The sequence below is a fragment of the Lottia gigantea genome (assembly GCF_000327385.1).
Source record: "Lottia gigantea unplaced genomic scaffold LOTGIsca_119, whole genome shotgun sequence".
NCBI lineage: Eukaryota > Metazoa > Mollusca > Gastropoda > Lottiidae > Lottia > Lottia gigantea.
In genome coordinates, this window is record NW_008707205.1 from 454,328 (window position 1) to 598,506 (window position 144,179).

General features: G+C 32.0%; 11 protein-coding genes across 12 annotated transcripts; 3 read left to right on the forward strand and 8 right to left on the reverse strand.

Moving 5' to 3' along the window:
* Positions 1-1,452: 1,452 nt before the first annotated feature.
* LOTGIDRAFT_171741 (hypothetical protein) lies at positions 1,453-3,782 on the reverse strand (the record flags this gene model as incomplete). Its single annotated transcript, XM_009047937.1, has 2 exons — positions 1,453-1,609; positions 3,577-3,782. 2 exons carry the CDS (start codon positions 3,780-3,782, stop codon positions 1,453-1,455), a joined length of 363 nt encoding a protein of 120 aa, XP_009046185.1.
* A 5,156-nt stretch (positions 3,783-8,938) lies between these two features.
* Positions 8,939-16,617, reverse strand: LOTGIDRAFT_137877 (hypothetical protein; the record flags this gene model as incomplete). The annotated part of the gene is made up of 13 exons (XM_009047938.1): positions 8,939-9,016; positions 9,656-9,743; positions 10,204-10,292; positions 10,607-10,702; positions 11,200-11,315; positions 11,540-11,639; positions 13,727-13,822; positions 14,203-14,299; positions 14,512-14,594; positions 15,033-15,127; positions 15,726-15,872; positions 16,036-16,171; positions 16,459-16,617. The coding sequence occupies 13 exons, from the start codon at positions 16,615-16,617 to the stop codon at positions 8,939-8,941; spliced, it is 1,380 nt and encodes a 459-aa protein (XP_009046186.1).
* A 107-nt stretch (positions 16,618-16,724) lies between these two features.
* Positions 16,725-28,555, forward strand: LOTGIDRAFT_224648 (hypothetical protein). The gene is made up of 12 exons (XM_009047939.1): positions 16,725-16,916; positions 19,652-19,806; positions 20,360-20,527; positions 22,304-22,384; positions 22,660-22,763; positions 24,016-24,141; positions 24,594-24,663; positions 24,969-25,096; positions 25,305-25,371; positions 26,996-27,436; positions 27,804-28,060; positions 28,082-28,555. Exons 1-10 carry the CDS (start codon positions 16,805-16,807, stop codon positions 27,101-27,103), a joined length of 1,119 nt encoding a protein of 372 aa, XP_009046187.1. The 5' UTR covers positions 16,725-16,804; the 3' UTR covers positions 27,104-27,436; positions 27,804-28,060; positions 28,082-28,555.
* A 1,545-nt stretch (positions 28,556-30,100) lies between these two features.
* LOTGIDRAFT_237836 (hypothetical protein) lies at positions 30,101-36,336 on the reverse strand. The gene is given in 11 exon segments (XM_009047940.1): positions 30,101-30,164; positions 30,184-30,362; positions 31,649-31,754; positions 32,593-32,722; positions 33,230-33,316; positions 33,624-34,007; positions 34,300-34,443; positions 34,627-34,680; positions 34,855-34,908; positions 35,136-35,529; positions 36,256-36,336. 10 exon segments carry the CDS (start codon positions 36,312-36,314, stop codon positions 30,242-30,244), a joined length of 1,533 nt encoding a protein of 510 aa, XP_009046188.1. The 5' UTR covers positions 36,315-36,336; the 3' UTR covers positions 30,101-30,164; positions 30,184-30,241.
* A 639-nt stretch (positions 36,337-36,975) lies between these two features.
* On the forward strand, positions 36,976-38,205 carry LOTGIDRAFT_137912 (hypothetical protein; the record flags this gene model as incomplete). The annotated part of the gene is made up of 2 exons (XM_009047941.1): positions 36,976-37,152; positions 37,414-38,205. Coding segments are annotated over 2 exons (969 nt in total), but the record flags the coding sequence as incomplete, so codon positions are not given.
* A 2,593-nt stretch (positions 38,206-40,798) lies between these two features.
* On the reverse strand, positions 40,799-67,894 carry LOTGIDRAFT_171747 (hypothetical protein; the record flags this gene model as incomplete). 2 transcript variants are annotated; one of them, XM_009047943.1, is made up of 34 exons in its annotated part: positions 41,718-41,758; positions 42,370-42,393; positions 43,643-43,654; positions 44,700-44,832; positions 45,087-45,241; positions 45,737-45,860; positions 46,407-46,564; positions 47,071-47,229; positions 47,802-47,939; positions 48,347-48,532; positions 49,642-49,771; positions 50,298-50,491; positions 50,874-51,026; positions 51,525-51,638; positions 52,429-52,497; positions 53,181-53,316; positions 53,867-54,018; positions 54,364-54,528; positions 55,376-55,519; positions 56,221-56,274; positions 56,579-56,711; positions 57,049-57,206; positions 58,039-58,191; positions 58,525-58,659; positions 58,834-58,869; positions 60,074-60,212; positions 60,801-60,958; positions 62,019-62,171; positions 62,596-62,724; positions 63,227-63,268; positions 63,905-64,018; positions 64,400-64,496; positions 65,026-65,135; positions 67,849-67,894. In XM_009047943.1, coding segments are annotated over 34 exons (4,044 nt in total), but the record flags the coding sequence as incomplete, so codon positions are not given. The 2 variants fall into 2 exon arrangements, with proteins under 2 accessions (XP_009046190.1, XP_009046191.1); XM_009047942.1 differs by lacking the exons at positions 43,643-43,654; positions 44,700-44,832; positions 45,087-45,241; ... (27 more) ...; positions 65,026-65,135; positions 67,849-67,894 and adding exons at positions 40,799-40,993; positions 41,192-41,261; positions 42,656-42,689 and having other exon boundaries at positions 41,671-41,758.
* An 8,328-nt stretch (positions 67,895-76,222) lies between these two features.
* LOTGIDRAFT_137896 (hypothetical protein) lies at positions 76,223-79,136 on the reverse strand (the record flags this gene model as incomplete). Its single annotated transcript, XM_009047944.1, has 7 exons — positions 76,223-76,476; positions 76,920-77,142; positions 77,376-77,477; positions 77,685-77,856; positions 78,267-78,395; positions 78,655-78,707; positions 78,984-79,136. Coding segments are annotated over 7 exons (1,086 nt in total), but the record flags the coding sequence as incomplete, so codon positions are not given.
* A 2,962-nt stretch (positions 79,137-82,098) lies between these two features.
* LOTGIDRAFT_180165 (hypothetical protein) lies at positions 82,099-82,656 on the forward strand (the record flags this gene model as incomplete). The annotated part of the gene is made up of 2 exons (XM_009047945.1): positions 82,099-82,221; positions 82,456-82,656. 2 exons carry the CDS (start codon positions 82,099-82,101, stop codon positions 82,654-82,656), a joined length of 324 nt encoding a protein of 107 aa, XP_009046193.1.
* Positions 82,657-85,579: 2,923 nt separating this feature from the next.
* Positions 85,580-106,886, reverse strand: LOTGIDRAFT_171751 (hypothetical protein; the record flags this gene model as incomplete). The annotated part of the gene is made up of 20 exons (XM_009047946.1): positions 85,580-85,761; positions 86,472-86,552; positions 91,553-91,941; positions 92,709-92,781; positions 93,398-93,542; positions 93,887-94,010; positions 97,313-97,440; positions 98,313-98,465; positions 98,894-99,052; positions 99,413-99,793; positions 100,106-100,280; positions 101,031-101,262; positions 101,885-102,000; positions 102,237-102,360; positions 102,962-103,134; positions 103,787-103,845; positions 105,254-105,372; positions 106,548-106,734; positions 106,843-106,845; positions 106,884-106,886. 20 exons carry the CDS (start codon positions 106,884-106,886, stop codon positions 85,580-85,582), a joined length of 3,006 nt encoding a protein of 1,001 aa, XP_009046194.1.
* Positions 106,887-110,513: 3,627 nt separating this feature from the next.
* LOTGIDRAFT_171752 (hypothetical protein) lies at positions 110,514-111,674 on the reverse strand (the record flags this gene model as incomplete). Its single annotated transcript, XM_009047947.1, has 1 exon — positions 110,514-111,674. The coding sequence occupies one exon, from the start codon at positions 111,672-111,674 to the stop codon at positions 110,514-110,516; it is 1,161 nt and encodes a 386-aa protein (XP_009046195.1).
* A 7,628-nt stretch (positions 111,675-119,302) lies between these two features.
* LOTGIDRAFT_137887 (hypothetical protein) lies at positions 119,303-119,455 on the reverse strand (the record flags this gene model as incomplete). Its single annotated transcript, XM_009047948.1, has 1 exon — positions 119,303-119,455. A coding segment is annotated over one exon (153 nt), but the record flags the coding sequence as incomplete, so codon positions are not given.
* Between the last annotated feature and the right edge of the window lie 24,724 nt (positions 119,456-144,179).

Sequence of the window (144,179 nt, forward strand, 5' to 3'; positions counted from 1 at the left end):
ATCTAAATACATATTTTTTTTCATTCTATATATATTATATGATAAGTGGCCTCATTAGGGTGTATAAGCTTAATCAAGTTGATAAATACCTTCTTATGTTCATATATCTTTATCTATAATTACTTTATGCTGATATTACATTCTGTTTGAGATCAAAGCGGCCCAATTGTTTAAATTATCTGAGAGAGATTGCATATATTCTTAACAATTTAAAGAGTTTGTTTTCTATATTTTTTATGTGTATTGGAGACACTGATAGCATCAATTTGCACCACTCCAATTTTCAATCAGACGTCTGTTGTTCCTGCAATTCCACTAAAACTAAGTGTCTGATGACGTCACTAATTGATGCTATCAGTGTCCATGATACAAAAAAAACTTTTAGAAAACCTCGTTACAATCCCTTTAACAAATTCAAATTCAGAAAAAAATTGAAGCAGGCTGGAAGGGAAAGAAAGTGGCAACAGTAGGCAGTTTTTTATGTTTTTGTTGATTTGTTTAGTTTTAGATACAAAAAGATTTGAGACTTGAATAGGCCGGAGGGGACAGAAAGTGACAATTGTCATGCACACTACATATTTGTTTATTGTTCGGTTTCAGATAAAAAAAAAATTGAAAGAGATTGGAATAGGGATGAAAGGGACATAACTTAGTTTTTATCATGAAGAGTTCATTGAAGGTGAAAACCAGAAATCAAAATAAGCAGATTAGGATAATATAATGACCCCACCATTACATATTACATTGTGTTATTGCCATTGTAAGGTTAAACCTAAATAAAATGTCAATTCAGCAAGAAACAAACACAAAATTGCAATATTGCTAAGTAAAATAACTTACAATAGTGAAAAATAAACACAACAAAACAACAAAATGCTTCCCCAACTAAAAAACAACATCCAAACTCAATAACAACAATATGCAACCAATGAATACAACCATTCTGTGAATTTACATACCTAAAATTGCTTCTGTCAGTACGATCTTTACTCCACATTGTACTTTGACTACAGAGAAATGTTGAAGAAAAGTTTAATGCACCCAGAATAGTAAATAGACCAAATTTTGAGGTCAAATAAAGTCCAATTTAACTGATAAAATGGTCAAAACAAATGGTGACGTTTTTATCATAATATTGCACGTGCAAATTTACATCCTATTACTAGGACAGAATAAATAAATACAGCCGATATATTTGCAATAGAAATAAGGTCAACACAATAACATGTATATATCATAGTTTTATACTCATATACCTGCTGCAACAGATTTACATGTTTAAAGGGACAGATTCACCATTTTGTGGGGGTTTATTTGGGTCTTAATATATGTTACTGGTCTTCAAAAGTACTAGAAATGTACCAAAAATGCAGGATTCCTTCAAAAATATCACAAACTGTCTTTTCTACATATGGCAGAGTCTCAAGAAAAGACAAGTCACAATTTTAACATTCAAACGTAAATAATTCTGGACACACATGGATTTGAAGGCTCAAATTTCAACGAAATTTCTAGTGATCTGTGAACAATATTACTGATTAGCTTAGCTAAAAATATTCCAGTTTCTGAGACTGACGTACAATTGGTCAGACAGAAGGCGAACCTGTCCCTTAAAAACAACAATATTTCTAATTTTATTATGGATCATTTTTCAGCTTGTTACTATGGATTTATTCTGCTTATAGACCATTTATGCTCAGGTTAGTTTTCTTAAGCTTTGACATCAATGTTAGAAGTGCTAAAAACAACATAAAAACTGAGTTTTCAGAATTTGACTGTTTATAGTAGCCTATGGAATTATAGATTTTTAGCTGTAATTCTATCAAGATTTTCATCTAAATAGTGCTTTTACTATTAGTTTACTGAAGGTTTTTCCAAAAAATTTAAAACAGATACATTCAAATTTAGTCTTGAACATTCCAGACTGCTAAAATCTCCTGTTTGAGTTTTGATTTTTAAAACCTGTCATCCAGACTCATGAGTTAAATTGAAACATGATAATGATGGTTAAAATGTATATATTTCATTTGAAAACAGTGGTGCTGTCTGTGAAGGTGGGGAGAAAAGTGGTTTCCACCCTTATTGTACCCCAATTTATTTTTAACAAACCTAAATGTGTACCTTTTTTCTCCAAAATATGTGTCAGAATGCACAAAATCAATTCATTTTTTCTAAAATTTTCTTGAGAGAACCCTCTAACACAATCTATGAGAAGATTGTGACTATAACACCACCACAGAGTAGCCAATATTTGAATTCAGCCTCAGCAGTTGTCACCCCATTGAGTCAGTCTGTCCCCTACTTGTACCCCCAGTCTCAATAGGCTTGCACCACCACTATTTAAAAATGGTGGGTGAAGTTTTCCTGTGTCTTTGTTTTGTTAACAAAACTTAGAATGGAGGTTTTAACATTCCAATCTTTAAGAAGGTCATGTGCTTTAAGGACTGTTAATTTTCGAGGCCCTATGTGAACCTAGTGTATACTCATTGTAATGATATCTAAGGTACAGAACAAGACATCTAAAGTAAAATAGTTAGAAAATATTTCTCTAAATTTACTTGATTTATTACTTTATTATAAATAAATACCCTTAAGCTTATATAAGTCAAGACATGAATATAATTATATAAAACATACATGTGAAACCCTCTGTCTGTTTTCATCATGGATTATTTCAAGAAGATAAAGGAATGACCAAGTATAAAGCCTGATGTCCACAGAAAGAGTAAGTATCCTCTGCCCAGTGCATTGTTCTCTCAAAGATGGAATTGTCATGGAGACACAAAAAAGCTCTCAGTTCAGTTTTCTGTTTTATAATTTACAGGTTTCAAAACAATACATATATTTAGGCCTTGTATTTAGCTATCTCTATATAATAAGCTTAAAGGGTTTGTAAAAAGGACATAAGAAAATTGTTTCTAAATGAGCAGTCAAAATGATCAAAAAAACAAAGAAAATTGACATTCTGCTGAAAATTATGATAGCAGCATAAGAAAAGAAAAAGCTGTATGTGTACTAAAAAACCCAAAACAATGGACATAAAATGAAAATTTCTAACCATTAGCCATAATAAAATTAAATACAAGCGTGAAACTTTCAGTGTGGCAATACATTTAATAGGATTTCATGTTTGTATTTGTTGATAAATGTAAGGATTGGTTTCTTTATCTACATGGTGTGATATTTTAGATCCAGCTAGACTAAGGATGGTTGGGGGGTGATAGGTGCTACCAATAATCTGATTGGCTATTGTACCTGCCTTGTTCTTAAGGTAAAAACATGACAATAATATTGCTCTTTCATAACACATAAGGCACCATTTTGGTCTCATTATATAAAGAGTTTTATAGTGATTTTCAAAAATTAGAAACAATTAGGTAACATGCGTCACATCAATGTACGATGGTCTATAAAAAAATGTGTAAGCTTGCACATAATTTTGTTGTATAATAAATAAGTGTGCTGAGAATGTGCTGAGAGTGTCCTGTGATTTTTGCCCATTCTGTGGATAAACATTATGTCAAAAAACAAAAGAATCCTTAACTAGAGTAACATTTTTTATAAAGATTAACTAACCTCATTCCTGTTCCTGGTTTAGGCATTCCTACATTTTGAGATTCAGAAATTGAAGCAGCTTGGAAAGACATGGAATCCATTTTGTTGCTTAAATTTGTTCTAGAATTCTCCGAATATTCTTCAGATTCATCAATTGAGTCTGATCTCAGATCAAACACCCTTTTCTTTGGCTGCTCTTCTCTGTTATTCACTTCACTTTCCGCCATTTTGTTTGTATACTAGCTGAAATGATAAGGGATTCAGCTGGTTAAACGTAATTTTAAAAAACCCAAATATTCTGTCATATAAGCTTATATGTACATGTACGGTACGTGTATTTGTAAAAAACATTAATTGCAAAAAACTTAAACGGTCAAAGGCAAAAGTTAATGTCATGCTAAAATGCAAAAATGACAAGTCAATGTAAGTTTATAATCCTTAAAGCTATCAGCTGACCAATGTCCATTCCAAATTTCCCTTAAATCAAATTAAGGAAAGCAACATAAATTCTTAACTAACATGTTATTTTGTTACTGCCAAAAAATTAATTTCAAATCCTAATAGATATTTCACTGCCAAGTCAATATTTCTCTGCCAAGCCAATATTTCCCTGCAAAGTCAATATTTCTCTGCAAAGTCAATATTCCACTGCCAAGTTAATATTTTACTGCCAAGCCAATATTTCATTGCTTAGTCAACATTTCATTGCACACTCAACATTTCACTGCAAAGTTAATATTTCACTGCAAAGTCAATATTTCACTGCAAAGTCAATATTCCACTGCCAAGTTAATATTTTACTGCCAAGTTAATATTTTACTGCCAAGCCAATATTTCTCTGAAGTCAATATTCTACTGCAAAGTCAATATTCCACTGCCAAGTCAATATTCCACTGCCAAGTTAATATTTTACTGCCAAGTTAATATTTTACTGCCAAGTCAATATTTCACTGCCAAGTCAATATTATATTTCACTGCCAAGCCAATATTTCACTGCAAAGTCAATATTCCACTGTAAAGATAATTTTTCACTCTAAACTTAAAATTCCACTGATAAGTCAATATTGCTAAGTCAATATTTCACTGATGAGACAATCTTGCACTGCAAAGTTAATATTTTACTGCAAAGTCAATATTCCACTGCAAGGCAATAATCCACTGGAAAGTCAATATTTCACTGCAAAGTCAATAATCTACTGCAAAGTCAATATTTCCCTGCAAAGTAACTGCAGGTCTAAGTGTTTTGCAAAACCTGTTACCTTTAGCTTCACTTTCACCAACAGAAATCAAAACAATAAGGAAACTATAAAACTGAATAAATCAACAAACATGAAGCAATGAAAATGTCATTTAACCTCAAAATAATCCTAATTTATATTCTCTCTTTTTATATAACTTTTGAGTCAAGTTTCATAACAGACAGTTCTTGCCATCTCCTTGAAATTTATTTACTCACACTTACATTTTTAAGTTATGTAACTGTTAAAAAGATGCTTCTGGTGTATATATCAACATAAAGATAATGAAACTTATATCTCTTACGATTATACATATCATCATTAAAGGGATTGTAAAGAGGTTTTCTTAATTTTTTATGTGTGTTGGGGACACTGATCAATTTGCACCATTCCAATTTTCAACCAGACGTCCGTGGTTCTCATAATTCCACTACAAGTAAGCGTTTATGATATCATTAATCGCAAAATATGTATGCTTTTAATCACTTAGAAGGCCCTTTGCGGTTAGTGACGTCAAACACATAGTTTAAGTGGAACTGCAGGAACCACAGATGAAAATTGGAATGGTACAAATTGATGCTTACAATTTCCCTCATACACATAAACAATCCAAGACACCAAGTATGAGTCATTGAATTTCAACCAAACAATAAAGATTTCATTTTTTCTTCCTTTTGATCAAATATTAGTAAGTTAACATTGCTTTTAACTGTTGAACGGTAGTCTTGTACATCACAAGTATAATTAGTGACTTTGTGATCAATGCTAAAGTCATTTGGGAACCAGTTAAATTCAGTGTAGGCATTATAGCTTTGCTTAGCAATTCTCGGTGGAAACATGGTTTTTAGTGAAAACTTTCTGTCACTCCAATTGAATATGACTTAAAAAATTAGAATTTCCCTTTAAATCTACGTTTGTTTCAGTTTTGAATCAAACAGGTCTTATGTTGATTTTGGTTTGAATCAAACATGGTCTATGAATGTGATATGAACCTTTAGTTATCAAATATAGGCCTCCTCAACATTATGTTATTTGATAAATCAACTGATAAATGATAATAATAGCTGATATCTCAAATATAATAATAATACATTAGCATTTGAAAATATTTCAGTTGTAGACACAAGCTCGATCTCCCCAATGAAATTTCAAATAATATAATATATATGGTTATAGTTGTAAAATAGTAACATTATTACTAAGATACAATTGAAACAGCTACTTTCAGTTTCAGCAGAAAATTCAGACAAAAATATACAAGTAATTGAATTCACAAATCTTGTGATGAATCTAAAATTAGGAAAAGTTTGATCACTAACTGTGATGTGATACCACTTATATTGAACACTTTTTAGGGGGAAGTTAGTTTTTAGTTTGAAATCTGATATGTTTTCAACTATGATTTTGTAATGGTTGATTTAGTTGACACTTCTTTTATAATAAATTTGTGAATGGGCATTTGTTCAGCTTATTTACTACATTGTAATCCTTTTTTACACCTTAATACTGAAACAGTAGTTCTTTTTGATCCTCTATGTTTAATCCTAATGTGTTTACATCATCTTATTCTTAAACTAATCCGATCAATATTAGTAATCTATAACATGGTCTTTGAGTTTTAATATTGGTCCAAAGAGATATATACAATTCCAAAATGATCCATATTTCAGACTTTAAAATCAGATATATGGAATTAATCAATCTCTTCATTAGTTGTCACTGTCTTAAGTTGAAGAAAATCTATTCTTAAAATTTCAGATTGTACGCTACTACAGACACAGTAGACCCACTAGGTCTAACCGAAATAAAAAATAAAATGTGATTCTGTAAACACTCCGGTTGGACAGTGACATGCCAGTGGATCTTTTTGCATTTGGTCTCCTACCTACTTCCACTGGTAATCAAATTGGTAAATACCTTTGAAAAGTGAACTATAAACATTTATATCAATGTACCAAAATCCATCATTAATGACCATTAAGTTTTAGTTAATTATCAATTTATATTTCGACACAGTGCAAGGGAGGCAACTCACGTGAATTTTGATCACTGGCCTCAAAGCATTGTAAATAAACACACATTTCATCATCATATAAAGCATTAAGATTCAAGAATTTATCATTCCTTCATTGACAAAGTTACCTGATAGTCATTTGGTTTGAATTGGTAACCTTCTTCAAAAAACGAGACGTTCAGCGTGGTTTTCAAGACAGGATTTACGTGTAACCATGCAAAATTATATCCATTCATCGGCTGATGGGTGGCGTGAGAATGTATGATAATGCATGTTCAGGGGCTCGAACTTGACTCGCTTTCGATTAACCAGACCATAGAACTGTATGTCCAGACCGAACGACAGTCTTGAAGCTCGGAAAGTCCGAAAATAAGCTCTCAAAGTAGTTATGCCTACACAATTACTCATTGAAAACAGCATCGCTTCAAAGAAAATTTCTTAAACATCATTTTTGTCCCTTTTGGCCTAATTTCGACTTGAATATCATATTATTTTTATTATTAACCGTAGCATAATATAAATTCATGAACCACACTTGTAGAGTAGTCCGAAACTCGCCTAATTTGTATACCTTTTGTATATTATACCATTCTTTTATTCAGTAGTGTATGATTTCTCAAAATCGAGAGTCACCCTTTTTCTGCTAGGGTCTCATCGGCCCATTTAGCTTGACGCTAAGCTGAAGGTTTACTTCTAACACAAAGTTAGATACACCTTTGGATAAACATATGTATATAAATATTTTCTTATAGGATCTATGCAAAAACCACTGTCAGTGATATTAAAGTCTTTCACATGAGACCATATCCTATAACCAGTGTGCTACAGTAGGGCCTACAGCTAGGCTGGTTTAAGATCCAATGACAGAATTTGAAATCACAATAGAGTAGGCTTATGCTGCTATTATGGCAAAATTTTGCATAATGCTTTGTCCATGTTCATGAGAACAAGCAGATGCGGAACTAACAGATTGACTAGGTATCGCACATCTCCAAATTGATTCAATAAAAATGATTATAATTAAAGAAAGATATAGCACGTTTTTTATTGTAAGATCAAAATCACAGTTAATGCTTTTAAAATACACAACAGCTAACTAACATATTGCACTTTTTGGTTAAATACATGGATAACAATTACAATACAATTCAAATGTCATGGCTGGAGCAAAAAATTTGCAATATATTCAAAAAATGACACGATTAAAAGGGAAGATGTGACAATAAATATTTGGGGTCAAAAACAATGTTATATTTAATAAAACAACATGCCACAATCTCAATAAGCTTCACCTTAATAGCAATTTTCATGTTAAGTCACGAAACCCAGCTTTTACTGTTATGAGATTGTTGACATTCTATTTCTGTCAATCATGGTTCTGCAAATTCAGTTACACAAATTGGGCAGCAACCAACAAAAAAATGTCTCTGACTAAATATATATGTTGATAATTGGAATTACAAATAGGTTTTCAGTATATCAAAGGTGGTCACCAATCTGTGTCAAATCATACCAAAAATCTAATTTGTGAAGATATTATTGATTTAATCAAACAAAAACTTAAAAGTAAAGTAAAATTCTGAAAAACTGTCACCTCTATCGGTTCACAAGCCAACAAATTTTCGTAAGTCAAGGGCAATAACTGAAAAACCATTCATTGAAAGATCATCAAATTTGAACGTGTCCAAGATCTCATTATTATAAATGACCACACCAAATTTCATTCAAATCAGATAAAAACTGTTGTCTCTATTGCACTCACAAGCCAATTGAGGATGGACAGGAGCAAGCACAATATACAACCAAATTATAAAAAGGGACTTCAACCTAGGTTTTTTACACTGGGTAACATGAAAAGCATTCACATATTTGGCTTAGGAAGTATCTCTGTAAAGTAATCAGGGACATGACTTGCTTTAACATAACTATAAACAGTTTGTTGGCAGCATTTTTTTCAACAAAATACATTTTGACTTGAGTATATAGGAATACAATCAGTGTCTGTTTGGGCACTAAATTAAAGCATGTTATTCGGAGATGTTCAGCAAAGCACAGAGAATTTTATATCCTTACAATGCTAATGGCATGGGTTTTTCAGATCTTTGGTTATAGCTTAATGCAGTCACAGTTCTCATATGACATTCTTTCGGTGAAATTCCACCATACATGGTCCTAGTGGTTGTTGGGTTCCAACTATATGGAATGGACTCTGAATGAAAAATAAAACAGTGGATATGATAATAAGAGCAGAAATTAATTATTCCTTAAAGGGATGGGTAGGCCTTTTTTTTTTACCAATCATACATTAGTCTCAGAAACTTGAATTTTTTAGCTCAACTGATCAGTAATAGTGTTCACAGCTCACCATGTTAAATGTTAAAATGACGTCTCATCAATTTAAGATTCTTTTTGATATATAGAAATAGTGAATAAAATTCCTAGTTTGTAGTATTTTTAAAAGAATTATGTACATTTCGTATATTTCCAGTACTTCTGAAGACTATTTACATATGATATTCAAGACTTAAATCAACCCCCCAAAATGGCACACATGTCCCTTTAAGTTGGGTTTTTCATGACGACTATCTGAATTGAATCTTGCTTTTCAGATTCTTTTTATTCTTGATAAATCATCTACTCTATATAAGTTTTAATTGTGGAAGAAATTTAGAAAGTAGAAGAGCTTCTTTTTTGGAATGTAATAAAGCCCCTATGTTTTTTCCAGGATAAACTGCTATTGTGTAAAGCACAGTTTTTTGTAGCTATGAGTGTCCATTTTAGATTTCTTGGGAGTTGCTATGAAAACTGCTTAGAAGTGAAAGTAAAGAAGGATTTTATAAACACCTACTGGTTGGGGAACAGGATCAAAGGCTTCACATGTAAATTGTTTTAAAAACATAATAACAAATATCTGAATTTCCATTAAACCAAACCATCTGAAATTTGGAGAAAATGGGTAAACATATTTTATGACTTCAAAAAAGCCTAATTCTTTAAATTTAGTAAACATAGCTAAATTGCTAAAAGCCTAAAATCAGCATCGCTCAATACAAATATTGTATAATTCTGAAGATAGTCCTTAAGCTTTCTTAACCCATGAGTAAATCTGGAAACATTTGAATTCTGTCACAGGCAATATATATGAATTTGTGACAACCAAGTTTCATTTTAAAACAAGGCAATTGTCCTTAAGTTTAATTTTGTCACAGGCAAATAAATAATATATATAAGTAACATCCAACTTTAAATGTCAAAAGGCAAATACATGTGAATTCTTAACATACACAGACACATCTTTCACTTTCCATTTACAGTCACTACAGTTAGATCATAAAAACGAAAGCAATGTAAGTTTTGTTTACATATGTACAGAAAATTAGAAAAAAAAGGAATTACCTTCCAGGACACTGAAATCTTCCTCCTCCAAATGCAAAAAAATATTCAGGAAATATATTTCTCTCTACATCTTTCATGTTCCATCTTTCCTGTGATTAAAATATTAAGTTTGTCTCAAACTTGCTGACACATATATGGTTTTGTTAGTTATTTTTGTAAAAGAGGATGACCGAAAAGGAAGCTGAGCCTTTGTAAGTCTCTAGCCTTGTGCCTGCTGATAACTACCATTAAAATAGGATCACTCTGCACATATCTGTAACCATCAGTGTTACAGAGACTCTCATGAAAATAGATACTGTATAGGGAAATTGTATTCAATTAAGTGTATACTTTACAATTCAAAAAGCAAAATAGAATACTTCTATATGAAGGCATTTATAGTTGTGAACTGTCAATTACTTACAGGTTTATGTTCCTCAGGGTCAGGATAATGTTCAGGATTTCTATGAGCCCAGAATGGTGAGGCAAATATTAAATTACCAGCTGGTACTGTCAAGTCCTGCAATATGGAGTATATAATTCAAATTTACAAACTATTTGATGTAGGCTACCCATTTAAGATTTAGATAGGGAACAGGCTGTTGATCAAGGGGTTAGAGCATTCGAATTTTGAGGTCATATACTCAATTATGTTCAAAAAATGAAAGACAAGGATTAGGTCATCCTCATTATTCCAATAATTTATTTCATTGACCGTATCATTGTGGTGTAAATGGGTACCAATATATTTCAAGAGTTTATTTAAGAAGGCATTTTAAATCTTTTTTTTACATAGGATAAATAGGTTATACAATGACTAAAACCATTCATAACCATAGAATAACCTCTATTTATAATGTTATTTAGGGGTCTTTTTGGTCTTTTGATATTTCATATACTATATAACTGTGAATATTATGCTCATGCATAATGCACAATACTCTTAATCTACCGTTAATCTGGAAAAATTTTGTCAGTGTAAATAATAAAAACCCTGCGTGCAGTACATATACTTACCCTTATTTTAAAAGGTTTGGCAACATAGCGTGGAATGATACCAGGTGATCTTAACCTGACAGTTTCTAAGATGCAACTTTTCAAATATGGCATTTTACGTAAATCAGCCTCAGTAACTAAAAATTAAAAATATAGAAAGTGCTTCTTTTATACTTGCACAAAGCTGGTTATTTGACATTTTTATTGCCCAGCAAATGAATGATAAATCGAAAATTAGTACCCAGCCTTCGGCATATCATTAACTTTTTCACCTTGTACAATGCATTCATATCACCACAGTTCATTACTTAATAGTGCAAAGACAGTTCTGCAAATATATGAACTAGTATAACTAACATACTTGTTTCTAATTTCTCTGGAAGTTTTTCTTCAATTTCATTACACACTTTTTCATAAACAGATTGTCTTGTTACTATAAATGCCATTGTCCAAAATATCATCTAAAAATATAAACAATATTGACAATTCTAAATTGGCTTTGATGGATTTCTTCAAAATAACAGAGCAGACAGTAAATGCTGATTACTAAAAAGGGTTCAAATTCATATTTGACCTCTAAATGGCATGTCTAAAAGTTTTATACAAGAAAATTTAAGAATGAAAAAAAAAATTGTTTAAAGGGATTGAAAAGGGGTTTCTTTAATTTTTATGTGTCACAGAGACACTGATATCATCAATCTGCACCGTTCCAATTTTCTCTTAGACTTCTGAGGCTCCTGCAATTCCATTAAAAGTGTTTATGATGTCACTATCTATATTGATATAAATGAGGACTTCTGTAATAGTGACATCATATATTCCACATAGTTCTAGTGAAATAGCAAGAACCACAGACGTCTGATTAAAATTGGAATGGTACAAAGCGATGTTATTAGTGTTCCATTTTACATGAAATGACAGATCTGTTGATAAATAACACCTTCATCTCATGGTGACCGCGTGTTCAAAAATAATCCTTATATAACTGTTGGTAATTTGAGAATAGATTCAGATCCGAAATTCGTGATCATTCAAAGACACAATTATTTATTTTTACCTTTAAAAAAGTATTGATGAATGAATTGATTTTCAGCTTTTAAGTTATAACAATACTTTTAAGTCTCATTAGTATAATTGTGCCGTTAGTTAAGGTCATTGATGACATCAATAATTTTAGATGTTTTTTAAACAAGTGTAGTTTTCTCATAATTTTATCTTCTAATCATGTAAAAAAATATTTCATTCTCGAATTTTCTTGTTCACAACTATTGTAGACGCCATTTTCAACAATAATGTGTGGGAATTCTGATCATTGGATTTTAATGGTGTACTTAAGATCATCACAACCAAGTTCTATAGCACTAGGCTGTCTGCCATTCTTTCATATTTCTGTTGCACGCAAATTAATAGCGAGGGTTTGGAAGTATCCAGAATCATAGCAATGTAACAGCCAACAGCAAAAGCCTGAAGTTAAATGGAGGGCAGCTGTATTTTCACAGATCACTATAAACTGTTGGTGTCTGTTCTCAACCTTGTAGATTTCAGACAACTTCTTATTATAGAAAATATGCAATCGTTTACATTTCCTCATCATTAGCGCATACAGTGGTAGCACTAAGATTTGAATGTCTGTACATGCTCGAATAGCATATTTTAAGTTTTTTTTAACTTCCCCCTTAAGTATTTTCAGAAGAAATTTAAGATATGATCAGCCTTAGATATATCAAACACTATATATAAATATGAACAATGTTATCTATTTGCTCAAGTTTTCCTGCATTACTAGAAACACCTTCGCATGTACATATCTTATGATAAATTAATTCAATTGTTTAAATTTTGTCATCTCTAGCATAAACAATAGGCTTTCAGATTCATGTCCATACATGCTTGAAAAGCAAATTTTTTTTTAATGAAAATTCCCCCATTAGAAAGAATTGTTCTATAGTATTTTTGACAGTTTGACACAAACTAATATTAAGATATGATCAGCCTTAGATATACCAAACTAAAAAACTTAATAATCAGAGTATTAGTTGTTCCATGAAGGCATTACTAGGAACATATATATAAGTATAACCTACAAAACATAGTGTATGAATGATATTGATTATATAAAAATGTATTACAAAATTTACATACTACTGATAGTATATCTTAATATGGAATATGAATGGCATTGATCTTATAGATTTTGATAAGATAACAAAAGGAAATTGTGACAAATTGTTTCCTAAAATACTTTATCATTTCAATCCAAACAAGCTCTAATTGGCATAAAGTCAAGGACAAAATAATAAACATATTGTGGGTGATCGCTTGAAACCTTGCATGATGATATATGACGCGAAATTACTTTCCGAGAAAAACGCAAAAAACTATTTGTATGTTTATTATTTTTTTACCGCTATACGTTATTGATAAGTAAATGGCACGCAGACTGATTGCGATTGAAAATGGAATGCTTTATAGTAATCTATGATAAAAGGGGCTAAGTAGCAAAAGGGATGCTACAAGTGTTGATTAGATAGTATTATCAAATACTTACTGGTATACTGTTAGCTAGTGTAGCCCATAATAATAATACAGAATAATTTGGTGAGTTTTCTTTATCAACACATTCTAAGACATTATGAAGCAGAGTCTGAAAATATGCAAAAAATTAGTTTTGGGTGTTTTAGGCTCACAGGGAACATAAATAAATATATTGTAGACCCAAAAATTTTCCAGCCATTTTTATGAAGTGTGTATCAAGGAACTGATAGCATCAATTTGCATCATTCCAAATTTCAATGAGACGTCTGTGGTTTCTGCAATTCCGCTAAAGTTGATTGTTTGATGCTGTTACTTATCGCAAAGGCCTTAAGTGATAATGCATATTTTGTAATTAGTTAGTTCGTCTTCAAACGCTTAGTTTTAGTGGATTTCCAGGAATTATACAAAATCTAGGAAACTTCTTTAGGATAAGTTTTTCATAATGAGGTTTTCCAATTGAAGTCTATTCGTTTGTCTATCCATACTCACTTTCTCTGAAACTGGTAAATCTTGAGATTTCTTCTTTTCACTGTCTACCAAGTTTTTAAACATATCAATAAGATATTGTCTAGATTGAGACCATCCTCTATAAAAAAAAATATAAAATAATTTGTCAACCAAGATATTCACTGATTATGGAATCTCCAAGCATTATGAAAAAATAATTATCAAGGAACGAGAAAAAATAAATAGGCAATATCCCTTGTCCAAATTGCATTAAGTTTTAGCAATGAATTGATGTAATAAATCAGAAATTTCTTTACTATTTATCAGAAATATTTAGAATGAAACATTTACCCTAATAAAAATGCTGGTAATTTTGAACCATATTCAAATTGTTCATCAAATTTAGTGAAGTTATCTTCTAACTCTCTATACTGCTTCTAAATAACAGTAAAACAAAACATACAGAGAAATCTTCAAGAGATGTAAAATTTTAAACATGCCTGTTTCTGTGAATTAATGCAGAGTTTGTTCCTTTATTCTATATAGATACATCATGTACCAATTCTGACAACCGACTAATTCTATTACTGCAACTAAACACTGTACACAATTGCCCCTCTGAATATATTATTTGCACCTCCGAACAATTAAGCCTGGCTATGGGGCCGGACATGTACAACAGTCTACATTGCCAGACATTACCAGTGAGCCATCAAATTCCATGTTTTTGTAGAGTTTTTTTCGTAGCTCTTAAGTGTGTAAATTATATTCTCAACATATTCCATAACATTCATTTGGAAAAAAATGGCTGACAATCACCTTCATCAACATAGTATTCGGTTTGGTAACAGTTTTAGAATAAATTAACCTACCTCATCATCTGTTGGAAGTATATTTTTCCCAAATAATATATTTAATACAGATTTATACAAAACACTTCTGATCAATCTATTTAAATCTATAGTACCTGTAGAAGATAATAGCATTGTCTCAGTCAACTATGAAACTAGCAGTAGAAACCACCCTCAGGATTAGGGCTGGGCGATATACCGGTATCACGATAAATACCGGTATAGGAATTTATATTGTTAATACCGAAATATCACCAAATCGTGATATATGGTAGTTATCATGATATATCGTTAAACTTTTGTCGAGATAAGATCATCTAGACAATTTTAACAAGTTACTTAATATTTGAAACAGATGTTTTTTTCATGATATTCAAGTCTGAGTTGTTTTTAGAGATATTTATTGTTTTATGTTACATTTAAAATTTTTGATCATAATTTTGTTTCAAAAACCAGTAAAAAACATACTTTTAAAAAATATATTAATGCTACTCAGGATATTTCAGAACATATCAAGAAGACATTCCCACTTTAACCTGTACATGAAGTCAAATCAAGTAGTTGAGATGTTGATAAAAATTTTACATTTTAAGAAAAGCTAAATTTACCAGACAAATAGGGACAGAATTTTCTTGAGGAAGATTCTGCTTATGGCATATAACATGAACTATATATGTTTACAGTGGCTGTGTTGAAAAAATATTGTCTACTTACCACTTTCAGGAAGTTTTGCAAGCTGTTCTTTGAATTCAGTATATAATTTATCAGACATGGGAGCTAGTTGTGATGAAGCTAATTTCCCTTTAACTAAATCATGTATACTGCTGTGGTATGCAAAGAAAGACTCTTTGGTAATGGACACTAAAAGTAGAAAAAGAATCAAGAATTAAAACTCCGACAGTGCTGGCTGCTTTCACATACACACAAAAAACAGAATGTAACATAACCCTCTCACTCATTGAACACAAATCTGCAGGTATTTATTGACTTTTATTTGAAGGGTCTAAAAATAACTAGTACCTACCAACATTTTGAACTGGTCCTTGAACAGCTTTCTGAAAATCCAGGCAAGGTGATTGAAAAAAATACTGAAAGTCTTTAGGGTCTGTCACAAATGTCATATATTCACCAGTTACCTTTATAGAAAATATTGATCCCAACTGAAAAAAATATTATACATTTTAAAAAAGCCAGGCCTACCTTAAAAGCACAGGAGCTTTTTAAATCAATAACAGTGTAGACCCTATACCTTTGTCAAACTGCTTTAACAGCTCCTTCTTTACAGATAGTCAAAAGACATTGATAGCCTAACCATCAAAGATACTTCAAAGTTATATCATATGAAGTCTGGGCCAAATTAAGTTATGGTGATTATAATTTATATTGAGATTATGGCCATCAACTTTTATTGGAAGTTTGGATAACCAAGACTAAGCCTAGAACTTACCTCTTTCGATTTTTTGTTTATAAAATGTAGTGGACCCTTGCCAAATTCCATGGCACAACCAAACCACGGGAGCCATCCCCTGTATGTCGGTGGTTGTTTTGGTTTTATACCCCAAAATTCTTTCCAAAGACGGGAAACATACAGCGTGACAAGAACCATAAAGCTTCCCAACAGGCCGACATCAATCCAGTTCAAGGCTAAAATCGTAAATAGCGCCATGCTCGTCCTTGACACGTAAACTCTATAGGTCAAACGACAAAGTGCGAGACTATTCGTGATAACAACAAGCGGTTGTTGAAACCTGCAAAGTAAAAGTTGAAGACGTATTACAATAAAATAAAACAATATGTCGATGAAAACGCTACCATTATTGTTTATTAATTTAGGGGGTGAGATGGTTTACATATTAGACCAAAGACTAAGAGCACAAAATATTCCTGACTCTAAAGCAGCAAAAGGTTGGTACTGTCACTTTCTACTTTCTTGGTTTCTGTGTTTACGTCACGTGACTGCAAAATAAACGGGGCACCTGCTGTCATCCGATTTTCCAAATAGGCCTATTGATTAACCTTTATCTTTATTTCTGAATTCTGATCTCACATTTTCGTTTTATCGGTTATTTTGCTGAAAAATTGCCTTCTAAAAATGAAATTGAAATAACAATTACTTTTACATATCTATAACTGTTCCATTAAGATTCAGCCTTTTTTAGTTTAAAGTTTAAGTGAGATAATATTAGGCCTGGTCCTATGGCATGCCCATTTTCATATTTCCTACTTTCAATTGATACTTGTATTCGCTGTGTATTAATGGAATGTATAAGCTTATATGAATAAATGAAAATAAGGTACTGTTACCGGTAACAGAAATTCTAATTTTCATTACCGAAAAGCTAATTCTAATCAAATGAAATGAAATGAATGGAGTTTTACGTCCTACTTTTATGCACCTTGTGGGCTAATGAAGACGGGCAACACCATGCAGGGTGCCATGAGGGGAAATTTTGCCAGGACAGTGGCATTAGCCTGCTCTTTTTCGATTTCCAACTGTCGAGGGATCTTTAACGTGTACAGTCTGTAGCACACAGGGCCTCGGTTTATTGTCCTATCCGAACAACTAAAACTGGGTTGAAAAATCCGAAGGTATTATCCCTGGACCTTCAGGTTAGCTAGCAAGCGTCTAACTCACTGAGCCACCGCGACTCCTAATTCTAATCAACACTAGAGGCTCAGCATAATATATGTTATCTTACACATCCTACACCTTTATTTGCACACAAAAACTTTGAAAATTTGTTCTGATAGAGTATTAGTATGTACTAGAAATTTAGAAATAGGATTTAAAGCCACATATATATGGCCAGATCATAACAAGAATATCAAAAGTAAAAATATTTCTCAGATTTAATCAAAAACAAGTTTATTTGAAACCTTATGAAATAAACTGACTTGAAACAGAAATAGATAAAACTCCACTTACCAAATTTAACAGAGCTCCTTTAGCCTACTTCCAGTTCCAGTTGTGATCAAGATAGTTTTCAAATTTTCAAATGAAGTTCTTGATCAAAAATTGCCTTTTATTAGCTGTCATGGAATCTATAAAAATAATCATGAGGGTGTTTTTTTCTACTGCCCTAAATTGTATAAAAATAGCTTTCTATTCTGATTGGTTCTGTTGATGCAAGAGTTCGTTGTTAAAATTGTATTTCATAATGTGAGAAAATTTTGATTGGATCAACACATTGATTTCTATTTTTTATTCGGCTTAATTTCATATCCTCATTTGTATATCTCTATCAATAGATCTAAAGCCAGTCATTATCAATGGGAATTATAATATATCTTTAAACATTGATTTAAAGGGATACTGAATTGAAATAATGTGTGATGGCAGTCTTTCATGAGGAACTTGTTTTGAAAATGAAATTTCAACATGAATAACTGTTGCACTGTTTGGCAAAAATAGAACATGGGACACTTAAGAAATGAAAAAAGGGGATAAAATGTCAAATTTAATTGCTTTTTTCACCAAAATTTGACAAGACTGCTTAATGTGAAAATGTACGCTTTTAACTGTCTGACGATAGATCTCAATGAATCTGCTGACACAAAATTACAAAATTGTCAAAGTTAAAGATAACTTTAAAGTTATTTTAAAACAGGTAATTATGATCAAAAGAGCTTTGTTTATGTGTCTGATTGTGGGAGTGATTTGATTTGATTTATCTTTAGAAAATGAGCACAATAGATATTGCAATAAAATAAATAATACATTTCTGTAATAATTGGATATTTTTCTTTTCATCGATTATAATTCTTGACATACAACTAAAAGAAATTTGAAAGTAAAATAGACAATTAGCAAAAGAAAAATATGGGGGAGGGAAAAGAAGTGTTTCAAAGTTATTTATTCAGCCTAGCTAGGCAGACTCTCTAAATTAAAGTCTCCTTGAAATAAAAATAGATTTCACTGTGTTATGGTGTCAAATAGCACTTTGAATTAGAAGGCAACTTGTAGGCAAATAGGTTGAATAATGATGAATCTACTCTCTTGGTCCATAAGATATTTACCAAATAACCACAATATCTGAGAGAATCTCATAATCAAGAAAGGTGTTTACATATTATGGGAAGTTTGGCAGCTGGTAAATTTTTTAATTAAATTGTAGATGAACCTATTTTTAAATTGACAATCTAACAAATGTAGATATATCTGTGGTTTTGCTCTATTCCTTTCAACTGCTGTTTGACCTAACAGGCTCACAAAGATCTACAAATCAAATTGAATTATAAATTTTTTGTAGATATTCCTTCCATACAGATATAAGCAAACTCTTGGTGTTCTATATAACTGAGCAATTTTGAACCATTTAGTCTAGAAATTGCTGTATCCATTGTGTTATATTTTAGGAATAGAAATATTAAAACAGATCTTGAATCATGTTGTTTCTCAGAGTTTCAGACTATGCTATCTTCAGACAAATGAAATATTTACAGCCAGCGTTAGTAATATTATGGATATAGACATAATATTTTTGATGTCTTGGGCGAGATCAACCTGGAGTTTATACAAGCTTATGGGACAATTTGAATTGCTGCAGAAATTGCTAAGACTTAAATTTTGTGTGATTTACTGCTGATCCAATTTTCATTTAAAATTTAACCCTGATGTAAGATTGTGGTGTTTTTTTCAGTTTTACATGATATTGTATCAACCATGTTTAGTAAAAGATTTATGGAAGAGCTGTTTAAGCCTCAAACTTTGTACTCTAAAAAAGCTATGAGAACTGTCTTTGACAGACTGGCTCATGCCTCTATCATGAGACTTAATGCTGCAAGTATGGATAAGGTAAGGAAAAACCTTTCGAAAGATAAAAAAAATTTAATAAAATTAGGAACTTTTTCAAGGAAAAAAAATCATCCAATCAGATTCATTTCCTTTCATTTGCATGATCCGAACATGACAGTTTTTGTCTCCTCGTGTGCTCTAGTCAGTGACAAAAATTGGCAACCAAGACTGTTTGTGCCTGTACCCTTTATTTGCTTTTGTTCTGAGACACCTAGGGCAATAACTGAAATTGTTTGAAAAGATTTTCTTTTAGACTGCAGACTAATATAACATTGGAGGTGGTGATATATTTGAATACAAAAAAAAGAGTGGGAGTGACTTCTGCACTTAAAAAAAAAAGTACATCCTTAATCATTGTATTGATTGGAGAAGTGTATGACCTAAATAAATTAGTTCAGGATGACACATGATTTTGCTCAAAGAGACGTTTTAGATTTTTCATGGGAAAAGCATCGTCTCTTAAAGGGACAGCTTTGCCGTCCGTTTGATCAATAATACCTTAGTATCGAAAACCCAAGGAAAAATGAATGAATTCTGTCCATTATTATTTCAGCTGTATGACTTGATGACAATGGCCATCAAATATCAAATATCAATATGTTATAGACCTAAAGATATCATACTGAGTACTTTAAATCATATGGATGCTATTAGAAACTATGTAGAAGAAGCACCATCTATTAAACAACAAGTAGACTATATCTATAGAATGTTGATTGAGGTAAGTTACGTATATGATTTGTATAATATTAAATTATACGCCCACATGAAATATATTGGTGTCACTTTTTTTTATCATACAATTCATATTATATTGACTCCATACTATTTAAATTTACAATTTGTCTATTGGTTAATTTCATATCATTTTGTTTCATCAGTTTTATCAAATGTATCATACTATACAAGCAAATTAAGCTGATTTTATCACATTTGTTAAGCATTCTTGAGTTGAATTCTGTCTTACTTCACTATAAATTCAACATTATATTCTGTATAAGTTCTACCTTATCTATTACATATTGTTATTAGTCTAAACATGATATTAAGAAGAGTTGCGAGCAAAGATAATTAGTTTAATTGAAATACCTTTTTTAATGTTGAAAAAAGTGGCATTCTGCATTTTTAGCCAGTCAAATTTTTTTTGTGCTCAAATATAGTGAAAACCACTATCTTCAGAAATGAGTTAAATGTTTGATTTTAAAAAAATCCAGTCCTTAATTTTAATGCCAAAACTATTTAAAAAGTTTATGAAACTTTTAAAGTTTGTTACGCTTTTTGGAAGCTGTTAGAAAACTACTGTATGGATGTAACCACGAAAGATAGTGGACCACAGCCATATACCCCCTTCACGGCATGCGGGTGGTAAAAACGAAACATTCATTTTAAGTTTCATCAAAATCGGTTGAAAACTAAGCGAGTAATAGCATATTCAAGATTTTGGGGCAAGGGCAATAACTCTGCTTCTAATGGTCGAAAATAGCTCAAATTCGAACTTGATCTTCGTTTTATGAATATGTATACACATACCGAATTTCATTTGATTCCATCAAAAAATTTAGTTTTTAGAGCGTTTACAAGCAAATGTTGACCGACGGACTGACAGGGGTGCCGACAATATACGTCCACATAGAGAGATGTGGGCGTATAAAAACGCCTAATTGAAGAGAAATATTTCTTCTATGTATTAAAAAAAATTTCAACTAATAATATCAAGCTAAACATCAAACTAGGTCAAACTGCTTAATTAACAATTAGTACTCTTTAATTAACTCTTTTGAAACAAATTCAGTTTGATCAAGTAGATACATAGATATGAATAGCATAATTTACGATGTTTTTGATAATGAAAATTTTGCAAACTACCTCTTTAGAGAACTTTATCAGAAAACAGTGTAAGAATAGTGAATTTACTTGATTGACCTTCGTCATTATCAGCAGTTATTTTTTAAAAACTATTTCAAGATCTTCATAGGCTTACCTTTTCTTATCTTTGAAAAAAACATTCTAACAAAATGTGTTATCAGAAATTTGGTGACATGTCACTTATGACCAGTTGTGATTATTTTTGCACACCTACTATTATATTATATGTAAAATGTTCATTATATATACAGTCATCAATATCATATTCAATTTTTGGGGGTTATACAATTATTTAATACACAGTTATTACCCTTGTTCTGGAGAATCAAATGTTATGAACTTAATATATATTATTATGTACATGTATATATTTTGTATTGGTATTGTCGTTGTATAATGTTAAATTTGAAAGTAAGAACAGAGTTGTTGTTCTTGATTGTAGTTTCTTAAATTTTCAACTGATTTTTCATAAAACTTATAATCCCCCAAACTAAAAGTCATGATGGAACAAATTTGAAACTTCCATGTTTTTATCTGATTTTTGTGAAACTTTCTGTGCAGTCTTTCCTTACATTTAAATAATATAATAGGATAATTTTTATATTTTTATATTTTTATTTTGAAATTTTAGACCTATATTCCAATGTCTGCCGGAGAGTGTCACCTAATGAGACAGACTTTACTCAATTTCTTTCAAGACATGCACATAAGGGTGAGTAGAATGTTTTAATTTGAAAACTGCAATAAGTGTAGATATTGAATTGGAAAGCGTTGAATTTTCTTATCGGATTTAACGAATGTGCCATTATGTTACCGGGTACGTACAGAAAATATATCAAAGTTAATAACAAGAATATTATAGAAAATATATATTAACAATATTATATTGCTTTACCAACAACTATGTGTTAACTGGCTTATTCAGCAGCAGTAAATTAATACCTAAGACCAGTTACGGCTCATAATTATTGCCAAATTTTTATTTAGGTATCAATATTCTTAAAAGATAAAGTTCAAAATAATAATGGTAGATTTATTTTACCAATTGGTGGACCTTTACCATATGGTACTGAAGTTCCTGGAACCATCAGGTTAGACTCAAATTTAAATATATAACTTTGTAAAATCAGGAAAGTAACGCAATATAAAGCCAGGAGCATATGCCAGATTTTTGTCGGTTAAAAATAAATACATTATGTGTTCAAAAGAAAAAATGGGAATGCTGCTTTATCACCTGGGGTTGAAATGCAAATTTATTCCATGTGATGAGATATTATATGTTGTCTGATTGGAGAGGGAAAATGTTTTGTATAAACATTTTTATTCACTGCACACGCCATAAATACAACATGCAATCCAAATTCCAAATTTCCTAACTTGTCAGAAACAAATACAGATGTCATTTAATTTACAAAAATTGACAGTTGTCAGATCTTTATTTCTCCAGGCTAACCTAGAGCTGAAAAGATTGTCTATGAATGTAATCTTTTTGAATTGCTTATTTGAATCCAATCACAATTGTTAATGAAGGTTCCCTCAATCTAAGAAATTTTCATTGAGAAATTATTTTTTAAAGACAAATTGCCTAGGTAATAATGTTTATTTTAAGAAACAGGTCAATAGTAAAACATTGTTTGTCACTTTTCATCAATGCAATAAGAAATATAATTGGTTGTTTAAGTTTGAAATTGTATTGAGTAAAATATAATGTAAGTTTTATTATGTGGATTTAGAATGACAATGTTTGAAAGGTTTTGTATGAATGACATAGAGAAAGTGACAAAGCAAAAGATTGTAGGTGATCAGACATTCCATTTTTTGACAGTTGGCTCACCAAATATTAATGAGTGCTGGTAAAATTATAGTGTATTTTTTGACCAGGGAAATTGAGGTTGCATTTTACAGGTTGTCAAAAAAGAATTCTGAAATTATGGGACACAAACAGCTTTTCTCTAAAGTGGTCCATTTAACCTTTATCAGTTTATCTCAGGCATCATAAAATCTCATCATGAACAAATTTTTCAATATTACCAACATGATTGTGAGAAATATGACCAAAATAAGATATCTCTGGATATCAGAATCTATCAGGCTTTTAAAATAACAACAGTTAGCAATTACTTGCATCTGTTTTAGGTGTCAAATGTTCAGAACATTGACTTGAAAACCAAATGTTCAATAAAAATATTCCAAAACATTTCTCAAAAAGTGTTTCAAATAAATATGTTTTGATATTATATAATGATTATTCAATCAGAAATGACTTAGAATGCTAATCCTGCTGAATTAGTGCCCTAATTATATATCCTAAGGCTACATACCTATTGTTACATATTATTACAGGCTGTTTACAGATGATGGTAGAACTAAAAATGATCAATTTCCAGCTGGGGGATCATATATACTCTCTAAAAAAGAAGGTTCATTTGATATGAAAGGAGATAGAGTGACAAAATTTGGAACAAATATGTAAGTAGACTTGTAGATCAAATCAAAATGAAAGAACAAATATATATAATAATGAATAATATTTTCTAAAAGGTGAATTTCAATTTTGCATAACTTTTTAGTTTCAAATGATATTGATGAATTTTTCAGGTCCAATTTTTGAATTGAAGATAAACAAGGACTGAGAAAATTTTTGACAATTGCACTAGGGTTATTTATCCTTGATTACTATTTATCAAAATTAATTCAATTCTTTATTGAATGATTTATTAATATCAACATTTAGTTAAAGGCACAAGAACCCAATCTATATATTTTGGTGATACATAATATCTGCCATTTTTCCTTTTGTTGATTAAACCAGAAAGTTATGCACAAATTGTCTAAATTTCACTAATATCTCTGTAGTTTAGATATAGTGATATTACTAAACCAGGTGTAATAATTTGAATCATTACTGAAATTTGTTACAGGTATTCTACCTCAAGACCAGTTGAAACTACCGTAATACAACCTAAAAATACCATACCTTCATCAGATCTGGTATGTATAAAAAATACTTTAATTCTTTATGGAGGATAAAATGGGCCAATAACGTTATTTGAGAAAAATTTTCCCAGAGTCATATATGTCTCCGAATCAAATCAGATGCCAGATTTACATTATGAAAAGTGATATGGATAGCTGTAAATGATGAAATATTTGGGTTTCTATTCTATTCTATTCTATTCAAATTCGAATCTTAAGTGATGACTTACCTATATTTGATGTCCAATAGAGGTTTGTGATCCTCAGAAATTTGAGCTGCCTGTCGGTCATTGTATTTTTTTCCGTTATTGTTGTTCTAGGACACCAGTAATCCTAATCCTTTAGCAAAGGCTCATTTAGACTTGTTATCACAATTAATTGGTACTAAATTAATGAAAGATAAATCAGAATTTAGACTGAACTTATTTAAAACAGATGAAGAAGAAAGGTAAGTAAAAGTTAAGCTGTAGTTCAAAAGCCTGAGCAAATTTTTAAGTTTATAATTTTGGGTTATTTATCTATAACATACAAACACAGAGTACACCAAGATTTGTATATATGAATACAAAAGTAAGCTGAAATTTGGAAACATTACATAAGTACTACATGAATGAAGGACAAATATTAACTGTACGTACTGATTTCAATTTTTTCAGCAAAGCTGCAGCAATAAGACCTATTGAAACAACAGAGTCACAAGTAGTCAAAATTGATGCTTCTAAAGTAAGTATGTTTCCTTGAAAAAGTTTCTTGTGTGTGTGTCTTTTACTTTATATTTAATCTTCAGTGCAGACTGGCCATTAAAGACGCTTCTTAATATTATGGTTTGTTTTGTAAATATAAACACATGGGAACCTTATGACATTATGTGAGTACATGTACTGTTAAAAAGTTGTTTTGATTGATTAAAAATTCATCGTCTTTTACATGGCCTATTGGATTAAGTGAACCAATCAAAGCTATGTATCCTGATAACGAAAGTGTTGATGTCCAATTTTGTTTTGATACACAAGTAAAGTACTTGATTTTGATATTGATTTATGTGATATTATATGGTATCATACTAGTTCATACAGTCACGATTATCCTGATTCTAGATATTGATCATTTTCATTAATATCTCTATGTCTTTTAATAAATCCAGAAAACTATACATATCATGAAATTTTTGTAATTGAAACCAATTATGTATTGGCTGGTAATAAATATCTCCATATTTTGTTATTCTCAAGTTCTAATTTTCAAACGGATTTGGCATTCTATAAAGTAACAGCACAATATTGTTAGTTAAAACTTTCAGATTAGTTTTTATTAATCTGGGCACCTAACCTTTACATCTTGCTTAAAAAATTTGCCTCTTTTAATCACTGAATTAATCTGACATTTACGACCTGATGCCCAAAGAAAATTATGTTTGCAAATGATATGATATAAGTGAGGCCTGTGCTGTGTCAAAATGAAATCAGGTGATTGTTTTGAGAACAAAGGCCTTGACAAATATCTCCATCAATTTAAAGATATCAATATTTAAAAACACTTTCACTAAAAAATGTTAAAAGTATCATAATTCAAACGACTGTCTGCTATATAAGGCTCAAAGTCACAATTAGAACAATTTTCACCTTTGTTACCTTAGATTTTAATGACATTGAGACCAAAGGCATGACCAAGACAAAAAAAAAAAGAAATGAGTAAGGAGAAAGTTTATCTTATCATCTGTATGTGTGGGAGGGATAAAAGTTTTTTTTTTGTATTTTTTCATCATCTTTGAATAAACATGCTATTTTTAGTAAAATCGTGTCAGCATTGCTGTTAATGAGTAATAGTTAATTGATTGTTCTTTGTTCTAATTATTTATTTTGGGATTGTACAAGCACCACGCTTGTCTTATACACTTTTGTTGTTTGTTGACCGGTACTGGCAAGAATAGCTGGTTTATTATGGCTATAAATACCTCATCATTATTATCCTACTTTTATATAGTAATGCACTTTCTGCTGCTTTCATCTATCTGAATCGTGATCAAACTAAAAACTTCCTCATTTTGATGAAACATGGAAAATAGGATTTGATACTGAACTTTCATGTTTTCAAGTACAAAATGTTGGTATCAATACAAAGCTGAATCATCAATGAATCCATCAAGACATTTTTGGATAATCTGTTACGTCTGTGCCTCAACCTGGTAACAAATTACAGAAAATGGGTTAATATTAGAATGCAGAGATTCCATAGAATCGGGATAGTTTAAGAATGACCTTCTGTTTGTGTGTGTACACCTATAGATTATCATTTAGCCTTGTAAGTTTGTATGCAGGTATCAATGTATACCTATTTTCTATTTCAGAAAGCTAAGAATCCAGAGTTAAGTCGTATTATGGGTGAATTATCAGTAGATAATGATGATAGAAGTAATGATGATGGTGATGATTTACTTGATCTAATGGATAGTTAAATTACTGTGGATAGATAGTCAAAATATCAAAACTTTAAGCCAATGTCATGTCATGTCTCAATCTACTTTTTTTTAGTCAACCTTATCAAACCTTTTGAAAGTAATATTACATTAGCTATGTTACAGTTTTGAAAGTAATATCACATTAGCTATGTTACAGTTTTGAAAGTAATATCACATTAGCTATGTTACAGTTTTGAAAGTAATATCACATTAGCTATGTTACAGTTTTGAAAGTAATATCACATTAGCTATGTTACAGTTTTGAAAGTAATATCACATTAGCTATGTTACAGTTTTGAAGTAATATCACATTAGCTATGTTACAGTTTTGAAGTAATATCACATTAGCTATGTTACAGTTTTGAAAATAATATCACATTTGCTATGTTACAGTTTTGAAAGTAATATCACATTAGCTATGTTACAGTTTTGCAGTAATATCACATTAGCTATGTTACAGTTTTGAAAGTAATATCACATTAGCTATGTTACAGTTTTGAAAGTAATATCACATTAGCTATGTTACAGTTTTGAAGTAATATCACATTAGCCATGTTAAGTTTTGAATTAATATCACATTAGCTATGTTACAGTTTTGCAGTAATATCACATTAGCTATGTTACAGTTTAGAAAGTAATATCACATTAGCTATGTTACAGTTTTGAAGTAATATCACATTAGCTATGTTACAGTTTCGACCTGTTGTAAATTATAGAGTGAGACTTGACATTGGCCTGAAGATTATATAGATTAATATAAAGAAATCCAGTCTGTATTTATTTATTTAGTGTTTAATGTAATTGTTAGTTAATTTAGTGTATGCCTAAAATATATCTAAGTCAACTTATTTGAATATATTTAGCAATAGGTTGATCACTTGGATAAGATCTGATTATTTATATGGTGAAAAAATCCATGTGGGGCCTTAATCACAATTTTTTTTTTTCAATGGTTTTTGTGTGTTTTTCTGCCATTTTTGCAAGATTCCGTCCACCAATTGAAACAAAACATTCCCAAGTGACATAGGTTATATTTATGAAATATTGTAGCAATTGATAATTCCAGTCAAGTATGGCATCAAAGTTCATTTTACACGTAGTAAATTTTGTCATCTTGTTTATTATATGTATTGAGTCTACAAATTGTTATAAAAATGACTTTGTTGCTATTTGTTTATTTCAAACAGTTAATTTGCTCGACTGATATCTGTGAAAATATGTTTACTTAATTTTTTTCATTTCTTGGTTTTACATTTTCACCAAAATGGTCCGTCCATGGTTACTGTTTTATACATGTTGTGTTTTAGTGAATCAAAAATTATTCAAGAATTTCTCACAGAGTGGCTCTGAGCTAAAGAGATCTTTAATAAAGAATGTCTCATCATGTAAATGTTTAAATTTTGTATGACGTTTTGTAAATGTTTCAAAATAAAATAACTGTGATAAAATACCTGTGATTAATTGAATTCCCTTCAGGTAAGTCTATTCATAAATTTGTTGGTCCTGAACCTTAAAAACCCTAATCTATTTCTTGACTGATTAATACAATATAAATATTTTCACTGTTAGCATAGTACTCTATGCATTAATTGTAGAGTGATATAGAAATATCAAAACAGAACTTAAATCAAGTTGCATGCTATCTCACATGAAAAATGAAAAGTTCTGTTTTAATATTTCTTTACAGATTAATATAACAGATATTCAAATGGTTTTGGACTACTGAAAGTCTAATAGATGATCTTTAAATGTATAACAGTCAAGTTTTTAATCCTTTGTGGATGTAGTACATAAACAATATATTAACATTATTCACAAATAGTAACATTCATTACATATTATGTAATATCAATGAAGGGCAAATCAGTCTTCAACATAAAATGAGAAATCCAACATTCCCAATTTAAAACTTTTTCTACACAGATATTGCTTACATGACTGACTTATACTAAAATTTAGTCATAGGTTTTTTACCAGAAGAAACTCAAATTGAAGAAAACGAAAACCAACATTTAAGGGTTTTCTTGAGCGTTTCCATAACAAACATTTAAAATAAAAATTATTCTTGTTCTTAAAGAGATCCTACACTTTGTTTAATACACAAATTATATACATATTTACACTCAAAATAATCAAATATAGTTTTAGACAACTGTGTCTTTATTTACTTAATGAACATATTAAACATAATGAAATGAAACTAATAATGCATATTGAACAATAATGATTTATTTTCATTATGGTCAATTGGCAATCTGATTAAAATGTAGCTTATGATTGAATTCTCGCTCACCATTTCCCACATTGACAGTAGAAATTGTCATTTAATGTATAAGGATGAAAAGCATACAATATTAGTCAAGTTGTCCATCAATGGAGCCTAGAAAACCTAGAGCCTATTTTCATAAACTATTTTTATAATGACAATGAAATAAATACTGAATTAACAATGAAAATGCAGCTTTTTGAGAAAAAAAATTATATACCTGAACTTAATGAATTCAGAAACTTATCTACAATAGAATGAGTCTTTAGAAGGGCAAGTAGTAGTATATGAGCTATACCCTTTTAAGTTATGCGACCGATTTCAAGGAAACCAATGATAGTTTTAAACCACTTTAAGTAAATATAATGTCAGAAACAAAACATATACTTAAGGCTTAAAGAGAAGTACCTTATGAAAGTCAAACTGAAAATTAACAGCAGTTTCACAAGAAATAGTTAAATCAATTGCAATATTCAGAAAGTCGAAAACTCATTTTCAAGAACTTTCTGACTCTTACATATCCTCTTTGGACAAATTACAGCTTGGGCCAGAAAATTACACTTTGAGGTTGGATAAGTGCATCATTATTTTGTGTATTCATTACCTCTTTGATAATTGGAAGTCACTGAAATAAACTTTGAAATCATATCTACCAATATGAAACTAAGGTATTTCTTGAACAAACCAAAGTGATAAAACAATATGGCAGAGAAACCTTGTTTTTGGTTGACAAATTACAAGCCATATAGGTATATTTTAACTATGGGGGGGGCATGTGTTCATACTGAATTTATGTGTAACAGAAATGTAGAAGTTACTCTTTCTAACAAGGAAAATTTCCATTTAGCCAATACACCTTTGAAATAAGTTTATAATTTGACAGTAAAAGTAACAGGAGTTGTTGATGTCTGTGGTCCGGTCTTAAATAATGCTCTGTGGATTAAAGGAACTTCTACTGTAGCAGATGTCAGGGCAGAACTCTTAGGAAATCTATAATACAAAAATAACAACTACTTACAGCTAAACAAATATTTTTTATGCAATCAATATTTCATTCACATCAAAGCATGAACCAGGAAAAGAATTATTGATTATATAAATAACTATGGTACTTAATTGGCAGGTTTTGTTTTTTAAATTAGATTTTATATACTATATATAGCTAATTCAGATAAAACTCTCACAGTCTGAACATTAAGTATGTTGATCATATGCTGTGTCCATGCTGAGTATTTTTACCCCTGCCAAGGTATGAATTTCCTTTAACATAAACTTCATGTCTGATAGACCCTTTCTAACAAATGGACATTTGAGCTGGTTTGCCGGTCATGTACGAAAATACAGCCAAATCAACAGGCAATTTATCTAGCGGACGTTTGCAATTTTATATTCAATATCTTTGGTCTCCTATAATCTCCTGAATATTAATTACTGTCCTACACACTGAACTCCAAATAATAAAAATTGATGCAGATAACGTTAGTATGAACCACATCACAGTTATACTGTATGTATGAAGGAACAATTGAGAAAATACAAGTAACTTCCACAAGAAAAGAATCAGATTCGTATCCACAGGATTCATCAATTATTTAAAGTGGCATATATTGAATACTTAATAAGAAAAATAAAGCTTTACACATTTTCAGATGAAAGTATCTTCCAAAAATTGAATTAAGGAATGACCTGAACATTTGTTCTGTTTATACATCAATAAACTGAAAAATGTTCAGGTCATTCCTTAATTCAATCAACTCGAATACATGTTTAAATATTTATCTAAAGTAGCAACAAACTAAGGCGCAAAATTGGCGCATAAATACATTAGATTTTAACATATCGTTAATGAACTGATACTAACAATAGAGACGTCCTAGAGAACAGCCAATCAGCAATAAGAAGGTCACCTATTTATAGTCTACTATCTACTGCTTGAAAGTTGACGGAGCGGTCACATTTAAAGTTGAATTATTGAAAGTTGAGTTCGAAATAAGTCCAAAAATCATGATTTTGTTGATATTTGGAGAGTGCACATTCGAGGGTATTTGGAAAATACTGTAATGATTCAGTGTAGATTTCAGCTCTGGTGACGTTCAAGGGAAAGACGAATAAACCGAATTCACGTGACCGCTGTTATCCAATCAAATTGCTTGATACCGTGTAAATGGAATCGTGATTTAATTATATATCTATATTCAGAATTGTAACTATTTAAAATCACGTTCAACATAAGGAACTTTATAGACGTCTGTTTGCTACACAACTAATAATCTTACCTGAGAGAGTCTGGTATAGAAACAGAGGAGACATCATCATTATCATAAGGAGTAGATTGTATTCTAGCTGATATTGGTGTCACTACCTTTACTTGCATTGGTAAACCTGTTAATGATATACAATCATATTTCATATATGATACAATTTAGTGTTTTCCCTCTTTTACATACTGGTACCATGAAATCATTTATTATTTGAGGGAAATTAGTTTGTGTATTCATCCTTAAAAGCATTAACATGGAAACATAAATAAGTATAGCACTTAGTTACTGCTCTAACATGAGCATTCAATACAATTCAGTTCTTATTTTGTAAGGATTCTTTCAAAAAGATGTGTTTTTAACTTTCTCTTAAAAGAGTCAACAGATTTACAAAGTTTTAACTCTTCAGGTAACCTGTTCCATAACAGTGGTCCTGCTACACAGAATGACCTATCAACAAATTTATATTTTGTTGATGGTACAAGAAGATTAAGACACGTAGAAGATCTTGTGTAACACAGATTTTTATCTAGAGTTTAGAGATCCCTTAGAGCCAAATTATTTAAACATTTGTACACCATCAGAAGAAGTTTGTATTGTTCGGGGAGAACCGAATGGGTGCGGATAATCCGGGGAAGATCAATGGCCAAGTACCAGATGGTAAAAAGGATCTTTAACTGTGAACCGAAGTTGTTAATCTTATAAAATATAGTTGTTTCTTTCTTTCTTTTACATTGATTTCTATTTTCTATGGATTAATCTTATAGTTCATGAACTGTATTGAGTGTTTATATCTTGTAAATACTATTCATGACCCTACATTACTTCATATCAATATGGGCAACACCCAATGATGAATAATTGTACAATATACAGAAAGCTGATTAAAATTTCCATGTGACAGAAGAGACAACTTTTCCACGAATTTGATGGTCACAAAACTAATTAATGCATCTACTTACCATCTAGCTCTCTATCATGATATCTAGACATAGCTCTCTGAGCATCTTCTTTTTTAACATATACAACTTCACCTAAACCAGGGCGACTAATTTTAGCTCTTTTTAATGCACCAATTTCACCAAATAATTCCTGCAAAAATAAGAAAAAAAACCTTATTTTCACATCCAATGGTCTTCATCTTTTGTAAGAGTTGCTAGTACTTGCAGTAGACCATTGGTTTTGACAAGGTGGGGACATTTGTACTTTTCTTTGGGGAAATTGGATGTGTCACAGCCAGTCACATGCTGTGAAAAATAAAAACTTTCCAACTACAATATAATATACATCTCATATGATGGCTACACTATACACAACCTAAATTAACATTGTCTAGGAGTATTCAGAGAATTATTACTATCAAACTATGGGAGAACTTGCCTGGTATCCAATCATAGATATACTCTCGATATTTGGGAGCATCATTTTCATATTGATTAAGATCCCAAATCAATTTGAGTTCTACCTTACCCACATACTAGAGTATCATACAACATACAGATATGGTAGCCCACCGATAATACAACCCACTTCAACTTTATTATCAAGATGCCAAAATGTTTTGTGAAAATAGCTATGATAAATAGAAAGAATACTTACTATTAAATCATCTTGTGATACACAAGGATCTAAGTTAGTTACTGATACTTTAAAACCTTGTAATGGGCTCAATATATCATCATCCTGCTGTTAATAATAAAAGTTTTATTAGTTTCTTGGCATCAGAAGAATTAAGAGCCAGGTAAATGTCAGAAGGTTCTGTTGCTTTCAAAATTATTCAGCACTGTCGAAGTTCCAAGTTTAAGTCCTACATTGCACTATTTGCAGAGATATTTATCTCTTTTTTCCTTGCATGGGTGATTGAAAAAGGCCATTTCCATGCAGACTGCAACCATGTACAGTTCAACGGTACAAAAGATAGGCTTCAAGGTCAAGTTAAATAAAACAGAGCCTAGCCTGTCACATGATGAGATAAATTAATTCTGATACTTACATCAATATCATAAGATACTGGGACAGTGTACTCATCAGGTTCTTGTTTAACTTTAACAGGACGATAGACACTTTTGGTCTTCACAACTGGGGCTGATGGGGCAGGAACTCGACGTCTTGGAGGATCAACTTCTATTACTGGTGGTCTGCGTCTGATTGGAGTTAAAACTTCCTCTCTTGGTGAGGTGATGACTGGTATGGTTTTCTTGGCTGTTGTAGGTGGGGGCATTCTTAACCTTGCTGAGGCTGCTTGACTGGCAGCTATCTGAATTGCATCTGCAGCTTTATATGTTTTAATTAAATTGGCTTTCTTTGGTGGAGAAGGACTAGCAAATTCATCCGACCATTTTATGGGAGATGGTGCTCTTTTTACTGGCTGACTTAACTGAAATACACGTAAGCATTAGAAAATATAGGGCTTAATGATTAATTTGTAACATCTCTCTATTTGTGGACGTATATTGTCGGCACCCCTGTCCATCCGTCGGTAAACGGTCTAAAAACTAGAAATTTGGTATGTGTATACATATTCATAAAACGAAGATCAAGTTCAAATTTGAGCTATTTTTCGACAGTTAGAAACAGAGTTATTGCCCTTGCCCCAAAATCTTTACCATCCGCATGCCGTGGTTCATCCAATATCATGTGTTCTGCAAATATATTTTACAGAAAGTTACCTTTATTGTGGAGGCCCTTTTTGTGACTGTTAGTTGATTATTACCATCAAATGAAACTTGTGAATTAGGAACTGATCTTGTAATCTGTATAGAATTACCAAACATTTCAACCTGGGATCCACCATTAGCAAATTCATTCTTTAACTGAAAATAACAAACATATAAATATGTCGTAGCATTATCAAGATGTAGCTGAAATTTGTTAATTTTCTAAATAAGATTTCAGATTTACCTGAAGGTTAAGGAGGGATGTTCATTTTATTCACAATTACACAGTATGTAGAGCATGCATGGTCTTGTTTTGTCCATTAAGAAAAAGATACCTACTGTTTTTCTCAAACCACCCAATCCTCCTATCTGTACTCCTCCACCAGTATTTATCTGAAATAATATTTACAATCATATATTATTGTTAACTGGTCTAAAGAATATCATAGAAGAAAACTTCAAAACGAGAACAGCTTAACAGACCTAAGATTTTCTAAAGCTTCTTTCATTCCTAGCAATTTTCTGAATGAAAATATTATCAAAGATTTAGATCAATTTCATACTTACAGTTTTAGATAAACCTCCAGCAGAATCAAACTGAACACCATTACCAGCTTTCACCTACATAATACAAACAGATTTAAACTGAACCCAAACTATTGTGATACAAAATAAAAGACAGTTTGCTAATATGCAAAAATTTTACTCCATTCTGATGTGGCTCTATTCTCATCTATATGCAGATTTGCAATCTTTATCTAATTTCTGTTGAAAACCATGCATTATTTTTACGCTTCAAATCTATATTATTTAAAAGTATTGTATAAAACTGAAAGATTTGCACTTACTTTTCCTAATCCAGTCACTGAAAACTGTTGCTTTGTTGGAGATGGACTCTGTGCTTGAGGTTTCTTAATTCTTGATCTAGCATCAAATGTTCCTTTTTGTTTCTGTGAAAGAATAATTTTCTGTCTAGCATCACGAGCAGCTGCAGCAGACTTCGCTTGAAGTAATTTTTGCCTTGCGTCAAAATTTTTAGTCACAGAGAGTTTTTGTCTCATATCATTTTGTGAAGTTTTGTTTTGAAACTTTTTAGTTTGCAATCCACCAGTTTGGGCAGTTTTGTTCTGAAACTTTTTTGTTTGCAATCCACCAGTAGTTTTCTGAATTCTACCTTTAAAGCCATTTCCAAATGGTAATTTTTTCTGAAACACTTTTGTATTTACTTTTGCTTTATTGTTTCTGGAAGAGAAAAGAATCAAATGATAAAATTGTTTTTTGAATTATCTTTAAATAAGGAATATATTAAGTTTAGAATGTAAGTTTTATTCAAATTCTCAAACTTGACCAATGAGTGTCAACAGACTTAACTATATTACAGATTCCTCCTATAATCTGATAAATCCACAAGTAACTAACCTCAAAACTACTGCAAAAGTAATTATTGAAACAATTTTCAATGATTACCTGGATTAGTGGATTTATCAGATTCTACAATGATTCTGTAAAGTTATTACACCAGGTAAGCTGACTAATAAGTCTTGCTATAAAATTTAAGTTAAAATATGTAACAATTTTGTACCCACAGAATCAAGAATTAAAAAGAAAGAATTTTGTTTGGCTTAAGCCGTTAAGGTTGGAATTGCTAGTATGAGTTAGGTGGTAAGTAATTAAGAGATTAAAAAGGGCTTTAAAGGAATGTCATTGATTCAAAAATCAGGATCTTAGGCATAGTACTGTATGAACCTATTAAAAATTATAAGATAAGGTCTACAGTCAAACACACACATGATTTTAAAAAAGAAAAGGGGCCAAATAAAAAGAAAAACAAAATCTCAAAGTCCACTCATCTCATGTCTAACATGAAGATGGAGCCAAGGGCGGTTGCGTTCTGATGACATAAACATTGTTGTTCAAAATATGAAATTGCGCACGGCACATGGTGTAAAGATAAAAGCATTTACGCACTGAAACTGCACTTTGAAATTCTTCTTGCCCATGTAATCGTCCAACGACAAATCCGCCATGTTGCTCACATTGACATTATCTGCTGCACATTTCACCGGAAGTTGTATCTTATCTTTCGAGTGTAATTCTGTAGTATGTTATTTTTATTTCTGAATACAATCAAAAGTCATGACGAAAGTTAGAAAACCTCAAATAATCACTAAAAATAACAACTTAGACGAAATATATTTTGATGGTTAGGCTCGCAGTTATATGCCGAAATGTCTGTCGGGAATTAACAATAGAATTAAGCCTCTAGGCCTAGATTAAAACAATTGGAGATTTTGTGAAACCATTTTCAAGGAATATAAATTATACTTATTTCTTTGCTAAAAAACATCTATTTTCTGTACAAATTAAGTTGATAATAAATAATGGCATCAGAATGTTGAAAATGATAGTAGAACATTTCGGATTATACTACTTTCAGTTTATTTACAACGTGCTGTTCATGCGTTAAGACAGATCTTCTTTTTCGGTTCTGTTATAACTAAAAGTAAATATACAAAAATCAATTTTAAGATTAATAAAGTCTTAAAGGCTCTCTTTCTTTTACATATTCTCCATTTTATTCTATTCTCTTTCTCCAACCTTCTCTTTTCTTTCTTTATTCTATTCTAGCTTATTATAAATGTAATCTTAATTTACAGAATAGAAAATGAGTGAAAACAAAAGACAGGTAAAAAGAGACCAAAATCTTACTATAAGAAATGTGCCAACATAAAAAGAAAGAGATTAAATCAGCTAGAAAGTGGAATGAGAGGCTATATTGTTACTTGTGACAGAGAAAAAGAAGCCACTAGAGAGGCATATAATTTATTAAATGATTTTGCTGATCAGTTGTATGGTGCAGAAAAGGTCTGTTTCAGTGTTTCAATATTTTTCATTTTAAATCATTTCATAATGGGTGATTATGGGTTCTAATTGCAGTCGTTGAGAGTCAGCTCTACCCATTATTTTACCTGTCAGAGTTGCAGAGATGAATACCATGGTTACTAAGTTATGTATGTATTGAATCCTCATGCACTGAAAATATATAAGCTTATTATGATTTTTTTGTTAATCTAGTTCATTGAGGGTAATGACAACAACACCAACAGTGATGATGGTAGTGAAGAGGAAGATTTAGAAGCAGCTATGAAAAAGGAAGTTGATGCCATGAAAGAAACAAAACCTGTTCAACGCAGATTTCAAAGACTTGATAGCAGAACTAAAAACTGTTTGTTCATTAAAACTGATTTAGAAAATCCAGCAGAAGTGACCAATAAAATTTTTGAAAATTTGTTGGAAACTAAAACACAACGAACACGATTTGCAATGAAACTAATGCCAGTGGATGTTACATGTAAGGCAGTGAATGAAGAAATTCTAAAAACAGGAAAAGATTTATTTGAAAAACATTTTTCAACGCCGTTTGGTGAAGGACGTTCTTATTCTATTGTATTCAAGGCTCGAAATAACAACAGCATCAAACGGGATGATTTGATTCCACCATTAAGTCATTATGTTGGGGAATTAAATCCTGCTCATACTGTAGAACATAACAATCCAGACTTTGTCATTTCTGTCCAGATACTGTGTACTGTTTGTTGCATCAGTATTTTAAAGAATTTTAACAAATTTAGAAAATATAATCTGCATGAAGTTGTCAAAACCGTAGAAAATTCTGTCGATAAAACTGTTGGAGATGCTGTTAACAAACCTGATGGTGCTGATGTGAAACAAATTGATGCAACATCTGTCAAACAAACTGAAGGAGATGAAGTCAACAAAACTGATGATACAAAACAAACTGATGGTGCCGAGTTGAAACAATGTGATGCAACAAGTGAAACTGATTCTGTTGTTGCTCAATCTGGTTGTGGTGATGTTGTTAAAGACACTAGTGATGCTTCTGTGAAAAAAATCTGATGAAATCTCAACTGAACACTCAACTGAAAAACACAAAGCTGTTTATTTCAATTGATGCAGCCATAACATTTTAACAAAAACAGTTTTGGTAGATTTATTCTTTTAGATGTTATTTGATTTACTTTTTTCATCACTTTTTCAATGAACTAATTCCTTTATATTTGTATTTTGTAATAATAATAGCCTTGGAGAAAGCGAGAGGCAAAAGGAGCAACTCAATTGTATTTGATTACACACAAACCTAATGTCAGAATTCCATTCTAATAAAACTCTATAGTGTTTTTAGTATTAAAATTTATTTGGCTATGAAAGAGGAATGTTACAATATATATACAAAGTATTCATTATAAAAACAACTAGATCTACAATTAATAACAAAAATTCATAGAAAGGAAAAATATCTCGGTGGTAAAATTTCAAGAATTTTATAGGCATTCTAGATTAAACAAAACTGTTTCTGAGTATATGAAGTTCTTGACTTCAGTCAAAAGTGAAAAAAAAAGGATATGCATTTTGAATTGAGGATCCGAAAAGAACACTTGATCTAGGACAGATGCCCACAAAGGCACAAACATTAAGGAAAATGCACATTAGGTTTAACAATGATCTAAAAAAATATCACAGTCAACACTTCTATAACAGATCTGTAAGTTAGATATGCATGTCTCCAATTTTAATTGGAACGGTTGATGATTAAATTCATTCAGGGATTTTAAAGGGTTTTCTAATCTTGTGTAGTGTATTGACACAATTCTTCCAATATTTCTGTAGTCTGTTAGAAAATGATAACTTTGTCATAACCCCTCTTGAATTTGAGATTCAGAAGTAACTTGAAATATATACAAAGATCTAACTTTTGGTATTTGGTATTTTAGATTGGAAAAGCATGCTAAATGTATAGGTTGTATGCAAGTGAAATCTATTATGGCTACTACCAGTAAATCATGTTGGACAGCTACAGAGTTTTAAGGCACAAAGATCATGGTATGATGGAGTGATGCATTTAAAGTTAAAATTCAAATTTGAATATTTGTCTTCAGTGTACTGTGTGACATCCTACATCTTAGTATTCGGACATTCTGTGTAATCTGTACTAGGTATATCTTTAATTAAAGAGAGTAATTAATTGCTGGGGTGACCTAATATATTCCTTACATCACAGATAACAAGTAAAGTAGATACTTACAAAATACAAATATGTAATTTCTAAACTTTTTATGTGTATCAGGGACTCTGATAGCATCGATTTGCAACATTCAAATTTTCAGTCGAACGTCTGTGGTTCCTGCAATTCCACCGAAAGTAAGCCTTCTATGATGTCACTATCACAAAAGCTGCTATTGATAAGGACCTTTGCAATGATGGCTATAAAACGCCTAATTTTAGTGGATTTGCAAGAACCACAGATTTGAACCAAAAAAATTGATGCTATCAGTATCCCCAATGCACATAAAAATGTGCGTAACATGTGCATAAGATTACCTTGCAAGTAATAATAATCAGATTATATGATAAGATTAACATAACCCACAAAATTTTTATACAAACAAAGCATTTCAATCTAAATCATGGATTTGAAAATTATTGTTCTTCTGTCAAACGATTGCATTTTCAGATTCTTCACTAACTGACTATAAAATAAGTAAATTCTAACAAAATACAAATCATGTCAATAATAAAGAGTATAAATTGTTACATCAGATCTAAGTAATTGAGCAAAATACAAAAATATAAGTATAAATATTATAATGTTTCAAACTATCAAAATTAATAAAACAAAAACAACTAACATAATAATACATTATTCTTGTAATTCACACTTTTCAATAACATTTAAAAGAATATAGCTGATTTATTTGCTCTGCCATTTAACACATATTAATATCTGTTCTGTACCCCTTTTCAGAATGGAATCCAGGGTCTGGTTTAAATTGTCACTTTGACCAGTATGTTTTTTTCAAACAATTATCTAATTTTCATTCTAAAAATCAGCCTCTATGATAGTCCATCAGACAAACCCAATATTTTTACATGAATTTGTAACTTTAATTAAAGCTTCTTGAATATGGACACAAAAGTCAAAAGTTATGTGCAAGTATGAGATGTGATTAACATGTGTTTAAGATTACCCTACAATTTAATTAATAGATCTTCAGATTCTAGGATGAGATTCATTAATATATATCACATGATGGTATACAAAAACAAACCATTCCGATAAAAAACATGAATTGGTGGAAATTGCTGTTCTTTTATGTATAATTGCATAAATGAAATTAAACATAGTCAAAATCTTGACTGTAAGTTTAGTGAGTGATAGTCGTTGCTATGGTAACAATATTATTCCTAGAGTTGCATCTGGAATAATATCCAAAATTTGACAGTTATCAAAGAAAGCTTTCCTTTGCAAAAATTTAACACGTCAAAACATTTCAGTAGTTTATAATAAAAATACAGCCAAAATAATTTGCAAAGAATATTTGCGCCAATCTTTTTGAATCATGGACTCCCGGTTGAATTGTTTTAATTGAGTTCACCTATTTGGCTACAAAATCATGTAAATAAAGAAAAGTCATGGGATATGTTTCAATTATTAAATTTCACTGCTTTCTCTATGTGTAACATTTGGATTAATTTCTTCTGTATCTACTGGCAATGTGGCTGCAGCACCATTTGTACCAAAGTTATCATACATATTTCCTGATGGCTGTAATGTGTTGTATTCGCGAGAATTTGATTCTTGGAGTCTTGAATAATCAAAACCCTCCTGTTCTTCCAAACCATTTATCTAAAATAAAAAAAAATATACAAACCTAAGGATTTCAACTTAGATATGAACCCATGACCACCAATGGCCATAACCAAACAAATGACATCAAGATCCCATAGCTCTAATTAATTGTGCTACAGGCAGTATTCAGAACACTACTCCACACAAAGACTAAATAGCCTCCAGATTTCATCTGCATTCATGAATCATTCTTACCATGACTTTTCCTCGTCCATAATTAGGATTTTCAAAGGAGACAGTTTCAGATTGAGTTTTTCTTTTTCGTCTGCAAATAGAAATACATTTGTCATTCTAACTTCAGAGACAAATCTTAGAGAATAAGTATTAATCTAATAAATAATATTAAATTAAAAAAAAAATAGCCCTCATGGTGCTTTTATTGTATGGCCAGCCCAATATCTAATACACTCTATCCTTCATTAAGAGGCCAGAAACTGGTGACATAAAAAGTTTCTGGTGCAATTAAAAGTAAAACAGAGAAAAAAGAGGCTCAGTGATAGGCAGCCATTTTGAATGTGGTGCTCTGGTTGCATGGGCAAAAGACTAACACAAGAGGAAGGCCCACTCTTGGCTATAATGGATGACATGAATTCAAACCAAAAAGGTATGACTATTGAAAAATTATACGACAAAAAGCTGGTCAGATTGTAAGAAGTTCATAATAAATAACAAACCTTAAAATAAGGAAGATAACAATAGCAATAACAATGATAATAATAACAGGTATCAATATACCAACAGCAATGGCAGCATCACTTGTTCCTGTAATAACAACAATATTTTTAACAATTGGCAAAATTATTGATAATGACTTAATCAGGCAGCTGGAAACCCAGTAGCTCTTCAAACATACGAAAAAAATTTATCAATCCATTGCACAGTTCAAACTGCTGTCAGTTGAAAATTTGTTGGTAACAAGTTCTTTGCATGACAGGCAATTATCATGATTAGCACCGAAAATCATCTGACATTATCCAATTTGCTCTGATCTACATTATCCAATTTGCTCTGATCTACATTATCAAATTTGCTCTCATCTATATTATCCAATTTGCTCTGATCTATATTATCCAGTTTGCTCTGATCTATATTATCCAATCTGCATGGGCAATGATCAAATTTGCCAATCACGATTGGAAGATTTTATTGGTGTCGTGGAAGTAAACTTAATGGCCACATTCAAATAAGATTTTCCATCTCAATATAAACATATATTCATATTGCCGATAAGAAAATCAACAACCACAATATTTGATTTGGTGAAAGTTCATGTAATATATTAGTGTAAACACTTCCTTTCTTATTCAATGTGTAATTCTAAATAATCATGAAATATTCTGTATTTTGGGAGGAAAAAGATTACATTAACTTACGCTTTGATTTTGATGGATTTTTTCCTGTAATAAAAAATAAATAAATTACAAAATTCTATAGTTAAATTTCCAGCATTTTTTTTCTTTCTTTATTCAATTATGTGTTTATATTTTTGGGTTATTTAAAATTTGAAAAATTCACGTAAATGAAAAAACTTTAAACAGAAGACTATTGTTAAGCTTGCAATTTAAAAAAAGACAAAAAAAATCTAGAATCTAAATAATATCAAAAATTTATGTGTTAATGCAGGCTTGTGCAACCTACAACAGGCGGGCCAACGATTACCCGCAGGATGATTTCGTGCGGCCCGCGGCGTCATGTAAAATTTTAGGGAAATGAGCCCAGCAAGCAGATTGTCGCTGCCTATTATGATATCAAAACCCGTTATATCCGCGCTGTTATATCAAGGTGTGACATCAAAGTGAATCTAACCAATCAAATCGTGAACGAGGTCTGACCTCGTGTGAAACAGTGATTTTACTTCAAATATGTCTGCTATTTACAATGTACATTGAAATACGTTATTTAATAAATTACTAGAAAAAATAACATGTTCCTCATGGTTAATTCCATGATTCATTGATGGTTGGTTACGTGGCTCACGGCCTACTCGCATCCCCCAAATGTGGCCCGCCGTTGCGGAAAGGTTGCACAGGCCTGTGTTAATGTATTCAAAACAGAATTCAAATAATTAATTTTAAAAAAATTGATCAAAAAATATTTAGACTTAAGTAACAGCAATAATTGAGAAAAACTTTCTTCTAAAATCTTTAAACATCCATTCATTTTCGAGAGCATTCAAAAATATGACATATTGATTGCTATCATAAAAAAAAAGTATGAGGAAAAATGCAATAACCAAAATTTGTATATAAAGCTTGTAATAGCATGCAAGAAGTCAACTTAAAGAAAGTACATGTAATGGTAAAAGTAGTGAAGTTTGCAGTAGTGTATAAGCAACAGTATTTAGGCCAGACCAATCTTATTTCTTGTCCTACAGAACCTTCTACTTCGATTTCCAGAAATCAGAAGAGAAAAAAACCCAAGTCAGCCCCACTGGAAATAAAAACAACCTTTATTTCAAAAGAAAAAAAATCATCATCAGAAACTCCCATTATCCTGGCTATTTTTGTCTCCCACCCTTCACTCGAAGTTTTTTTTTACAGATTTTTCCCCTCCTGCCTTTACAGATATTTCATGGAAAAAATCCATGAAGCAAGAAAATAAATTGGTCTAGCCTTAAATATGAAATTATATATTGAATTCAATCACCTAATGTAGTATCTGTAAATATAAATAAAATAAAATTGTAAGTATATTTCAAAACAATGCACAAAATATTTCACTTTGGTATCATTGTCAAGCATAGATATATGTACAAATCTTGTTACAATTCAAACAAGAGCAGTTCATATGTAGTGTTATTGGTAGTGAACACAATATGACTGGTTAACAGAACATTGTCAATCCTTATCTTTTTCAATCCAAAAAAAAGAGTGGACCATTTGTTAATGTTTCAATGCAATGTGGAATTGCAAGCATAATGCAATTGCCTCATGTGGTTGGTGAAAACTATTTGACTTGATCTTCATTTTTTGGTCATATATCTACATAGGCCTACCAAGTTTTTAAACTTTGGAGAATTTTCACTAGTCATAATCACAGGAGATTAAAATTGGAAATTGTTTCATTTGAATTGATAAAACACTGTAAATTGTTGAGAATTTATGAAGAAATAGGAAGAGAAGCACAGACGTACAAGTGTGCCAACATGTAGAAAGATGTGTACATATCTAAATCAGTTCAAAACTTAAGATTCATTTGAAGGAACTGTGTATGGAATGGAAGGACTAACAGACAGACATAGGTGCTGACGTTAAAGGCCTACTTAGAAAGAACATCGTGCTTCATAAGCTAGATATTTTGTCAATGGATAGATATACAATTAATAATACAGCTGAAGCACTTGCATAAAGCACCATTAGTTTTGTTATACACTGTACATTCAATTTTCACAAACCATGGGACCTTGTATGCTCCATTCGTTATCTCTTGAATGTGGAAAGTAGTAATTACCACTGTTTATTTGGTAGACATAAGGAACTCAAGTAAGACCCTTGAGCTCTATGGTTTTCTTGTTTTCAATTCACATGACTTCAAACTGTTACTTCTCAGAAACTTGAGGGACTGAAAACAGACCTGAGTTTCCAACAGGGAAATGTGACTTCTGACTTCAATAAACGGTTTCCATTCGTGAACTTTCTACTTTCCATTGATCCAAGAGGTAACGAATACAGCATAATATCTCCAATATACAAAATGTACTTACTGCCTCCAGTAGTAAATGAAACAGTGTCTGAATGTTTACTAGCTTGGTTTCCTGAGGAAGCTACCACAAAGGCTTCATAAGTTGTATCTTTATCTAATCTAGGTATCTGTACCTTAAGACTACCTGTAGAAATCTGAAAAAGATAAAACAACACTGAAATACTAGTGTTGTCGTCTGCTACATTATTAGATTCCATATATTTCAATTCCTGTCAAAGTGAGTTCATTATCATATTTCGAAGCCAATGATTTCTAAATGACTTTGTTATTATTCATAGCGATGAATATGCCTAGCAGATTTCTATTTTAAACATCTTTATAAAGTGATGATGGTCTTTACATGTTAAATACGGTACGAGATCTTGGTGCAATCACGGTAGTTACTTACTGGTGTGCTTGCTGCAGAAGATTTGTATTTTCTGTAATAGACTGTGTATTTAAATGTAACAGAAGATGATTCAGATGGGGCTAACCATTTAAGCTCTACTGTAGTTTCACTGATCATTTTGGCATTCAGATTACGTGGGGCACTGTACATAATATCTGTAATATAAAGAAATTGATAGAGAGAATTTTTTTTCAAAAAATCAATATTTCCTCTACCACATTCTAAAGTCAGGTGGCCTTAAATAAGTTATCATTATTCTGGTAAATGCTTCAGATTCTATAAACATTTAGCCTCAATTCAGAGATAGGGTATTCTGTTAAGGGACATGTTAGCCATCTATTTGATCAATCATACCTTAGTCTGATCAACAGGAATTATATTAAGCCAATCAGTAATATTGTTTACAGTTCACTGTCAAAATTTGAGTCTTCAAATCCATGTGTGTCCAAAATTATTTTCATTGAAAGTTAAAATGACATGTATAATACACCATACAGAATAGACATAATATATAGATAAAAAAAAAAGGTGAAATTTCTAGTTTGGTATCTTTAAATATCAAGCCATTTTGAAATCATTTACAGCTTTTTTTTTATAAAACAGATTCAATATTGGTTAAGTTGTCATTAAAAAACAAAAAGATGACGTACCTGCAGCTTTAACAGTAACTTGTGTTGGTAGACTTGATCCATTGCTGTTTCTAGCTATCACCACAATGGTATAGGTCTCATTTGGTATGGTCTTTTTTATTATATATTGTCTAACAGTCTTTCCCTGTAAACACAGTATTATCTGTATAACTTTAATGAACTTTTATTTGGGTCATATTTTAACCCTTTTCTTTGATAAATGGACCAAATTTGACCACTTCTTAGCAAAAAATACATTCACATGTCGCTGGATATTCAGACTACCCAACTATATCTTGCCTCTGACCCAGCTTAAGTTCAGAAGAAAAATCACATGCTAACAAAGAGAATTTTCCATTTGAAAATGAATTGAAAAATGATCCTCAGACAGCCGACAATAAACAATTTAAGACTACAGAAGTATGAAAAACCTAACAAAACAAAAATCTAAAAAGCTAAGGTCAGGGAAGGAAATATTTGCCAGGAGATTGGCATTAGTTTTCTTTTATTTGATTTCCATCTGTCAAGGGATTTAAATTATGCTGTAGCACACTGGGCCAAGGTTTATTGTCCCAATCCAACGACTAGACGCATTTCCATGTCATGTCTCCAACATGTCTTCTGACAGACAGAAACCAGTTTGAAAAATCATATGCTGAACCTGGATATACATCTGATATACTATACATACCACATCATGAACTACAGGTTGTTTATTGGTTGATGTGGTGTAAGATATTTTATAAGTATCAACTTTATCTTGAGTCTCTTTAGGCTCTGTCCATGAAACAATGATTTGACCATTAGAATACACTGCTTTTAGTTCAGATGGAGGTGTTGGTATCTTTTCTGTAATAGAATTAAAATCATGCTGAAACCGAGGGCCTGTGTGTTTGATCTGAAAACTCAATTATAAGTTTCCTGTTCACCAAAAAATATCCTGTTGAAAATTTATCATCAACGAAGAAATTAGAAACAGGAAACCACAGTATTAAATGAATCAGAAATTTGAAAATTAGTCAGGTCTATTTCTATGCATCTTGTGAGGGTTCTGGACACAGACGAAGGGCGAAACTCATCACAAGATTCTAGTCGGCGTCATAACTTGACGACCAAGACCATTCTTATGCCCGCACATGCTCTGTACAAATTTTGCTAGGAAAACTGTATTTGCAAATTATCAAAGAATCTTCAAAATGGAAATCCCTGACATTGTGAAGATGAGTTTTAGTGGAATTAAATACAAAACCACAGACATCTGACTGAAAATTTGCATAATGCATATCAATGCTATCAGTGTCACATAAGATAAAAAACAATTTACACTTTCTTTCAATTAAATCATTATCACTCACCTCTACCCTCTTTAGCACAAGACTGTAGTGTATTAGCATCTGGTATACATTGTAAAATATTATTAGTATTAGTGTTGTTAGGTATAACACCAGAACACATCGGCACACAGAATGGTTTAACTCCTTTTTTAATACAGCATTGTGAATGATCTCTTCCATCTGAAACCAGAAAGAAATAAACTGTAATGGTCATGGATCTCGTGGCTTCTGGGATCACAAACTTCGGTCCAAGCTTTCAGTTTGTCACTTTTAGATATTATGTAGTTGAAAGCATTCATTTAATTTGGACATTAATATCTCTGAAGTCTGAAGTCACAAAATAAGAAACATCACTTCTGAGGAAAGTTTAGAACCAGATTTGTTGGACTAGGTGCCATCGGGAATACAATTTTCAAAAACTATGGGACCAAATCATTTTTGATCTAAAATCTAAAATAAATCCTCACTGATACCATTATGACAATTATGATACTTAATGAATTACCTAATTAATTTAACCTACATTGTAATCTTAGTTTTCCACCATAATCCTGTCCCAAAGGAAGTATTTTTAACCAATCAAAGTTGTCATTTAGAACATGTTGAATGATAATATAAAGAATTGTGGGATATTGGAACCTAAAGTAGAGAAATATGACAACCTCTTTCAGTTTTGCTATCCCACAATTCCTTATTATATCAAGATCCAGACGATGAATTTGTCAAAATAAGAAATAAAACAAAATACATACCAGCACCACATTTCATCAGAGCAGTAAGATGAACCAAACAATTTAATTTAGATAGGTCATTGGCAACAACAGCTAAATTTAAATCTAGATCACATAGATCCATACAATTCTTGGATACGTTAGCTTGTTGACAACATACTGTAATTTAGTTCATATTGTTAATATTAGTAATCTAACATACATGGCAGAAAATGTTTATGTGCACAATAAATGCAGATCTGATTTAAAGAGATTGTTAAGATGTTTTCTTAATTTTTGTATGTGTATTGGGGACACTAATAGCATCAATTTGCATTTTTCAATCAGATGTCTGTAGGACCTGCAATTTCACAAAAAATAAGTGTTTGATGTTGTCACTAATCACAAAGGACTTATGTGATACAAGGATATTTTGCGATTTGTGATATCATCAAACACTTAGTTTTAGTGGAATTGCAGGAACCACAGACATCTGATTGAAAATTGGAATGGAGCAAATTGATGCTATCTGAAGTGGTTCACCGATGTACTACCAATCTGTTGTTGAATTGTACAGGTATAGACACCTGAGTCCTCTTTTCGGGCTTTCGATATCTTTAACTCTCTCTGGTTGCTGGGTTGTTCTTGGCCATTATAGAACCATTTAACTGATTTTACAACATTGATAGAGAAAAAATCACAGGTTAAGACAACTGTTGCCTTCTGGTTGACCACACCTTCAGGTTCTTGACCAATAGAGACGTCTGCTAGCCCTAAAATAACACAAATGAGTGCAAACAATTTGAATAATAATCCAAAGGTTATCCAATTTTTTTGCTTTACTAACTCACAAAGTTCATTTCAACTATCTGTATCACTTCTCAGAATGAAAATTGAACTGTCCAGTTTATCTGCAAATGCAAAAAAACTGATTAATAAAAATATTGTAAATATTGTTTTTTCAGCATCCTTCCCTGCAGATTGCTAAAATTATGACATCAAAGGAGAATGTTCAAATGCCCTTGCAATTTAGACTCGTTTTTATTTAATTGTAGAACAATCAGATGCCAGTTTTAAGTTCTGACAAGTAGTATAGGTAATTGAAATTGAGGTATTAGCCAATAAAGACACAATTGTGATAAGCAGAATATAGTTATGACTATTGTATCAACCAATAATCTCATAAAAAGACTGTTCTTTTAAGTTTGATGTGCCCTGGACAGAGCTCATATTCACCAAATCTACAAATTTCTCCCATTCACATTACAGTATTTATTTTAATACTTTACAAAGCTCATGTAAACAATATTTCGAGATTATTGTACACCTTTGTTAAATTTAAGCTCCAAAGATAGCCTTGCCAAGCAAGTTGCACGAGTTGACCAATATAGCTAATAGAGTGAAAACACTAAGTATTTCGGTGAAAAATTATCCGATCATCCTGAAAATCGATAGGGATAATCTTCATAATGACATTGAACAACAAAATAAAAACCAAAAGAATCTGTAAAGAATTGTAGCCTATAGAGTGAGCACGAGTTGCACAATATAGCTAATAGAGAAAAACGTCAAGTCAGACATGATATTTCGGTGAAAAATTATCCGATCATCCTGAAAATCGATAGGGATAATCTTCATAATGACATTGAACCACAAAATAAAAACCAAAAGTATCTGTAAAGAATTATAGTCTTTAGAGTGAACTTAAGCCTGATGTCAACGGACCACCAGGGTGATTACAATAAACACAAATATATTTGTGGAAAAGGCAAGAATGCCATTTCAAAATAAAAACTACCATTCAAATGTGTTAGGAAGTTCTGATCGTACCTAGCCCATTAAGAAAAACATAGGTAAAATAATATTGCTATTTGTGTATTACCTGGATTTATAGATATTAAGGATTGAACTGGAGAAGGTTGTCCACTACCATAAGTATTTCTAGCTGATACAGTCATCATATATCTTATACCATGTCCCTTAAGAGTAATATTGTATGGACTTGAAACTCTCTACAAAAACAAAAAAACAATCATTGATTTAGGCCAACGATCCTGGCACACCCCCAAGGGCATATCTTGAAAATGTCCTAGGGGGCCAAAAATGTCCTCCAATTCCACACAAAAAAATAAATGTTTGATGACGTCAATAATCATCACAAAATATGCTTTATCAAATACAACCCTTTGTGATTAGTGTTGTCATCAAACACTTAGAATAAGTGAAATTGCAGAAACTCAAATACCTAATTGTAGAGAAATATATCTCCTACGTGATCTTAAAGTTTCAACTAATAATATCAAGCCATTATAAAGCCAAACACCAAACTGCTTAATGAACAATTAGTACTCTCCATTTTTAATTAACCCTTTCAGAACAAATTCAGTTTGATCAAGAATATATATAGATATAAATAACATTACTTTAGAAATATTTTCAGGTATAATTTATGACTTTTTAAATAATGAAACTTTTTACTAAAAAACACCCTTCGAGGAAACCTCTTTACAATCCCTTTAATATTTTTACAGTACTTACTCTGATAGTAGTAACATTACGATCACCATTAGAAGGTGATAATCTAGGGTCCAGTGATATAGGTGAAGACCAATAATGAACATCATATTGACAGTTGGTGCTACAGTTAGATGGTGCTGACCATTTTAATGTTGCTACCGATCGAAACTGATCATGTGTAACAATGAAATTGGTTGGTGGCTGTGGTACCAAATCTACAAATAAAATACTTGACTCAAACGCTTGTGATGTTAGTTTTTCATGCATGGTGAACATTTTGGGCATAAAGCCAAATATTGTCTCTTGCAACATGCAAATTGATCTGATTACTAATACAAGTACAGTACATAAATATTAAGGGGATTCAAAAGTCGCTTTCTATCTGACCTGCAGACTATTTGATCTGAACCTGCCTTGATAAAGATTATATATCCAAAACATGCCAACAACATAAGAAGATGAAGTCTTGTTGCTGGTTATGTTCACAATTTCACAATTTTTTGGCAAATTTCGATGCACTTTATAAAACATTTCTTAAAAAATTCAACATAATGTTTAGAAAATGTTACATTCTGGAAAAAAACTTGAGTTACTAACTTAATTCATCAAGGAAACAAGCAAAAATATCTGGACCATAGGAGAAACAGGATGCTCCATGGAAACCACTTTGAGCATTTTGACCATTACAAATAGGCAGACAACTTGTAGGTAATCGTTTTCTTTCACAACATGGTTTGTGATTTCTTCCATCTACATAATAATAGCATACCAATATATATCTTAATTTCAAAACAACCAGACAACAATGATACTCGTTTTACTTCTATGCAGAAATGGGCATAATGGATTTTTTTTTTGCTTAAATTTATGAAAACTATACACTAAAACCACTATGTGTCCCATAATTTATCTGAAAGTTTAAACTAAAAAAATCTTTATTTAACGCCAAAAGTTTAAGTTTGTTATAATTTTAGGTAAGCTTAAACTAATATATGGATTTAAGCAAAATAGATGCCTAATTGTAGAAAAATATGTCTAATATGTAATCAAAAGGTTTTAACTAAAATTATCAAGTCTAAATAAGGCCCAAAACTAGTATACTCTGCTTATTTAAAACAAATTCAGTTTGATTAAACAGATATATAAGAAATAATTTTAGGTCTAATTTACAATGTTATGCCCTTTTGGGAATTACTTATCTCCACTTTTTAAATAAACAAGCTAGACAGTCGTAATATTTTCACTTACCAGACGCACAAGATAAAATCTTATCAGCAAACTCAAAACATGATGACACATTCAGCTTATCATTTAAACATACACCTAAACATTCATCACTTATACCAATGTTCTTACAACAATCTGAAATAATGACAACAACATATTCAGATTATTATTTAAATAAAACAATCTGAAATAATGACAACAATATGATATATTCAGATCATTATCTAAACAAAATAATCTGAAATAATGACAATAACATGATATGTTCAGATTATTATTTTAATAAAACAATCTGAAAAAATGACAATTGATGACAATAACACGATATATTCAGATTATTATTTGAACACAACAATCTGAAATATTGACAATAACATGACATATTCAGATCAATATTTGAACACAACAATATGAAATAATGAAAATAACATGACATATTCAGATCAATATTTGAACACAATATGAAATAATGACAATAACATGATATGTTCAGATTTTTATCTAAATAAAACAATCTGAAATAATTACAATAACATGATATATTCAGATCAATATTTGAACACAACAATCTGAAATATTGACAATAACATGATATATTAAGATTTTTATCTAAATAAAACAATCTGAAATAATTACAATATATTTATATTTAGATTTCTATTCAATGGTTCACAGTCTGAACCATTAAACCATTCAATGGTTCACAGTCTGAACCATTAAACCATTCAATGGTTCACAGTCTACCCTATACAGGAATCAAACCTTTGGTCCTCGTCAGGCCTGAGGTAATTAGTTTGAAATCTAATCAATAACATTACAATATCAATTACTTTTGATAAAGGCACCTCAGGGACCCCTAGCAATAACATAACAGAGCTACATCTTGTGATAATCATTGATCCTGATGGAAAATATAACTTCATACCTGTTCTATTTTGCCAAACAGCATTGGCTGTAACATCAGAACCATTTATTTGAGGTGGTGGTAATGTAGCTGAAATTTTAAAATGTCAAACATAAAGGGTATATCATTGACAAAATCGGTATGTTGGAAAAATACACCATCATCATTTACATTATGACCTGGTATTAGTTGAAAGCAACTAGCCTCTTCCTCTGATTTTGTGATATTGTGAGGTCCAATCTTCTACTTAATACCTTCATTTCACATATTTCTCTTACCAAAACAGACAGCAGATCCTCAAATGTGTCAGTAAGTTTTGATGACTTATCAACATCAACAATTTACAGATGCTTGCAATTGACTTTCTGATCCAAAAAGACTTAAAAGAATGTGTGTGATTGATACATATGTATTATAGTTTTTGCACCAATTTGAACTTGAGGCTTTAACAGTCTAATTAGAATAAAACCAAACGTTAATTTCGCTTTATTTTTATTAGCTTTTTTCAAATATAGCTGCTTCAGTTAGGGTCTAAAGACATGATAAACATGATAAACACCATGTCAAAAATGCCAGCAATGAATAAGGTAGAAATTTGATTGGTTAAAACAGACGTCATCAGGTTAATTTGACAATGTTCAAGAGGGAAGGAAAGTTTGGTAGAATTATAATTAAACTGAGGCTTTAACTACTTTTCTTAAACATTACAAACACCATAAAATCCTTTTCAGTATCAGTATATGTTCAGTCCTAGATATGTTTTTTTTACTTACATTCTGGTGATGTGAACTCTTGTACAGTGACACTAGCAAGACTTAAAGTATCATTAGCTACAGACAAAACATATATTGTGTACTGTGTATTAGGTTTTAGATTCTGTAAGATATATCTAGTATAATTGACCTCTTTCTGTAAAAAAAAACAATATTAAAGAATTACTTGCCAAAATCTTATCAAATTCTCAAACAAAATACTATAAATCCGAACGGCAAAACGAAACATTGGAATCAGCTAATGAATTTTTCATATGAGAAAATACCGGTATATCATTATGAAAAGTGGTATTAGGTGTCTAGATAAATACCTTCATTAGTAAGCAGACAGAAATTTGAAAATTCTACTCAAACAAGATCTGAAAAGCATCTCATTTTCATCTAAATAAACATTTTGTGATGAAACCAAACCACAAATTGTTTATCCTGCTCTTTGACGATGAGGTAGACTAATGGAGATGCAAAGTGTCCTGCTCATAGGACTTGGCTTAATGTCCTATCCGAAGAATACTTTTTCCATTTCCACCTCCAACCTGTATAACTAACCGGGGAGTAAAGTAAGTAATTATAATATCAACTTGTGCAAGGAAATGTAATGAAAGATTGGCAAACTCTTTTAGGCTCACAAACATCAGGTCAAAACAAAATCGTATCTTGAGAAAAATCTTAGGCAAAAATGGACTTACACTTGATAATTCTTTAGGAATATCAGTAGCATAATATTCTACCACATATTCTGTTACAGTGGGACCTTTAGTTGGTGCTGTCCATTCTACAGAAATTGTATTCTTAGTTGAATTCGTCACTTTCAAGTCCTTAGGATGTTTGGGTAAGGTTTCTAAAATGGAAGGAAATGAGTTTTTGGAGAATTAAATATAAACACAGTGAAAAATATTTCACAAATGCTAAACCATTATGTTAAGAATTTTGGATCCATGAACGACCTAAAATATGTCATTAAAGAGGCAGTAAGCAAAATCTTTGACAATAGTGTATATCAATTTGAGCACCATACTTAACCCTACTAAAAAAAGTTGTTAGACTGCACCTTTAAGCTTTAAACTTCAACGGACAAAAAGGCATGTGCTGGATATTACAGTAACATATAATACTGAACACATGAAACATTTAGCTCTATGTATAGCTTCAGTGCATTATAATTGAATGAAATAAACATATTTACCTATTCCTTCTTTATAACAAGTCTGTATAGAAGTGACATAATTCAAACAAGCAAGTAAATCAGAACCACTATCTAGTGTGCTAGAATGGCCTGTTATCGTACATAACTTTATACAACTTGCTTCTACATTACTTTTGGTACAACAGTTGCTATGGTCTCTTCCATCTACAAATTGGAATTATTAATGTTCAATTAAAATAATCAATCAGATGTTAAGGATGCACAGAGAAGACACATAAAAAAGATGCAGAGAAAAGATACATGAAAAAGATATAGTGAAAAGATACATGCAAAAGATTTAAAGAGTAGATACATGAAAAAGGTACAAAGGAAAGATAAATGAAGAAGATACAGAGAGAAGATAAATAAAAAATTTGGCAGTTTAAAGGACACATGCAAAAGATGCAGAAAGAGGATACAAGAAAAAGATACAGAGAAAAGATACATGAAAAAGATGCAGAAAGAGGATACAAGAAAAAGATACACGGAGAAGATACATGAAAAAGATTTAGTGAGAAGATACATGAAAAAGGTACAAAGGAAAGATAAATGAAGAAGATACAGAGAGAAGATAAATGAAAAGGTTGGCAGTTTAAAGGATACACAAAAAAGATGCAGAAAGAGGATACACGAAAAAGATGCAGAAAGAATATTTGTGAAGAAGATACAGAGAAAAGACACATGAAGAAGATACATGCAAAAGATACAGAAAGAATATTTGTGAAGAAGATACAGAGAAAAGACACATGAAGAAGATACATGGAAAAGATACAGAGAGAAGATACATGTAAAAGATACAGAGAGAAGATACAGAAAGAAGATACCGGTATATGAATAAGATACAGAGAGAAGATACATGAAAAGGGTACAGTGAGAAGCTACATGAAAAAAATACAGTCTTAAATGTCCAGCAATCATCAAGTATGAATTAAGAGCTTCAGCTAATTTGGAATAATAATAAAAAATTCTAATAAACAATTTGAACAAGGAGATTTGTTAAACCTGGAAATACCTGAACCACAATTGATGATCTTTTTGAAATCACTAGAACATTGTAAGGCAATGTTGAAATCACTGGAGAAATAATTCACTAAATCAGCACTGTAACTACATCCTGGTAAACACATAGATTTGACACCACCCTTTATACAACATTCTGAAAATAACAAGGTCGTTTTTGTCATTACCTTTATACTATTTGTTGTGAATGTCTTCAGAAAAATTGATATGTTCCCCTTATTGATGGGAGTGATTCATTATGAGCTCTTTTCCACTGTCAATAAAGTATTCTAATTTTAAGTCACTTGTATAAAGCTGAGTAGTTTGTTCTATATTGAAGTGAGTTGTATGTCCTGTACTGAAAGAAAATTGTTTGTTCTCTCCTGAAAGTGAGTTGTTTGTATATATTAAGTGAGCTGTTTGTACTGAACTGAAAGTGAGTGGTTGTTTTGCCCTGAAAGTGAGTTGCTTGTCCTTTTGTTGAAAGTGAATTGTTTTTCCTGAACAGAAAGTGAGTCCTTATTCTCTACTGAAAGTGAGATGTTTGCATAAACTTAGTGAGCTGTTTGTCCTGTGCTGAAAGTGAGTTGCTTGTCCATTTGTTGAAAGTGATTTGTTTTTCCTGAACTGAAAGTGAGTCCTTATTCTATACTAAAAGTGAGTTATTTTTATAAACTAAATGAGCTGTTTGTCCTGTACTGAAAGTGATTTGTTCCTCTTAATCCTGCTACTCAAAGTGGATGATCTGTCTTGTACTGAAAGTGAGTTGTTTGTCCTCTGCTCAAGTGAGTTATTGTCCTCTTACTGAAAGTGAGTGAATCTTCAAAACTGAAAGTGAGTTGTATTAAATATCTATACCTGTAATATTATGAACTATGGCTGTAGGTTGGGTTGGCATAACATCATCAGGCTCTGAAAAAAAAAAACATCAATTGTACCATTAATGTATACAACTCAAAATTTGTCCAATAGTATACCTGAAGTTTCAAACAATTACGTTGCGGAACTAGAAATCCTTGGATATTTATTGTTAAGCATATGTTATTTTTTGGTAATGCAAGTTGAAAACCTATCTTTTATGAAAAACTGCAAAAGGAATAAACAAAAAATGAATTTCAGTATGAGAATGAAAAATCTATAAATTTATCAAATTTTGATCATGTAATCTTTTTTATATTAAAAGAGTGATCACAAAAAATAAAGCAAGACAACTTACTAGGGTATGTCAATATAGAAACAGTTTCAGAGGGTAAACTATTACCATTAGCTGATTCACTGATCACACGAAACTGATAGTCTGTATCTGGTTTTAAATCATCAATATAAATAACAGTTGATGATACTCTATCCTACAATATATTGAAGAAGTCTTATTTTATTCACTGTGCATTTAGTTGAGGGTAATAGGATTATTAAGCCAATGTGAAAACTTTCAGAGAGACACTTGGGTCCTAAATTACATGTATGTTACAAGACACCATAATGGCAATAGACACAAGACAAGTATTAATGGCTAGATTTGAACTGAACATAGCCTTTTTAAATAAAACATTCTTTAGGGGGAACAAAATCATTAAAAGCTTAGTAACATTTACGGCAATTTTGTACTTACCTACCAGGGCACTGCTTGATGCAAAAGACCTTTCTCTTGTCAAAATATAGAGCCATATTGTTATATCAGCTTACCTTTATAATAAAACCTTGATATTCAGAGCTATAATATTCTACTTTATATCCAGACGGTAGAATACCATTAGTACTCTGAGGTTCATCCCATTCTAATGTAGCACTGTTCCATGAAACACTTTTTACTTTGACAAATGTTGGAGGACTGGGTAGAATTTCTATAAAAATCACCAATAATATTATACCAAGTGTTATGGGCCATAAAACTGTGTAGATAAATCTTGCATATTTTGCATAGTCAAAAGCAGATTTTTCCCAGAAATGTCATACAACAAAGTCTAGATTTTCATTGCCATTGATAATAAAGATGGGTTCCTTTATTTTCATTTATGAAAATGAAAATGCTAATATTTTTTGAATAGAAAGTAGAGGTGTTCTAATGACTTGAAAAAATACTAGTTTGTCTCATATGTCCATAATTAATTCATAATTAGCTAAATTAGAAGAGAATTACAAGCAATATTCCAATGAGTGACCGATCAAGAAAGGTCAAAATTTTTTTTTGTTTATCCAGACTATATACACATGGACATTTATGATTGGTTAAAAACTAAGAACATAATGATATGATTAAGAATACATGATAAGTCATTAGAAACACAAATTAATCACATAGTTTGCTTAATTTGACACTGAAAAATAAGGTAACCCATCTTTAACATGTCTACCACCCTACCATCATAATTATTATATACTCTCTCCACCATAATATTGAGAAGTTGGTCAAAAAGTTGTGTTTCTCACAGTGTGAAATGATTCAAATTGTAATTCAAGGTCTCTGATGGTAATTTCCCTCCAAGACTTTTCATGTGAACATTTTATTTGGACCAGATCGTAGAGATTCTGAAGCAAGGTTCTTTCAGATATGTATTTAATATCAGATAAAACTTGTAGGTATATCCCAAAAACTCTCGGTATATTGTGGGAAAATCTTGAGTCTTTCCTCTTTTCAAAGGACAGGAACAATTCAAATTCTAGACAACAACTTACCCAAACCTTTCTGAACACAACCTTCAATTATTGGTAAATTGACAACACATTTAGCTAATGATGAATCAGCTTTCACTGCTGAACCACCACACAATTCCAAACAAGGGGAAGTAATTTGATTTATTTGACAACAATTCCTATGATCTCTTTCTCCTGCAAGTACATCATTCCCACATCATCGAAAGAAATTTCATGTGAATTTAAAGGTATTTATTGAAATGTGGTCAATGTGCATCACTTACAGCAGGAATTTATATATGATCTCAAAGCATAATCCAAATCAATAATGAATAAAATAGTCTGAAATCTAGTTCTGCTAGAAATGGTCCATTTCAGCTATCTGTATCACTTTTCAGAATGAAAATCTAACATATGGTTCTTCTGCACATATGTGATAAGAATGAAACAGATGTGTAAATGTGACACTCCTTCATCTATGCCATTGTTGACAAGAAATTTGTAAAAGAGAGTAGAATGGGGTCTTACCGGCTAAACATGTAAACACAGGGTCTAGGTAACCATAGCAACTGAGTAAGGCATCAGGATCAAACCTCTTCCAAGTTGTAGCTTTACATAGTAATGTTTGACATTTAGAGCTAACACCTTTTCTCTCACAACAATCTAGAAAATACATCAAATCAATCAATTAACATGCATTAGCTAGCACGGTTTCATCAACTGTTTCGCAATTTGAAAATAACATTTACTTGTCCATATATAACTGCAGAAGTACTCTTTCTGATCCAGATCATGAATACATAAATTTGTGTATTAACAATATCTGAAAATACGAACCTTTGATATCTTTATCTTTTCCAGTTATAGGTTCATCTATAATAAAATAAATCTAATAATACAACTTACAACTAATAGCACTTAATGGTAATTTGTAACCAGAAGATGGTGGATCTTAGCCACAAGATAGTAAATCATGGACAAAAGATAGACCACAGGATAATATGTCCTGACCACAAGATAGCAAGTCATGACCACAAGATAACATGTCCTGACCACAAGACAGCAAGTCATGACCACAAGACAGCAAGTCATAGCCACAAGATAATATGTCTTGACCACAAGGCAGCAAGTCATGGCCATAAAACAGCAAGTCATGGCCACAAGACAGCAAGTCATGGCCATATAAGAGCAAGTAATGGCCACAAGATAATATGTCCTGACCACATCATAGCAAGTCATGGCCACAAGATAATATGTCCTGACCACAACATAGCAAGTCATGACCACAAGATAATATGTCCTGACCACAACATAGCAAGTCATGACCATAAGATAATATGTCCTGACCACAACATAGCAAGTCATGGCCACAAGATAATATGTCCTGACCACAACATAGCATGTCATGGCCACAAGATAACATGTCCTGACCACATCATATTAATTTATGACCACAACATAATATGTCCTGACCACAAGACAGCAAATCAGGACCATAAAGATAGCAGATTTGGAAAAGATAGCATGTCATAACTACAATACACATAAAGTAAGTTTTAACTTTGAAATAAGGCAAATCATATTTGGATTGAAAATTATATAAAATTGTCAGCTTTCACAAGTTTTATGCTTTGTTTTTGTATCATTTCAGATGGTTTCAAAGCCATCTTTTAATTTATGTTATATCATATCAATAAATAATTTGAAACAGTATCCTTGTACCTCTTAATGAAATTAATTGCGTTAAAATAACACATTAATATACCTATTTCAGTTTAGTAATTTCAAATACATTAATACAAAATATTTACAAAATACATTACCGTCTAATGAGTTGTTATAACTCAAGAAACGATCTTAAAAACATAACAACATGGCATTGAAGGAAGACAAACCGGCGGATCCTCAACATCGATTCCCGGTATTTTCGAAGGGGAAAAAAACTCAAAAATTATTTAACCATGTATAGTGCGCACCCCTTCTGTGTGTATCCCTTTTCAGGGTAAAAACCTGCGCATTATACACGGAAATATAAGGTAATACACAGTATCTTCACAATTACAGAAGCGTTGCTTACCTTCCTTTGTAGCAATGTCTACCTTGTTTGAGGGTAAACTAGAGCCCTTATCAGACAATGCTATAACATATAACTGTATACGTTTAGACTTAATATCAATTATTGTATGTTGAAAACTCAAGGCTGATAATATACTAGTCTGGAATACAATACAAAATACAGTACAGCCATAAAAAAATGAAAGAGTAATAAGAATTATCTCCTATCTTGAACCATAAATGCTTGCAAAGTCCTGCAGGTGTGAAAATCATCCTTCAGGATGAAAGATAGAAAGCCAAAAAAAAAACAACTATATTTTACAAGGATAACAACTTAGGTTTACAAAGGATCCTTTCTACCAGCTCGTCCTTGACCATCTAGATTATCTGTACAATGTACAGAGCTGGGTTGACTGGAATTATGAGTAAAGATGGTCATGTCATTAGATTTGAAATCCCAAATGCCATTTGCTCGCATAACCAGGCAAATAATTGTAAAGAACCAATTCTTTAACAAACTGTGCTACAGAACCCAACTGAATAAAATGATTCGATGGTAGGGACACAGGTCACACAAAAATGGCTAAATTGATCTGAAAATTTTCTTAAATTGAATCTTAATATTATTTCTTATTTTAGCAGTAAATATATTATAACATAAAAATGCCCCAATTACATGTAACTTTTTGAAAAGAGTTCCATGTTCAGAAAAGTGCATTAGTAGACTAGTAAAGTGTGTAAATACATACCGATTGATAACTATTATTGGCACTACTAGAATCTTTATATAGTACTCTATAACCAGTAACTATATCACTGTTCTCGGCTGGTTGTTTCCAGTTGACTAATATAGATGATAAAGTTAGAGCTAGAGCATTGACTTCTTGTGGTGGTGTTGGTAAGTACACTAAAAATAAATGACTATTACATGTACTTCATAATAATAGAAACTACAGCTCTATAAGGTATTAGGGTATAGTCGTTTTAAAGATACAGTGGCGCCATTTTAGATCAATCATATTTCAGTCTCAGAAAAAGGAATTTTTTAGCTGAGCCAATCAGTAATAGTGTTCACAGCTCAACGTCAAAATTTAGGCCTTCAAATCCAATTGTTCAGAATTAGTGACTGGAGGCCAGACAATCTATTTTGAAACCCTTGATGTTTTTGAGGTGAGCTAGTCAAAGATGGTTGGCTGCAAAGTACTAGGCAAATAGGCAAATGGTCTTTACTCTTATTACAGACACCTAATATTTTCTAACTTGAAATATTAATTTCACCCCACAATTGATGTAATGAGTACTATTTAAACATGGATATTTCTATATCACTCTACAATTGATGTATTGAGCACTATTTTAACATGGATATTTCTATATCACTCTACAATTGATGTATTGAGTACTATTTTAACAGTGGTATTTCTATATCACTCTACAATTGATGTATTGAGTACTATTTTAACAGTGGTATTTCTTTATCACTCTACAATTGATGTATTGAGCACTATTTTAACAGTGGTATTTCTATATCACTCTATAATTGATGTATTGAGTACTATTTTAACAGTGGTATTTCTATATCACTCTACAATTGATGTATTGAGTACTATTTTAACAGTGGTATTTCTATATCACTCTATAATTGATGTATTGAGTACTATTTTAACATTGATATTTCTATATCACTCTAAAATTGATGTATTGAGCACTATTTCAACAGTGGTATTTCTATATTACTCTACAATTGATGTATTCAGCACTATTTTAACATGGATTTTTCTATATCACTCTACAATTGATGTACTGAGCACTATTTTAACAGTGGTATTTCTATATCACTCTACAATTGATGTATTGAGTACTATTTTCACAGTGGTATAGACATTGACTTATGGATTGAGGTTTGAAACAATCTAAATCCATCTTCTTTTCTTTAAAGAGAACAAAAATTAACCCAATGAACTCACCGTGACCTTGCTCAAAACATGAAATGATGTACTGAGACTTTGACAGACATACTAGATGGTCTGATGTTAATGCAGGAGGTGTATCCAAACAGAAATCTAAACAAGTTTCAGGAACTCTACTACGTCTGCAACATCCCACATGATTTCTGCCATCTAAAAAAATATTTACTAGTATGAAACACTTTGCTTGACTACATTTAAGTAGGGAGAATTTGGTGTGGGATAAAACTCTAAGCCAGTGGGAACTGATATTTATGTCATCACAGTGCTAAAAATGGCAGCTTTTAATAACAAAAAAGTTTTGATCATTCCAATGAAAGAAAATATTGTGCCAAGTTGTCACTGCCAATCTTGACTGTTGTTGCGTTCACTTGTCGCTACACTAATAACAGTCTGCTTCAGTCTTAGATTACAAGTGCATCATGGGTTTTCATTGCATCCAATCAATGCCAAGATGATAATAACTCTAACCCGAGGCAAAGATTTTAGATTTTTAGAAAATTTACAATGAAATTTAAGGTTGGGTATTGCTATTTCTAAGAAAAAAAATGAAGACGTAAAAAAAAAAACTACTTACCAGCAAAACATTTGAGTAATTTATCTAGATCATTAGGACAGTTAATTAGTGGATCAAAGGAATTGTTTACTAAATGTGGTACACAAACAGGTAAACAGGTTGCAGATACATTTGCATTATTACAGCATTCTAAAACAAAAAAATTAATCATCAAATTTTCAATCAAAAAGGAAGAGAAACAGGGTATATTTAAAGATGGGTTTCCTTATTTTCTAGTGTCAAATTAAGCAAACTATTTGATTAATTGGTGTTTCTGATGAATTATAATGAATTCTTAATCATATCATTATGTTCCTATAACATATAATTAAGAGTTTTAACCAATCGTATATATCCATGTATGCATTGTCTGGATAAACAAAAAAAGACCTTTTTGACCTTTCCTGGTCGGTCACTGTTATGGACATATGAGACAAACTGATATTTTTCCAAGTCATTAGAACACCTCTACTTTCTATTCACATAAGTATAAGCAATTTCACTTTCATAAATGAAAATAAGAAAACGAATCTTTAAGCGCACGCCTGATGAACAACATGTTTTAGGTTCTGTTTGAATAGTTGTATATCACTCTACAACTGAAGTAGTGATATTTAAACAGTGAATATATTTTGTTATCATATATTCTTACCTGAATAGTTACCAAATGGAATGGGTTTGGCTGGTTTGAGTTCTGCAATAACAAAACAAAACAAGGTGCCAATGTGAGCTGATTAAAATCTATATCTAAGTATTTAATGATCATTATGAATATTTTATACATGCAATAAATCTTGATATAAAATTCATCAAATCGTACTTGTGACCAGGCCCATAGGCAGACTTGATTGTTTAGAGGGTCAAGTAATATATCCAGAGGGGCAAGATCAGGCCCATAGGCAGGCTTGATTTTTTGGAGGGTCAAGTAATACATCTGGCGGGGCAATGGTGTATGGTGTTTAGTTGCAGTCATGGAATTGGAGAGTTGTCAGAATTTTTTTTTCAGGAGGGAATCATTTTTTCCCCATGTCCCCCTGTAGTTACTTAGCTGATTTTGATTCTTCCTTGTTAAAAGTGTAAGTAAAAATAACACGCAATGTTTGAGAACCAAGAATTGAATTAGTCAAGTTACTTGACTCAAGAAGCTTTCGCAACAAATTTTAGAGCAAGTATCAAAATGGATTGCCGTCTGCTGGGCAATTAGGTGCTATAGATTTGAATCCTACTAAAAGCAAGAAGAATTCATATGTAACGCTGGTACTTCGGAAGTCAGACTGCTATTCCCTTTCCACCCCTATTACCAACCAATCAAAAAATACAGCTAACTTACCTGTATTGACTTTAACTAAATGTGTTACACTACTATCTTTATAAGAACATTTATAATGTCCCCCATCTGTTTCTTGAGCATCATTTATTTGTAAATTTAATTGGTTGGTTTCATCTGAAATAAATGAACAAAATTCTGTGATATGAAGTGAAGTGTACTTTTGATTATCAAAATATAACAATCTAACTTTCAACGTGTTTTGGTCACACTACATCTTGTGTAGTTATTTCTTTTCCTATTTCTATAGATGTTTTTTCTATATATGTCATTGTCTCAAAAAAAAGATGACTCGTCTTTTTAACTTTCAAACTGAATAATTTTGGACACACATTGATTTGAAGGCCCAAATTTTGACGGTGAGCTGTGAACACTATTACTGATTGGCTTAGCTAAAAAATGTTCGTTTCTGAGACTACAGTATGATGGGTCCCTTTAATCTCAGCATTCCAAAGTCTGGATTCAATTTTATGTTGGTATATAAAAAGTGGAACAAACCTTGTGGTATTTTATAGCTGTATTTATTAGGATGATCTACCAGTAACATTTTACCTTGGAATATATCAATAGCATGATCTACAAATCTCCATTTTATCTATTAAAAAAAATAGAAATGGCATGAGAGGCAAGAGCAATAGCATAACAGCTATTATCATACACGAATACCAGCTTTGACATAATCTTACTAAGTGGTATTAAACTAAGCCCACTACATTTCATTTTGTGGGCAGGAAATGAGATTGGTGCTAGTCAAATCTGACCATTTAGATTGGAAATGAGGTCATGTAACCGATAAACGTTGTCCGTTTGAAAAGAAAAGAACACATTCTTTCCAAGTAAATATTACAAAGAAAGGTTAAATCTCTACCAAAAATGTTACTTAATTTTGTACCGTACATAAAAATCAAAGTATGTAATGTCACGCTGCGTTCGTTTTGTTTACGTTCACAATTTGTTGTGGTTGGCTGAATTTTTACTAGCAAGACAGCAAGGGCTATTCTGTTTGGAAAATATTTATCTATGAATATATAATTTCTCTGACTTGTATTACCACTGTCTTGAGAAAGTATGATGAATGGGGGCGGTGTTTGGATGCGATGAACAACTATTTGATGTTATCATACCTGTTCATAATCTGTGATGGTAGAATTCAACTGACATGATAGTAATATAACTCTTCCTGGTTGAACTGTAACAGTTTGAGATGTGGTAGTTATCACAGTTGAACAACATACTGAAATACACAGAAAAACATATTGCATCTCATGTTAACTCAATCTAAAAGGGATTGTAAAAAAGATTTTTAAAAATTTGTTATGTGTACATGTATAGGGGGCACTGTTATCATCAATTAGCACCATTCCTATTTTCAATCAGACATCTGTGGCTCTAGTTATTTTACTTAAACAAGGCATTTCATGACATCAACATTGTAAGTGGCCTTCTATCATATAAGCAGATTATGTGATAGTGACGTCATCAAATGCCAAGTTTTTGTGCCACCGGGAAAATTAAGTTGTCTAAACACTCAAAATTAATCTCATGTCATCTGAAATCTGCTTTTGGTATCCCCCCCACCATACTCAAGGAACCCAGAGAGACATCTCTTATTTATGCCCTACCCACCCCCACAAAAAAAATATATTTTGGGGCCAAGATGTATAAAAATCTTATTTTCAATTTTTCAATTTTTCAAAGGTGCAAATTCCTCCCTGTACTTCCTGTACTTCCTGTACCTCCCCCCCTCCCCCATCTTGACTCTGCCACTAGGTAAATAATTCAGAAAGTTTTCTATTACATAGACCTACATGTGAATTATCAAATTGCTGAAAGTGACCACCTGTGAGACGAATTAATCAATATTTGTACCTGTAATTCACTTAGACATAATATATTATCATATATACCAGTATTTATCTAACAGAAGTATGTTATAAAAAATCAATATTGTCTGGTTACAAATGGTTTTATATTCACCTATTGTAGCTTGAAGCTATTTAATTATCATAATAATCAGTTAAAAAAATGGCTTATCAATCCACTGATTGATTCCATTATGTTTTTCCACATTTCATCAAGCTACATAGCGTTTCCAATTTTTGATTAATATTTTAAGTTTACTTTATGAAACACCATCAAAGAACTGTGCCTTCTGAGAGGCAAATTGTTAAAGACAGAAAATCATATAATGTTAACAAGGCTTGAAATAACTCCAGAAATTGGGCCGGACATTTGTGTCGGACATTTGAAATTTTGTACGTGACCCAATAATTCATTTTTGATTTTCTAGGGTTCACATACTGTCTAGAAATATGTCTAGATGTGTACCATCTTGAGTGCTCTGAAAATCAAACGTGTTCCAAAATTTCAAATAATTTCAGAAAATATTTCTATTTTATTTTCAAATTTCGAAATGTCAAAATGTTCAAAAGGTAAAGAAATTAATTTTCCAAGTTTTGTCTCAGAATCCAGAATAACATTTCAAGAGTGTTTACAAGCAATTGCGGACAGACTTGGAGCAACTATATACATTTCAATATCATGAAGATATAAAATATCATGTAAAATATACAGGTCAAATTCCAAGAAATGCTATTACAACTTTGGCAACTCAAGCAGCCAGAAATGCAAAGCTTGGCATACTAATGAATTTCTAAGTAGGTATAATGGTAAAGACTATTGACATTGGTATAGGGATGAAAAGGTGAAAATTACATGTATAACAGGATGATTTTGCCAAAATGTATTGTTTTATTAACATCATATAAACATATTGTAACTTCTTTACCAAACTCACTGCCTGCATATTCTGTCTGTTCTTATTGCAGAAAAAAATTGGAAATAGAACAAAAAAAGATTGGTTATGTTGAAAACTGACTCTAATCCACAATAGTTCGATGGTAAGGCTAAAGCTGTTGCCCTGGCAAAAATTTTCCTCCAAGTTTGTTTCATCTTCACTATGTCAAGCTATTGCAATCTTGGTCTTATACCTTGACAACAACAGCCACCTTTCTAATATCACGGTTGTAAAAATCAGAAATTTGATTGAATTGTTCGCCATTCTTTCTGTCGAGGGCTCTGATTGGCTGTGTTAGGTTGTTAACAGGTTGTCCATCAAGGTATTGGCCTAATTCTGACTCACGTAAAATAATTTTATTACCATTATTATTTTTATTATTGTTGTGTAAAATCCAATCAAATGACTGCAGTCCATGATACACGAAGGGTGGCTATTGCAGGCAAGGTATAAGAGGAAGTTCATAATATCTTGACGAAGATTCATTAATTCAATCCTACAAGAAAAATTGGAGATACCACTCCTTTTCATATCATTTTTACCTTCCTGGTTTTGTCACGTTTATTATAAGGTCTACTATTAGATTTATGATTTTGTTTTTCTTGACAATGAAACCATTATTTGAAAGTTACAATGCCATTAACATGTTGTTCTTGGATTTTATGTTAACAATAATAAACATTATAATATATCAGGTGTGGTCCATTATAAATTCAATATGCAAAGGCCTCTTTTAGAAATGTAAGCCACGATTTTGTTGTGAAATGTCCACCTTCTTTAACGTATGAATGAAGATTTCCAATGTACATTAAATGTGCATTACATTATCAAATTAGCATGCTGGTTTCAAACTGACTGAATATTCATGAATATTCAAATAAGCTCATATATTATTTTGAAATCTGTTTTTGAGAGAAGGCAATTGATAAATACATTTTTAGAAGCATTTTGCATTCACTGTAAATTTATTGTCAAAAAGTTTTTTTAATTTTTCTATCTTTCAAGTTTACATTGAAAAGAAATTTCAATGCAAAAATCAAATTTTTTAAAAATTGTCCTCTAAAAAACATGTTCATGAAAATATTTGGCCCAACTATATATATATGACAACTATTGTTTAATAAAAAGAATCGAAAAAATCTCCATTTACCTGTTGCTATGAAAATAAGGAATGATATCACAGATAAATACTTCATGATTTAACAATTTAACAATGTATACAGTAGAAGGGATCGTTTCTTAATCACTATTTCATCTTTAACCTGCAATATAATAATACATATTATTAGTTAAGGACCAGTGTCCCTATGAACTGAATATTGTGTCAAAATAAAATGACATGAGTTTAAAATGATACGTCTTAGAATGAACACAAAAATTAAGTGTTCAAGAATGGTCAATATGAGTATATATTCATCAGTGAACATGGTGAGTTACAACAGAATCACTGTAAAATCTAACACTAAAAACTAAGTAATTATTGAAAAACGCTTAATCTAATTGGATATTTATGGATAATAACTAAGTTTTTTGGATTTATCTGATTATATAAGGATTCTGTTATGTTATTTATGACACCAGGTATATCTACTGATGAATATATGCTCTTATTGGCCAAGTTTAAAATTCTTAAATTTTATGTTCATTAATCATCGTATTTCTTTAAACCCTACTTAATTTGAACTGAATGTAATGCTGCATCATTCTATGTTGTTGTATAATAAAAGAAGTAAGAAGACACCTTTTTTATTACACAGAATAAAAATACTTTAGTCACTATTAAAGGACCTGTTGCACTATTTTCTTTTTACCTATCGTGCCTTAGTCTCAGAAACATGGATTTCTTTAATAGTATTCACAGCTCACCATCGAAATATGGGCCTTCAAATCCATGTGTGTCAAGAATTATCTACGTTTGAAAGTTAAAAGTTAAAAAGCCTTATATTTTCTTAAGACACTGCCATATATAGAAAAGACATTAAAGATTTTATCATTATTATTACATCTACAGAAAGAAATAGGAAAAGAATTTGAGATATTTTGGAAGGAATTATGCAATTTTTGTACATTTCTAGTTCTTCTGTATGTATTTAAGACGCAAATCAAGAAATCAACCATCCAAAAAGATGCATCTGTCCCTTTAAAAGGTGTCTTCTTACCTCTTTCAATATTATATTTATTACACATTAAGCTTATATATTAATATTTAAGGTTGAAGCAATGGAGGCAATTGAGAAAAATTGGCCTCATTTTTTAATTGATGACCATTCTTTTGTTTTTTTAATTATATATATTTTAAATCCACCCTGACCTTATTGACCTCATCTTAACTTGGATTACGCTCAGCCTGAAATAAGCTGAGGATTATGTTAATCCGTCTCCTAATACACACTACTTAATATTGACCCATAAAAAGAAGAGTTGTTATCATTATCATCATTATAACAGTGTCCATCAGATTTCTGCATGCTGGACAATGGGGGCTTCAAAGGAGGGGGAATCATATAATCTATGTGTGGAAATACCACATACGAACATAGTTCACAACCATTTTGAATCACTACCTCGATTAAATAAATCAAATTTTGAAAATGGCTATACAATTTCAACTAAGCATTCAAATCATATTTAAAACCATTAAGTGTGATTTGAAGGCTTAGTTGAAATATTATAGCCTTTTTCAAAATTCGTCTTTATTCGACTTATCACAAAATGGTTGTGAACTAGGTTAATATGTGTAAGTTTTCATGTAAGAACCATACATAGTTTCGTATGGAGGGGAAATATGCATTATTTCTTCCAAATATTTAAATAATGTAATTTTGACCAGAAATCCCATGTTTTGGCTGAAAATTGTTTTCTCTAAAAACGAATTTTGAAGAAATAATGTGTGATCATTTGTATATTTTTATCAACTGAAAGACATTCATTCATTCATAAAAGTAACGGAAAAATTTCAATAAAACTTTTTACTTTGCTTAGTTAATACATGGAGAAACAATTTCATAGCAACAACATTGCCACAAACAGAAAAAAAAATTTTCTGTCTGGACCAAAGAAATTTCTCACAGGCTTTTTTTTACAGAATGACAACAAAATTTCCCAAATAGATTCCTAAGCACATTTTAAAGCGTACCAGATACAAAAACTAATCCTATTTTAACGTAACTATTCAAAATCTGTTGTTTAGTATCACACTGATAGTCACAGCCAGGTTCAATGCCCTTTATTGAAACCAAATGGAAAAGTGGTAACAATCAACTTTCAAGGATTACACAGCCAATGGTATTTATTTGGTTTTTATCACAAGATAAAATAATTTAAACCCTTAAATAAAATATCGAAATGTCTGTGATTTCTTGGTAACAAAAGGTTTATATACATAAAGAAACTGTCATAAAAAAAAAGGTATTTGTCAGGCAATCTCTAAACCAAACCTTACTGCATACACCAATAAAATCTAATAAAACTTCATATATTATGACATAAAGCATTTAATAGGCTTTTATTGTCAACTTCATAACAAAAACTGAACTTGCTACTCTTTCAGTAATACATTAAAGTGGGTAGGTCTGACCATATACTGGTAACAAGATAATAGAAAAGACATGTTATATTGTCAACCATGATCTGAAATGAATGGAGTTTTACGTACAGTGGTGTAACCTATTTTTGTGGGTATAAGGATTCAACACCAAATTTCGTCAAAGTTAAAAAAACGAAATTTTTTTTTATGTCTTAGATGTTTCCTCAGATATCCTACAAAATAATTAAAATTGGCTTTTTTCCGATTACCGCTTGGGATTATAAGAAAATTCGGCCAATAAAAAATGGTGACGTTTGGTATTAAGTGAAATCCGCCATTTTGTATTTGTCAAAGTATACATTAATACATTTTAACTTGCTTGAAACTACTGGATTCATTCTACTAGCTGATATTGTAGAGAAAACCCATGTTTACCAAAAGAAACTAATGCGGAGGTCGCGCAAGCTCGCTCATGTAAATTATTAATCGTTTCCGGAAATCCACGAAATAATAGGTTTCCACGAAATTAGGTTACTTGACTGTACTACTTTCTGCACTATGTGGGCTAATGAAGACAACCCCATACAGATTACAATGAGGGAAATTTTGCCAGGACAGCAGCATTAGCCTGCTCTTTTTCTATTTCCAACTGTCCAGAGATCTTTAATGTACATAACCTGTAGCACACGGGCCCACGGTTTATTCTCCCATCCTAATGACTTGACGCTATTTCCATGTCAGCCCCTCTTACCTGCATCACTGACAGGGTAAACCGGGATGAAAAATCCAAAGGTATTATCTCGACCTATGCCGGGATTAAACCCTGGAAATTCAAGTTAGCGAGCAAGCGTCTAACTCACTGAGCCACAGCGGCTCCTATCCATGATCTGAGAAAATGCCTATATGAATATGTTAATTATTGACTAGTTTGTCATCCCACATTTAAATTAGTCAAATCAAAAACATAAGACAGAACACAATTTTAAGAAGAATTTATCAGATTGAGGAAGAAAAGGAAACAAAATATCTACTGCAATTGCTAAGGGTAGGTAAATCAAATTTTATTGCCATTGGCATATCTAGTACCATGCCTCTCCCCACCCCCCATTAGGACAGAAAAAATAAAAAATTTATTCTACTTTCACTTCCAAAATCGCGTTAGATGCATTCTCCACCTCCCTAGATGAGAAAATTTTCCAGGGCAAGGCCCCTAACCCACCAAGGGCAACTAGTAATGACCTTCAATTTAATCTGATCACATATTCAAAAAATATTATTAACAACTATTCTCAAAATATATATTCAAGGTGTTTTTAATCCGTATCATAAATTATGTTCGGTTGAAAGACAGTAAAAAATGTAAAATGATATTATTCAAAAAATCTTAGATTAGAAATCATTAAGGAAGACGAATATAAAGATATGTTTGTATATGAATTTTACTACCATGAAATAACAAACATAAAACTCACATTATTGAGACCATAATATAAATATATGTTACTTAAGGTACATAAACAGATTCGAATGCATTCAATATTTGTTGTTTGACTTCTTTCTACAGTCTTTGTTTGCTTTGCTAATAAAACTTGTTTGACTCGAGACACTTTAAACTAAATCATCATCTTCACAATGTCAAGCTATGACAAACTCTGTCTATTACCTTGACATCATGAGGCACTTTTCTTGCATCACAGAAGTTTGTGAATGCATCGATATAACTTGATCGTACAGCCAATCAAAGCCCTTGACAGAGAGACTGTAAACAATATGGCTGCACTTGTAACTTTTGATCATGAACTTTGAGAAATAAGAATTATAGAATAAGATAGTGGACAACAGTTTAGAGTGTTTACGAGCAATTGATGTTGATAGAAGCACTTACTGTATAGAGGTTAAATTGCTCCTCATAACTGACGTAAGAGGCCTAAATCTTGAAAATGCCTTAAATTTAATCAGAAGTAAACTAAACTTCTTAAACCTTTCGATTTAGGTCCAATAACATCCATTTTAAGTTTAATCAAAATCAGTTGAAAACTTAGAGAGTAATAGCATATTCAAGATTTTGGGCAAGGGCAATAACTCTGCTTCTAATGGTCAAAAATAGCTCAAATTCGATTCCATCAAAAAATCTAGTTTTTAGAGCGTTTACAAGCAAATGTTGACGGACGGATGAACCGACAGGGTGCCGACAATATACGTCCACATAGAGAGATGTGGGCGTATAAAAATGGACTTTATTAATATTCCATCAAAACCATGTAAAACAAAATCGAAACTTCAGAAGAAGCTCTTTTCTTGTGCTTTCTAAGCTCAACTATAAAAAATTGTGCTCAAGTTTTCTCTAGTATGGAATCATAAGATTGTAAGACACCATTTCTTTAATTGTGCATTTGATTAGCTATATTCTACTGTCACATAGTAGATAATTGGTGTACGACTTTCAATTCAGAAAAGTGTCTAATAATATCAAGGTATAAGACAGAGTATGTAATAGTTTGACATTGTGAAGATGCTTTATAATCTGCCTAAAATATTCTGCTAATAAACTTAAAGCTTATTTGAATAAGCAAACAAATGAAAAATATATGCAAGAATTTTGAGTTCAAAAATCTCACAAACTCATTCATTAGCATACTGAGTTGAATATGAACTAAATCTATGTCAAATTCTGATTAACTGTTTTCACATTCTATCACATTTTCAAAATTCAAGTGTAAAAACAGTGAAGATAGAAATAAATGTCTAGTATTAGATATATTTGAAGGGATTATGCAATTTTTGTTCTTGTACTTATGAAGCCTCATTACACATATTAAAATTAAATGCCAAAATTTTCCTCTAACATGTAGTGAATAATTATATAAATACTAGTTTTGTAGCATAGATTCATTCAGAGCCTGATTATGGTACATTTTTATACAGTTAGTTAATACATCTCAATTTCAACTTTCACCTAAATAACATATTCAGAATTAAAGTAAATAAGCCGTAGGTTTTCAACCACAGGGATATGTCCTAAGTTGGAGATATTTTCACTTTTCTTTAAAGAAATTTGACATGTCACAGCCAGTCACAGGCTGTGAAAAATAAAAACTTCCCAACTACAATATATACATCTCATATGATGACTACACTATACACAGCCTAAATTAACATTGTCTAGGAGTATTCAGAGAATGACTACACTATACACAGCCTAAATTAACATTGTCTAGGAGTATTCAGAGAATTATTACTATCAAACTATGCAAGAACTTGCCTGGTATCCAATCATAGATATACTTTCGATATTTAGGGAAATCATTTTCATACTGATTCGATTTGGGGACACATACAAACAGGTTGAAAACCACTGATATAAGCTAATCGTTTCCTGGAGGTTCAAATTATGTAGAGCTCTACTGGTATATGATACAACATTCAAGTATAACATTCCATGGTATAATATTTAATCAAGTAGACCTCTAAACAGTGTTCTTGGTACATCATCTAAGTATACTGTATATAGATCCATACAATAACATGTTGTTAATCAGGGCTTACCTTAAGGTTTATCGTTACAAATATAATGGCGATTGTAAAGAGGTTTTTTAAATTTTTTATGTGTATCGTGTACACTGATAGCATCAATTTACACAATTCCAATTTTCAATCAGATGTCTCCTGCAATTCCACTAAAACTAAGTGTTTGATTACATCACTAATCATGAACCGCCTAAAAGCATATTTTGCAGGAACAACAGACGTCTGACTGAAAATTGGAATGGTGCATATTGATACTATCAGTGTCACTGCTACACTAAAAATTTAGAAAGCCATTTTACAATCCCTGTTAACCCTATAGTATTAAGATGTGTACAGCTGTAGGCCTATATATGATATAACTTTTTAAGGTGGTCTAGAAGCCCTTAACATAACATAACGCAGTATGAACAGAATGAAAGTACATTGATAATAGGGACTGTTCGACAGTGGCCCATTTAGGCCGTTAGCCTACATATCAATAATGATGCAGCCCACAGTAGCCTACAATTTCTATCTAAAACTTATAGGTAGGCCCTATTTCCACACAGAAAAGCAACCATCATAAACAAAACGTCTTATCATAACAGTCCTTGGGTGGCTTTTAGTAATTGAGCAATAAATAACTGGACACAATTATATGGATAACAATTACTTTCATAAAATACCTTGCAGATGTGTTGACGAAGGTTCTTCTGTCATCATTGCTTGATAAACCAGAGGAACCTTCGCTTCGTCGAAACGTCGCGAGGTATTTTATTAAAATAATTGTTATCCATATAATTGTGTCCAGTTATATATCATAACAGTGTCTGATTAATTATATACAAAACTCTCATTTCGGAATAAAATTATTGACTTATATTTTAGTATCCTACCTGTACAAGCGATTTTTATATTTTATTTTTCGGAATTCTGTGGTGTAACTTGTATAATCCACGTCAAAATATACACAGTGTCATACAATCACGACAACTTCACGTATTCAAATAAAATACACTAAATTTACCTTTGACTTGGTCTCTCTCTTCAACCAAGCATGACAGACGATCCGTTACCTAAACCTGTCAACGATAGTTTACCTTGGCCTTCGCTGTTCATTATTTACATTAGTACACTAGTAAAATATGTCGTGTCTTCTCTAACAATGGTTTACCGTTAACTTCATATTTTGGCAGTAGTTGATTTGTAATTGATGAATGTTTTTGTTCACGGTTATCCAGCCATATTGTTAATCTTCAATATTATATTACTTTATAAAAGAGACTTGTTATGAGAAAAAAACATAACATTTGCGATGATTTTAAATCAAGTTCAGCCATAACAATTTGTTGATTATATGGACAGCAATCTTCACGAAAATATTTGATCAACGACAGCAGAGTTCATACACTTGTATCATTCCTGATGGCGAAATGAAAAGGAGCAATGGCCCAAAATCAACCGGTTGTTCGACAAATTCAGTGGTTAGCGTTTAACCTTCTTCCTAGACGAGTTTGCAATCAGGTCAAAAAAGTAGTAAAAGATGTTGCACCAGATCTTCTTTCTTAATCTACCAAATTGCTTGCATTCGTAAATATTGTTTGACCATAAAAAGGCAGGAACGTTTTTGTCTCCCTTGAATAGTATGTTTTACTTCTTTTCTGTCATTAATTTCCATGTCAAATGAGAAGACGTAGATGGTACGTTATTCCTCAAACTTTATGTTGTTAGGTATAGCGATAGTAAAATAGCGATTTTGATAGGACAGGGTAGAAGAACGCTAACTGCTATACATTGAAATAAAAATACTGGATATTAACTGAGTGATGATTTAATGAGATCAAATTTTGATTTTGGTGACCCCAGTACATCAACCTATAAGAGTCGAGCTGTGTGGTACTGAACCTGAAAATACAAACAATGTAGATATATTCCTTCATGTATCACAATTGACGCCCTAAATCAGTGCTCCCCAACCTCGGTGAAATCAAATGTATTCCTAGCCAAAATACATCAGTCATTTTGAAACACATTTCTCTAGTGATCGGCGACAATCGATTATCGGCCGTTGAAAGTCCAATCGATTACACCTCTCCGATTATTTCGATTAATCGATTATTTTTTTCATCCGATTGCCCATCATTACATTTCACTCTTGAAATGTATTCAACGATTAACCATGAATGAATAAAATCATTCTCCACATATCGAGATAGTTCAATGTGACCCTTCAATGATGAAATGAAATGAGTAACTTTTACTCCTTTGTGAGACATTCGTACGGAAATGGAAACAAACCACTTTATGAGGATGGCAAGCCACCACGTTACTGACAGTCATTTCACTGTCCACAGTTAAACTGACGTTTCATCTTATCAACCGATCAGATCATGATAATGTTACCATTACCATTTTTTCTTCCCAAAACTAATTTAGTGCACTGCGTTTATATTTTGAATTGTATACTGTTGTGCACAAAATCATTCTAAGACTATATAGATTCCGAGCAATTGTGTATGCCAAAAACAAAACTATAACGCAACATACCAGATCCCTGTATCTGTAACTTAGCACCTTTACTGCCTAATGTAAATGCCTTCTCATGTATAACTTTTTTTCCATGCTTTAACCTCAGTACATAGTCGCCTTTAAAACCACGAACAGACAAACTGTTAGAACTGGGGAGGTTGTGAGTCTCATGGGTTCTCCAATCATGTCGCACCAGTTTAATGTATCTCCGTCCAGCTTCGTTGGGCTTAAAGAAAGAAAGGAACTATATATACTGAATGTAAGACAAAAGATCGTCTCATGATGTCGACATGTGTTTTGAATATAAATCCTCGTCAGCTTAGGATTTAATTTTGGACAAAAAACGACTTGACTTTTTCCTGACAAAAATTTCGGAAAATTTCAGGAGACTTTGGAAAGGTGATATCGTGATAGCCGTCTATATGCCGAAAGGGCAGCAAGAAAAGGGTTTGAAGCGCATAATATTAGAACTCCTTGAACAGGAATTTTTGAGCGAACGTGCTGGTATTATCATTACTTCGATACATTCGGATTATCTAAAGCGAGTCGGTCGCTGTCCTTGTAAAATTCCCCTAATGTATAGCTTTGCACGTCTTCGGTAGCACACACGGTAGGAGAAAGGTAAGACGCAAACCTTCATTTCATTTCAGAAACAGAACCTGTACTACTTACCACCATATTGCCATCTACCAAAGCCCCCTTGGGTTCAGACATGTGTGGTGTAAAGCCCCAGAGCATGATGCCTTCCATAGCTGGGTAGGAGAAATAAAATCGTAATATGTCTTCCAGTTTATCAGCTTTCTTATGTTCATCAATATCAGCAATACGTAGTTCAGTAGCCCACATAGGTAATCCAGTCCTGGACAATAGATCCAATCTTTCCTGAAATAAAGGATTGCTAAATACGCTATAGTAATTTTTCTGGTCATGTGAAGGGATTGTATAGATGTTTTGTAGCACCGTATCCGCATAACCATTGTATTGCAGAAATTCAGCTTTGAAACCTCTTTATAGGCGGTCGATTTCAAACTCAGAGGTACCTCCAGTCCTGGTATATATAAAGACTTGAATTAATACTGAAAACACTCTTTACGTATTTGCTTTAAAAGCCATACCTTAACCGATCGAATGTCGACACCACTTAAATGACTCTGTATACCAATACCATAGACGGGAACTCCCGAGTCTTTCAAAATCTTTATTCTATCATAATATGCCTACAGAATATTACAAAAAAATCTACTAAATCAATTAACAAAATCAAATAACGATTAGAGCAAATCATATCTTTCATTGAATCGATTCTAAAATAGAAGATAAACCCGGTGTCTGTTGTCACCTTGAAGGTGCCACAAAAATTGATCTTTGGATTTCCACTACAAAATATACTGAGGTCATCTCGGAGTTTGAGAACACAATTCTACCGTAGTGTATCTTTGAGAGTTCACAACACCCCATTCATTCAGGAAGAGTTTAACATTAGGATCTAGTTTATGTACTTCTGTGTACATCCATGATGTAATATTTGGATCATTTAAATGTTGTTGAAATGAATCATAGTGGATATTCTCATTATACACATCCCAATGTTCAACTCTGCAATATATAGACATAAAGATATCAATATGGACTAGTTATAATGATCAGGTCCGTAGCTAGACTTAACTTAACGGAGGGGCAAGTAATATATCTGGACGGGCAATGGTGTATGGTGCTTAGTTGCAGTAATGGAATTGGTCGGTTGTCAGATTTCTTTTTGTCTCCCTTGCTCCACTGTAGCTTCAAGCCCGTTATAGACCTGTTTCCTTAGCTTTGCTCTGGAAATGATCACCCCCTCCTTTCAGCGTGCTTTTATTCAGGAGGACAGAAAATGGTACGAATAAAATGTTCATCTCGCCGAATAGCAATGTCCAAGAATCGACAAAGGGATATGTAAAGTATCCAAAAATATGCCGACGAGAAGGAGCTCCAAAGTGAAACGTTTCATTTATTCATACATTACTTACTTCCCTTTGGTGTGAGCTACACAGCTTTTCATGTGTTTTTCCATTTCATGTTTTAACTCATTTCCAGACAATGGTACCACCCAATCAGGAACATTATCCCAGAACATCGTATGAGCTCGCACCTTTATTCTACAAGAAACGATTTCAAATCAATTATCGACCAAGATTTAGATGATTGGAAACACTTTGACGCATTAACAGTATCCATTGCTGAAAAGTATCGACTGTATAGCAGCTTTAAAAACAAAACAGATTAGTAATCTGCATAGGGACCAGATATAACTTAATTTAGATTGCATATGTCTCATAAATCGGGCAGCAAATTTGGCCATTCTAGTTTCGTTGATTAAAATTGGCAGTTTATACGTTGAGAAAAATTATAGCTTACCCATGACTTCTCATTCCATCCAGAGCAACCATCGCTCCAAAGTTTTCATGACCCTATAAAGTTTGAAGATTCTGTTACAGAAAATGTATATAAAGTAATAATAAAATTTCGTTCCATTATAGTTCCACGACTGTTATTAAATTATCATTAAATTACCCTTAGGGCACACCAAATACCACTTTAAGATGGAGTTGTCATATCGAACCCTGTCTTTTGTAAGGTCCATAACGCGAATAATGTTGTTTTGGACTTATACTACGAACTCACTTCATGCCGATGCTAATCATCAGGTTTTGTCTTTCACATTAGTGTTTGACACGGAAACTCACCCGCGTTGACTCTATGTGTGGCCATTTTAGTCCACCCTCGGGTACTGTCCATTCAAAAGTATCAAGAAAAAACTTTCTGTATGCCGATTCATCTTTATGCAACCATTTCGTTGTTTTTACCATTGCACCAAATCCGAATTCTGATGTCTTTTGTTCTATCTAAGAGTGAAATTGACAGACTTTAGTCCCAAAATAGAAGATAACCGCACTGTTCTAACAAAATTGTATGAAATCATCTATATAGAATTCTCGAAGGGAATTTCCCGTGGAATTATTTTGACAGTATGATGGGATCGTGCGTTCATGTGTCTTCCCAATGCCCCTCTGTTCATGATCCCAAGATCTGGGTGAACCTGCAGAACTTACCTCCATACTGTAACCATGTCCATGCACTCCATTGGCTAAGCTACAAATATAAAGTCAAATGTTTTTGGATGTGAAACCATTTGATTAAAACGAGATCAAATCTGAAGCACATCAAATTCAATCCAAGACAAACCCTTCAGAAGGTTATGACTCTACTGGTGGACAATATTTCTCCTCCAGGTAATTCTAACCTAATACCTAATATTCTATTTAGTGTTAAGCTCTAGACTCCAAGACCAATGACGAACTTGATGATGCAAACATGCTCACACGTCCGGAGTACTCTACAACTTATAACATTTAGTTGGAATATTGATATTTCAGTTGTCCTGAAGAATTGGAATGGTTAAGGTGAAGAATATACAACAGGTCTGATATGATAACCGATTAAGATCGAAACATTTTTATTTACCTAATATGAATATCAGCCTTTCGTAACTGGTCAATTCTTTTATTAGCCTCATCTTTCCAATGGCTAGATAATGGTTGAACTTCGATTAAAGACGCAGAGTCAACCAAGAAATCCACCTTTTCTTCCCGTATCAAAATATCAAATCGGCAAAGGTGTACATCTGTAAAATAATACATGGACTACATGATCCCTGGATCCCGAGCTGATGTTCCTGTACATCAATTCTTGGCCATGTTAACTATGTAAGATCTGAGATGTCCCTTGCTAAATAACATGACGGACAATGGTAAACTCTTGTTAGTAAAAACTTACAGCCAGGTCCACCGAACACGCCACCTATTTCTTGCCATTCTGTTTCAGCTTCCATAAATTTAACTTCAGAAATGTTCCTGTACTGATGACCTGTAAAAATGTTGTAGAATTAAAAGATTTTGCCTTCAATGGTGAGAGTACGATTTCAGCTTGTCATATTCCTTAAAAGGTAACTAAAAACCTCGGACATGAAAATGCAGTCACGGTTGTTTCAGCTACTACAGCACTATTAGGTGTACAAATCTGACCCCGGCGTGGTAAATAGCTCGCGCCCAATACACAAACTAAAAACAATACTTTTGTAAGACTAGACGGCAACTGCTCGACGAGCATAACTTACCATGACTTGTTTCTGTATACATTCTGAAGTAAACATTGTGGTACATGAAACTCGGAACTCTATTTAATAATTTGATTTTAATTTTAGCAGTAAACCAAGAATGCGGTGGCAGTTTAACTTCTTGAGATAAACTTGACCATGTACCATCCTTTCTGAAATGATAACAAAAGATACTCAACAAAACTAACTGCCTTGTATTGATGAAGGACCGAAATGCTCTTATGAAAAACTAAGTGAAATCCAGAAATTAGATTATCCTACGAATAAAGTTAACCTTTTCGTATTGGCACACCGTCCGGTGAAGATTGAAAGAAATTGTTTTTAATTTCCAACTCCCAACGATCTTTTAACCCATACCATCTAAAGGTACCGAACTTCGCTTTATGCTTCCTTGATGGCTCGACGCCCCACCCACTACCACTCTGATCTCTGCTTCTATCGATACACACCTATGAGAAATTTTAGCACTGTAGCGACCATCATAGTGGGCTGTGGATTGTTGTATATTACATCCCCGACAAAACCATCCTTCACTCGGTGAATATTTTGCACTTTCAAAATTTGCGTTTTTGAAATAATTGCCAGCAACACAAGTCACGAAGAATAAAACATATATGTGATTCACTATAAACATAATGATATGGTCATTACTGGGCATTCAAACAACTTATAGAATCAGGTCTACATGCAAATCTGATAAGATAAAACGATTCAAAGCTGTTAATCATTTTATCTTTCTCTGCTCAGATTACTACGGTGGCACGTTTAGGACACAATCATCTGTTATCAAGTGTGACTGAATGCTTAATCAAGGCCGAGCTATCCGGTTTTCGATAATCTTAAAGGGATTGTAAAGAGGTTTTCTAAACTTTCTATGTGTATCGGGGACACTGCTAGAATCAATTTGCACCATTACAATTTCCTTTCCCACGTCTATGGTTTATGCAATTCCTACATAGATATCAATAGCAGGTTCCGGTAGCTCCCCACTAGTGACGTCATAAAACACGTTAGTTAAGAACCACAGACGTCGGAATAAAAATTGGAAAAGTACAAATTGAAGATATCAGTGCCCCGATACACATACACATTTTAGAAAAACCTCTTTACAATCCCTTTAGGATCTTAAAACCAGTCAGCAAACTTCCCGTCAACATTCGCTCGACGTAATAAAATTGTAAGAAAATCTGTCCTCACCATCCGACAAACGCTGCTATTCGTATTTTCTCAATTATTCTGTAATTCTATCCCCATAAAAATTGTTGTTCTTCCCATTATTTTTAATATATCAAATCCACGGTCATTGATTACTAATTGTATAATATGAAAAACGATCATTATTTGCTTATTGTATTATTTTAAACTATAACCAAGAATATTAATGTTTAGTCATGTGGAAAGAACAGATTTGACAAGTTCCATTCTCTAGAATTGGAAATTGGAAAGCTGTATGAGCATCTACGTGTATAGCCTGTATTCCAGCCTCTGAAAGATATTTTGACAGTTTTCGGTTGAGGTAGAGTCAGAAAAACAAGACCCTGTTTAATGGGGATTTTCTACACCTCCATAAAATGCGTTTTGTGCTAACATAATATTAAATTACCTTTAAGACAACACTAAATAAGAGTTGAAACCTTAATATAAATGAAAAAGGTTTTGATTTAGTAAATAATCTTGATGTTCATATGAGAATACACGCTGGAGAAAAACCTTATAAATGTGATGTTTGTAGAAACTCTTTTAATTGGGTAAATAATCTTGATGTTCACATGAGAATACACGCTGGAGAGAAACCTTATAAATGTGATGTTTGTAATAAATGATTTACATTGTTTAATAATCTTGAAGTTCACATGAGAATACACGCTAGAGAGAAACTTTATAAATGTGATGTTTGTAATAAATGATTTAAATTGTTTAATAATCTTGATGTTCATATGAGAATACATACTAGAGAGAAACCTTATAAATGTGATGTTTGTAATAAATGATTTAAATTGTTTAATAATCTTGATGTTCATATGAGAATACACACTGGAGAGAAACCTTATAAATGTGATGTTTGTAGAAACTCTTTTAATTGGGTAAAAAATCTTGATGTTCATATGAGAATACATACTGGAGAGAAACCTTATAAATGTGATGTTTGTAGAAACTCTTTTAATTGGGTAAATAATCTTGATGTTCAAATTAGAATACGCGCTGGAGAGAAACCTTATAAATGTGATGTTTGTAATAAATGATTTAAATTGTTTAATAATCTTGATGTTCACATGAGAATACACGCTAGAGAGAAACCTTATAAATGTGATGTTTGTAATAAATGATTTAAATTGTTTAATAATCTTGATGTTCACATGAGAATACACGCTAGAGAGAAACCTTATAAATGTGATGTTTGTAATAAATGATTTAAATTGTTTAATAATCTTGATGTTCATATGAGAATACATACTAGAGAATAACCTTATGAATGTGATGTTTGTAGAAACTCTTTTAATTGTTTAAAAAATCTTGATGTTCATATGAGAATACATACTAGAGAGAAACCTTATAAATGTGATGTTTGTAGAAACTCTTTTAATTGGGTAAAAAATCTTGATGTTCATATGAGAATACATACTGGAGAGAAACCTTATGAATGTGATGTTTATAATAAATGTTAAGAATCTAGTCCAACATTGGCAACACATATAACGTTTGCTGCAAAATTGAACAATAACAGCTTTGAATTTCTTTTAGTTTTTTTTAACCATAGCTGATATTCTTATCAATGTTTCAGGTTTTGTTTGAATATTGCTTTACAAATATATCAGATGAAAACTCTAGCCTATAAAATGTTGACAGATGGTCAGGGCAGTGAAAATTATTGGAATATAGACAGAAAATAACAAATTACCATATCATTTAAAAACTGATGATGTGAACAAATTAATTTACAATGTACATGAATATTTTCTATGAATAATAAAATTATATTGCCATCCATAATCAATATAAAGGATGACTGTATGTCTCACAGTTAAAGGGATTGTAAAGAGGTTTTCTAAATTTTTATGTATATTGGGGGCACTGATAGCTTCAATTTGTATCATTCCAACGTCTGTGGTTCTTGCAATTCCACTAATACTAACGTATTTTATGATATCACTAGAGAGGAGCTACTGGAAGCTACTATTAATATCTATGCAGCTCCCCTCTAATGATGTCATAAAACATGTTAGTTTTAGTAGAATTGCAAGAACCACAGACGTCGGATTGAAAATTGGAATAGTGTAAATTGATGCTATCAGTCTCCCTGATTAAAAAAAAAGTTCACAAGACCTCTGTACAATCCTTTTAAAATGTTTATGATTGATTAAAACATACTAATGACTGCTATTAACATTGTATACAGAATACACATATCATAAAATGATAGAGGCCTATATCTGCTGGGGTAATTGTTTATTAGGCCAAAAACACTTCAATGTATTCACATTAATCAGTATGTTTTATTCCATTCTAGTTATTAGGATTATTTCAAAAGAATTTCTGAAGACATTTTGCCAAGTAATATAATATGTAAAGAAATTTCATGAAAAAGTTCAATCTGTAGAAATAATTTTCGGCAAAATCAATATAAATTTTAGGTAGCACATATACTTACAATCAAAACAATGTCATGTGTAACATAAGAATGCATGGATAAAATCTGTTTAAAAATAAACATTTTAACAATATTAACGAACAAACGATATAAAATGATTAAAGGACATGTGAATAATTCGATATCAAAACATAAAATAAAACATAATATAATTTAGGACTGAAAAATCACATAAAATTTTGCTCAATTTGCAAAAATGTTTAGTTAAAGTTTTCTTCAATGAAAAATATGAAAAATATTAAAATACCCTGTTAAAAAGTGTGGTTTAAGTTGCAAATAAAATTCAAAATCATTATCCTTTTCTGAAATATATATTTACTCATAATCTACAATGTATACTATCAACTGATCAAATACAAAACAAACTCTTCAAAATAAATAAATTCAAATTTCTAGATGGGACTTAATATAATATCATTCAAAATTTTGACTTTTGAATTTAAATAAATTTCAACTTCCTGGTCATTGCAAAGATAATACTGTAATTTGTAAACATGTAATTTATATTTGACGATGAATGAGTCTAAATCTAAATGAAAAGTAGGGCTGGGCAATATATATTTATATTATAATAAATACTGTTATAGGAATTCAATTATAAAATATTCTCACTGTTAAAATAGTGTTCTATACATCAATTGTAGAGCAATATAGAAATATTAGGAATTCATATTGTAAACATTTTATTTAAAAATATCAAAATAGACCTATTCTTATAGACTTCTAGGTAAATATGGTGAAATGCCATGAAATGGTATATTTATAATTGTCACGATTTTTTGGAAAATTACAAAAATTGTATTGAATTCCTTTAACAGGAGTTGTAGATGGTATATACATTTTTATTTCAAATCCCATTTCTAGATATATCCCAGCCCTGAAGAAACATCACCCTGGTACACCAACATAATTTATCTCTGGAAGTATTAAGTAGTATAAAAACATCACATCTTGTGCATTAAACTTCTTACCCTGGGACAACCCACAAATTCAATTTGTATTAAAGGGATAGATGCTGCATTTTGGGGGTTGGTTTTAGTCTTGAATATATGTAAATAGTCTTCAAAAGTACTAGAAATGTATGAAAATTACATAATTCCTTTAAAAATACTTCAAACTAGGAATTTTACTCACTAATTCTATATATGTCTTTTCTATATATCACAAAATATCTTAAATTGATGAGTCGTCATGTTAATATACAAACACAGATAATTCTGGACACACATGGATTTGAAGGCTCAAATTTCGATGGTGAGCTGTGAACACTATTACTGATTAGCTTAGCTAAAAAATTCCAGTTTCTGAGACTTACGAATGATTGGTCAAAAAAATGGCCTATCTGTCCCTTTAATAACAATTATAAAGAGTTGACAAATCAAAAATGTTATCAATTCCAGATACTAAAATATTGTTACAATGCATCTGATGGGTTAACTTCCCAGGGATGTTAATGAAGATACATAAGGTATTCGAAGATAAGTACATAGGACATGAAGAAAAACTGTAGCTAATCACTATATATAGGTTGAGCTGGCGGGTCTGTTATTATAGGCGATATTTTCATATCCACCAAAGTCCAAACTACTATTATTATTATCATAATCTGCATTATTATTATCATAATCAGCATTATTATTATGATTACTTTGATCATATCTAACATTACCTTCACTAGATACTTCATACTTTCCACCACCTGAAAATATATATTGATGAATACAACTCATATTTGAACTCAACCATCTAACCCTGAGTTAAAAAATGCTTAAATTCTCAATGCATATTGGGAAAAGTATAATCAAATGAGTTCTATCATAAAGGCATCAGGCCAAAATGGTGAACCTATTTTCAAAATAAGTTTTTTCATAAGGTTAGCAGGAATACCAAAATACTAACAAAAACCCATGTATTATTGAGCACTGAGAGACAAGATTAAGTTAAGGTGGCATGTGCACACTTCATCAAAAGAATTCAAATCTAATATGTAATAAAAAATCAAATATATTCAATATTTTAAAGTGATACGTCTTAGAATGAACATAAAATTTAAGTTCTCAAGAATGGTCAATATGAGTATATATTCATCAGTGAACAAGTTACAACAGAATCACTGTAAAATCTGGAAAATTCATGAAACTAAGTAATTATTGAAAAACACTTAATCTTAATATTAAGCGTTTTTCAATAGTTAATTGCCTTTTTTTAAAGTTTTTTAGATTTATCGGATTATATAAGGATCCTGTTATATTATTTATGACACCAGGTATAACCACTGATGAATATATATACTCTTATTGGCCAAGTTTAACATTCTTAAATTTTATGTTCATTTTAAGATGTAGTATCCCTTTAAATTCAGTTGTTATAAATATGTTTTTAATTTCATATATAAAGAAAGAAACAAACCTCTTTTAACAGATGTCACACCATTATAAGTACTTAAAGTCTTATTACCACTGCTTGAGGCAGGAGTAGATCCTGAGTAGCCTGAAAATAGTACAAATATACTTATATAATATATTAACCATTATTTGTAAATACAAACTAGCTTGAGTCTTAATGCAATCAAACTAAGATCCAGGAAAAAATCACTAATATTCCACTTTTTGGGATCTAAGATAGTTCCAAAATTAGTCTAACTGTGAATGTTACCCTAAATTTTGAGTTTTAACAAAATAAAAGCGACACACTTTTCCCTATTAAACAATGTACTCAATCATGTTTCTTATTTATGATAGCTTAAAATTTAAAATTTTTAACTTGATTAGTTAATTCACTTTTAGGATGATATTTAAAATTTCAATTCAATGAATAAATCAGTTTGAAACTTGCTAACATTGAAATCTGAAGGCAATATTTGACAGTTATTTACTATTTCTTACTTTTTTGACAATGACTATTTGCTATCAGACGACAGAGCCAACAAGTTTCTGATTAACTGTACCATTAATAAAGCATGAAAGCATATTTTCATTGAAAAATAGTTTACAGTTTTTGATATCCCAGAATATTGATGTTGCTTGCTGAGAGATCATATTTTGCATGTATACATTAGAGCAAGAGAGATGCATTAACCTAAGAAAGAGAAATTCAGGCAGATAAAGATAAGAAAATATGTGTCAAAACTTATCCTAAATTTACATTTAACATGTAACTTTTCACATTCTTTAAGGGACAGGTAGGCCATTTTTTGACAAATCATACTTTAGTCTCAGAAACTGGAATTTTAGCTGAGCTTATCAGTAATAGTGTTCACAGCTCACTTTTGAAATTTGAGTCCTCAAATCCATGTGTGTCCAGAATTATCCACGTTTGAATGTTAAAATGACGACTCGTCATAGAAAAGATAAATTTAGAAATAGTCAGTAAAATTCCTAGTTTGAAGTATTTTAAAGGAATTATGTGTTTTCGTACTTCTGAAGACTATTTACATATATTCAAGACTAAAATCAACCCCCCAAGATGGCACATCTGTCCCTTTAAGCATATAGTAACTTTTGATTATAAGTTGTTTTTCCAAAACTGACTAGAAGATCATTAATGCTGTTAATAATAACTGATAAAAATTTCATTCAATAAGAGCAGCTAACCCATACATTCTTCCTCTTTCTCCTCAAAAACCATGCTCTGGTAGCCATTTTGCTATTTGTTTTTGCTATCAAATGCAATATAGCCAATTTGAATACATATAGCTATTATTCATGAGATCATACACAGAAAAAGGCAGAATTTCTGTTTGCAATAAATACTGCCAAATTCATGCAGCGAAGGTAAATATGCCAACAAGAGTCAGTCTTAGATGCCTAGTATAAAGAAAAATACATAATAGATAGTATCAAGAAAGTTAAATTTATTATAGCATGCAGTGTTAGTGTTAAAATTGTTACATACAACTAGAGTATTCAAGTTACAAACTACATTTTGTGCTCTTTACAATATTTAAGTACATCTATTTTGAATTTGACAATCAACTTTTTAACAGCCTATCAACACAACTAAAACTTGAGTTGTGAGTTTATAATGACAATGTGAACCGAGCCATCCACTCAAAAAAAAAAAAATTAATTCCAACAATAAGATGCGAATAGACGATGTATAGTGTACAGTGCCGGGTATAGTGCCGTACTTCTTGTGTTGACTTCTTCTATTTTCGTTTTTAGCGATTATTCCACACTTTATACCTCGTCTCTTCGCAGCCTCATTCTGATCACATCAGACAAAAGGTGTTCAATGGTAGCTCTTTTCTGTGGTACACTATTTCTAGGACAGATTCACCATCAGTTTGACCAATCATATTTTAGTCTCAGTAACAGAATTTTTTAGCTGAGCTAATCAGTAATAGTGTTCACAGCTCACCGTCAAAATTTGAGCCTTCACATCTATGGGTTTCCAGAATAATCCATGTTTGAAAGTTAAACAGATATAATAGAAAAAGAAAGTTAAATTCCAAGTTTGAAGTAATTTGAAGGAATCGTGCAATCTTATTTTCATGTAGTTCTATTATTTCTAAACACTATTTACATATTCAGGACACAAATCAACCACCGAAAAATGCAGAACCATGACATCTGAAACACAAGCATTTTACAACCACATCATGGTAACTGTCATCTGGAAAACTAACCAACAAAAAATCTGAACCAAAACCTGTGGTACCATTGAAACAACAAAAGCACCTCAAACTCTGATAAAACTAAAGACTAGCAAATACTACTTCCCATAGAAAACAAAAATTATAACCAATTCTGTTGGTTCTGTAACTAGGCACTTTTATAGCTAAGAAACCTAGAATGTTTCCTAAATAAAAAATAAATCTAGCTTTAAAGGGATTGTCAGATCTCACTAAAAAAGGAATCTTATATCTCAGGAACAGTTTTTATGTTTTATTACTAATATGTCTTTTTGGAAGTGTCTGTTTATGTGGTCTGTCAACTCGAAATCTCAAGTAATGATCGGATGAAATACATTTAACTGAAACAATAGAAGTCTGTGACAATTATTTCATTCTAAAACACGAAAAATTGATTTTAGTCTGTATTAGGAAAATCTTTGATTCATAATTTTAATACATCCAGTAAAATCTGGCACATGTTAAGTTAATTTTCAAAGGAAGGGATGGTTTAGCCCTAATTCTTCTTCCCAGATGTAAATGACAGGTTTTTTAGTTTGTAAGAAACAAATTAACCACAGGGATAAAATTCAATTCTATTTTGTGTGATGAGATATATATCATGTTGAATGGTGGAGGACAAAAAATATTTCCCTAGCACGTTTCTAAATTCAAACCAGCATCAATATGAAAAACCATTTGTCCATAAACTCTATTTGGACACTACAGTTCGGGCATGACATGCAACCATGCAGACAAACACATTGTAATATAGCAAAACATAAAACATGCTCTAGATATCTGAATTAGTACTAATTTAGTAGAAAACAATGGACAATCCCTTTTTCAAAATATAATATACCAATAAGAAAGCTACAGAAGCGTGCCTTAGAAATGAAAAGAACACTACCTGGACATCTAGATTTTGATTGTGCGATGATGTAGTACGTGTTTTATATGTCACTTCTGAAAACAAATTCCACATGCATAGTCAGAAACATGACTTCAATTTAACTGTTAACTAAATTTGAACTACTTTGTAATTTTTCTATTTTCATAAAAAGTGATATAGCCGAAACTTAAAATCCTTAAAGCCTTGACATGAAAAACTAAACATAATGTGGGCTATTTCTATTTTTTCTGTGTTACTGAAAAAATTTATAAATGCTGGCAAAATGACCCAATCATTCAAGATGTACATTCAAAACCGTTTTATAATTTATCCAATGTCCAATTCAGATATAAGTATAAATTTTCACTGTGAAATTTCAAAATATCATTTTCATAGTTTTTTCCCTTATTAGTCCTCAAGCTGGGTAAAAGCTTATTTTATAGTGTACTACATGTACTTGAAAAACATTGTTTCAAATTACATCATCTGCTTTGAACTTAAGTATTGTTCATCCTAACTGTGTAAAGTTATTTGATTTATAAAATCAAACTAAACATACTCCATATTAATTGGATTAGAAATAACCAAATTTATTGAGTAATATATCAAAAATTCAAAAATGATATATCAAAAAAAAAATTTGAAAAATTATGTTTAATCAAAATATTAGAACATGTAAACTAAAATATTATGTTTAATCAAAATATTAGAACATGTAAACTGAAAAATTATGTTTAATCAAAATATTAGAACATGTAAACTGAAAAATTATGTTTAATCAAAATATTAGAACATGTAAACTGAAAAATTATGTTTCATCAAAATATTAGAACATGTTAACTGAAAAATTATGTTTAATCAAATCAAAATATTTAAACATGTAAACTGAAAAATATATTAAACCAAAATATTGGAAACTAAAGTTGTACAACATCAACAGACTAAAACAATTACCTTTTCCATTGTTTTGTATATTACAAAAGCCTTGAAAAATAAGGAGAGAATAGTAAAAATCATCTATTTCTAATTTCAGAAGATAGCCAATTAATATGTGATGTTATAAAGCACTCTGTTAAAATTTCTTCTATTATCCACATGAACATCACATTTATAATCATAACCTCAGTCTTTTTGATAAGGCAGTATCAATATTAATGATAATAATAAATAATGGTAGTTTTGATAATGACAACAAGGTAGTTTTTGATAATGACAACATGGTAGTATTGATATTAATGATAATGATAAATAATGGTAGTTTTGATAATGACAACAAGGTAGTTTTTGATAATGACAACATGGTAGTATTGATATTAATGATAATGATAAATAATGGTAGTTTTGATAATGACAACAAGGTAAAACGATACTTTTGATAATGACAACTTGGTAGTATTTTATAAAGACAATATTTTTGTCATCAATATCAAAGCTACTTTGTCGTTATCAAAAACTACCTTGTTGTCATTATCCAAACTACCTTGTTGTCATTATCAAAACTACCTTGTTGTCATTATCAAAACTACCTTGTTGTCATTATCAAAACTACCTTGTTGTCACAATGCAATTGATGATGATATTGATGATCTATGAGTCAGGTATAATTTGAGTCTAGTGTGCTTTTTTAAATTTAATTTTTTTTGAATGTTTACCCTCAGGAATAAGAAGAACTTCCATGTCAAAGAATTATAATTGATTAAAGGGATAGATCCCTTTCTTAAATTGTTCATAAATTAAGTTCCATTAGTCTAGCATTAAAACAATATAGAGTCCAAGAATTGAGATATGGTAAATTTAAAAAAAAAATAGGAATCCACGAATATAAATCCCTATTAATATCTTTCCGAGGACAAATTAAAAAAAATTTGATGCTGAGGAAATATGATGTCACAGTAACTGAATAAATAGAGGAATGTATCCCTTCAAAATCAACAAGATTCTGTCAGAATTTGGACAAAAATATAAAAACTACAAAAAGGCTCTTACCTCGACTACTGGATTTCTCATCAACCACTTCACAACATGGCAGAAATCTTCTCCAAGCATTGAGGGCATCTTTTTTAAACAAACAATAAAAGAAAAAGATAAACACCCCTTGCAATGCATTAAATATTGCAAAAAGGTAGCTAAATACAGTTTGTACTGGACCTATTGCAAATATTGCAAATATCCATGTAAGTCCTAACAAAATAACTACTCCCACTGCTCCACGCACTTTAGAGAGTTTATCAGAACGGTCTGATTTTGTTAGTTTTCTAGCTTGAAGTCCACACAATTGACGTAAAACAAGCCCAAAAGCTACAAAATTGATCAACAACACTGCTAAAACTGGAGCAGCAAAAGCGCCATAAAAAGCATTCGTTGTTAACCAGCAACTGAAAAAGAAGAAATATTCGTGGTTAAATAGTACCTTAGAAACAGTTTATGATCCCTAACATTGAAAATAAAAAACCTTGCTTTTGGAAATCCAAAATCTGTTCTTGTTATTGTTATCTTTCCGTGAAATTGATGTGCTAAAAATAGCAAGTAGGTGAGCAGTGACCAATTGGAAATACACGCATATATATTGTACACTCAGATCAAGTTAATTGGAAAGGCACAAATAGAGCCATAAGTACTATAATATTTATGTAAATAGTGCACATTTTTATACCCCAAAAAGGGCTTGCCAAGTGTGCATTTTAGACAAACAAAAATTGTGAATCTTTTATGCGAGGTTAACCCAAGTCATCCGCCATTTTGTAATTGATCTAATGGTCAAAGGTGCTAATATAGAAGACCATACCCCAAGTAATAATCTCTTATCCCTGAAGGATACAAATAGATCAGTCAAATTTTCCTTAATTTTTTATGTGTAACATGGACACTGATAACATCAATTTTCACCATTCCAAGTTTCAATCAGACATCTATGGTTCCTGCAATTCCAGTAAAACCAAGTGTTTTATGATGTTGCTAAACGAAAAATATTCTTAATCACATAATCGATTTGTGATGTGCTTAGTTTTACTGGAATAGCAGGAACCAGAGACCAGATAGAAAATTGGAATGTTGCAAATCGATACTATCAGTGTCCCTGATACACATCCAAATTTTAGAAAACCTCTTTATAATCCCTTTAACTACACATATTCATACTTACATGCCACTATCTAAATATGTATAATTATCTGTACTGATACTTAATGTTATAATAACAACAATGAGTGGAATGCCTGAAATTAACATGAGTTTGTAGCACCATTAAAATAAATATCATGCCAGGTGTTAGGTACCATTTTGTTAAAACCTTTATTCTTTTTAGAGAGAGCTCATAGCTACAAATATTTTTTTTTTTATTTCAGATGTCCATGTAATTACTCAGTAAACTTTGGTATAGAAGAGCAGGATGTAAAACTCCATTCATTTCATTCCATTTCAGTCAATTTTGGGTTATATCAACTCTGAATATGATGCACAATCATACTTCGATAGAGGCCCCAGCCTCCCAAGATTAGGCAGACTGACTCAAAGGGAGGATAACTGTTGAGGTTGAATTTAAAATGCTACAACACTGATTGAAGCGTAGGGAGGGTTTTATCAAGAAAATTTTGAAAAATTGAATAGTATTGGTGCATTCTGAAGTATATTTTGGGGAAAAAAGTATAAAAATCATATTTTTAAATGTAATTGGGAGTGCAAACTATTTTTCTAGGGGGGGAGGGGCCATGCACTAATAGAGATTTATCACTAGTCATCCTTTTCATAACTTTACTTTACTTCAGTACATGTATATGATGTTTTTACTGTATGTCTGTGCATTAAAATCTGTAGAATTAATATTTAACTTACCATAGCCTACTACTGAACATTTTAACATAAATTTGGAATAGTAAGTTTTAAACACTAGTACTAAAGCCAAATACATATAAAAGGCCTCAACGGCCATCCAAGATAACGCTGATAAGAGAAAATAATGAAGAAGTATGGCAACAACCTGAAATGTAATTCTAAAAAGTGTTAAGGGGATAAAGTCAATTCAATATTCACTTTATAAGCTGAGAGAACTCAATTCCATCTGTCCAAAGCAAAATATTATCTGGCTTTAGGTTTGCCTGCAGTTAATGAAAAATGACATGTATAATAACATAATCCAAATAATGATGTCACAATATTAGTTGATTTATGAGATTTGCACTGGTTGAAGTATGTTCTGAATTAATTGTAGACAAACTTAAGACCAATTTTCAGTCCTAGAAGTTTTATGGGTTACATACCCTGAAATTTCTCTTGTAAAGGTTGATTGTAATGAAATGATCAAAATATCAAAAATAAAATTACCTTGCAACCAATAACATCATCCATAGCATAGCTATGCATACCAATAATAAATATCAGATTAGCTATAGCTAAAGCTATGCATAGATTCACTAAAATCTTGGAAGGGTTGTCTTTTCGTAATTTTCTGAAATAAGGGGAAAAAAACAATTTGGTCAAAGAATTTCAAAGAATCCTAAAGAGAAATATTTCAATTCACTAAGAGTACCTGTATATATGTTCCTTGCTTTGGTTCTACATGTGTGTTATAAATTCTGTTTGCTAAGTAACCTGACCAATAACACAAAATTCTCAGTGTTAAAGGTGCCCAATACATCATTTGTAGAGCAATATTAAAACAGAACCCCCAAAAAGCATGTTGTTACTCAGAGTTTCACGATATGTGATCTTCAGACAACTGACCTACTTCAGCCTGTGTCCCTACAATTTTTTGTTATTGTTAAATATTGCTACAGTAGCTAAATAGGTCTACTTTTTACAAATTTTGAAATTTTGTCATAAAAATTTTGGAACGAACACCAAAGACTACCCCTGCATCTGACTGACTAGAATATTTGAAAGTTGATACCAATAAATTTTCAACATAAGGTAAAAGAGCAAGGCTCTTCATGCTTGTTATTTGTCAAAACAGCAGATTTGCTAAGTAACAGGATGAATATTTTCTACTATAATAATGTTAACTGGTCACATGCAATTAGAACTTCATAATATGGACAATTCAAAATGTTTTTTAAAGGGATTGTAAAGAGGTTTTCTAAACATTTTATTTGTGTGAGACACTAATATCATCAATTTGCTCCAATTTTCAATCACACATCTGTAGTTCTTGCGATTCCATTACAAGTAAGCGTTTGATTATGTCACTAATTGCAAAAGTAACAGTGACGTCATAAAACGCATAGTTTAAGTGGCATTGCAAGAACCACAGACGTCTGATTGAAAATTAGAATGGTGCAAATTTATGATACCAGTATCCTCTATACACATACAATTTTCAGAAACCTCTTTACAATTCCTTTAAGGTTTATATACATGCTTCCAAAGATGGCCAAATGCAGAGACTGTTGATGTGGATAAGTCAGTCAAACGGAAATGTTTCTAAACAAATTTAAATGCATCATTTAATGTGCTTCATAGAAGAGTCCATCTCTGTTGTCTCTTAGTTTTTAAGCATGTATCTTGATAGTGAGAAGATATCATTATCAGTAAGAGGACTATCTCAAACTTTTCATGCTTAAGATCATTAGTTTAAAAAATGGTACAGACAAAAGGATCATGCACAAATTATGAAATTTTTTTTTCAAACTTTCACCCAGGAAAATAACACACAAAATAAATTTAAAAATTTAAAAAGATATGTTAATAGATATTCTTGTTATATTGCATATGTAGTTTATGTTATTATTGTTATTATCAATACTATTATTATGATCATTATTGTTATTATCATCATTATTATTATTATTATGATCATTACTATTATTGTTATTATTGATATGTTAACCCTTTTAACACTAGCGAACAATACTGGCCAATTAATTCAAGATTAAATATTCCTTTATATTCTTATTAGGCATACAACAGTTAGTAGAATCCAATTTTGATTAAGTTCAAGGGGATGCATTTCAAATGATATATGGGACATATGCAACAATTTTTTTGACCAATCATACTATAGTCTCAAAAACAGGGATTTTTTTAAGCAAAGTCAATCAGTAATAGTGTTCACAGTGCACCGTTTAAATTTGAGCCTTCAAATCCATGTCCAGAATTATTTGCATTTGTAAGTTAAAAAGACGAATCGTCTTTTCTTGAGACACTGCCATAAAAAAGACATCTATAGAAATAGGAAGTGAAGTTCCTAGTTTGAGATATTTTTCAAGGAATTATGTGCTTTTCATACAATTCAAGTACTTCTGAAGACTATTAACATATATTCAAGGCTCAAATCAACCTCCCAAAAATGGGTTTTTTAAAACTTTAAGGTTTTAATCTTTTCAGAAAATGTGTCCAAGCCTGTGCAATTCTTACAATAGGGTTTCATTTATAAATGAATCTGAGTTTGTTTACTTACATGAAAGACAATAGCATTGCAAAGTTTACACTGTCTAAAATAAAGAACCTTATCAGGATTTTATATCCGAAGGCTAACTTAATAGCCTATTACCCTGATACACAGGAAGGTTTTTACCTTAAGGTGAACAAATTACACCAAAATATTTTGGTTGACTTCTATGTGGGGATTAGGTGCTGTGGATTCGCATCCTCCTAAAGTGCCTGTGCCGGTGCCTGCGAGATTCGGCCCAATGTTGGCTCTTTTCCCCTAATACCATATGCGTATGTTTGAGAATAAAATTAACTATCTTCTGTTTCAAACGCAACTCTCTTATGCAACAGAGTTTTGTTGTTTGGTTCTTTTCTCATGACAACTTTCCTTATTCACAACTATACGCAACTGGTAATCGACTAGGGCTAAGCAATTTTTCAATTGTGTTAAAGTGTTTTATATTATATTTACTTTAATCCCTAAACCTAAATAAGAACACAGAAATCTAAAGCTACTCAGCCACCTAGAGTAAAAATGCCACTAAATCCAAAGCTAAATTCCATAAAAAAAAAGAGTTTTTGAACAAAATCAAACCTAATAGAACTGCCAACAAAATGATCACTTTTATGATTTTGAGATGATTCTGTGGTAGAAGTTGGTCCACTGAATTAAGAATTAACAAAAAAATGAAGATGTTAACATAAAATAAAAACCTAAAATATTAAATTCCACATTGACCACAATTATAACAGAATTCAACTATTGATGTGGCCATCAAGTAGAAAAACAAAAATAAACATCTAATATAATTATTTTCTGAGCAAATTCATTAATATCATTCATTATTTTTATGAGAATTGGAATAACAGCCTCAAAATAGAACTGTTAGTCTTCGAATGTCTTCATGTTGATAATAATTTGAATATAAGCACACATTATGTCTTCAAAATTCGTTTTTACAGAGACCCATTTTCAGCCAGAAATGACTTTTTTTGTGTTGAAATTTTGAGGAGGGAATTGTGTTTCTTTTCAATGTAAACTTACAAAAAATTATATTTTTATCAATGCAAAGATTAACAATATTATTTTGAGGCTGCTTTCCAATTCTCATAAAGAAATGGATAAAATGAAGAACTTTGCTCAGACAATAAATGTAACTGAAAACCCTTAGGACTTATTGATTGTTTAAGAAATTGATTAAGATTTTCTTTGATGGTGATTTTGATGAAATATATTTCCAAATTCTGAATTTTTTCCAAATAAAGAAAAATATTTAGATGACTACCTTCCTTTAAAAATAAAATCTAAATTTCTGAGGGATTTGTACGTTAATTTTTTAAAGTAACATTCTAGTGTATATAAGAATATGTTTAAATACTTACTTGAAGAAAATATAGGTAAGTAAAGTTAGTGCTAAACAGATAAATGATAATGAACAACCAACATAAGTTATTATAGATAATATCTTTTTATTTTTCTCGCTAATGCGGTAACCATCTTGGTACACATCCTAAAAAAAAAACAACATCAGAAAATGTTAAGAGTTCCAAAACTTCAACCATTTAGAAATACCTGGATCTGGCCTAAACTTTCCTGACATATCAGTCTAATCAAAATTAGACCAAACTTTCATTCTGTTTTTTATTAGCTTTTATTTCTAATATAGCCACTTCAGTTAGGGTCTAAAGACAGGCCTCTTGAAAGTTTTTGACCCAACCTGTCGACCTCTGCTTTAACCAATCAGATTCCTTCACTCTCTCACAAAATCCCAGTGCCGGAGTGGGCAAAAATTTGATTGGATCAGGTCATCAGGTTAGGTTAAAAGGTTATTGTGATGAACTGTCAAGACTCTCACTGATGTGGATGTATGAAATATAAGTTAATAAAAAAGGAACGAAAGTTTGGTCTTATTCTAATTAGATTGCTGACATATGGCTTTATAATTCACTTTCAACTTTCAATAATCCTGGATGGCTATTGAACTCATTTTATGTTTCAAAGTTATTGATGCTGCCTAGTTGTGGACTTCTACCAAATTGCAACTTGTTTGTTGTTTGTCTCTTTGTTATCAATATTCCAAAACATAAATGGGATATTTTTTGCCATGCAGTGTGCATTGAGGTAAACTTTTTAAGAAGACTATTGTAAATGAATCTAATCACTTCTTTCAAATTTTTTAGGGAAAACAGTTAGTTAAAAAAGCAGATGGCACCATCTGAGCCGAAGGAAGTGAATCCGAAGAAACTTCCTCCTGCTAGACCATTAAATAAAGGTTCATCAACAAACCACAAAATAATTAAACCAGGACAGACCTTATTATAAAAGATCTTGATCCTGGGTAAATCAAAATTGTATGGTAAGAAATCTAAGGGTTAAACCTACCATTAGAAGAGCAAAGTTAGTAAGATGATCACAAACACATGTGGTATTGGAGCCTTGAATATTAGTTAATACTCTACAACCTTCAGATGACCAACCTTCTGTGCCACTTATAATACCATCATCCCAAAATACACACCGAGCATTGGTAGAATTCTGAAGATACAAAAACACCAAAAAATGACAATATACATCAGCATATATTATGAGAGTTGTCATCTATTTTGCATTTAGACCATCAATTTTGCATTTTGACCATCAATTTTGCATTTTGATCATCATTTTTGTATTTTGACTATCAATTGTGTATTTTGATCATCAGTTTTGTATTTTAATCATCAATTTTGTATTTTGACCATTAATTTTGTATTTTGATCATCAATTTTGTATTTTAATCATCAATTTTGTATTTTGACCATCAATTTTGCATTTTGACCATCAATTTTGCATTTTGACCATCAATTTTGCATTTTGACAAACATTGAATGACACTTGATGGCTTAGCTATACTCTACATCCTATATAGGGTTGTAGTTCTTAGACATTTGAGATACATTCTTAGTAAGAAACTTCAAAGTAAGTACCTTTGATGAATGTGAAAATGTCATCTGTACAGGGTCTTGTAATTGACGAATCTTAACATTTGGTACACTGACTGATATAACTCCACTGTTTATTTTTGTAGTAAATTTATTATCATTTATTTGTTGTGGAGTATCATCTGATTTATTGCCCCCAATACTCTGAAATAAATAGCATAATAATGTTAGTGTAATAAATCCATCATCTACAATGCTGTAGAAAAATAGCATAAATGTTAAAGGGATTGTAAAGAGGTTTTTCTAAATTTTTATGTGTATTCGGGACACTGATAGCTTCAATTTGCACCATTCTGTAATAAAATATCATTGTCAATGTTGAAGAATAAGTAGCATAAATATAAATGTAAAAAATTTATCATCAGCATTTTATTTTATTTTTCCTGCAACTATTAGCACAATACCATTTTTGCCCCTTTAACTGAAATAATGTTGTAAATGTAAATGTAATGCTAATGTAATAAATAAATAAATACTTTTGAAACTTATGTGTATATCACTTACAGAAAATAATCTCCCTGAAGGGAAAACATGGAATGTTATTCTTTCAACAGCAGTTTTCTCAGCTTCACTTAACCTGGAGAATAAGGTTTTTGGTAAAGCAAAACTACTTGACTCATCATTATCATCATTATCATCATTATCATCATTATCCTTTTCCATTTCATTATCACCATCCTCATTATCCTTTTCATTAAATTCATCCTCAATAACAACTGGACTAAGAGTGCTGGAGTAATGATCATCATCCCGTTCATGATGATCATCATCTTCTCTACTTGCATCAGTGGTCTGTCGTCTTTTAAGATTTCTTTTCTGATTTTCATTATCATCATCAATTTCATTTTCATCATCATCATCATCATCATCAACATCTCTCTTCACCTAGAAAATCATAAGTTCACTTGACCTTATATTGTTTGAAAGCTGAAGCAGGTTGTTTTCTGAATATCTTTACAAAATCATCCTTTTCAACCTTCTTTAATGAAAGAGAGCGAAAAAGCATACCTGCACATGGTGGATATATTATAAAGCATTTTTGCAGAGAAAACCAGTGGATAGACTGGCCTGGTTTTGGCCCCCTATTTTAAAATTTTTTAAATTGAATTCTTAAATGTCTAACGTTGACAATTCTATAGCCTCTAATCAGGCTATTCTAATGAATCATAAAAACGCCACTGTACATTTTGTACTTACCATGAAGCCAGATAAAGTATTGCTTTTAGTTTTAGATTTGGCTGTAATAGTCAGACCTGTAAAGTTACCATCTACAACTGGTACAGCAGCTAATACTAAATTAGGTTGAACAATTTTAATATTACCATCGTTCAGACTAATTCTATTACTTATATTATCAACAGAGTCTAGAATCCTAGAAAATATAGGAAAAAAACAGGAGGTTATATTCCATAACTATTAACAATTCGAACGATTAGTTTAGATCATCAAATCAAGATCCATTCTGCAAGTACCAAATTTATCAATAATAAGAATTGGCCCAAAATTGTGACATTCTACCAGGTAAGCATATCTTTATAAACATATTAATATACCAAAGAAATATTTCTTATTAACACCAGGGAGTTTAAAGGTGCCGGCACACGAGCGGTCTTGGTTGGAGTTTTTTTATTTCTGTGAAAATTTGATAATTGTCTCTGATTATCTTAATGTCTGCATGACAGAAGGTCATCATCCAATCAGATTCATTTTCCTTTCAATTGCACAAGACCACTCCTGTGTCTGCACCTTAACTTGTTTTATTACCTGAACTCCGGTTCTAAAACAATTTGTACAATTAAACTTGCATGTTAATTGAAGAAAAATATTATTTATAAAGTTTACGCTTGTACGTTATTCAACGATATTTCGTGAAACAGAGTCCTGATGTCTTCATACATAAAATGACCATTCAAAACGAAACAAGTATATGAGGTCATGAGGACCTATTTACAGACTTAATTTTCATTTATAGTTTGAAAGTTACAGGTGGCTTCAGCTCGTATTTTTTATCTTTGTGTTAAGGGATGAATATCAGTTACAGAGGGGAGGATGTTACTAAATATGAAGAGAACAGAAATCAAATTTGAGATTGTACCTTAAAAGCAATAGAAACATGGCTTACTTGGAAGATGTCTGGTATTTCTCCTCTGCCTCTTGCAGCACATCATTCTTGGAACTCAAAAGCTGACTGACTACAGCTACAGAAGCATTCATTACTGGTAGTTTACTGTAGGATGAGTTTTCATTTAAAACTTTCTCAAGAACATTGACAGCTAAAGATAACTGAGCTGTGGTCAAGTCTTCAGCTTTAGCTGTTAGGCTCTTTAAATTGTTTGCAACTTGTCCAACATTGTCTGAAAAAATCAAATGACATATACATTTCCAAATGAACAAAATTTCAGAAAATTAAACATCCTATTCCTTAGGATGACCAAAAACTCTTAAACTTGGTTAAAATGAGTTTTTATTCAACTGAACTTAACCTGTTGTCAAAACTATACGACTGAATCCCTTTAGTTTAGTTAGTTTATTGGATATATCATCTTATATAAAGATTCTATTCTTTAGTCATGACACCTGGTTAGTCCAACTGGTGAATATTGATTAAGATTGAGACTTTAAATTGTATGTCCATTCTAAGAGGTAGTATTTTAGATTAAATATCATCTGATATCTGAATTACCAAATTTGTATATGAGGCCCTTGGTTTGTTTCCATGTACATCAAAATATAAAGGAAAATTTTGTTGGAAATTTTGATATTTTATGTTTTTGTTCTAAATTTTCCCTCTAAACTACATATTATAAATTAAATCATTCATCTTTACATCCAAAACCATTCCTATACTATTATTATTGCCAGATGAAACAACGTACAAAGTGGACCCCCTATAATAGACTATAGATATTCACTTTGATCAGTAACATAGATAATTTATATTACTAGAAATTATAATTAATAATTTCTGATAATTACCTGCTGTTACTTTGATGTTTAAGAGCTTCATTAATTCATTTCCAACAGACGTATTAATTAAACATGCTCTAATATCAGGCTTCAACCACGTTCCTTCATTTGATTTGGTTAAAATGCTGAAATTAATGGATTCCGAAAATTATTTCTATATTTATGAAGTGGTAAACAAGATGTCAGAAGGACAAAAATATCGTCAAGCTATTACAAATTTTGTCTTATACCTTGACTGCAATAGCCACCTTACTTGTAACAGGAGTGTTTGTAAATGTAGCCATTTGATTGGATTGTACATTAGCCTCAAGAAACAGAATTTGTAAACAATAAGCTATAATGTTTCAATTAACAAACTAACCATCTTCTATAAGCATATTGTGTGGACTTATTAGGACATGATATTTTGGCTGTTTTTCCAGTTGGAGTATCTGGCCAGGTAATTTCACCAACACTTGATGTTGCATTATCTTTTTCACAGGAAACTGCAAAATAACAGTTTGAAACATGTAGCATGTGTCACTGAGCTTTCTGACACTTTGGCTCAGTTCCTCAAAAAATCACTTTTGTCTTTAACATGTTTTTTCTCAATGTAACATTCTATGCTTATGACAAATTCTTATTTTCAGATTTTTGGATGGGTCTCATCTCTATGATTTCCTTTTGCAATCTTCAAATACATGAACTTGAGTCAAATTTAAATTTCCAATGAACAAGCATCAGGACAGATAGTTATGTAATATCTAAATTTGGATTTGACAAGAATAGCATTGGACTCAATATAAATCAAGAGATACTCTTCAGGTCTGTATTCTCAAAACGATCTTAGCACTAGGTTCTTATCTTCTAACATTGATTCTAGGACATCCTAGCGCCCAATATCTTTTCAAGAATATGGGGCCTGAATATCGATTTGGAATAATCAACAAAGAATTTATGTATGTGGACTCTCTGAAACAGAAGCCAAGTGGATAATAGTTGCACAGTGGCATCAGGTGTTCCTGAACAACTGTCAACCCCTGATCCCATCTTTTCTTTCAAATTTATTTCAAATATAAATTTCAAATATAAATTTCAAATACTCACCACCACTATAATTGTCAACTTTAACAGATTCCGGTAAAACACTAAGTTCTAGTAAATAATCTTCAGAAGCAGAAGTAGAGATGAATTTTTTAAGCAAAGTCTTCACACTTTCAGCATTGTGTATATTGAGATTAGTCGTTGAGATCAATGCATGGACTGTTATGTTTGGTTCGCTGAAACAATAACGATTGAAGTTTAAGGGGCATTCACATCATAGCGATCACCAATTGTGTATGATTGCCAATAAGAATAATGTGCGAAACTGTTGTGAGGGCACCTTTAAAGATGGGTTCCCTTGCTAAAACTTAATGACTTGCAAAAATACCAGTTTTTCTCACACGTCCATCATTAATTCATAATTAGCTAAATTAGAAGAGAATTACCAGCAGAATTCCAATGAGTTATCCAGACTGTACATACATGTACATTTATGATTGGTTAAGACTCTTAATTATATGCAATAAGAACATAATGATATGATTAAGAATACATGATAATTCATTAACAACACCAATTAATCAAAACATTTGCTTAATTCCACACTAAACTATAAGGAAATCCATCTTTAAGTCACATTTACAGATGATTTTCTTTTTATAAACTTTCATTTCTAGAACATAAAAAAATACATAAACAAAAGTAAAACTTGAGCATACTGATCCATTCATTGTCACCTATTTTGGCCTCAATCAAACATATGACAACAGACCTTATCTAGATCATAACAAAAGATTCTAAAACGTTTGGTTGCTGTGTCAATGTGCAAGTTCCTTTGGGGTTAAAAAAACAAACATGCAAATTATACAGTAAATTCTTCATTCTAACCTGAAACCTGTAACTTTAGCTGTCTGTCCACCATCAACATCTTCAAATACATTTTCTAACTGAAATACAACATCACACCATGTCAATATTAATACATATACATTATTATGAACAACATGTAGTTTTTGTGAGGTTTTTTAGCACAGTCGGTTAGAGTTTTGGTTCTTTACATGTCGTCATTTACTTGGTTAAATTGAGCAACTGACTGATGTAAGTTCTTTTCTGGATTGACGTGTGAAAGTCTGATGACCTTGAATAAGTCATCTTCAGTCATAATTTCAGTCAGCCCAGCTGTAAATGTGAAAGATCAATGCCAAGAGGTTTGGCCAAGGACTAACTGGTAGGAGGGATCTTTATTGGGTCTATAGCACAGTCGGTTAGAGTTTTGGTTCTTTACATGTCGTCATTTACTTGGTTAAATTGAGCAACTGACTGATGTAAGTTCTTTTCTGGATTGACGTGTGAAAGTCTGATGACCTAAGTCATCTTCAGTCATAATTTCAGTCTAGTCTTTACATTAAAATGTGATTATCCCTGGAAATGATGTTTATTATCCCATCTAATTGTACATTATGTTATCATGTATTCATTTAATGATGTTTTAAGCATTGTAATTTTTGTCCACACCAATAGATGATTAAAAAAATAAATATGATATGGATGTAATCGTAATATAAAACATATATAATCATATTCAAATATTATGGTCTTTGCTTTGATACTTTATAATAAAGGGATTGTAAAGAAGTTTTTTCATTTTTTTTGTACATCAATTTGCCCCATTCCAAGTTTCAATCAGACATCTGTGGTTCTTTTAAATTCCACAAAAAAGTGTCTTTTTTGCACTAATTGCGAACTACGTTTTCACCACATAAAGCCCTTCGTGATCTGTGGTGTCATCAACACTTAGTTTTAGTGGAATAGCAGCAACCACAGACGTCTGATTGAAACTTGTAAAGGTGCACATTGATGATATCAGTGTCACTGCTACACATAAAAAAATTCGAAATCCTCCTTACAATCCCTTTAACTGTAAAATTATAGTTTTTAATTAGAGCCATCTGATATAATATGTGCCTTCTATAAAGAAACATGAAACTGGTTATTTTTCAAAGGACAACATATTTGATCATTTAACAATGACCATTGTATTTGTCAAAGGAAAACAATACAGGATGATACAGATGTATAATTAATGTATAAATTCACTAAGCTTATAGTTTTGAATAAAATGAACTAACAAATGACCATTTTATAACTGATACCATAAAACCCTTTTTTTCTCACCTAAAATCATATAAATTATTTTTAGCTAAATTTGTTTTATTGGCCTTGGCCCACTGAATAATGTGACAATTTTTTTGTGAGCAAAATTTGTGAATTCAAAATTCTTGTTTTTTTAAAAACATGGCCCTGATATCTTCAAAACACTCTGGGATATTTTCATAACTTAAAATTAGTACTCACTGCATCTGTAATCTGAGCTTTAAGGTTATTATGAGCTCTAGATGTTGTATCATATAACACTTTATCAGATGGTCTATCTAATGTCATCTCTAAACTAAACCTGAATTCTCTTGTTCTACCTGAAATAATAGACAGAAATAGCAGACATTAGTTATATAAATAGGTTGTCTAGCCATGTTGTATCAACTGATAGAAATAACTTTTCAGACAGTTAATCTGGTTTATTTCCTATACCAAATTTATGACAGTTTAAAGGGACAGTCTAATTTTTTTTTAAGGAAAACTGAAAATTTAGGGTCTCAAATTGCCCACTTGGACAGATATCTTGAGATTCTGTTCACACACATGGATTTTAAGGCTCAAATTTGAAAGGAAAGCTGTGAACACTATTAATGATTAGCTGAGCCAAATAATTCCTGTTTCTGAGACTAAGGTACAGTGGTGCAACCTATATTCATGCATATAAGGATTCAGCACCAAATATCGTCAAAATCCATCATAGATAATAAATTTGACATTGCTTTAAAACGATAGGAAAACTTCTGCAGGTTGACGTAGAAATAACCTATATTTATCAAAACATGCAAATGCTGAGTTCAAGCGAGGTTGCACATGTAAATTATCTAACACTTGACTGTAGAATTGGCCAAATGGATAGTGAACGTGTCCCTTTTAATTTTCGAATACTGCCCTTTAAGTTTGTAAAGAGGTACAATGCATTAAGAAATTAATTGACATGCATTTATCTTTTACAGCTAACTACATGCAAGTTATACTGATGGGTTTAAAACACTTATGGTAGATAATATTGATCAGTACATTAGTGTCAAAATGAAATGAAATGAATGAGTTTTATGTCCTACTTTTCTGCACCATATGGGCTAATACAGACGGGCAACGCCATGCAGGAAATTTTTCCATGTCAGCCCCTCTTACCTGCATCACTGACAGGGGGAACTGGGTAATGTCAACTACATGTAATGGCCCTGAGAAATTCTATATGTCTAAAACACCATGTTTCAAAATAATATCAACACAGATATGACTGGCCAGACAGGCATGCTAAATTTATCAGAATCACCTGGTATTGTGTGTTTTTTATTTTTCCAAACTGACTTTGCCAACCACATACCTGTACATGCTCACTAATCTTAAGGTCCAGAAAGTGTTTTGTGGCATATCCACTAGAGCTCTTCAAAAGATTATGACAACAACACAGATAAAAGGACCCCCTTAATTGTTTTATTGACTGATTATTTGAGAAAAAAAAAATCTGTGCTTCGTAGACACATACCTCCCATATCACCAGCATTACATTTCTCACCAACACAGCAGAAATTACAGGCTCTATCAGGTTTGTTATATAGTCCACAATTTCGTACATTACTTCTTTCTTGATTTAAACAACTCTGATACCACATACATCCTTTATTGATAGATAATTTACCACCTTCATCTTGTATTCTACTACTACATACCATCTATAATAAATCAAATCAAATTCAATCAAAAAATATATTTCTTTAACACATACATCCTTTATTGATAGATAATTTACCACCTTCATCTTGTACTCTACTACTACATACCATCTATAATAAATCAAATCAAATCAAAATATGTTTCATACCATTTCTAATGCTACATGAATAATTTACAACCTTCATCAAATCAAATCAAATCAATATATATTTGATACCATCTACAATAAATCAAATCAATCAATTCAATTGCTCCATGTAAGCCTAAATATTAACTAAGCATCAAATTGAATCACATTTAATCGATATATACCTACTTAATACCATCTAACACATAGACCTTAATGAGATAAAATTCTATTCATTGTTCCCATTCAAGGCCATACGAGTTCTGAAAATAGTATTTAGTATAATAGTCTCTATTGTGAAGTCTCCTTTTGTTTTTATATCATATATTCAAAGAGATAATTACTATGAATTCAATGAATATAAAAACTTATAATGCTAAGCCTTAGATACTGTAAGATACTGTAGAGCACAAAAACAAAATGGGGTATTCTCATAGTCATCTTTATTCACCAAGATTTATGTGGACAATAATATATACCGTGATCTTTTTTATGTTTTAATCTAATCAAACAGACTGACTTAAAGTAATGATTGAATTTTATACCAGACTTTCTTTCAAAACAAAATAATAAAATTATATATCAAAATATTTCATGTATGGTGGTTTGTTTAGGACATGTTTAATCTTTTTTATTTATGATCTAATTCTACTTATTTTTCATTTTTGCTGAGTTATCATTTTTGTTTACTATTTTTTATATGTAAACGAAAATGATAATTCAGCAAACAAAAATAAAAAATAAGTGGAATTATATCATAATTAAAAAACTTAAATATATCCTACACAAATCACCATATACAATATAAAACTACACAAATTTTTTCAAGAACTATTAAAATGATATTATAGATTTTGTTGTATAGGTGAAGAATATAACAATTGGTTGCCTAGCAAGATACGCCCACTTTCCTGATACATTTTCAGTATATCAAGGGCAGTCACCTATCTGTGTCAAAAATCTAATTTGTGCAAGATACTATTGATTTAAACAAATTAACAAATTCTAATAAAGTTCTGACATAAACTGTCACCTCTAACGCATTAAGAAGCCAACAAATTTTGATGCATTTTTACTAAGTCATGGGCAATAACTCAAATTCCATTGATCAAAAAATCGTCAAATTCAATCTAAACTAAGATCTCATCATCATAAATGATCACGCCAAATTTCATTTAAATCGGTGAAAACTGTAGTCTCTATTGTGTTCACAAACAAATTTTGACCCGTTTTTCCTAAGTCAAAGGCAATAATTCAATAAACCGTTCATCGAAAGAGAGCCAAATTCGAACTTGTCCAAGACCTCATCATTATAAATATTCACACCAAATTTCATTTAAATCGGATGAAAACTGTAGTCTCTATTGCGTTTACAAGCCAACATTATATTGTGGGTGTGAAATTTTATGTTTTCAACCAACTTTGCTTTTATTAGCACTTTGACCCAGGACATTGTGAAGATAACATGTTTTCATGTGATAATTGCATTTGTTAATGTTCTTGAGGCTATGACACCTTAAACTATTTCAAATAATTTTTTAAATTCGCTAAATTCTGACTAAATTTGAAAATTCATCGATTTACAAAACATATTCGAGTGAAAAGAAAACTAATTTGAGAAATATTTCACAAATCTAAGGTGGAAATGGAAGAAAACTTGTCCAAGGTGTGCATCATGGATCATCTTAACTGATGAACAAACTTTTCCGTCATATAGTTGCACAGTTATATTTTAAAGAAATAAAAGAACTAAGATCCTTCACCAGCACAAGCAAATTCGCCACATTGATATTCTTGTACAGAGATAAAATACAGAATTAAGATCGTGAAGGACGATGCAGGCGGAAGGCTTCACTAAGGTCCATGGCACTTTAGAAATTCCAAACAATGTGGCATTTTAGATTTTTTACTTGAGAAACCCTGTTCTGCACTCTCAAATTTTGATGCAGACAGATTGTTTTCTAAATGAGGATTAATGGTAATGCCATTTATCAACATTCCGAAGACGTTCGTATCGAGAATTCCAAAACTCCTTCGAACCAAAAAGTTTCCTAATTTGAGAACAAACATAGCTCTTGTGAGACAATAAAAGTTTTATTCAATATCATTGCAATAGATTTACAACAACAAATACCACATACAATATTTTATGCTTAAAATGGGCATCTGCTTAGTTATTACTTTACAAAAGCACTATACATTATATCAAACTATAAAAAATAATCTAATCTGTTATCTTTGCAATGTCAAGCTATTACAATCTTTGGCTTATACATTTACTCCAATAACCACCTTTCTTGTATCACAGAAGTTGGTAAATGCAGTGATTTGATTGGATTGTATGCAAGCAACTACAGCCAATAAAAGGCTTGACAAAAACAATAAGCTATATTCTGTTAATAGTCTTTCTGTTCAGGGCTCTGATAGCCCTTATTCCTTTGCATACAATTGAATCTAAGTGCTGCATTCTGTGATACAATTAAGGTGGCTATTGGTGTCAAGGTATAAGCATAGGTTGTAATAGCTTGACATTGTGAAGATGATAATCTATGGGATAAAAGTGATAAAACAGTATTATCACAAAACATTTTCTATATAGTGGAGCCTTAAAATGATCATAAGCCTGAATAAAACTAGAAAATAAACGAATCATTTTCAGTCCTCAAAAAGGTGCAAGTAGCTTTTGACATCTTGAGACAAATATTGACTATATTCAGCGGTAGGCTTAGGTGATTTTGATATCAAAATTCATATTGTTTCATGTGACTAATTTGGCAGTTAGTTAGCTTTTCACTTTTTGAATTCAAGATGGCTTTATGCTAGTTTCAAATGAAACATGCATGGTTTGATATTTTAAGGAGATTTAATGAGTAGTTTTGGATTCCTGAAGAAACCACTGAAGAGATAAATGCAGGGAGTTTACTGGTCACAGGGTGGAAACATTAAACCATTTTTCAACAACAACCAAGAATCAGGTAGGCTGGTGACAGATATCAACACATCACATCACACAGTCACGCTTTCAAGTTAATGACTATCTATTTTTTTCACTTAAAGGTAATTTCATTGTTATAATTGTCTTGTCACTATAGTAATATTTTTCCCACCTCTCCTTTTTTCACAATTATTGCAAATGATATTGAAATATTGACATTTAACTTGTGAGCTTTAACAGTAGACAGTGATTACTAATTAATATCAGTTTTCATGCCTGCGGACATACAGGAGTTACGTGATGTCTTTGTTTAATTACAATTTATTAATATCAAAATTTCATAACATCAATAACAAGTCGAAGGTGATGACAGCTTAGAATATGCTTTCCCAGCTGATGAATCTCATTTTCAGAAATCTTGATCACTTTTCAAAATGAAAATCTACTGTTCAGTTTGTCTCCGATTAAAAAAAAACACCACACATAATAAGTGATAGACCTAAAAATTTTTTTTTTTTTCAGAATTCTTTCATGCAAATAAAATTGATGGTGTCATTTCTGCAAGAGAGAAATTAATAACAATCTTTTTGATTTCCATTCTGAAAAGTGACACAGATAGATGAAATGGAGTTCTATCAGCTGATAAAACTAATATTTTGATATCTATAAACAATTTAAGTGACAGTTCTAATGCTTTCCTTATTTAGAAAAGGTATTTATTGAAATATACGTTGTATTCTACGTTTCAAAACTTTCAGATCATCACAAAATTTTTTATTCATACCAGTATATATAATAGGGTTGACTGCATTATTTAAAAAGAACAGATGAGTCAGAAATTTCTGTACTACAGCCAGTGGTCCTAATTTTTTATCTGAAAATGCACCAGTAATAGCAGAAAACTTCACAATCCAAAATGGCAACCATGACAGCAAAAAGACCAAGGTCACCAAAAACAGCATCTTGGCGGTTTTTGTTGGAGAAAGTCCATTTGGTAGTGTAGCAGTCTGTATAGGATTCAAAACTGGAACTGGCTGCTTTACCTCTCTTTTGGGATTTTTAACATCACCATTATTTTTGAATCCTAGCATGTTTTCTGTACTGGTGCTATCTTTAGATTGTAAGGTTGTTGAAATCTGTGACAGGATCTGAAAATTATCAGCTTGTGATGATGACTGACGTGTCACTGAAGAAGAAACTGTGAGGATTGGATGAATTCTCTTCGATTTTCTGACAACTGCTGCTAATCTCCAATACATAATAGTGATAAAGAGAAAGGAGATAAAGAAAGCAAGAAATGCTGCAACACCATATATGACTGTTGACAGTGACGTCTGATACTCATCACTGTAGTCACATTTCTGAGTTAAAATCTGTCCATTTTCTAACGTTACCAAATCTGATCTTAAACCATAGAACTTCAAAACTGGCACACTACCCAAAAATCCCACTACCACACAACCAACAACAGAGCGAGTAAATTTTGGAAATCCACTGTAAAATTCCAAAGGAGAACATATTGACCTATAGCGGTCATAAGCAATACATACCAACAAGGTACAAGAAACACTTTGACTAGCGTGAATAAAAAATTCAAAAACTTTGCAGACGACAAACCAATCTTGATTAAATTCATGAAAGAGTTTATAGATGACATAAGGATGGATGACCAGACATGAAAAAAAGTCTACAAATGCCAATCCCAACATGCTGATGTTGGCACGGCTCATTCTACTTTTGGTACAATACACTATTATCACCAGAGCATTGCCGCAGATTCCAATTATAAACAACAGGATCATAAACAAAATAACTGGCACCATTATAGAAACACTCTCTTCATTTAAGTCTTGGAGATAATCTTCATAAGCTGACATGTTTCCACAGTTCAAACAATTTACAGAATCCATTTTGAAATGTGTTGCCATATCTAGCCAAAATTCAGAAATTTCAGTCAGCTTTCAGGGAACAAAATGGCTGTTTCTACTTGAATAGATTGTTACCTACCACAATTTCATTTAGAAAATTTTGTTTATTAATTGAAAAAACCATGAAAATCAATACACAATTTTAAATCCTTTGGCCATTAAGATTCATTCTCCTTCTCCATTGTATAAATTTCACATTTATGGTGGTTGGTTTCATCAATATATTCTTTAACTCTATTAACCCTGTGTATCTCCTCACAAGACTACTTCAGAGTCATCATCATTCAAACAACATCCCATCATCAATAGATCAATAGATAGATGGGACCATGGTTCATTTTATCCAAATAACTTCATATGAGACAGAGAATTGTAACCCATCAAAACAAACTTTACCTATGATAGGGGTTGCATCTTCTCATGTGTTTTTCACATAAGATTTATTAATCCAGTCTGTAATATGAGGTTTACCGCTTAAAGTAAAACACAATAAAAATATGTGACAATTTTGGACATGTTGAATAGACAATACTGATATAAGTAACTTTCAAAGGGTTAACTTTTACATATTTTTCTACCATCACAATTAAGCACTGTCAATGACAAGTTGGCAAGCAGAATCTAAGAAAGCTAAGTAAATTTTTCAGCAGTTCTGTTTTGATTAAATGTGTATAGTTCTTTGACACAGTTCTGCAGATGCTCACTGACACACCTCTGTAAATCTGTAACATCTTGTCATTGGACATTAATAGGTTCTATTGATTACACTCATACTGTTCATCAAATCCTAGTCATATCAATTATTTACCAGGTGTGCTTCAATAAGGTATGAAATCTTAATCCAATCATACTAATAGACAACTAAAATGATATTTATCTTATTTGGTTTGTTTAACAGTCTATAAAAGTTTTTTCAATCTAGGCTTGTTTGACCTAAAAGGTGTTCATGGCTGTTGATTTGGCTCTATAATCCGGAAATGACCGATGGAGCTGCTCAAATGACCGTCGGTCAATATCTTCTATTGGGCCTTCATTCTAATGCCTTTATTTCCAAAAGTCTATACGCTCTACATCATATTACATTTGAAAAATTTATCACTTATGTAAGAAATGATGACCCATCAGTTGTTTGACCCTGTGTAGATGGGATCGTCAATCTCTGTCTTTTAAACTGTGTCTTAACAGATTGAATAGTTTGTATGGCTGTCTTGTTCATAATCTGTAATGAAAAATTTATTATTGAATAACACTGAATCTAATAATGGTTTCTCGAAACAAACACATACAATACATTTGGTGATTTGTGACTATTTAAAATGATACTACGTCTTAAAATGAACATAACATATAAGTTCTCGAAATGGTCAATATGAGTATATATTCATCAGTGAACTTACCTGGTGTCATAAAGTTACAACAGAATCCCTCTAAAATCTAGAAAATTGGAAAATTCATAAAACTAAGTAATTATTGAAAAGTTTATTCTAAGACGTAGTATCCCTTTAAGTGGCAGAGCCAGCCTCACGAGACTAGGGGTACAATTAGGAGGCAGACTGTGACGTAATGAGGGGGGGGATATTTTGGGAGTGGACCATTAGCAAAGGTTTTTCAACTTTTTTTTCTAAATAAGCCTTATTATTATTAACAGGCAACAGACTCAATCATATTTTACACATGTAAGCTTTTTAAACACAATGTCTATTTCTGAAATGACTTGTCTTATCTGAATTCTTTATATGAAATAAAAAGCTGTAAAAGTTTGACGAATGGTGTGTCTCTCATCTTCAGAAATAATAAAGGGTTATGTTGTAGAGAATGATTTAGTCTACTTCAAATCAATTATAATAGCCTGTGGAACGAAGAATTCAATTTATTTATTGTCCAAAATAATGTCATTAAAATAGCGCTGCTGTCATGTATATCTATGTCATCAAAATAGCGCTGCTGTCATGTATATCTATGTCATTAAAATAGCGCTGCTGTCATGTATATCTATGTCATCAAAATAGCGCTGCTGTCATATATATCTATGTCATTAAAATAGTGCCGCTGTCATGTATATCTATGTCATTAAAATAGTGCTGCTGTCATCTATATCTATGTCATCAAAATAGCGCTGCTGTCATGTATATCTATGTCATTAAAATAGTGCTGCTGTCATGTATATCTATGTCATTAAAATAGTGCTGCTGTCATGTATATCTATGTCATTAAAATAGCACTGCTGTCATGTATATCTATGTCATTAAAATAGCGCTGCTGTCATGTATATCGATGCCATTAAAATAGCGCTGCTGTCATGTATATCTATGTCATTAAAATAGCGCTGCTGTCATGTATATCTATGTCATTAAAATAGTGCTGCTGTCATGTATATCTATTCCATTAAAATAGCGCTTCTGTCATGTATATCTATGCCATTAAAATAGTGCTGCTGTCATGTATATCTATGTCATTAAAATAGCACTGCTGTCATGTATATCTATGCCATTAAAATAGCGCTGCTGTCATGTATATCTATGTCATTAAAATAGCGCTGCTGTCATGTATATCTATGTCATTAAAATAGTACTGCTGTCATGTATATCTATTCCATTAAAATAGCGCTGCTGTCATGTATATCTATGTCATTAAAAGGCCATGGCGCAGTTGATTTGAGTCTTGATTTTTTAAAATAGTTTTCAGAAGTACCAGAACAGCATGAAAATCGCATCATTCCTTCAAAAATACCTCAAACTAGAAATTTCACTTTCTATTTCTATATTGTCCTTTTTTATATATGGCAGATTTGAAGGCTCAAATTTGGAACATTAGCTTAGCTAAACAATTCCTGTTTCTAAGACTAAGGTATGATTGGTCAAACAGATGGTGAATCTGTCCCTTTAATAAGTCTATAAGTCTGTCAAATCTCAGACACTTTAAAAAACCACTCTCAAATTTTTAACAGATTTCATTTTCACATCACAAGAGCATTTCATATACATCACATTGTCTTGGTGATAAATCAGATTCAAATTTCTAATAAAAAAAATGTAATGATGGTAACACTTACCTGAATGAATGCTTTCAATATCTCTGAATAAAATGACTATTATGGCTCTTATACAGAGAGTAATCAGTGGAAAAACTCTAACGCACGAGACATAATATATTACCTTTCTATTGTTAACACATTCCAATCACTTGATTAGCGCTTTTAAAAGGCACCTTATTAACTTTGTCATGATCTGAACACAGACTCAAGGAATGGACAGAAGCCTCCTGTTCAATGAGTTCATCCATTTATCCACATAAGATAAATAAGTCTCCATTCCAATTTGTTAATTGAGCATCCATGTATTACAACTCTAATCATTATGTTGAAAAGCCTGATAAATTATGTGGTAGGTGTAATAAACTGGTTAACAATACCTACTATGGTAACATCCTGGGCTGTTGATTTTAGCTCTATATGCCCGACCTGACCAACAGGACTGCTCAAAAGACCAATGGTCATTATCCTCTGTCGGATATGAAGCATAGGTCGGTGACGTTCCCCAAAAAAAATGAATTTACCAAACTTCATAAGTTAATAACCGGTCATGTCAATAATCCACAAAACACTGTCAGACAATTAAATTAGTTTATTTAAGGGATTACCATTCAGATGTTTATCAATGAACAGTTATAATCAAACAGCTTACGGGAACGCTTCAGTTCAAAGAGATCGAAGCTGTCTCAAACTATCTACTTTATTGACAAACAATAGCGAGCAATGGTTCCCACTGTTTTCCCATATATAATGGTGTTAAAGTTTAATCGGTCATCAGTCATTGATATTATCCTACAACATGTCTGTCCATGTTCTGATATTTCTCTTCCAACTCCACCAGTACCAAACTTTAGCATGACAAAGAAAATGTTGGCTGACAAGTTGCTGTAATTAACAACCTATATTGTGGTCAATATACTCACAATAAACTCAGTTCAAAGATTATTGTGTGGTTATTGTAATCAAATTGTGGTAAGTGTAATAAACTTGCTTACAATTACTACAAAGGAACAATCTTCATTTTGATAAAATTTCTCCCACACCCAATTGGTAAATGTAATAAAATTGTGGTAAAAGTAAACTTGCTTACTATAACTACAAAGGAACATTTTTATTTGAACAAGCAATTATGATTATGCAACCATACATGTCTACAGGTAGTGCGGTTAACAACATGCAAAAGCGGTAGAAACCCGACAACATCAGTAGATTACACATATATGTATGCAACTATGGAGTAAAGATACATAAAACTAATTCAATCACACAATTCCTCAAAATCATAGGATTAATGTCAAAAAGGCAATGAAGATATATCATACTTCATGTGGTCCACTACTTCCTTATCTAAAGTAAATGTTGCTAATTTCTTAAAAAAAAATAAACAACACATGTGGTCCTTTTACTTCATAGGTTTTATTGTATGACAAAAAAAATTTGCTGAATTGTTTACTCATTTATTCTGCAATAGGAGAGGGATTATATTGATGAAAGCATTTCTATTCATATGTATGTGTGCAAAAAATACTTTTCAAAAATGAACTTACTGAAGTTCCTTCACACTGTTTAATGGTGCCTTGATCTCTACATTGTTGATGATTGACAACATCTTGACAAGTAAAACAGGAGGCATTTCTAGCTATGACTTCAGCTACTGAAATTTTTAATGAAAAATTTTAATTTGTTTGAAATTAATAAAGTTTGTGAATGGAACAGGATAGCATAAAAAGAAAGTCAAAATACATAGAAATATGAATTGATTGATGGTGCGGGCACACGAGTGGTCTTGCGTGTGCCCGAGTCTCCGACAAGATTATCGTGTTGCCGGCAGGAATTATAATATTAAACTTGAACAGTGAGCTATAAACACTGATTGGCTTAGCTAAATATTCTCATTTCTGAGACTAAGATACGAATGGTCAAAACAAATGGTGCACCTGTACCTTTAAGGTCTGATAGTTAAGGTTTAAGAATAAAGGTTTGAGTCGTAAACTTCACTGAGCTTCCTTTTATGTTCACCATTCGTTTGACCAATTGTACCATACTCTCAGAAATGGGAATTCGTAATAGTATAGAGTTCACAAATCACTGTTGAAATTTGAGCCTTCAAATCCAGAATTATATGTGTTTGAAAATTAAAATGACTCATCTTTTCTTGAGACTCTATCAACTAGATTTAGAAGTAAAATTTCTATTTTGAGATATTTTTGAAGGGATTTTCCAATTTTCATGAAATTCTAGTACTTCTGAAGACTATGATATATTCAAGACCCAAATCAACCCCCCAAAAAGGCAAACCACGGTCAATGTTAAGTTAATAATGTGGCTGATATGAGCTCCCTCTACAAATAAAACTAAGTAAAAAAAGAGAAAAAACTTACAATTCGGACAGGAAGGAAATTCGCTATCTGGTGTATCTTTAATCTCTAGTTTACTACGTGTATTACTACATTTGGCACTATTTAATTGAATTCTGCCAGGATTATCTGTCATCCATTGTTTTAATGCCTTTATTTTACAATCACATTGTATTGGATTATTATTCAAATCTCTGAAAAAGTCAATAGCAGTTGTATATGTATTATTAAGTATAAATAACGAAACACAATTTTATGGTATATTTATAGTTTTATTGCACACAACGTTTCAACAATCTACATTGTGTAGTATAGCATAAAATTGTGTTCTTTTATTTAATGTGATCTCTACCCCTAAATGTTGCTTAAGGATTATTATTTTAAGAGGCCGAGAGGCTATGAATATACAAGAGCTCTTAATTAATCCTTATCTCCCATTGCATTAGCACTCACATAACTTATTTGGCAAAGTAAATTAATAATTCATTGGATAAACAGAAATTATTTGGCAAAGTAAATTAATCATTCATTGGATAAACAGAAATTATTTGGCAAAGTAAGTTAATCATTCATTGGATAAACAGAAGTTATTTGGCAAAGTAAGTTAATCATTCATTGGATAAACATAAATCATTTGGCAAAGTAAGTTAATCATTCATTGGATAAACAGAAATTATTTGGCAAAGTAAGTTAATCATTCATTGGATAAACATAAATCATTTGGCAAAGTAAGTTAATCATTCAATGGATAAACAGAAGTTATTTGGCAAAGTAAATTAATCATTCATTGGATAAACAGAAATCATTTGGCAAAATAAGTTAATCATTCATTGGATAAACAGAAATTATTTGGCAAAGTAAGTTAATAATTCATTGGATAAACAGAAATCATTTGGCAAAGTAAGTTAATAATTCATAGGATAAACAGAAATTATTTGGCAAAGTAAGTTAATAATTCATTGGATAAACAGAAATCATTTGGCAAAGTAAGTTAATAATTCATAGGATAAACAGAAATTATTTGGCAAAGTTATTTGGCATCAACATGTTAAGAAACTCCAACCAATTAACCTTTAAGTGTTAAGAAAGTAGTTGGTATATTCTTTTTTTAATATAGACCATACTCAATAAATATCTGTATATCAAGATCAATATATAACAAATTGGCAGGCATTCAGGCAATATAAGATCATAATAGATAACCACTAAATATTTTATGTCATTTTCTAAATATCATTTTCTAATGAGATATTTCTTCCAATATAAAAAATTAGTTTGGCTAAAATTTCAGAGATGAAAAATTTTCCAATTGATAAATGAAATTGATTGATTTTCTATTTAAATGATGTGACTTTAATAAGTCTTGTCTGGGTCATATCTGAAGAGTAGTTCAAGTCTTTGATCAGTAAACTTTGATCCAACCAGCTATCAAGCTAATAGACACTAGATTTGTTTTCAAATTTGCTTTTGAAGCAAATTTAAAGGAAATGTACAGAGGTTTTCTAATCTTTATTTTTGCACCATTCCAGTGTCCCTGATACACACGAAAATTTAGAAACCTCTTTATAATCCCTTTAACTAATCCATGATTATATTGTCAATATAGAGTCAATTTTTTTTTAATATTTGATTCAAGACATCTAAATTCCTAATTTCAAAAATTTAATTCAATTACATGAACATTAGCTTGCACGATTGTGATTTTGAGTCTTAAGCAATATGAAACCTGTTTATCTTATAGAACCAATTTTAATCTTTGTGTACCAACAACAAAATAGGGCCTATTACACCTTGCAGATGAATCAAGTTACCTGAACTGTTAAAGTTATATTTTGGCCTCAAATTAAGCAAATATTTGATTATTGTGTATTCTTAATCATGTCATTATGTTCTTATTACATATAATATTAAGAGTTTTAACCAATCATAAATGTTCATGTAAGTACAGTCTGGATAAACAAAAAAAGACTTTTTGACCTTTCTTAATTGGTTAATCATTGGAATTTTGCTGGTAATTCTCTTCTAATTTAGCTAATTATGAATTAATTATGGACATAATGCAGCAGCTCTGTGGACGCTTCAGTAGCAAGCCTCTCATGGAGTGTCTAACTGGGTTCTTTGGAAAATTTTTTGACAAATTGAACTGATTTTGTGCATTCTGACACATAATTTGGTTCAAAAAAACATATTTACTGCTTCCCGCAAGAGGTGTCAGAAAAGTTACCACAGGGATAACTGGCCTGTGGCAGCCAAGCGTTCTTAGCGACGTTGCTTTTTGATCCTTCGATGTCGGCTCTTCCTATCATTGCGAAGCAGAATTCGCCAAGCGTTGGATTGTTCACCCACCAACAGGGAACGTGAGCTGGGTTTAGACCGTCGTGAGACAGATTAGTTTTACCCTCCTATGTTTAAATTTGTGAAAAATAAAGTGAGAGCACATTGTTTATAGTGTTTATACTTACATTTTTGGTACAGGAACTAATGGTAATGTTATGAAGGCTTGTCTATATATTGTTCTGATCTTATTATTATGAAGTTTTCTGAAAACATTAAAATTTATATACACAATTCCACACAAAAACCAAAACATATATGATAGCCCAAAATACTAGACACTACAACAAGACATATTTTCAATTTAAACCATTTAAAATTTGTAAGTGTATCAAATGGGTTTTGACTTCTAATTCCATGAAAGACTTCAAATTCTCCCAAATTTTACTCTGCAGGATTGGAATTGCAATCAATTAAACACAATTATGAAAAAAAGTTTTTAATCAGAGCGGTCTTCCTGTTGTTAAATATTTGTGATAAAATTTATAGAAAAATACAGAAGAACGAAATGCTATTGATAATAATAAACTCTTTACTTTACTGCTATGTATTCCTTCATCTGATTAATTAAGAACTATTGAAATTTTATTTTTTTTTAAATAATTCAGATATTTTTTTTGAATAGAGATATTCTTCTACATTCTTTCGGTTATTGTTGAAAATCATCAGTTCTATCAATATAGCCACATCATAATATGATCAAAACTTTGATATATGTCATGTTATTGATGTCATCATAATGCAAAATCTAATCAATTCTGTAACTTTGATCTTATACACTAGCTTCATTGCATCTTATAAAATCATAGTATTCCAGTACATAAAAGTACATGTAAAGAGGTTTTCTAAACCTTTTTATGCATAGGCTACTCTGATATTATCAATTTACATCATTCCAAATTTCAATCAGATGCCTATTGCTCTTGCAATTCCACTAAAAATTAGTGTTTTATGATGTCCCTGCTGATATTGATATATAACGACATTTGCAATTAGTGACATCATAAAATGCATAGTTTTAGTGGAATTGCATGAACCACAGATGTTTAATTAAAAAAATTGAAATGGTGTAAATTGATACTATCAGTGTCCCCTACACACATAATTTTTTCAGAAAACCTCTTTACAATCCCTTTGAGTTTCATCAAAACTGCAGAGTATTTACAATTTGCATGACACTTATTGTAAATTCTTATTAGAATGATTGCTGTCAAGTATAAATCATATACAAAAATTCAACTTACATATCTTCTAAATTTGGTAAATGTTGAAATAGTCTATCTGGTATAGAGGAGATCCTATTATTTTCTAATACTCTAAAAAGTTAAGGAAATACATAGATATATAGGCTAGTAAAGGAAAACTTTTCAAAGATATGTTGAAATGTACCCCAAATGAAGAGTGACATCAGGTGTTCTGGAAGGAAGAGTATGCCAAATGATTTGACCTCTAATTGACCTTGATATTCATCAAGAACTGAAATTTCTAATAAAATAAAATATACATGCCTTCATCTCTAGCACATCGCAAAATATACGCTTTCAAACTTAATTTTAGCCCGCTTGTCACAAGAACACATTAGCCCAACAAGTGGCGTTTCTGCAGGGGTGGGGCAGGGCGGGCCATGCCCCCACCCAGAAAAGGGGCTGGCCTGGCCCCTCCCCTTCTTTCAAGATGAAATTCAATTTTACTACAAGAACACTTACAATAATTTAAGATTATATAAATTCCTAAAAGCTTCTGGATGGATATCTGTGATTTTGTTGTTCATAAGAAATCTGAAGGAAATAAAAATCATTGAACAGACGTCAATAAAATTTTCAATTAAAGGTAGATAACTCGAAGATTACAATAAAAGTAGACCTACAATTTTGTGGTCTGTAGTCTCAATAAAAAATAGGTCTACCAATTGTCATAATATAAGGGCGTGGGCGAGGTCATTTAATTAAGGTCGTTGGAAATGAATGTCAATGGCAAAGTGATACAAAGGTTCGCGAAATTGACGTCTGATGTCCATTCTATAAAAGTGATAAGGGATGCTCAATATATTATGAAACAAAAAAAGTAACTTACAATGTTTCTAGCTTTTCTAAACCCAGAAAATCGATTCTGCGTATTCTAGTGATTTTGTTAAAACTGAGATCTCTGAAAAAAAATAAAAGAAAATATGAATCATTTTAGCTTTAGCTCAGCATGAATTGATACCCCAAGAAATCCGGATTGCCAAATTCTCTCTATCAAAATCTGCCATCTGCCAAACTGCCATCCGGAGATGTTAGGCTACCGCCGAATTTATGTGGATTGGAGTGATTGATTTTGAGGTGTCCGAATGGGGCAAACCGGGGCATGTAAGACTTCATTTCGTTTAGTTTCAGAAATCACCCGATCTGCCATAAAACCATGTAATATCATCTATGATTCTCTTTAATAATTTTGTTAACATTCTAGCTACACTTGAACAGCAGTAAAAAGTTATCAGGGTTCACTTAACATCCATAAATTCTTCAATATTCTCACAAAATTCCACGTAAACTCAACGTTTTATGTATTAATAATCTTCGAGTGTCAGACATACAGGACATTGGATCGTTTTTATGGCATGGAAATCATGTATGAAGAAATTATTCTGTGAATAAAACACATATTTGTGAGAAATACATTCCGACCACAAAAAGATTCTTATGTACCAAGTACAGGCCTCAGTAGCTTAGATCATCCATGTTGGATATTTGGGATGTGACCTAAACCGGCATTTCACCGGATCAATGGAAAATTCCGGTAGGCCCGTGTAACTCTCACGGAACAAGTTGAAAAAGTAAATCAGAAACCTACGACCAATGAGTTATACATATGACTATCTAAGTTCAATGGCGGTTCACTGTTCTCGTGTCACAATCTGTTTACTACTTGAAAACGGTATTTCAAATACAAGAGATATTGATTAAAGTCTGGTTACAGTAATTAATATAATATAGAGTGAGAAACTTCGAACCGCCTGATAATTCAGTCATTGTTTCTAATATACAAACAATATCCGGAACGGTGTGAACAAAAGCACCCCAGCACAAAATGCTACAAATACTAATTCTTCGGGTACCCAGAAACAATGATACCCATAGACACATGTAACTGAGGTCGAAAACCTACGCTTTAAAGAATCTCATTTACAGAATGTTAATCTGCATGCCACTTTTTATGGTTTGTTCCTTAATCTTATATAACCAATGCGTCGCATGTACTTTGAAATTGTCCAAATTTTTCCAATAAAAAACTGAACCTTTATGGATTTCAACTTTTATTTGAGACATAATAGCGAACAATTTTCTACAATGTTTCGGAGATCGTGAGGATAAAGCCCGTTTTACTCGGTATAGTTCAGACGTGCGCCCTTTCAACTAGCCTTAGACGCCATTATTATTAAATTATCCGCATCCTATGCCAAGATAAATAAAGGTTGCATCGCCTTCACAAACCATAGATATTCAGTAGGAGTTTGTCGAGAGAATTTCATTGAACGAAGTGTTAAGTTACACCCTTATTCAAGATCAATAGGTCAATTAAATTGTAACACCTTTCATAATAGTAACACTAACCTCCATGCACAATCTAGAACACTGTAAATAGTGCCAGACGTTACAACAATTTACATGCATGAATTACTAAAAAAAAGTCCGACTCGTTTTGAATGGCTATTTTAGCGGTCTGATCAAGAAACGTCAAAATACGGTCTTTCTATCTAGGAGTCATCAAATTCCAGACTAGTTTTGATTGGATTTTTTTTTGATTGGGTAAGCAGTGGCGGAGCCAGGTCTACCTCCGAGGGTGGGGGGAGGCGAAATATCTGAGATTGTCCGAATTTTTAACCTAGTTAGATGATTTTTGCCCGAAAACTTGCTTTCGGGGCTGCGAGGGGGCCCCCTCTGTCATCCCTTTGGCTCCGCCACTGAGAGTAAGGTTATGGGTTAGGTGACAATCCAAATGCAATTCCCGTTAAACCTCTTCAAGTATCAGAGTATAACTTGAGCTCGAATAAATGCATTTTTGGGAGCCTGCTCACCTGCGCCTAGAACATTTGATGCCAGTCTCACCAAGTCGATTTCCTTTCCGGAGAGTTCACATCGTGCGTTCTTAATGTTTATTTGGACAATAAATTACTGTAGGCAATAACAATTTGAACAATAAGGTTGACTGATAATAAATCCGATTTGAAGATGATTGGTAAGGCTAAAGGCACTGAACAGAACACTAACGTTCAAAGCGTTTTAAATATCTGGTGATAATAGGCTTATAGTTATGCGTGGGTTAATCCCACAATACGACAATGAAGTCAGCAAACCAAGGCAGAAACAAGAAAAATAAACTAGATAGTTCTACAAGAGAGCACAATATTATGATAATATGGATTTATGTTTAATATTTTGTCAGTTTTGTTTCAGGCCTTGTTTTACCAATACTATCCTACCTAAGGTGGTGAGGGGATTAAGGAACTCTCCGGGATATTTCCAAAAACGACAGTTTTATAGTCAACGATTGATCCAGATATTTCAATCGAACCAGCCAAAAATTCATATTTCCATTATATATAGTAACCTGTTCAGTATACAGCTTCATTTCAATATTTGGAACAATACATTCCTTTTATACACAGGACAGAAGGTGGGAAAAGTATTGGAAAAGTCTGTACTTCTTTCAATACCAGAAACGTTTTCTTAAGAAGAGATAAGGGTGGTTGAAAAGAAACCAGTTACTAATTGGCAATCAACTAGTCAATATTTAACAGAAGGCACTGGCACAGGGTTAAAGTTGTCTTTAAAGAGAAATTTAGCCTACTGCCTTGTTTGAACATTCCTTTGAAATGAAATGAAATAAATAGAGTTTTACGTCCTACTTTTCTGCACCACCTGGGCTAATGTAGACGGGCAATGCCATCCATGGTACAATGAGGGAAGTTTTGCCAGAACAGTGGCATTAGCCTGTTCTTCTTCGATTTCCAACTGTCGAGGGATTTTTAAAGTGCACAGCCTGTGGCACACGGTGACTCGGTTTATTGTCCCATCCGAGCGACCATGTCAGCCCAACTTACCTACATCACTGACAGGGGTAAACTGGGTTGAAAAGGTATCTCGACCTATGCCGGGATTGAACCACAGACCTTCAGGTTAGCGAGCAAACGTCTTACTCACTGAGCCACAGCGACTCCCGAACATTCCTTTGAAACACTGATGCATAAATGTATATCTTTCTGCAGGAAAGGTTGTCGATATCCTTGACCCATTGGTAAAGAAAATTGATTAACTATGATAAGGCGACGAGAAAAGAATCATAAACAATCAAAGGCCTTCTTGAAATCTACAAATCAAACCGTCACACACATAGAAATTGGCCTAATAAAAAAAAAGGTGAATAACGCAGCTCAATAAGTAATAAAACTATAATAATATCAGCTAGCATATATAACTGATATCATATTGATTATCATATTAATCAGAATTAATATTATTCCATAAAGATGTCTGGCTCCCAATATTGTAATTGAGTAATGAATACGTTGTCTCTTAAATATCAAGTGACCGATTAGACCAACATTTCGGAATTCAAGTATCTGTCAGCTTCCTACAGACACTAGCCTACCATTGTACAAATAAATTACAATATCATATAACTTTAAGTACCCATGTACGATTTGGATCTTTGTTATTTTTATTTGCATATACTTCCACACATGAGTTGTCGTGGAATAGGTTATGATAGTAAATAAGAGAAAATATCCTGCTCCGAAATCAGACTCTGACTAATAAGACTGATCAAAAACGCAGTTTCGATGCCATGATACCACTAGAAAATGTTTAAAAGCTAACACAAAAACTGTTTTTTTTTCAGGACCCCGGGATGTAGATGGTAATTACATATGTAGGCCGGCCAGGCACAGAAGAAGTCATCATAAACTTTGCAGACACAGGAGATATCATAACTTACACTACAGAATCAGAAATACTCTACTGATACAGAAGAAGTCATCAAAAACTCTACAGATAGGCCCCTACTGAAGAAGTCATTATAAACTCTACAGATACAGAAGAAGTCACAATCTCTATAGATACAGAAAAATGGAGAATTCATCACCAACTCTACAGATACAGAAGACATCAAAACCTCTTCTGATACAGAAGAAGTCATCAAAAAATTCTAGCATCCACAGATACAGAAAAGAAGTCACCACCAATTCTGCTGAAACAAAGAAGACGTCCTCACGAATTTTACAGATACAGACGAAATCATCATCAACTCTACAGATACAGATGAAGTCATCATCAATTATACAGATATAGGAGATATTATCATCTCTACAGATATAGAAATCGTCATCAACTCTACAGATACAGGAGATACCATCAACTCTGTATACATAGAAAAAGCTATCAAACTGTACAGATACAGAAGAAGTCATCATCAATTTATACAGACTCAGAAGAAATCATCATCAACAGATGCAGAAAGAGTCATCAAGCTCCAAATACAGAAAACGCTATCACCAATTCTACAGATGCAGAAAAAGTCATCAAACTCCAAATATAGAAAACGCTATCACCAATTCTACAGATGCAGAAAAAGTCATCAAACTCCAAATATAGAAAACACTATCACCAATTCTACAGATGCAGAAAAAGTCATCACGCTGCGGATATAGAAATCACCAGCTCCACGGGAGGGTATACTTGCAAACCCTTACACTTATGAACACAACGCGCAAATCACATCATGAGCCCCCTGCCCCACACCTCTTGTAAGGGTATTAGGTTGATAATAATGAGAACATAGTGACACAGAGATAAAAGTATCAATGTGTTATCTCGGGTATTTATTAATGTAAATAGTTTGACTAACATACCGGATAGCCCCTGACATCTTTTCCCTGTATTATTGAAGAATTTCGTGGTATATAGATAAATCAGTTTCAAGTGTTTCTACTTTTCAGACAAACAACATTCACCAAACCGCGGATAGAAATACTGAAAACTTGTTTTACGCTTATTTCGAATTTACCTTTGTTTCAGTTAAAAATAATAATAAGAAATATCCCAGAAGAAGATGGCTTTCAAGAATGGAGCGGCCAAATGTAATAGAAGGTTCATTATGGAGGTCATGCGGCAAAAGTGCTTAAAACAATCATGCACCATAAAAGGGTATACTTACAAGGTAACTATAGTTTGTGGAATTCCGTACACTACTTCAGTTAGTTTTTTATTCCTACACACAACAGAGGGTCTTTGCGAATCTGGGTTACAAATACATGGTCTTTGTCCTCTCGAATTGGCTGAACAGGCATTCTGTCTAGAATCAACTACTTTAACAAAGATAACGAAAAACACACATAACCACAAGCACAATTGCGTCCATTTCGATGATCCCTTCATTGCTTTAGTCGGTTTTGTTATCCAAACCTTTCGTTCTGGTGTTTCCATACTGATATCATACACGTACTATCAGCTACTGGTTTCCAATACTAACATAATTTGAATTCTAGTTTTCACTGGCCTCAATTCACATTCACAAATTAGTATTCATTGTTTTAGATCCAATTGTAGTCCTAATCAACTTTCTTAATCGCTTGCTTGACAATAGCCAATAACAAAGGTATTGTGTCTACAACACTTCACGTTAATCCGTTTAAGGTTCAAATTAGTAATCAAGGTTTACGTAATTGCTTAACTTATTTCACTTACACGCTGCAGGGTTATATCAGTTTGGAGTATTTCTATTTCAATATCCAGTAAAATATTCGCATCTAGAAAATATTCGACTGATTATAAATAAACCGAATTCACTTCATCTAAATCCGACCTAGAGCGAGATACTCCTTATCATAAGCCGAGTTCGCAATATTTGAATTATAACGTTTCACAAAGAACGTCAACCTATATTATGCTACTATTACACTGTTTCACAACTGTACAATAGTTGGGTAAGAAATGAGGCTAATCGTATAATCCGGGTTAATCCATTCAAATAAGTGCGGTAGATACCTGAAAGTATAAAATGTATAGTGTTATTTAACTGAACATGTTATATACTATGACACAATAAAAAATATCAATAACTTTTTTGAATTTGACGTAAATAGAAAAATATGACACCAACCAAAACGATGAAATGCAAAAGTAGGATTGTTAAAGTGTTGGGAAGGGTGGTTGAAAATAGCTTCACACTCGAAGGTTGCTACCAATTGATTTATTCTCATAAACGAGCTTTCGTTACATTAGAAAATTGAGATGTACGAAACGGAAAGTACATAATATAACGAAGTTTCAAAGCCATCAAAATTCAAACCAATAACAATATTATAAAACTTAACACATGATATAAATCGATGATGCTCGAAAAACGGCATATGAAATTTGACAAAACATATGATAAGATGCTTTAAACTTAATTACATTAAGAATAAGCATGCAATAAGAATTCCCTCGTGATATAAGAATTAGATTGTTGAGATGATTAGCTAGACATGATAATAAAAGTACAATATTTCCCTTACTGAATAATTAAAATAGAAACAAAGGAACAACTATTTTATTTTGATGACCAACATACATTTTTTCCGATTTTCTTGATGGGTTACGAGCGATGCTGAAGTAGACATCAGAGAATTAAAACTAATTCAATCAGTGTCATAGCAATTTTTTGTTCTTCTTAACGAGTTTCTCACAGTTTAATATTTTGCCCTAAAAATACCGTTAAGCCGAATTCTAATCTTTCGGTCTCCTTCTGTTCATAACTTGTTCATATTAACTTCTGGACCACAAAAAGCAAAAAGCAAAAAAAAAAAAAAAAACCAGGAAATTAAATATATATTAAGAACGGAGGCGGTAGGGGTTCACCAGTTTAACTCGCTGTCCAAGATTAAAACACACAGCCACCAATCGAAGTAACCAATAAAATGGCGTCAAAATTCAACGCTCTGGTTGACTGAGCTACGGTCAGTCCCGAAAGAAGCTGTAACTCTCCGCAATACTGATACAATAGAAACCTCTTACCAGTCTCTTTACAGTAGCATCCTTTGAATAAATATCACACATAAAAAAATGAACACAATCGCGGAGTGTTGGACAAAAATGTTGAGAGCAATACGTCACAGCAGCGAATTTTTAGCACAAAATACATCTCAATTTTCTCAAAAATGACAAAAGTTGCCATCACATGCACAAAGGACATTATATTATTATCATTTATGTCTCATCATCTTGCCTCATATATGTCGTGCTCCGTAGGTCACGATTTACCCTGAGGCCGATCATTCAACCGGTAGGATAGTATAACAAACTTTTAAATCAGCTCAAGTCAACAAACTTGTTCTAAACTTCAGAGGAATAGTGTTCTTTAATGTACTTTGTTCATAATGTGTATATTCCCACATCCACACCTTCAATAATCACTGACCGGTGGGATAGTTCAACAAACTTTTAAATCAGTGCAAGCCAACAAACTCGATATAAACACCAGTTCTTTCGTATCTGCTTTGCTCATACGGTGTGTGTTCGCCTGTAAAACTTCCACACCTTCAATAATCACTGACAACGACTTTCTTGTCGTAGATGGACACGAAAGTGCAATCACATTCCCCAGTTCCCACCTCCCGTTTATTAATTTAAACAAGTCAGTTTGCTTATATCCCCGGTATAAACACATACACAGTTAGTTTTTTTTATTTCTTCATGTATAAACATCCAGTTGTTTACATTTCCCGGTATGAACAGTCATTTTGTTTACACCCTTCTGAAAAAGGCAGTTGGCTTACATCCCCAGTATTACCACTCCGTTTGTTTACAGTCACTGTATAAACATTTAGTTTGTTTAAATTCCGCGATATAAACATTCAGTTTGTTTACATTCTCAGCTATATAAACATTTTGTTTACATTCCCTAGTATAAACAGTCAATTTGTTTACATTTTCCAGTATAAACAGTCAATTTGTTAACATTTACCGGTATTAACTGTTTATCCGTTATCTTTCACCAGCATAACCCGTAAGTTTGTTTGTTTATATTTATTTGTATAAACAGTAAGACTGCTCACAGTCATCGTATAAACATTTAGTTTGTTGACATTCCCTGGTATGAACAATCAGTTTGTTTACATGCTATAAACACTTTGTTTACACCCCCACTATAAACAGTCAGTTTGTTGACTTTCTACTGAATAAACAGTCAGTTTGTTGACTTTCTCCAGTATAAACAGTCAGTTTCTTGACTTTCTCCAGAATAAACAGTCAGTCAGTTAACTTTCTCCTGTAAATAAACAGCTAATTTGTTTACATTTCCCAAATATTCAGTTTGTTTTTACTTCCTTCATTAGGAAGCCAGTGTTCTAATATCTATTATCTAATATCTTATATTCTTGATGTAAACAGTTTATTTTCATTCAATTTTCAATTGATTTACAATACAGATTTATTTTTTACATTCTTTGTTAACGTCAGATGTTGCAAAAAAGAATTATATTCAATAGTAACTACAGCGTGTGTCTATTTAATTAGTATTATATATGTTCAAATTACCCCCAATTATCAAGTACACAGCATAAAGTACGCAAACTTCCAATCAAGCATACTTATAATCAACTTGACAAATGAGAAAACTTCAAATGAATTTCAGTCTTTGTACATGGGCAGGGCTAAGATGATAAATTTACAATTGATATATAAATTTCATTATATAAAATAGTAAATAGCTTACTGTAAAAACACAACAAAATTACTCCATTTCTGGCTATGTTTCTAGCAAAAATATGTGGCAATTACGCCAATCTTGTCCTAGATGGGTATCCTTGATCTTTTGAAATATATTCACCTAGGCTATTAAACAGTGAAAAATAGAACCGTTTTATAAATTCCAAACAGCTCTGAAGTTGAATAACATACCACCACGTACTATTTACATATTATGTCCAATACTCCAAGGTCAATGGTTAATATATGGAAGGTCAATCCAATTCACAATAGAGTGAGACATTCCAATGTCTTTACTACACAAAACATGCTCTCTATTCAGTCTCAATCAACCTTGAATGCTTCTCAATAAGTTCTAATGAATAAAAATGTCAGAATATGTAGATAAGTGGACTTGACTGTATTCGTTTAACAAACGATTGGGCTAGACGTTCTCCATCGAACCACTTAAATCTTCAGATGCATTTTCCCTTGATCAAATATGTATACTAAACTGTCGAAATCGATAAAATTATTGTTCTCATTAGATGAAATGTAGTTGAAAAATTTATAAGTTTGATTTGAGTCTAGAATATGTGTAAATAGTCAAGAGTACTAGAAATATCTCAAACTAGGAATTTCTTTTCTGTAGCTATATCTCGTCTTTTTAACTCGTCTTTTTAACTATCAAACGCAGATAATTCTGAACACACATCAATTTGAAGGCTAAAATTTCGATGGTGAGCTGTGAACACTATTATTGATTGGCTTAGCTAAAAAATTTCCGTATCTGAGACTAAGGTACGATTTGGTTAAAAAATGGCATATCTGTCTCTGTGTTAATGTGAGGTGCTCTCTCGATTCAAAACAAAGTTGGCCACACTCCTGACACCCATACCCCCAGGGGGTGAAGACACCCCAGGTTGGGAACCGGGGATCTAGAAAGAAAAAGTCAGCAGCTTATTCAGATATCTCTGTGCCAATAATTCAACAGTAAGTCTGTAACCAGTTAGCTTAGTAATCTATTAACTTAGTATTCGTTGTCGTACTATCAAATCAAATCGCTTCAATCTGTGATAAAAGAATATCGGCCAATGCAGTCAAGATATAAGGAGTTCGTGTGACATTGTGAAGATGCATTCTGTTCCTACTCACACACTGTAAAGCTTTCTTTGAAATAAGTTGTTCATCTTTTCCTTTATGAATACAATAGGTACCAGGATTAGCGATTAAACTCCACAATATTATCATTTTGATTGTTTTACCTGCATATCATTATAAAAATTAGCATCAGAAGTCGTTCAACATAATGTCAGAAATATTTACCCCCTTCAGTTGTAAATTGGTCTTTTATACCATAATTAATAAAAAGCTATAAAGATAAAAACTAAATAATCAAAACCTTTCCAATTATCACAGAATATTTACTCTATTACTTAGAACCTAAGAATTTTCAAAGAGCAAATAGTGACATTAGTATAACAATCAAAAACGGTTGCCTTTTCAGTTCTTTCAAATGAGTTTTTATCAAAACTGCAATGTCAAATGGTTTATATTCTGTGACGAAGAAAAAGACAGATTTCGTGCCAATGACATAGATCAACGTCGCAAGTTATTTATTAAAGTAATTGTTATCCATAAGATTGTGTTCATATATTCATACCTCAATTACTAAATGCCACTTAAGGAAATGGCATAGATCATCGATCAGCAATTTCGAAGGTATTTGAAAGTTGAAAAGTCGGATATAACAGGATAGTATAATAATTTCAAGATTTAAAGGATCTGGTATTGCCTTAAATTTAAGACAATGAAAGTGACAAAGTCAGTTTTGTGTCATAACAACGAAATTCTAGTAGCAAATTAGTAGAGGAAGTATATTATCGATATCGATGCCAGTACATGGTATTTTTGTGGACGGCCGAGAGACAGTTTTTCCAGGACATACAATTTTGATTTATAGGCCGAATCTTAGTGTCGGTCTTGAGGTTGAATTTGATCATACATCGATGTTTTTGAGTTAATTTCAACGATTTATTAACAGCTATCAAAAGCTATATTAAGTAATTGTTATTAGTAAGTAATAAGTATGATATGAATGTCCTAACTTGATTGGTTTGTCATGTAATTGCTGGAGGCTGGACTTGTTTTAACATTTGATAACATCTCATTTTTGTTTGGTTCAGTGGGCAAATATAAATGGTTATACTAAATTTTAATTGTGAATAGTTGATGATCCGGTTTCTCAATGGTGAAGGTCGTAGGGGTTTGCAACGAAAAGCGTCTCGTACGACAAACTGAATCCCTGTCTACTACGTGTTCTCTACACTCAGTGACTCAACTAAGTCCACGGGCCCCAGCCCTATGAGGGCTTAAAATATACAATTACAATCAAACTAAGCAACCAGTAATAAGTAAATGAGTAATAAAGCAGACTGGATATCTTTAAATCTTCCCGGGGAGGGGCCTCAACCCTCAAGTCCATGGGCCGCCACTCATCTAGTTGAGCCACTGTTTACATCACCGTGTTCTTCAGAACCAACTCTATAGATCAGTATCGTGTTTATTCTGTTTATCATATAACTGGTAATGCTCTTACAACTGATATTATCTTTCTGGTGTAATTTCCAATATTACATTAGTATATTGAATGTAATGAACCATATCAAGTGACGAAGTAGGAAGTGTCAAGGTACAATCAGTTTATTCGGTTATTTGGTAATTAGTGCGATGAAACCTAGTAAAACCAGCATACAATATCGCAAAGAACCTTATAGATTTTGCTGATTTCATAATACAAAAATTACAATGTTAAGGCTGCGATTACATGTATACGCAAACCCAAACTCTTATGCATGCTCAATAAAAACGGACCAGAGCAATTCCTATCCAAATCCTTCGCAAATCCAATTTTCTGCTTACATGATTGTGTCTTCAACTCAAACTCAACAGGAAGGGGACTTTCCTCTCCTCCTTTGTTTACAATACCGCTTGGGTTGTGAGGAATCAGAGTACTTCAGAGTTTGAGCCTGAGTTTGAGTTACGCTTACGTACACATGTAATCGTAGCTTTTGATTGAAAAAATAAACATTAACAGCCCACAAATTTCAATTCAATAAAAAATGTGAAAATTATAATGTCAAAGCTCTAAAAGCAATCTGATTAAAATGCACACATATCGATGTTTCATTTTGTGTTTTTGCTACACTTGCCATGCGTGATCTGACGAGATTATTCTTGAGTTGATTTGGGTCTTGAATGTATGTAAATAGTCTTCAGAAGTACTAGAAAATAAGGATTCCTTCAAATATACCTCAACTAGGAATTTCACTTTCTATTTCTATATGTGTCTTTTCTATATATGGCAGAGTATTTTTAATTGACGAGTCGTCATTTTAACATCTAAACGCGGATATTTCTGGACACATGGATTTGAAGGCTAAAATTTTGACGGTGAGCTGTGAATACTATTAATGATTAGCTTAGCTAAAGATATCTCTTTTCTGCGATTAAAGTACAATTGGTGAAACGAATGACGTCACTGAAATTTTTAAAGAGATGTTTTTGTTTATAATGTTACAGTATCATCACATAATTAAAGGTTTATATCGGCACCATGCATGGCCAGTTTAATTAACATTATCGCTCGCGTCATTTTCACAATATGTGAAGATGCTCCTACGTAGGCCTATATATTGATCAGAAAGTAGGATGAATGAACAGACGAAACCACACTAGCTCTGATAACGATAAAAACCACAAAATGAATTAATTTTTTAGTTATCTTTTCCGGAAGTCTCATGATAATAACTGTTCAATAAAAAAATCATTTATATTGAGCGGCACAGATAATATTACTTCTTATCACCTGCTCTGGACCGGAAAATCATTAAATATTCAACAATTGGGAGAATTTCAATTTCAATCTCGGGAATAAGTCACGAGAGAAAGCACGAAAGTAGGAGCTGGACTCGATAATCCAGACACAAAACTTCTTTACCATGCCAAGCTATTATAAACTTCGTCGTATACCTTGACTTTAATAGGTTCTTTTCTTCAGAATTTGAATGAGCGATTTGATTGGTTTGTACGCTAGCGAATACAGCCAATCAGAGCTCTCGACATACAGACTGTACATATTATGGCTTATTGTTTACAGACTTTCTGATACAAGTAACGTTTAGTTTATCTTATAAGATCAAATTTTTATTACAAGTTGGTTTAATTATAGTACGGAAGGAACACCTGTATACCCTAATCCCACAGTAAATTTATCAATTTATAATTACATTAACTATCTTATATTGAATTATGTTTGTACATGAAGGTCGAATCTTCTTTTTGTGAGGCATATTGTTAATGTAGTTTCTTGAAAATGCCATATTAATCTTTTGCTTCAAATGAAAAGTGGACAACAGCACAAGCTTCCGATGAGCAGCAACAGTACATGCTGAACCTTTAATCTCTGCGATCGTGATTCTTATCTAAGCTATATACAATACAGCTAATAATAGCAATCACTTAGTTTTAGTGGAATTGCGGGAACCACAGACGTGTGACTGAGCTAGGCCTATCAGTGTCCCAAATACACATACAAATTTCGAAAATCTCTTTTTTAAGTTTCAGTGATAAGTCTCTCTAAGACACGAGTATAATAATCTTTTCAGTGTTAAATAACTTTTATTTTTAGTTTATTTTCAAAATATTTTAAGGAAAGCACCCTTTAAAGCAGAATTTGATGAATTGGAAATTTTAAACTTTTTAGCAATTCACTAAAAGGTATAATTAATCGAAGCTCTACCAGACCGTGGTGTAATCTATCGAAAAGACAAATATTTCATAAAGCATTGCTATTCATGCTGACAACCGGTAATACAAGCTTTTTCCCAAGTTCAAAATCCAGTTTTATCACGCAGGTTTTGCTGACAACGTAGCAAATAAATCACCATTTTAAACGTGACGGGTTGTGTGAGCGGAAATGATCTCGAGAAAGAGCAAACTGTTTTAAAGCTCATGATGACAATTTTGGGCAGAAGACGTCATACGCCTTTGGGCGAGTTATTTTTTCATCTAATTTCTGATCAAAGCAATAGCAATAACTGTTCCAGACGTTTTTTTTCCATTTGCTTAATGAAGTATTTGTTCCATCCTAGGAGCCTGTATTTTTGGGAGAATCAAACCCTCCTTTCCCCAAAACTATAAGATAGTGGTCCACAGCCATATACGCCCACCACGGCATGCGGATGGTAAATATAAAAGATTTTGGGGCAAGGGCAAGAACTCTGCTTCTAAAAGTCGAAAATAGCCCAAATTCGAACTTGATCTTCGTTTTATGAATATGTATACACATACCGAATTTCATTTAGGGTCCATCAAAAAATCTAGTTTTTGGAGCGTTTACAAGCAAATGTTGACGGATGGACGGACGGATGGATCGACGGACGGACAGGGGTGCCAACAATATACGTCCACATAGAGAGATGTGGGCGTATAAAAATGAAATGAATATGTCCATTTTTCTGTACCTCATTGGGCTTGTTCAGACGGCCAACGCCCTGCGATGTGTAATTTGAGAAAGTTGATAAAATCGACGACATTTATTTCAAGTTTGAGCTGTCGAGATACCTGTAACCTGAACATCTTGTGGCAAATTGTGCCCCGGTTTAATGTTTATGATTTGAGTTCGACGCACTAAACTCCTTTTCAATGTCATCTCTGCGACGTAATTTTTTGTGTGGCGCTGATAACAAGCGTCTAACACGCTGATCCATCTCCACTTCCCAACATTTAAAAGCTCATACTGTGGAAATAATTAGTATTTCTACGGGCATCATTATATTGCAGAACCTTATGACCTCGGGTGTTCGTCCATCCCAGACAACTTCAGATGCACTTATTTGTCAAACTCTCATACTTCAACACTGTCAATGTGAAACTGAACGGAGAAATTGAAAGAAACCATCGACCATGCTCCTGATAAGCAAATAAGTACCACTTTGAGATCCTTCAATTCCACGATAAAGGGTTTATTTTAATTGGAGAACTGAAACAACCTTGGACTAGCAGCAAGTAGAATAATTGTTTTAAGAAACAATGTTACATAACATTTAGATTTTCCTTAGTTCAATTATAACTTACTTAAAGTGAAACGGTTTACTAAATATTGAAAAAAAAGGTTGAGATGGAACTATATATGTGAAATTATTAGGGAGTTATCAGTAAATGGATTTTATATTATGGCTCAGTTATTGACAATGTAAACCAAAACAAGGAGATTTGTTTCCAATTGCAAAAAGAATATCCTTTAGACTCTTACACATTTACTTCACATATAGCATAATGGCTGAAAAACCAAATAAAACACTGGACCAATTCCTGCCCATAAACGTTATCCCTACCCAAAAACGTTAAAGGTATTCTACCCCTCGGGATGATCAAAACAATGAAATCGTCCAATGATGAATATATACACTAATTGATCAAGTTTCAAAGTTTGAAACGATCTTCAATCTGATTATGCTTATGCATAAAGAGATCATGTTTTTATTTAAATTCTACCCGGGAAGATTCCTTTAATTTTCATTTATATTGATCAGCCAATATTAAGAACCCAGAACATTTCTAAAGTATGAACTTCAGTCTGACAGCTTTTTATTCAATATTGATTTCTTAATATTGACATACTAGTTTAAATCATAGCCAAATCTGTAGAGAAAGTCTTTTATTTTCAAATTGACGGTAGAATTCAATTAAGCAGAAATAAAAACATTTCGTGGTAGAGAGTTATTAAGGTAGAATCATTTAGCCATTTAAAGTAACTCTGAATTGAATAATTCACATGTCAATAAAATAATTATATTCGCTATGGTATTTTTTATATATTTTGAAGTGTGGTTTGAAATCCTATTACTAGTATTACGGATCAATTTCATTGAGCTCCGCGAGGATAAACGAGGTTTTTATTCATGATGTATGTCAGATATCCAGTATGTGATACTTTTCGTTGAAATAGGTAATTCTAAATATTACTGTATAAGTCAAATATGCGTCGTCGAGTTTACCATCCAAAAATAAGTACTATGATCGTTTTGAAAGAATGAAGAAGATCGAGTAACGCACTCCACACTGCAACGGATCGAGTTTCACCATCCTGCCATTGACTCTACCAGATCTGAAGAATTCTCAGCTACTTGGTCACCAGCAACAAACCATCCTATTGATCCAGATCCTACCATTAACTACCGACACTACCTACAACTACCTAGTCTGCGATATCAACTAAAAGCGAATGTTAACATATCATCTAACACCAAACAGCCCGTTTCATCATTTAAAGCAAAATGTGCAGCGTTTTGATCACCACAGATCAAGACCTTAAGACACGGTTGTGGAACTGCGTTACTTCGATTCTCATTAAATTCACTGTCTAAAAATGGCCACAGAACTGCATTACTTTGAGTCTCATGAATCTGATTAAAATTACCGGATCAAAATAATATTGATGATTTATAAGTACCAGACTGCCTTCAAAGAACTTATTCCAATTTATTGATAAGCAGTTCCAGATAGAAATTAATAAGAAATAAATGTCAGATAAGGCTTGAAAGTTATAAAATATTTAAACAAGATCTGATATAAGTCGCTGGTAATGTAGAACGCCGGAAATGGAAGCCAATTCTCTCGAGAGAAGTGTCCAATAATAAGAAATTGATAAGAAGCAGAAGAAAAATGGGCTTATGTTTGTAATTTGTAAATTGTATAAATCAATCAAATATAAAATCTAGACACACCCAAATCAGAATACCACAGGAGCAATTCAGAAAGGAAATTGGCATTACGGATGAGTACCAGAATGCACCAGCAATATTGTCTTTCAATTGTTATCCATCGAACATGTTAAAGAGAAAAAACCTCTTTACAATCCCTTTAAGTGAAAAGTACAAATGACATGTATAATAGCGATTTAATCAATATTTTCGTCTATGTACCTATTCCATCTAGAATGATAGCAAGAATGATTCCAATGTGGCTCTATATTATTGTGATATATACTGCCTTATCAATAAAACTATGATTATAATATGGAATATGGCGTAATTTTCATCAACACAGAAAATAAATGAAAAAATGAGCATGGATGATGAAAATGATAAAAAATTCATTGGATGTATTCGATTTCATAATCATAATTTTGATTTCCATTCATTTTACTGCTTTATTTATCATCTTTTCATTCATACAGCAGTACATTTGACTGAACTTCAAACAGATCAATTCGCGTTCATTCAAATGTAAGAGTATAGGAACTATACCTGCCAATAACCAGTCTATATATCAATATACAGTACATGTACTTTAACATTTCTATTCAAATCAAGATAATATATAGACGTCGAGTTAACAGATATGTTAAGTAATTATAAAGTACAAGGCAATAATCAAGACAGAACGGGGATGAACTATTCATAAATACAGTAGGGTGATGCACGACGCTCGTCCAGTAAGAAATAACAGGTGAGGGGCGAGTTGGGGGCTAAAGTCGGGTCAGACAGTTTTCTGAGGGTGGACAAATTGATGGTATCAGTGTCCCCGATACACATATAATTTTTTTAGAAGCCCTCTTTACAATCCCTTTAAACGCTCTACAACATCGTAGTAATAATAACCTACATGAACTTGAAATATGAGCGACATTTCGCAATAATCAAATAATGGAGATATTGGTTATGATAATATTTGGGTGGTCACTTAAAAGTCAATAGTGATATGGGTTGGACTAAATAAACAATACAAAACAATTTTCGAAAATTTCAAGCTATACATTAAGATTATCTTTACATTACATAGCAGTAAAGACAGAACAGTTGTCAGAATTGTAAACTCATTATGTCAGCTAGTGATTTGTTTACATGTTTGTATATTTTTGAATTTAATTAATAATCATATATATATATACATGTACATGTACTTGACATATAACAAAACTGAACTCAATTGATAAATTCTGCTATCTTATTTAGTATCGGACAACCAAGTAATCTTGATACTAAATCGGACATGACAAATACATTTACCAAGTACTAATTGACTTAATGATATGTATGATAAAATGACCATTTATCAGTCCGAGTAAAGACAATTTAATGACCCAGAATAATCAGTATATTAGAATCTAAAGGAGAACTAAACAACGGACTAAGTGGTATACAAATATCATCATAACAGTCTTCAATCACTGATAAAATGCTTCCGGGCCACATTCCTGACACCTGATAATAAGACAATTGGTTTTCTAAAGGAAATTGGAAAAATATTTTCTACGTCTACTGTTTCCGGTCAAATCAATCAACTTCCGGTTCTGTCACACCCTTTTTTCCCCATTTGATCAACTTCTTTTGTTCTGTTTTGTTTGCACGATCTCAGCTAAAAACGTTACAGACCATTGCATTTAGGTTGTGAAAGAAAAAAATTGATCGTTGATAACAACTCACGATTTTATAGCACGAGTCTTGATGCACAGAAACGTTCTTTTCATTTGTGAATTGACATACTAGGCCCGTAGCAACAGGGGGACAGAAAAAAAGAATTGCCCCCATCCCCACCATTCCTGAAAATATTCTAACAACAGACCCATTCCATTACTGCAACGAAATACCATACATACACTATAGCCCCTACGTATTTATTACCTACGAACAATCAAGTCTGACTGCGGTCCGGTGACATACCATCAAGGTTTTAAGACATGAAAACACAAATCATACGTTGGTATCCGTGCAAATTATTAGTTGATAATTTATGTTTCTGTTATCATTTAATGATATGGTTGTCCATATGAATCGTGTTTGCTAGATGAATAATAATATATTTCACTTCATTTGCGACATACATAATCACGTTGCATTTATTCATGCACTTGAAGTATAAGGCGACCAATACATCGCAAAATAGGCCTATGAACCCCTTTCTCTAGACGATTCGATGTTCTTATCAAATACCTATTATATACCTATGTTATCTATAATGATTGTCTTCCATGCAACCAATGTTTGGTTTGGTGATATTACGAGTTACGCCATGGATATACTTAGCATTCAAGTGTACTCTTAAGATCTCAATGAACAAAAGTAAATATAAGATAGTACGTATGTAGGAGTATCATCAATAAAGATTTGATGATATTAAATTTAATTTTTACCGAATAAACTTTTTACGAAAGTCCCTTCAATAATAATAACCAGTAGCGTCATTGTACGAATAATAGTTATCTCATCGTACGATTTGGTAACTAAGTTCTAAGAATATGTAATAACTTAGCTAATGTAGGTAATTGTTTTGCATTTTTTTGTCTTCAGGACAGAAATCTCCCGATAACTTGTTGAATTTACAATGTTCTGGGTCAGAAAAATAAAATTTCCTTTTTGAAAACTTCAAATTTCACCCATTTTTCTCTTAGGAATTTTTATCAAAAACGTTTTCCATTGTTACTTGCATTTTATATTTTTGAAGGAAAACAATGTACTTAATTAAAATTTAAATTTCTAGAGTGTTGTTCTTTAAATATTTAGAATTTCTAGACTATGGTGCGTTATGATAAAATCAGAAATATCTAGGTCAACTATTTTGATCATCATGAATGCATCTGAAAATAATAAATGACCTTAATAGAAGATGTTTACATTGACAACACTGTTATTATGATAACTTTTATTTCATTCACTCATCACGATATTACTGATGATTTCTGTATTGAATCTAAAGATCTAAAACAGTCCAATGTTTACACTTACTGCATAATGAATATATCATATCACTTTGCTTCACTGTAATTTAATCAAATTGTACATAAATGTCCGTTTCTTTACGATTCTTCTTAATGAAATTAAATGCACTTTTAGGCAATGTAAGAATCATTTCCATTTTACTAAACAGATGAAACGAAAAATGAAATGGTGGTTTTGCATTCTAATTTCTACCCCTGGATAGTCAGATGACGATTGACAACACCATAAAGTATGCAATGAGGGTCAATTTGCCAGGAAATTGACATTAGCCGACTCTATTTTCATATTTCAGAAAACAGACGTAATTCAACACGTTAGCGAAAAATGTCAAATTCGAGTCCTGCACATAACCCTTGTGTTCCAAAATATTTTTTGTGTAAGTCTGTGTGCCCGGGTTGTGGGGGGAGGGGGGCATTGGCACAATTCTTATGTCTATGTCCCTATTTATGTAAATATAGCTTGTATATATCATTTCGATATCGTGTGTATAAGAGATAACATTTCACAGTTCAACTTTTATTTTTAGTTAGGTTTATCAGAACAGTAGGCTGCTATTGTGCTGAGGTAATACATCAAAAAGCTTTCAAGAGGTTTATAAATATTATTTTCTAATACCAAAATATTATTCTACAGTCGAATTCATACTAAACTATATAAATCTTTCATAGAATGTTACTTTAATGCAACATCTTGTTTGATGCTCGATTTATTTACTATTAACACGGCATGTCTATATTCTCGTCAGAACCTAATAGCCCTATTACCTTGTCCTTTGTCATAATGTCAGAGTTTAGATTTGCACGTTTGTTACATGAAAGATACTATTTAAATTGACGACATGACAACGACCATTTACGCGCCATATCTTGTCGATTCTTGAACTGCTAGGGAAGAAAAGTGTCGAAATAGGCTAGGCTACATATAAACAGAGACACAAATAATAAGGCCTCAGATGCACGTATCCTTTGAAAATGATAGTAAGCTTGTTTCCACCAAAAACGATAAACTACAGTAGTAGCAATAATTGTATGTAGTTTAAAGCCATGGTTCGCCATTTTCGGGGGTTGGTTTGGCTCTTGAAAATAAGGTCTCGAGAAAAAAAACGATAACACTGCATGGACACACATGGATTTGTGAACACTATTAGTGATAAGCTTAGATAAAAAAAACAATCCCGTTCCTGAGACTAACGAGTGGTCGAACGGATGGTGAATCTGTCCCTTTAAAGCTGTTAAGTATATCTCATAATAATTCCATTATTTCTATCGTCTGTTACCTTATAAATTACTTCCAGGAATAGGTAAGGTGTATTATACTCACAGTTAATTGGTTTAGTTTGATTTATGTAACGCTATCTATCGTCTACTCTAGAAGCTCTTTGATTATATCTTAAAGTGAACATATAAATAGCTTTTCATACAATAATAGTGAAAAAATGGTTTACTTAGTTTTCAGAGTTACTATGTTTCAAACAAAAAGTCGCAGTACGAGTTGGAACAAAAACATAAAATAAATTTGAATTCTTTAAACTTTCCCACGTCAATGTTAAATTCTGCTCTTTTTGTAATTTACATATTAACACGCCCTTTCGATTTTTGCATCATTTCAACAAAACTGGTTTTGTTTATCACTGTTATCAGCTCTCTAGACACAAAAAGTATGCAGTATTTTCTATGTGCAATTGTTAAGTATGCGTAATAGCCATAAAACAGTTCACATTGACCTATCAAATTTTACTGCTAAAGGGCAAGTCACCTTGTCACAAGTCGAAGAGAGAAGTTTATCTATCATTTCACAAATACTCAAATTCTTCAAATATCTTTGTTTCCATAGAAATATAAAATTCAACATTTGAAATTAATACACTTCCCTTCCAAAAATCTAATCATGCAAAAAGACAGCGGACAGACAGATATTTCTATCGACAAGGTAGTCATATGAAATGAAATGAATGGAGTTTTACACCCTTCTTTTCTGCACCACGTAGGCTAATGAAGACGGACAGGGTTCAATGAGGGAAATTTTGTTTCGATTTTCAACTGTTGAGGAATCTTTATCGTGCACAGCCTGTAGCACATGGGTCCTGTTTATTGTCCCATTAGAACGACCAGATGCTTTTTCCATGTCAGCCCCTCTTACCTGCGTCAAAATCTGATAGTATCATCTCGACCTATGACGGGATTAAACCCTGGACCTTCAGGTTAGCGAGAAAGCGTTAAACTGACTGAGTGAACAACCCGACAACCCAACAGGGTAGCCACGAAAAGAAAATTATCACTCGTATATTCAACACAAACTGTTATTTGGATTGATTTAAAAGTATGTGACAATGATCTTAGCACATTTGCACGAACAGATCATCTTTGAAAGAAGTAATAGTCTGTACCTACTTCTTAAGACTGTATTTTTTTCTCATCGGAAATCTCATTATACATCACTTGAATTTGTTTAATATACTTTACTTTTATATCATGTTAATATACATCATTAAATCAGTAATATCATTTTCTATAAATAGAATAAACAAGTGATATTTACACTTGGCTTGAGGCAAGGAGACGTTTTATGTCACATACTTTCTATGATAACTTATAATGACATCTCGAGATTAAGTAAGAGTATACATGTATTGGTATTTGAATGAAGAACTTACGTAAATGGATGCGAAGAATTAAGTTTTAGTTGAATCAACAGTTTGATTTCATATATCCTATATAGCGCACCCTGTATATTTCAGAGAGGTCTTGTCCCTTACATTAGGTATGATCGCTGAGTATGATAGCCATTCCTGCTCGCAATATACATCATGCCTATATTGTTTTCCTTCGTGTCTATAGCCTTGGAAGTTCCAACATTCAACATGTGCAACAGCAGTCATTCAGTGGGCATGAATAAGTCTTCTTTCCTCATTATTTAAGTCGACTCAGCAATAGACGGTTACGGATAATTTTGACACTAGATTAGATGGTTGACAGGATCTACCAATCCCTTTAAACTTGTAAGTTCGGTCTGACTTTCACAGTGACAAAATATAAAACCACAACGCTATACCAAAATGAAAAACTATATTTGAACCATATATTGACAAAGGTCTAATACGTGAAAATGTTAATCCTATTTAGATAACCTGATACCAGTGTCTACAATAGGTCAATAAACACTGTCAATAATAGTATATTAAGTCAGCTAGACCTGAAATCAGATATTAATACTTATCCTCTGGTACCCATTTTCATAATATG

Bases quoted from the DNA above. Each gene is read 5' to 3' on its own strand.
- LOTGIDRAFT_224648 (XM_009047939.1), top strand. From the start codon at position 16,805: ATGTCGATGAAAACGCTACCATTATTGTTTATTAATTTAGGGGGTGAG. The intron at 19,807-20,359 runs GTAAGGAAAAAC...TTATTATTTCAG, and splicing joins ATGCTGCAAGTATGGATAAG to CTGTATGACTTGATGACAAT. The intron at 25,097-25,304 runs GTAAGTAAAAGT...CAATTTTTTCAG, and splicing joins AAAACAGATGAAGAAGAAAG to CAAAGCTGCAGCAATAAGAC.
- LOTGIDRAFT_237836 (XM_009047940.1), bottom strand. From the start codon at position 36,314: ATGGCGGATTTGTCGTTGGACGATTACATGGGCAAGAAGAATTTCAAA. The intron at 35,530-36,255 runs GTGCGTAAATGC...TTTCTCTTCCAG, and splicing joins AATTTCAAAGTGCAGTTTCA to AAACAATAAAGCAAAAGTAA. The intron at 34,008-34,299 runs GTAACTTTCTGT...CGTGTATTTCAG, and splicing joins AAAGGGCCTCCACAATAAAG to TTAAGTCAGCCAGTAAAAAG.